Consider the following 125832-nt stretch of genomic DNA (forward strand, 5'->3'; position numbering starts at 1 on the left):
CGGCAGGGCATCAGAAGATGGAGCTGGGCAATGGATTTGGGAAGAGGGTGGTGTAACTGTGGCAGGACTGTGGGTGCTGCTTTGCCCAGCCTTGGCCAGGGCAGCAGGACTTGTTGCAAGGAGGTGGGGGGCGCCATGCCATCATTGCCCTTGCCTCTGTCCTGATGAGCCCCCAGATCCCGAGTGGTCCCAGTTCCCACCAGTGCCTGGCTCGTAGACAGAGGCATGGGCTGGGGGCAGGGAGAGGAATCCACGAGGACAGGCCAAGTCCATGTGAGCCAGGGCTCTGGGCACCCTGTGCCCTACCTGCCAGCTTGGAAGCAGGAAATGGCACAGTCCTGCAGGGATCTGGGAGGGATAATTTTCCCTTCCTGAAGAATTTCACAGGAATTGCTGTGCAAAAGGCCAGCGGCTTCAGTTTCAAAAGGATGCCAGTGCCAGGCCGGATGGGCTGGTGAGCAGGTGGAGGGGTCCATTCTGGGAGCAACCCATGGGGCTGTGGACTGGCACCCACCCAGCCAGAGAGGCAGATCACCCCTGCCCCAGCCACCATCTCCTTGGGGACACCAGGATCACCACGAGTGATCCTCAAGCCCAAGCTCCTCCTGCCCCAGGCACAATCCTGTGTGATACCAAGGCACACACATGTGCAACAGACTGTGCCCACCATAGGACAACTGTTCTCTGTGCCCCTGGGCAGGTTCCGTGCCATGGGCAGGTGGAGTAGTGGAGAAAGATGTGGATTTTGGGGTCTGGTCCCCAAAGAAGCAGGTGGAGAGCAAACAGTGTCCCCAGGCAGTGTCCCAGTCACCTCCTGGCCTCTGGTACTCTGCAGGTATTTGTGGTTACAACCCAGCCCACGGTGCAAGGACACTGAGGCCAGGAGTCGGGGATGCAGGCTGACACGTGTGACATTACCAGGGATGCTCTCTGCAGCCTTGTCAACCCATCACCCCCCAGACGGGAACTTGTGGGTCCTGGTGCCAGCCAGCCCCCCCTCCCCAGCCCTGGCCACAGTATCCCTGGGCCATGACATCCCCATTCACACAGCAGTGACACAGATTAGGGAGGAGACACACGGCTCAGGGATCCCTGGGAGCCTGAGGGACCACGTGCAGCTGTGGAATTCAGTAGATGGGGCAGAGGACAGTGGTGTGTCCCATGGGAGCCATGGCTGGGAGAACGAGGGAGGAGAAAGACAATGTCTCTACCTCACCCACAATATTTTATCTGGTGAGTGTGGTGGCAGCACAAGGAGTTACTTTCAGCTCCTGGCAGCACTGAGACAATTGTCCCCAGCAATGGGACCTCTCACATCAATGGGAAATCTGGACTGAGCCACACCCACCCTCAGCCACCTCATTTACCCCTGCAGACCCCTTCTAGGGGGACAGGAGCCAGGTGAGCCCTGGCAGCAGCCATTCACTCTGAACCCTACTGGTGGCAGCAGCTGAAGATTGGAGCAGCTGCCTGAGAGAGGCAGATGAATGGTTGGAGCTCCCTCCCAGCTGCCTCAGCCCCGGGAAGAGCTGCTCATATACCCTCCCATGCTGGGCCATGGGGCCACCATGTGTCCCCTCAGGTGACCTTCAGTGCCCACCTCTGTTTCCTGGCAGCCCAAGGATGGGCCGAGGAGGTTCCTTGTGCTGGGAGCAGGCTCTGAGGTGCTCCCAGACAACATCCCAAGCCAGCACAGAAGCCTTTTACCCCCAGCCCTGCTTGCCCCCCGAAGTGAAATTTCTTCCCCAGGATCCTCCATCCTGGGGCGGGGGTGCTGGCACCAGGTCCTGGTGCTCACATACACACTCAGTCCTTTCTTCAGCCTCAGCCACAGGCTCGGTGCTGGCAGGAGGCTCCACGCTGCACAATGCACCTCCTTGTTCACCAGCCCAGGGCTGGCTTGTGGGGACTGGCAGGGAATCGCCTCCATTTCCTGCTGGAGTTTTATTACATTCACCGTATAAATAAATAAATACAATCCAGAGAAGAAGGGGAGAAGCACGGGGCAGGCTGGAGCCAAGCAGAACATGGGCTGGGACTCAGCCCCACAGCACCAGGGCTGGGGGCACCCTGGAAGGGGGTAGGAGATGCACCATAGCAGCTGTGTCCTGGGTTGTTCATGCTCCCTGCACCCTCAATGCCTTTCCAAACAGCAGCAAAATCCAGGAGGCAACTGCCTGGTCAGGGACTGCGGTCACCAGTCTGGACTGGAAGAGAAACCTTCTTCCAAGTAATTTGGGAAGACTTGGAGCCCCCTCAAGCCCTGCCACCTCCTGATGAATTGCTGTGTCACACTGAATGATGCCAAGAACTTCTGAGCCTAGATCTTCTGCACAGGTTTAGCCTTTTACAGAATAATAGGCTGGATACAGTCAAAGCATCCCCTGGGAAGAAGGAACATTCTCAGAGAGCTGAGTCCCAGTCCCAGTATGCTGCAGGAGCAGGGAGAGCTCTTGGAAAATGCTAGAAATGGTTTTATCACACCACTGACTTGGCCAAACTGCCCACTTGGTTGCCAAGACCATCCACATGTCTCCAAGTGCAACCTCAAGGCTCTGTCACCTGGCACTTCCCTGGGTGCGCAACAGCCATGGAGGACTTTCTCCAGGTCCTCACCTACTGGCAATGCCATTGGTGCTGTGGTTCTCCAGCTGCATGGACCAGGAGGAAGAATCCTGGCTTTTCCAGGGCTCTTGGGTTGAGTTGGTGTCAGCTCCCCCACACAGCTGGGCCCAGGTGCAGGGAGAAGACAGGAGCAGCCCCAACTGATGGTCTCCTGTCCCTGATACCTCTGGGTGAGCATATCTCCTCCCAGTTACTGGACAGAGTTATCAGTGCTGGGAAGCCCCATACTGCATTCCTCCCTTACTTCCCAGGCTGCAAACACCTTCTAATAGGTGGCATCCCAGTCTATGGCAGGAAGTTGGAACAAGAGGATCTTTAAGGTCCCTTCCAATCCAAACTACTCTCTGATTCCACAGAAGCAGCCCATGTTCAGGCATCATTCTGATGGTTCCTACCCAAGGTTGGGTCGCTCTGCTCTGGACAAACCATCTGGCACCAGCATCCTCCTCCCTGGGCTGGTTCCTCTTTGAGTACTGCCTCTTGTCCTCCTCTCCATATGGAGAACCCTAGGAGATCCTCACCGCTCACTTGGCCAGAGGAGGAAAGAGAAAGTTCCTCAGACTAACCTGATCACCAGAGAGCTGCTACAGTGCAACAATTCCATCCCCACCTTCCCTGGGCCTACTCTGAAGAGGAGCTGCTGTGGATGAGCTGCAGCTCAAGGCCCCGAGTTCCCCAGAGCCTTATTTCTCAAAGAACAGAGCCTGATGTCCTGGCAGGGCCAGCTCAAGGGACACAGAATTTTGACAAGTTTAGGATAAAGAATTTTCTGCTCTGCTGGAGATGGACCCAGAGCCCTTCTTCCCTTTTGCCTCCCATCACCCACAGGATTTGGGTTCATGTCCAGATGGGAGGCTCTTGATGGGTCATTCTGCTCTTCATTGTCACCAGCTGGTCAAATGGGCTGACACCTCTCAGGGATCAGAAAAGCCCGCACCTGCTTGGCCCCCTAAACACTCAACTTGGCAAGTTCAGACCTGATCCCAGTCTCCCTGGGGGAGATGGGATTTAGGCACAGGGAATCCAAACCAGCAAAGAACTACACCCCAGATGATCCAAGGATGTTCCAGAAAAGCAATGTGACCTCTTGCCATTCCCTGCAGGTCCACGCAGTCAGGAGCATGTCAACCCTCCCAGCTCCCTGAGGCATCCATCCCTTGGGCAGCACTGGAGCATTCCACCAGGGAAGGACTTTGCACTGGAGCAGCACCAGCATGGCCTCCTTCTATCTCAAAAACACCCTAATATGCCAACATCTTTGAAAATATTTAAAAACCCAAAGTTTAACAAAGAAAGCAAGCAGCACCGTGGTGGGGGAGCCAGCTGCAACTTTTCTTTTTCCAAAAAATATCTTCACAAGATGGGGCAGTGCCTTGTCAGGTCTATCATCATCATCATGGCACCAGGAGCTAAAAACAGCAACTTGGAATGGAGACCCTCAGGTATGTCAAACAAAAACACAATTCCCCATTCGCTGGCTAATCCTGTTCTCCTTGAGGGGAAAAAACCCACAAATCTCCCAGATTTATTCAGACAAACTCAGCACTTTTGAGTTTTGCTGATGGTGTCTAAATATAGTTTGTGAGAAACAAATAATCTTTCAGGGATTTCTGCTACCTCCATCTCTCCAACCACCTTGTTTAAAGGTCAGCGGCTGCAGTGAGGGCTCACAGGCATCACTGGCCAGGAGCCTGGAGATGAAGAATTGAGCTTTTTGGTGTGCCACCAAGGCTGTGAGCTGGGTCATCCATCCCTGGGCTACTCCAGCAGTACTGGGGTGGGCTCTGGGGTGGCTCTACTCTGTCCCCATCCCCAACTCCAGCCTGTCTGTCTCCTGGCCCTGCTAATAGCACAAATTTCCCTGTCATGTGCTGGTCACTGGAGGAGATGGGGAGAGCAAAAGCTGTTATTGGGGAAGCTGCAAGCTAGAGGTGACATCCCTGTCCCTGGAAGTGTTCAAGGTGAGGCTGGATGGGGCTTGGAGCAACCTGGTCTAGTGAAAGGTGTTTGGTGAACAGAAGTGAAAGGAATTTGGAACTGGATCATCTTTAAAGTCCCTGCCAACTCAAACCATTCTGTGATTCCAATTCCATGATCTAATCCCACAGCAGCAGGAGACAATAGATCTGAGCTCTCTGAGTGCCCTGCTCAGCCTCTTCCCCTGATGTTCAATCTGCATGTTCCTGCTTTTGCCCTGCCCCACGGTACCCTGAGTTACCTTCCTTCCCTTTCCGTCCCTAATCCTGTTCCACACAAAAAGAGCCACAGGCAAGGGAGTTGGTGCTGGCTGGCAGAGCTGAAGGTCCCACCAACTCTACATACTCCCCAAATCCAGGGCTGGAAAACAAACTTGTCTCCAGGTCTGCAGCAGAGCCATGGCCCATGGAAATGTCATATCCTATCACCCTACTGACTGTGGCTGTCAGAGGGTTGTGTTGGCAGGACTGAGGGCAGAACCCAGCTGCCCTCTTAGGTGAGTCCAAGTGTTTCTGCAGCCAGCTCATGGCTCCCAGTAATACAGGTTTGCTGCAAACACCCCAGGAGCAGCAGTAAGGTGTCTAAGTGGGATTTGAGATATCTGCATGCCACGGGGGATGGCCTTGGGTGGTGGGAGGGAGCTGCAGTACTGCAGCAAACCTGTGTCCAGCCCTGTGCTCCATGTTCAGGCAGGTCCCCTGGCACCTCTCTAGCATTCCCATCACATGTCAGCCTCAGGGATGCCAGACCATCCCATGGGAGCTGAAGTCCAGGCAGCTTATGGAGCTGCCCTGCTTCCCAGCAAATTCCTGGCCCCAACTACCCTGAGTGGGGACACCTCTCAGATCCACTGGGCTTTGGCATGTACCATGTCCATGTCCCTGCCATGGGCTCTGCCCTGGCAGGTAGGTCACATCCCAAAGCCCCCAGTGACCCCACACCCCTCCTCTCCCACATTTTCCACCTTCACTGCAAACCTCCAGTGAAGGAAAATGTGAAGCCATGGAAAACCAAGCCTGTCCCTGTCAGCCAGGCCACATTCCTCCTCCCCCTCCTCCTCAGCCCCTTGACTCTCAAGCCACAGATTGTCCAGCTCCAGGATCTCCAGTGTCCCACCACAGCTGGTTGCCCACTCCCCCTGTGCAGGATCTGGAGTTTCAAGGGTGACAGTGCTGCTGGTGTAGCTCCAGTGGTTCCCCCAGTCACCTTTCCCTGTGTTGCTCCAAGCCCAGGTCCTGCATTAGCTCCAGCCTTCCTGAGTCCACATTTGGGACTGGTCTCTCCGGCATCCAACATAGGAGGCCAGGGAGACATCACTGTCCCTCTCCTCTGGGCTCACCAAGGGGAGCAGAGCTGGGAATCATCACATTCCTGACCCTTCCACCTGGAATGACCACAACCTTCCCCCCCACACTTCTCATTTCTGACACAGGTCAGTATTTCCACCCTCAACTTTCAGGCCCATGTGCAAAATCTGAAGTCTTCCTTTGCCTACGTAACTCCAGAACCTTCTCTACTATCTCCTGCAGAATCAGCCCCCAGAGCCTGTCAGGCACAGTTCCCGTCTGGCTTCGCACAAGAGGATGCTCTGCACTGTGGGAGAAACAGGGGAGGCACCAGGATACACTGAACACAAGATGTGCATGGGAAGGGGTGGACAAACTGCCAAAATCCCAGAGAAAGCAGCTCAAATCTGATTTTTTTTTTTTTTCCCAAAACCTGGAAAAAGAAGTGCAGGATCATCAGGGAGCTCCCACTTTCCTGCCAATGTCAGGACGAGGTGAGGGGTTGAGGATGCATAAGCTGGACCCCTCCCAAGAGCATCCTTACCTGGGAGCTGCATCATCCCTAGGGAGATCCCTTGGGCCCTACTTGGATGGGAATGCTTCTGTCAGCTCTGGAGCCACAGCTGTATCCTGAAACAGAGGTATTCTGAAACAAATGCTAACTGTTCCCAGTTAAGGACAGAACTTGAATACTTATCAGCACATGGTACCAGCCCTAATGATTTTCCCAAGATGGCTGGGAATGGGAGCAGTGGAGCTGGGGAAGGCTCCTGCTGTTGGCATCTGCCCCGAGAGGGGAGATTTGTGTCTATACTGCTTCCACGGAAAGGGAAAACATGCTTTGGGCTCCCCTGGGCTTTCATAACAGCTCCTCAGGGGATGGAGCAGAGGTGTGGAGGTCCCCAGGGACCCCAGTGCTCCATAGCAATAGTGCAAGACCTGGCCCAGTGTCCCCTCCACCTCCCCCTGCTGTGATTGGCTGTCTTAGGGTATCCCAAAAGTAGCTGGGGCCAGGGCTGAGATAGCACAACCCCACAGCAGCCCCAGCATGAGATATTCCCAGCTGGGCTGAGGACATTGAGTGAGGACACCGGGGGCTGCATGGCCCTGCAAAACCACCCAAATATGGCAAACAACTGAACACAGAGCTTGGCTGGGCTGTGAGTGCCCTTCAAGGAACTCAGACAAGAGGAAAGCAGAGATGTTTCCCCTGGATCCCCAAGGCTGAGCTAGGCTGGATGCTCTGCATGTGATACCACCCTCACTGCTTCTGCAGCTCACAGAATTTTCAAAGAGATTTTCTCAAAACTGGAGGAAAAAGCCTTATGGAAGTTGCAAAGTCATGAAGAGCAGCAACACAAGATGGCAATATGGGGGTCCAGTGGCACCCAATGCCCTCAAACCCACTCAAGAGAGAGCAAGCTGCCAAAACCTGACAGATGCTGGAAACGCTTTCAGCACACACGGAAATCCCTGGGGCTGGGTGCCAACTCTGCTAGAGGGGTTTGCACCTGGAAACACCAGCTGAGGGCACTGGGAGCCCCTGCTCTGCTTGGGGGGATCCCCTTGGTGACCACATTGCTGGGGAGGTGAGGTACCCCAAATCACCCTGTAAGCAACAGCCGCTTCTTCCATTACCCAGCCAGCAGTGCCAGCACACTGGGGAAGAAAGGAATTTCTGTGTAAATCCCATTTACTGTCGGGTTTCTCACTTCCCACCCAGTAGACAATCCCAGCCCTCAGAGTAGCACTGCACGAAGGGGCAGTTTGATGTATTTTTGGAAGGAGAGGAAAAAAAAAGCCCTGTCTGAAAAGAGCCTCTTTCAGCTAATAATGAAGTGAATATTATATTAAGAGTGAAAACATATTCAGGGGAACTTACAGAGGGAGACAGAAAACCTTTTCATAACACCCTGGCCACAAACACAACTGCCAATTAAAGCGGCTTCGCTCTCCGGCTGGTGCCAACACAAACGAGGGGCCAGGAGCGGAGCGTGGAGCTGGCGCGGTCTGGGGCCGGCTGGGCTCGCCTGCGGCTGGCAGCACCAAGGAGCTCCTGCTTCCATGACTTCCAGGGCCAGCCATTGGAACAAAAAGATCCAAGTCCCTTGTCCTTACCTGGGGGAACGGGTGCCAAGTGAGGCAAGGGACTCCGGTGCCATGGGGGTCCTTGGTCCTTGTCCCAGCCCAGGGGCTCCAGTGCCATGGGAGTTCCTGGTTCCTGCCCCAGCCCAGAACAGGGTGCCCAGTGACTCAAGGGGCTCCAGAATCCCAGGGAGTCCTCTGCCCCTATACCAATCCAGGGGATCCAGTGCTACAGGGGTCCTTGGTCCCTGCCTGCAGCCTCCTCTCTGCCCTGTCAGCAGCACAGGGATGGTGGCAGGAGCCTGAGCCCCCAAGTTCCCCCCAAGATCAGCAGGATTGCTCCTGGCCCAGGGGAGGGTACTGAGCACCCATCCAGGCTGAGCTGATAGGACCAGCATCCCCACGCATACCAGGAAGGTTTGGGGGGATGCTGCATTTGCCAGTGCAGCACTTTGTGCCTTGGAGGAAACCTGTGACCAGCCTGCATCATAACAGGAGGTGCCACAATGTGGAGCACCTTCCAGCACTCCTATTTCACATGCCCTGGATGCCTCAGCACAGGTTTAGCACAGCCATTTCATGTGTTTTGGTTGCTTGCCAGCAGTCTCAGCTCACCCTTGCCTCTGGCAGAGCACAGCCCACACCATAGGGGCCACAAGGACACCCATCCACAGTCTCCAGGCTTTCTGCACCAGGTGCCAGTGGAGGAAACAGGCTTGGAGTGGGATCTCATTGCCCTTATGTGCTCTTGGGGGTCAATGGTGTGCAGGGGAGGACAACATGATGGGAGATGCTCAGGTGACACACAGGGGTTGTGATTCACACTTCAAAGAGGCTTTATCTTTGCAGCCCAAGGATCTGCTGGATTGGTGGGTTGAGGGTGCATGACATTTCAGGTTTGGATTAACAGCCATGCCAGGAAAACTTCACCTGAGATCAGATAATCTTGGAATTGAGCAAACCCAGCACAGCTGCAGAGCTGCAGGTTGACATTTGATAAACCCAAACTGGAAATACAAGACCACTGCTGAGCTGGGACCAACATTTGGAACAGGGAATACATTGAAGATGTTTGTCAAAAACTATTTCATGGAGGGGGACGAAGGGAAACATTTTGGCCAAAATTAAAAATTCTAGTAGGAAACTTTTCTCTGATTCAGTGTTTTTTGACTACCACCCTGAAAGCGTGGCTCTCTGTCGAGATTTTTGTCTCTTTTGCTCAAAGAATAGTATTTTGGCTTTAATGCTAAGTCAGGATCCAAACACACCTGATTTTGCCCAGGGGCTAAGAGATTGTATTTCCTCCCTTAATAATGAGAAAGAAGGAAGGAAGGGAGAAAGGAGGGGAATAAAAAGGGAAAAAAAAGGGAAAAAAAATAAAGTAGTTTTTCAACCTAATTTGGTAAAGAAAAGTACACTTCAGCAAGATCTACCTCACCGTGGGAAGTCTTCAACAGCAACAAACTGCCTGTCAACACTCTGGGTGAAGTACAATTAACCAGCATGGCCTGGGTGGCAGGGAAGGGTGGCTGCTGTTCCTACCGTGTGTGCTGATAGCAGCAGGACTGGAGCGGCTCTTCCAGAGGCTTGGAAAGCTTCTCACTGTGCCACAGCAGTCACACCCGTCCTACACTTCAGATTTAGCAGATGAAACATCTTTCTCAATGGGGTCTGTCCCCACAGTTTGGGGTCCAGGAGATCTTGCCTTTCCAAGGTCATTAGTGGACAGCGATGTGCCAAGTCTCCATTCGTGGATCCAGCTGCCCACAGTCTTTTGACCCAAGGGCTGGCAGGGAAGTGCCAGCACAGCCCTTTCAGGGAACTCCTGGGAGGCACAGCTGTCCCATTCTAGGAAACTTGCTGTGTTTATGTCTTCAGAACTATCTTATCCCAGGAAGCACAAAGTTTTCTGCTTCTTGTAGGGAAGAGGCATCAACTCCCACTCAGAGTTACTATGAAATTTACACAAAGACAGATATCCAGATTTAAAGGCCCTCAGAAAGGAGTCCCAAACACCGCTGGGAAGGAGGCATTGCCATCTAGTGTCAGGCTAAGAAAGGGCTCAGGGAGACACTGGCCCTGCAGCAGGAGCTGAAACTGGATAATCCCAGTGGGTCCCTTCAGTTTAGGATATTCCATGCTTCTACAATTCTTCTCTTAGTGCCAGCCCAACCTCTGCGGACTGGAGATATGGTTTTAGACCCTTCTGCAAAAGAGCAAGGCCAAGAAGATGGACAGATGAGGCCATCTGTGATACATGGATGGCTGGGAAGCCCTGGCTGATATGGCTGTGGAAGTCAGAATCATGGAATAGTTTGGGTTGGGAGGGACCTTAAAGCTCATCTTGTTTCACCCCCTGCCATGGGCAGAGACACCTTTCACTAGACCAGGGTGCTCTTAGCCCCAGCCAACCCAGCCTTGGACACTTCCAGGGATCCAGGGGCAGCCACAGCTGCTCTGGGCACCCTGTGCCAGGGCCTCTATGTTCACAGGGAAGAATTTCTTTGCACTATCCCATCTAACCCTGCCCTCTGTCAGTGGGAAGCCATTGCCCCTCATCTTGTTACTCCAGCTGCTTGTCCAAAGTCCTTGTCCAGCTCTCTTGGAGCCTCTTTACACAGAGGAATGGGCTCTAAGGTCTTCCTGGAGCCTTCTCCACATGAACAGCCCCAGGTCTCCCAGCCTGGCTCCAGAGCAGAGGGACTCCAGCTCTCAGAGCATCTCTGACTCTGCATTTATTCAATCCCAGCCACAGCCCCATGTGAGCACACAGAGTTCTGGAGTTTGCTCCAAAGCTGGTATTATTCAGCAATTTTAGATCTAGCATCAACATTCACAGGAACGTTCAGCCAAAACAAAGAGTACAACAACCAGTCACCCATGAAGGGAGCCAGCTCTACAGACCCCATTCCAAATTCCAGCTCCTTTCAGGCATTAATCACTCTTGCAATCACTTTTATTTGTGCAATACATTGGCACAAGTCCTGCCAGCTTTAATGTTCAGGTTGGTTTATTTCCTCAGAACAAAAATATCAAACATATTTTTTTTTAAGAACAACCTGTGTAAATAGAAAACTTCATGGCATCCTCCTCCCCCTTACAAATTTCCTGAAAGCAGCCCGGCATCTATCTGCAAGAGGCAGGACATCAGGAAAGAGTTTTCTTCAAACAGTGTGCATGGGAGAAGAGAAGGAATTTACACAGACCTATTCCTCTCTCCAACAGCACGGATTTAATTATTCTAGAAACTGCCTCAAAACATAGCAAACAAACCAAACTTCAGGAAAATCAGGTTGTGTATAAACACTGAACCTTCACTTCAGTCTCTTGAAGTAATGCAGTGCTCCTGCCCCTTTTCCCAAAACTTGTATGTGATGCTGAGATCTCCATGTGCCAAAAGGCAGACAGCTGCAACAGTCCTAGGATGACAAAGTATCACAGTCAGTGTTTCCCCAGCATCACCTGCACAGTTTATTGAATGTCAGCTCTCAATGATCCATGGTTACCAGCACACACCTCCAGTGACCCTGAAAGAAACACCTAGAATTCCACAGATTAGCACAAATGGAACAAACACAGTAAAATCCCCTTAAATCCATTCAACTTCCTCATGAAAGACTTGGAGAAAACAGAGTATTAAGTGACAAGAACTAAAAACAATCCAGGCCCCTCAGGCAAAGCCCCAAAGCACTCCTTGGGCCACCTCCCTTCCTATGCAGGGTCATCCATGCTTCCCATCACTTAGACTTTTCCTGGTGCTGGGAAACTGAAGCCTGGATACTTACTCTGCCTTTGGGAGAAAGGTGAATCTTGTATGACATAAAGGAATTTCTCCTCAACCTAGATTTCTATTGTTTTTCCCCATATTTCCCTGCTCCCAGCCCCTTCCTGTTGCAGGACAGGAACACTGGAAGGCTTGGCCATCTGGCTGCATCCCAGCAATGGATCACTGAGCACCCCCAGCACTTGGGGCAATTGTTTACCTCACCCCATCACTTGCAAGTTGGGTCCTTAACAGTCTTGAAGCCCTGGCAAGGGAAATGACAATTTCCACATCCAGCAAAACCTCTTTATTTCATCTCAGCCTCCACCCATACCTCCCCCTTCTTTAGGGTAACCAGAAGGAAATTCATATCTTGGTGTAGCATCAGCTTGGTCTGGGTAAGAACCAGGACTGTTTTTAAGTGGTGATTCCTCCCTCCTCAGCTCTAAATTTGAAAGGGAAGCCTCTGGTTACTGATCAGGACTTGGCTCACCTACCTCACCTTGTAATGTCTTCACTGACCTTGTTGCCAAAAGCTCACCTGCTCCTCCAGTGCCTCTCCCAGGTGGGCTTTCCCTCTGCTCCTACAGAAGCAGCACCTTCCTCTCCCTGGTCCTCAGACAGAATCAGCACCTTCCCCTGTGTCTGGTGCCACAGTCACATCCTGCTCTCCTTGATGTAGCTGCAAGTGGCTCCTCTCAAATACCAACACAGAAAAACTCCTACTGGAAGTATTTCCCCAATTTGTGAGCACAAAAAGACACCAAAATACTGTTGGAACATAAGCCTTGTCCCAATCTCATCCACAGGATTACCAGCAGAAGGAAAAACAGAATAAATGAAAACCAAAGAAAATCCTTAGAAACCATTCCCCAGAACAACCCAGTATCTGTCTCCTACAGCAGCTCTGAGTATCAAAGGATACCACCCAAAAGGTGCATGACCTGCTCACAGCTCAGGAACACCAGGAGCCCAAACCCATTTTTATACCCTTCCAGCATCTGCATGCCACCACAGCTGACCCAGCCAGCTCAGCTGCAGTGGCCATTCCAACACATGTAAATCAAATTACTGGTGGCAAAATAGGAAAGCCTGTTCCTTAGAGGATATTGAGTTACAGGCTGCTAACCAGGAGGCAAAAAAAAAAAAAAAAAAAAAAAAAAAAAAAAAAAAAAAAAAAAAAAAAACCAAAAAAACCCAAAAAAAAAAACAAAAAAACAAAAAAAAAAAAAAAAAAAAACAAAAAAAAAAAAAAAAAACAAAAAACAAACCAAGAACTGTGAGGGAAATAGCTTCTTTACATTCTTTACAGACTAAAAGAGGAGAAGATGAAGCATCACATGATGCTCAAAATCCACACCTCATTCATTATACATCCTTGAAAGGCACCACAGGATCACAGGATAACTGGGGCTTTGAGAAACATCAAGACTCTCCAGCCCACCCCTAATGACTCATCTCCCTCTGATGACCCTGGAGCAGTGGGATCATCAGCCCATGGGCTCAGAGCCAGAGCCACACAGAACCTATGACCAAGGGCCACCCTGCCAGAAAACTGGGCCTGAGTCAGCACAATGTGCCTCCTACAAGGGTTGTCCCAAATTTAAAGTTAAGGACAATAAAAGCATAAATGAGTTGAGGAATTTTTAATACTGTCAGAAACACAGGAATGAGACTTCCAGTATACCACAAACGGGGAGTTAGTGCACTCACCAAATCCCATGCTACAGCCTCGTTTAATAGGCCCCCTTGTACTGCCAAACCTTCCAAAACTTTGGGGGTACACAAGGTTCCTGACACACAAAGATATCAGTTGTCAGTCCAGGCTGGCAGCACTTTCCAAGAAAAGAGGGAAAGGAAGCCCATAAAGGACACTTCAGCTGATCTTCTCTTTGAAAATAAATTAGAGGGAGAAAAACATAAATAATTTCTCCAGTTCACAGCAGAAAGTTCTTTCAACCAGGAGAAGGAAAGAAAGGCTTCAAGTGGGAAAAAGGAATCCTTATTCTTGGATGTGCTACAGTGTTCTCTGTATTGTTCAACTAAAGCACCCTTGCTCCTCCTAAAATACAACTGACCTCCACTCTGCTCCTTGTCAGTCTAATCCCAACCCCACACAGCAGTTCTTCCACATGTTCCCAACAGGAATATTTCAAAGCTGATCACTTGGTGTTCCCACCAGCATTTACCTGGGGTTTGGGCTGTCTAATTTGGAACGAAGCTTCTTGTACACCAGGAAAAAAAAAGGATCAGACCAAGAGGTTTCTGGTTTCATGGCTGCTATTTGAAGTAATTAGGTCTTATCATGCAGCTAATTAAAAAAAAAAATATTCAAACTGAAATTCTAAAGCCATTTCAGGGAGTGTTTGATCAGTTTATCTCTTTCATTTCCACCAAATGGCTCCACAATCAGAAGAGAAGTAGAGGGGAATCAATGGACCCTGCAGACAGAGCAGCTGGATAGGGTTCAATGTCCTATCCAGTCCAGTGCTGCTCCTGCATGGAGGAGAACAGCACACTCCAACCAGAGCCCTGCTCCAAGGTTTGTTTCCTTCACTACAGCAGGTTGGCAGCAACTCAGCCATGAAATCCAGCAAGGCACATTCAGATTTCAAAGGTCACACACAAGCCTGTTGGTCTCAGCTATTTTAACTCATCCTTTGGAACTACAAAGCTGATCATCAATTCATAGGGAGTAACACACCAGGTCACGGGTCATTTATAATCATAACTATCACCTTTACTCTGCATTAAAGCCACAATTAACAGTTAATGCTTAAGTAAGGCTTTACAACTTTTTAAAGCTACTTTTCTGCATAAAAAACTGCAGGTGCATCTTCCCCAGCTCCCCCTTTTCTGCCTCCATCTCTAGAAAGGCTGCAGGGAGGTACCAAACACAGCAGATAAAGTTCCTGTCAAAACATGAGGAAACTGGAAAACTCAGAATTGTGCATTTAACCATGGTTTCTGTCAGTTCAGCCCTCACTGCCCCCATGCCTTGAGGCAGTAGCTCCCAGAGTGCTGCACTGGGACAACCCTCAGTGAGAAGAATGCTCTTCAAGGCAAGTATCCAAGAAATCGGGTTGGTGGTGGCAGTCTGGAAAGCTTTCGCACCTCAGAAAAGTGACCTCAAATGATATTCATAGAAATGCAGCCTCCCCTCGTAGGGGAAACAGAACATCTCCTCTTCAGTGCTTCTGTTCAGATCTAAATGGGATTCACAACTGAGCACAGAGAAGAAAGGAAGGGAAGTTGTGACTCAGTAGCCAGAAGGATAAAGTGCATCCTAACACTGCAGCTCCACATGAGCTTGGCTGGGAAAGCAGATGTTATGTGCACACATCAGCAAAGAGCCAAAACCATGAACAGCAACTGCCTGAGAAGTGCTCTTCACTCAGAGCCTGACCAGTCCCAGAGGCACTGACACTTGGGAGAAAAACCACTGCAACCAGGAGGGAACAATCTCATGGACTCCACGAGAGGTTCCTAATGCTGCAGTGCTCTAGAGTGCTAAGATGAAATTCCAGCAGCACCAGTGTGCTCTGAGCAGCTGATAACATTATGTGCTGGGCAATCCACCCTGACACCAGGAGAGGAACAGTTATTTACAACACCAGCCTGTCCTGATTTATCTGGGCATGAGGCATTGCCATCTTAGGGAGCTTTCTCTGAGCAGGTGACATGCCTCAGGGAGAAAATTCCCTAATTAGGGACCGTTGATATGCTCTCTGTGGAAGTGGCTCTGCAGTCAGCCATGCCCTCCTCTTTTCTCTGTAAGTGCTCTTTAGGTATGTCCAGCTGTGAGGGCTTCAAGCAGCCACTCCAATGGTGGAGGTGGCTGTGGATATAGTCCCAGAGCATGGCAGCACACAAGCAGACACCCACCCTTCCCACATCCAAAGTCAGAGTCCTATCACAGATGCCCAAATCCACAGAAGAAAGTGGAAGGAACAGATATGCTGCTCCTCTTTTCTAAAGCCAAGCCACATAAACATCAACTGCCATCTCAAGATCTGCACTTACACACATTTTTTCCTCTGGACTTTTTTCCAAGTCAATTTACAAAGATTCTCAGCTCTGCAAAAGATCCACAGTGAGTTCCAAGAGCTGCATGTATGTTAGAGAGACACTCTGTGGCAGGAGGAATTCTCTAGAGATCTGTAACAAGTCCTGACTCCAAAAGCCCTGACTGCTGATGACATGCACTACCATTCTGAACCTAAAGTGATGGAAGGAAGAGCTGTGAAGTCTGCTTAGATCTGGGATAAGACAAGAATACATAAAGCAAAAAGGAAGAACATAAAGCAGAGCTCTTTCCCAAGCATACCTTTAAAAAAAAAACAAAAAACAAAACCCTTAAAACAGTACCCAGCCAAAGCAACAAAAGTTCTTGTTCAGAGAGCAAGAGGTCCCATAAGAGGAACGATTACGGGAAGGTGAAAGAAGTGATGAACTCGTCAGCACACACTTGTGACTCAGGAAGGACTTCACCCAGCAAGTGGGGGCTGAAACTGATCCTCAGAGCAGTGCCCAGTCCTTCAAGTGCTCAGATAACCTCTATGACAATAAATGTTCAGCATTCTATGGAATCAACAGCCCCTGATAAAGCAGGGTGGGCTGCACAAGAGGCACATTAAGGTCATGTCTATCCTTACTGGAAGTAACTCTTGAGCTCTGCAAACCAACTCTCAATAATGCCAAGACACTCCCTGCATCTGAGGCAAAAAGACTTTCCAAAAGCTCATGCCCTAAATATGGAGCCCTTGGGGGGACTTCCTGGTGCTCACAGCCAAAACCATCACCTGCTTGCAAAGTGCTCTGCCACTGTGTCAGACATACCTGGCTAGTGCCCAGATGCTGTTCCAGCAGGGATGCAGCCCCCAATTCCATCAGCTGCTCTGTGCTGCTGATGATGAAAAAGACACTCCAATATGGAGCAGCTGAAGGAGCTGGGAAGGGGCTCAGCCTGGAGAAAAGGAGGCTCAGGGGGGCCCTTCTGGCTCAACACAGCAGCCTGAAAGGAGGGGGCAGCCAGGTGGGGGTTGGGCTCTGCCCCTAAGGAACAACGGACAGAACAAGAGGGAAGAGCCTCAAGCTGTGCCAGGGGAGGTTTAGTTTGGATATTCTTGAAATTGTTTTCACAAGATGGCTGGTCAGGCACTGACCAAACTGCCCAGGTCAGTAGAGTGTCCATCCCTGGAGGGGTTTAAGAGATGTGTGGATGTGACACTTGGGGACATGGGTTAGTGGTGGCCTTGGCAGTGCTGGGGGAACAGGTGGACTCTGTGGTCTTAGAGGGCTTTTTCAACCTTAACAACTCTGTGATTCAGTGACTCCATGCACAAGTGAACAAGGGTGAACAAGGCTTAGGAGCTCACAAGCAGATGAGTGTTTCTCAAAACCACAATGAACACTTATGAGGGCCCTCAGCACTCATCAATCACATTAACCTCAGCTGCTCCTGTATCATCACAGCTACTGCAATGTCCAATTAGAGCATTTAAAACTCTGCTCAAGATTGTTGGTGTTTTACTGCTCACTAAAGCAGAGAGCTGGCAGGTCTCAGGACTCAGACTAGCACCAACACCCTCTCATAACCAGGAGAGCACTTCCCCTGGAGGGCATCAGGACATCTCTTCTGTTAGTTCAAAGGAAAAGTCTGGAGCCTCTAAAGCAGCAGGACTGGTGCTCAAACAGAGCAAGTCAAGGAGAGAAAGGATGCCTGAAAAATTATAAGTCAGAGAAAAACTGAGGATAATCATGTGCCTCCTTGCTGCGGGAAGTGAGGGATAGTGACCCTGAGTGCTCTGCAAAGCTAAAACTTCATAAAGAAATTCCCATCTTACACATAGCCAAGTCTGTTTAAACTCTACCTGCATGATAAACCAGCTGTTTTCATGGGAATGGAAAGAGCCCAGCAGCTTTTTCATGTTCTACTGATTTGTAACACCACAATATTTTATATTAGAGCTGCTGGCAAAGGCTCTGAGAAGTAAAACCTCACACAGGGATATCCCCTGGGATCTCAGCCTGGTCTTCCCAGGACTAGTGCCAGGTGACTTTTAACAGGCAGGAGCTGGAGGAGAACAGAATCACAGAAGGTTGGATAAACCCTCTAAGATCATGTCCAACCATCAATCCAGCACCACCAGGTTCACCACTAAACCATGTCCTGAAGTTCCACATCCACACTTTTTTTGAACACTTACAGGAAAGGTGACTCCACTACTGCTCTGGGCAGTCTATTCTAATGCTTTACAACCCTTTCCATGAAATTTCCCCAAATATCCAATCTAAATCTGGTACAACTTGAGGCTGTTTCCCCATGTCCTGTCACTTACCACCTGAGAGCAGAGCCCAACCCCACCTGGCCCCAATCTCCTGCCAGCAAAGTTTCCTTTCAGCACTGTAGCCAGGAATCTGCTCCTACCTCACCTGGGAGCCTTGTGTTTGAGCACAAAAGGAAATTACAAGCTTTAGGCACTTCCTAAATCAGAGAGAACAGCAGAGGGCCCATCTTTGGATAAGGCTGGGGACCAATACTTCACCACAGCCTTGAAGGACAGGCACAGTGGGACACTGGGATATTTTCACAGGTCTCTGTCCTTTCCATTTCACATCATCTTGTGGCTTCTAAGTCCTGGCCAGTGCTCCCAGTCTAGGCAAAGCCAGCCCAAGTGCATCCAGACCCACGCCCAGTGCGTCCCCTACAGGGATCCCTAAAACCAGGAGCCACAGTAATTTCTTCAGTTTCCAGAAGACATCAGAGCCCAAGATCCTTCCAGAGAGGTATCACAGGTACTACTGCAGGCAGGAACTGCAGAAATCCTCAGAAAAAAGTGCAAGATGCTAGAAGAGGAGAGAGCTGGAAGGAAAACAGAACTCAACAACCTCATTAAAGCCTTTCTTCTTCCTTTGCTTAACAAGGAGAATGCTTAATTAAGTCTTCCTTCAAGCCTTCCCCCTCACCTGGCAAGGCTCAGCAGAAAGCAGAGACTTAACAATTTCCTCTGCAGCACAGGACACCTCAGTGGGACAGGAATTTGCATATTCTAAAGGAGCAGTGAATCGCTGTTTCTCTGTTGTTCAGCCGCAGTGGGGAGGGACAAAATCAGCAGGAGGTACATTTCAGCTCTGCTCAGGAATAAGAGAGAGCAGGAGGGAAAGGAATAAACAGCAACTTGCTCCAAGTCTGGAGCTTTCCCAAGGCAGGAGTTTGATTGTGTTATACACAGACTTCTCAGTTTATTTGCAAGTCTCCTGCAGCTTAGTAGGTCAGTTCAACTGGCAACTGCTGCTGATTTTAAGCCCAATTATAGCCACTTCTACCTGGTGACAAAGCCTCAGTTCTGCAGCCAATTCTCACCCATTAATGCCTCCAGAACTGATTCAACTTGCTATTCATGATAATCACCAGTTTGACCTCAAAGTTACTGTTCCCTGTCATAATTTCAGTCTTGTTTGTTTTCACTGGAACATCTCCCTGTGTATTCCCAACTCCTGGGACCACTTCTCCTGTGTAGGGAGCTGAGATACATACAAGCTTTCAACTCTGGCTCACTTATAACCAAAAATAAGAGCACAGAGACTCATCCTCCTGGGACAGAACTATCACCAAGGACCCTCTACTAGAATCCAGACATTCTTAGGGAAGTTGTCCCCAGTCCTCATGATTTAGTTCTCTTATGAGAGAGAGTCCACAGCAACACAACAACGGGAAAGTTCTTTTTTTTTTTTTTTCTTTTTTTTCTGATAGGTCTTTCAATCAAAACATAACAAAAAGCTCCAAAAAGCCAGAAGCCTCAGCCCACCATTCTGCAGTTTAGGGAACACCAAGGAGGACTTCAAGCTCTGCACATCCCAGGAAACTGGGCTCTACATACCTGCATCACAAAGTGAACGGAGACAGGTAAATAAACCAAACCCTCAGAGGGGCCAGCTTGAGACCCAAGAGATTTAGAAGGAAGTGCAGCAGGATGGATTTAAAAAGGAGTTTGTGCCTTTGTTTCCCTCTGAGTACTTCCCAATTCCCCCAAGAAGCACCACAAGCAGCCTTGCATTTTGCCAAAGGGAGATCTATTCTGACCCAAAAATTCCATTGAAAAGGTAGGAAACGTGTTCTGAGCAAGATGCTTGTGGCAATTGGAAGAACAGCTGCCAGGGGATACAGAAATCATGGAATAGTCTGGGTTGGAAAGGACCTTAAAACCCATTGGTTTCACTCCCTGCCATGGACAGAGGCATTTTCCACTAGACCAGGGTACTCAGAGCCACATCCAGCCTGGCCTTGAACACTTCCAGAGATGGCACAGCTCCAGTTTCTCTGAGCAACCTGTGCCAGGCTCTCACCAACCTCACAGGAAAGAATTTCCTCCCTATTTCAAATTTGAATCTTCCCCCTTGAAGTCCTTAAAACTTAAAGTCATTTTCCTCTGTCCTATCATTACAAAATCTGTTGCAAAAATATCAGGCAGAAGGAAGATGTTCAGGTGCATCAAACTGGGTTTGAGTGTAATTATACAAAACAGCCCTGGATTATTTAGTACAGAGAAATGAACTTTGTTCCTGGAACACAGCAGGGTTCAGCAAAGGCATAGCAGTCTCAGCTTGGAAAGAGCTGTGAAGCAAGGGAGGGATGCAGCAATGTTCAGGAGGGAAGAGATACTACAACTGAGCCATTCAGGAGCTGGACCACGGGTCAGCTCAGTGCTCCACAAGCACCTGTCAGCTGGTACATAGGGAGGTTTTCTATGACTTTTGTGATTCCACTGGTCCATTAACCATGGACTGCAGACAGCATTCCCAGCCCATCTCCTCACTCAGGGTCTAAGAGAATGGATTAAGCTGCCCTGCCAAACCGCCCCAGTACAGCCTGTACTCTAAACTTAACTGGTACAAAGCTGTTGGAAAACACTAAAGAATGTTCTGCCTCAATTCTGACCAATTTCCAGTGTCTTTGATAGGGAGGAGGAGCTCCTGCTGGAACTGCTTTACTCCTCTCTGAATGTATAATGATGTTTTAAAGCAGCAGCACAACCTTCAGCTTGCACATGGCCCTGCAGGAACTTCTTTTCCCATGAATGAACAGTAGATTTTTGTTTGGGTCTCAGTGACTTATGTTCATCTGGGAGACTTAGTTTCCTTTTAATACTGCAACAAAAATCAACTTCAAGGAAGCCTGGAAATATTTTTGACTGACAGCTACCCATCAGCTGTGTAAGGTGGGAGAACTCCACACACAGAAGTCAGTGGATAAATTGGCTGATAAGCAGTTCAGCCCAGCACTTAAGCTTGCCTACAGGAGAGAATTTTCGCCCTTTTCCTCTGCACTTCTCAGTCTCCTCTAACCAAAATCACTGGTTTTACTTCCACCAGATGTGTGGAAATCACAAGATGTTTTGTGGGAAACGAGAAGCCACACAATCTTCCTGGGGAAGACCTGTCTGGTGCCCCAGCAGGTCACCACAATCATCCTGACTCCCACCACAAACCAGGCCCAGGTGATCCCAGACCCCCATAAGAGCTTCCCAGGTCAGACACCACCAGGGATGAGACCCAAGATAGATCCTATATGCTTCCAAACCGCAACTTCCTGAAACACAGCAAGTGGAAAATCAGGGCCTTTTGCCAACTCTAGAGCCACAAACTTTCTGCACAAGACCCCATCAGTCTTACATCCCCTTTCAGAACTCCTCTCCTGGGGGCAGGCACCTGCTAACACACTTACTAAAGTCTCATCCCAAACCCAGGGCAGGATGACTTGTGCTCTGAGATCACATGTCCAGCTTGGACCAGAGCAAGGAGCAGTGGAAGAGTAAAGGCAAGGAGATGTCCAGATGATGTCCAGATGTCCAAAGAGATAAGGAATCATGTCCCATCAGGAGAAGGTTGTGTTCCTTTAGGAAGGAGCATTCAATCCAACCTCTTCCTCAAACACTGCCTTAGCTTCCTCACAAGCACAAAGAGACAACCTTAAAACACCAGAGCTGTTGGAAAGGCTGCCAATATTCATTTTCTGCTAGCAAGAGGTACTGTCTGTATTGCAGGAGAGACAACAGCAGCAAACTGATGGCCCTGAGCTGGGGCTAGTTCATGACAGAAGGATTTTGTCATTTTCCAGAATTCTCTCCCTAGGGTTTCCCCCAAAGCAAGAGACCAGAAAAGATTTCTGCTCCTGCTTGCACCTCCCCCTGAAGATTTCAAGGAAAAAAAGATGCATCAAAGAGCCTTTTTGCATTTATAAACCTGTTATTTTTTCTAGAAGATTTAAGGCTTTAAAGAGTCCAAAACATTTACTTGAAGTTTTCTATCCAAACAGACCTCTTTTAATACTTAAAAAAAAAAAAAAAAACAGAAATAAAATATTTAGATTTTTCTGAAGTAAGGCATTCTGACAGCTCCAGACAGAAGTGCTGGAGAGGAGGAGGAAATCCAATTTTTAAGTTTGACAGGAACTTTTCTTTTTTTTCCTTTTCTTCTGACTGGCAGAGAAACAAGACTACAGAGCTATTTCAGCCCCTGGCTCTGACCAGGAATAGCTGGGATGAGCAGCACAGGAAACAACAAACCAAACTTACTCAACTGCCGCCAGTTCCAGGTCCCTGTCCCACACATGCTTTGCCTCACAAGAAAGATTCTTCAAGGTGATGATGTAGCAGTATTCCACCCCACCGTCCTGCCCTTCCTCTCCACACACTCCCACCACTTTCCATTTTGCGTCCAAAAGCCTATCCCGCAGAAGAGAAGCAAGTTCCCCACCTGAGAACACTACAGGCATGACATGTTTTGGGAGAGTTCAGCCCTTTTCAAAACCTGGTTACCTTGATTGTTTCTCAGCCATAAGAATTGAGAGGGTCAAACATCTGGCAGCACATTTCTTTCTCCACTTTCATATACTCCTTGTAGTATCTGCAAAGTAGAGCACAGGATGGCGTCAGGGGGCTGGAGACTGTCTGTGCCACCCTCAGTGTCACAACCTGAAAATAATGTTATTTTCTGGATATAAATAAATTAACATAATGGAAAATTGTGCCAGCAGCACAGACACAGCTCTTTCTTTCTGCAATGTCAAGGAAAGAGAGCTGGAAATTTGATGTCTCACCCCCAGACCTTGGATCTCTGCTCGGGACTAATTAGATCATTTGCCTCCTGTGAGACAGGTGCTCTCTACACTAGTCCTGGAAACAAGGGACAGTGCAGAGGAACCCCACCTGTGTGCTGTGAGATACTTTTGTGAGTCCTTATGCAAGTTCTTTTAGCACCCAGGAGACACTGTCCGACTACCATACAGCAGGATATCTACATTGGATATATGATCTGGGCAGAGGATGGGAAGGAGACAGTGGGGATTTGTGTCTGGACTAAGTGGATGACAAGCAGATGTATCTTCCTCTGCTCTCTCTTCCTTGCCAGTGTGACAGGATGGCAAAAGCTTTGCAGCCTGCTCCATTTGAACTTTTCCAAGCACAGCATCCTCTGCTCTCTGTGCTCTCACCTCACTGGTAAGGAATCCCTGAGCTGCAGGCTGACTCAGTTTGGGAACACTGTTCCAGGGATCAGTGGCTGCCCACGAGTTCGGCTTTCCTGCATCTACTGCCATATAAGGCCAAAAGCAAAGGGTTTTGTGCAACACACTAGAACCAGCCTGAGGGAGAGGCTGGCTCAGGTTCTCTCAGCCCCAGCCCTCGGCACCCTTGGGGCCCGGAACCTCAGAGGGTACAAAATCCCAGCACAACAAATCTCTCCTGGTAAGTCTCACACAGAAGTTGCTGACCAACGATGCCCACCTGTAGCTGGCACATTCCCACACCTATGACAGCAGGAAATCCAAGAGCCCTTGTTTGGAGGAACAGATTAATACCAGATATTGGAAAAACATAAATTCATTCTGGTTTTGATGCAATGCAAGCCTTCCAATAGAATTCCTAGATTCAGCAGCAGAATTTGCACCAAATCCACCACAGCTGGTACCAGACACATTCTACCTATCTCTCATCCTGGATTCTGCCTGTTGTTCTCCAGGGGATTTTGCCAAGAATCTGTTTCAGCCAGTAAACAGATGCATTCCAAAGCTTTGTTTTAGACAGCAAAAGGCAGCTTGCTGATTACCACACAACACTGCTTTTAACAAAGTACAAACGTACTCAGTAAGGAAGTGAAAAGCCACTAAGAACAAGATTTTGATTCATATTCCATTTCTGAAGCATTTGTCAGATCACACTACAAGTTCTCAGGCAAGGGCAGGCTGGCAACTTTACATATCTAGTCAGAGGTAAGGACTCATTAACAACACCCAGTAGCACTTGCTTCATCTGCTTCACACTAATTCCACTCTTTGTCACAGGCAAAAGACTTCTCCTGCAGTGCTGCCTCCAGCATCAGAAACACATACAGCTGCTGGAGCAAGTCCAGAGGAGGCCATGGAGATGCTCCAAAGGCTGGAGCCCCTCTGCTCTGAAGACAGGCTGGAAGAGCAAAGGTGTTTACATGGAAAGAACTCCAGAAAGACCTCAGAATCCTTTCCTTTGCCTAAAGGGGCTCCAGAAGAGCTGGAGATGGACTTTGGACAAGGACAACAGGGAATGACTTCCTGCTGCCAGAGGGCAAGGGTAGATGGGATACTGGGAAGAAATTCTTCCCTGTGAGAGTGGGGAGGCCCTGGCACAGGTTGCACAGAAAAGCTGTGGCTGCCCCATCCCTGAAGTGCTAAAGGCCAGGTTGGACAGGGCTTAGAGCACGCTGGTATGGTGAAAAGAGTCGTTGCCCATGACAGTGGAATGAGTTTTAGGACCCCTTCCAACCCAAAGCATTGCATGGTTAAAAGCAAAAAGTACACCAGTTTCAACAGGCAGCAAAGCAGGAACTCCAGGACAAGAGTTTAAGGTGTCCTCAATTCCGACACACGCACACTCACTGAATGTGCCGCTCTCTACAGAGCTGGAGCTGACAAAGGCAGAAATGTCTTGTTGCTTTCCAGTCACACCACCTAAACACCATTAGCAAAATTTCCCTTTTATCTACCAAAATATTTCAAACAAATCTAAGTGAATACATGAGGCTACCAGAATCAGACCTTCTAGCATTATACATATACTAGCCTCCAAGAGCAGTCAGCCAGATCTAGTTTAGAACTCCCCAGTCTCAGTGGACAATTTGGTAGCTCCATACCCAGTGGGAGATCAGGATGAATACAAGAGATTAATTTAAAATTTCCAGACCAGCAGCTAATACTACCTTCAAGCTCTTTGTTCTTTGGAAGTAACAAAACAAATTTGCAGACGCAGTGTTATGACAGACTATTTAAAGACAACATGAATACACAGGACAGAACAGCCCTCCACCAACATATTCCCTGGCAAACGGCACTCAGCCAGACTGGCTTTTCCAGCAGCACCAACCACTCTTTTTAGGTATTACTGCTGCCTTTCTGCAAGTGCCTGGCACTGACATACAGAAGAGGGTTCATATTCAAGGGCTACTTTATGAGCTCCAGAGCTGAGGACAGCATCGCTCCTGCCTCAGTACACAGTGCCAGGAGGACAGCATACACTTTTGGGAAATCTAATGGGAATCTAATGCTTCTGACAGTTTCAAAGGAAGAGCATCATGAGGGCATAGACAAGCATTAGTCATGTTTTGGTGGGGTGGGGGCATGACTAAAAGCTGGCAGGATAGTCCTGAACTCAGCCTATGGGGAAAGGGAGAGTTCATCTTCAGGGCTGTTCATTTATTATCTCCAAGATGGCAAGAAATTCACTTTCAATGAATATTAGTATTGTGCATTGAAGCACATGCAGCTTGCTGAAAATAACCAACACATCTTAAAGGGAATGAAAATCATACTTATTGAGAACATTACCAGCTGGATCATCAGTCAACTGTATTTCACTGGATTTGAGGTATTTTAGTAGCCCCCACATCCCTGTTCTCACCCTGATCTGCTCACAAGTCAGGACACATACACCAAAGAAATACATGGAAAGGGTGGATGCTTTGAGCTCCTCACTTGCAGCATCTGGGCCTGAAAAATGTTTCAAGCTGTTTTCTCCACATACATTTTCCCAAGTCACTTATTAACCCAATAGTTTGGGGTTTTTTTGAATATTTCAAATATTTTGGAATGGGTATTACAGCCTGTCCAAACACTCTCTCTTCCCCAGGTATAGAAAGGAGGGCTCTCACCTTGCTAACTTCTTCAGCTCATTGTTGATATCACGGTTGAAGGGTTGGATGCACTGAGCTCTGGCCAGGAAATCCCGGGATTTGCTGTACTCCCTCATGCAGAGACAAGCCTATCATGGAAAGAAGTTAGATGCATCACAAGATAAATACAGACCTGCTGCCCTTCTTCAGGCCTCGTGCCAAAACAAACTTTCCTGCAACAAAGAAAAGTAATTCAGGAACACTCCATGAAAAGCTCCATGTGACACATTTCCAGAGAGCCAGACTTTCCAAAAGGGCAGATGCAGACAAACCACCTTGACTACTGCAGCAGCCCAGAATTCAGAGATTCCCTTCAGCTCATTCTGGGCTCCCTCTACAGCCAGGCCAGGATGTTCCACGATGATTTATTTGCCCACCTGGCCACACCTGAAGAGCGCTTTGGCATTTCCTTGGTCCACCTCCAAGGCCAACTCCCCGTATTTCAAAGCTCGGTCAGCACGTTCCAGTTTCAGGTAAGTGAGTGAGAGATTCAGGAAGAGCAGCAGTTTGGAAGCATTGATCTGGCTCTGCTCTGCCTTACCGGAAGAGCTGCGACCCAGGATGGAGAGTGCCTGAGCAGAGAGGGAAAATCAGCCAGTGCACAACAAATCCATCATGGAAAGTGAGAAATCCATCTCATCCAACAGCTACACCCATATTTCTGGTCACCTAGGTCACTAAAATGTAGTATCAAAACTCTAAATACAGGGCATGGCATTCTCAGCATGACTAGTCATGCTGACCATATGACCACAGGCTTAGAAACTTACCATGGAAAGCAGAAGAATAAAATAAAAAGAACCCAGAACTCAGATTTAATATGGATATCTTACAGGATAAATATGGATATCTTACTGGGAAAAAGGCAAGTCAAATTACTTTAGTTTCAAAAATCCAAGTAAAAGCAACTTTGAATCATCTCTACCTCTGAAAAAGTAGCAGATGCCTTCCAGTTTAAGAATAACTGAGCATTTACCCTGCCAGGAGAGGGAGCTAAAGAGGCTCAGACTAGGAAAAAGGATTAGGGGGAATCACCTTCTCACTCTCTACAATTCCTGGACAAGAAGGTGCAGCCAGATAGGGGTCAAGCTCTGCCCCCAGGTAGCTGGACAAGACAAACAGCCTCAAGTTGCAGCACAGGAGGTTCAGGTTGGATACTGGGGAAAATTTCTCACTCAAAGTGCTGTGCAGCCCTTGCACAGAGGCTATTCAGGGCAGTGGTGGAATCCCCATCCCCAGAGGGACTTAACAGCCCTGTGGATGCGGCACTTGTGGACATGGATTAGTGGTGGCCTTGGCAGCTCTGGGAACAGTTGGACTTGGTGGTCTCAGAGAGCTTTTCCAGCCAAAATGGTTTTGTGACTATTCCTTAATTTACCACTGCTGCTCACACAAAACCAGGTGTGCAAGCCCTGTTCTGAAGTAACAAACTATGCCTGGAAAAATACCATAAAGTTATTTGATCTCCAGCCTGTACCTGTTGTGGTGAGCTAAAATAATCCCTTCTTCCAAAGCTTTCCCAAAGCACACCCCACATTTTCCTGGTGCCATACCCTCTTGTATCTGTCCTTGGCAATCTTGAAGCACTGCTTATAGAAGAAGTAGTTGCCAAACTCTCTTTCTGTGGCTGCCACTTTCAACACCTTTTCCAGAGGAAGTCTATCCCGCTGTTCCTGTGTGAAGAAATATCTGAATTTCAGCCCAAACTAAAGAAAACAGGCAGAGAACTCAGACAGGACAGTCCTGAACAGCTCCCTCCTATTCACAGAGCAGAAGCCAGGTCCTTACCAAGGCCAGGCCACCACCATGTGGTATCTCCCCAGCCAGGCTGAAACATTACAGTGTTCTTGTGCTGATTATTCCACTAAAGAAGTCAGGAAGCTCCTCAGGCCTAAAGGGGGACTGAAAAAAAGCAGGAATGTGTTCTTAAAACCTGCCCAACTCCTTCAGCACACAGCTGAGTTAACACAAATGCTGACACTGGCACAAAGCTGCTCGAAACATTCCATTGCTCTAATTGCTCTCAGGCCAGCTCCGGCCTGACACTCCCAAAGACACCAAACAGCAAAACAAAAATCCCAATAATCATTAAAAAAAAGATAAAAATGGAGGGACAGGTTTTCTTCTGGGTCTGCAAGTTGGAACCAGCTCACAGGGAGGGGTCAGTCAGACAAAATGGGTAGGCAAGGAGGGAGAACAACAAGTCTGGTTTGCTCACAGGGCTTTGGGGGAAAATTTACCTGTGCAGGGGCTGGAGGAGCTCCCCCATTAGCTTCTGCCTCCACTCACTGACCCACAACCACAGCCCAAAGCCCTTGACATGGAAAGGCGAATTAACAATAGCAGTGTAACTCACCAGGAAGGAAAGAGGGAGCACTTGGGAGAGGAGCCAAGAGGCAGAGACAAAGGGTGGGGGCTGGTGGGGCACTAGGACACTGCAGACTGAAGAGGACTGTAACAGTCAGCTCCTTACTGTTCCTTGAAGAAATTCCTGGAAGCTGCTGCCCTCTAGTGCAACCATGAGGTTTCTGGTAAAACTAAAAATAAACGGGAGCCATTCCAGCACAGAGAAGCAAACAAAGGCAGATCCCGCCTTCTCCCTCTGCACGGGAGGGCAAACAGAGAGAGACATGGAGGGACACAAAAGGCAGGCATGTGGATCAGAGCAGAGCTGGGAGCCCAGGGACTAGATACTTGCACCAGCATCCACGTGAACACGTGTAACACACAAGCCACAGCCACTGTGAGACAGGACAATGGTGGTTCACGCTCCAGATTTCGGTCTCAAGCCTTATTAAAAGAACTCACACAAGTCAACTCAAAGAAGGTGTCGCACTCCTCTGAGTCTATGAAGTCCAACAGCTCCACCTTGAAGAGGACCGTGGTGTTTGGGGGGATGGAGGGAGGACAGCCCCGCTGGCCATAGGCGTATTCCGGAGTGAGGACGAAGAGCGCAGCCTCTCCTTTGGTCATGGACAGCAGCCCGATCTCCAGCCCCCACAGGGTGATGTCTGTCACAACGAGGGGTGGGACATGTGAGCTTCACCAACACCAACACCCTCACACACCAAACAATGACTTCTCCTTAAGCTTGATGGAAAAAAATCCCTGGGAGCTCCTGTCTCAGCAACTACAACAGCCAGTTGCTCCAGAAAGGATTATCAGGGGTACTGCTGCTGTGGGACTGAGCACGTGGCATTGCAAATCCAGAGTGGGATGAATTGGAAGGGGCTTTAGAGATGATCCAGTCCAAGCCCTGCCACAGTCAGGAACACCTTTCCCTAGACCAGCATGCTAAAAGGCCTGTCCAGCCTGGAAAACATCATCTCCTCTCAAGAGACTTAAAACTACCTGAGGGCAAGTGGGAAACACCTCCCTACCATTCCCAGGCAGAGGGTCAGCAGGTCCAGATTCCATCTCCCACGTGAACCAGGAGGATTTTGGACTCCATAAACAAGTGTTAAAGGTTTCAAACAACCCAAAGACACCAAACAGCATTTAAACTGAAATGCTTTAATACAACCCCAGGGCCCAAAATGCCTTAATACAATCCCAAGCCCCAGGACAAAGTCTGTGGCTCAAACCTACCTTTTCCAAGTTTCATCAGCCTCGGATACTTGCTGTTCCCATTTGAACAGAAGAGCTCATTCCAATTTCCTAGGTACCCAGAGTACCTCACTGTACAGCCCAAAGCGAGGAGTGGGTAGAAAGGAAAAGCAAGAGGTTGATTTCATATCCCATAACAGCAACATAGGAGCACACTAAGAGTTGTAACCACCCAGTTATCCTGCTTCTCCTTTTCTGTTCTGCTATAGGACAGCAGAGGCAGCAAAACCCCTTCTGTTTTACACCAAAAACCTGGTCACATCCAAGCAGTCAACTGCTGTGTGTTTTAGCATCATTCCCAGACAAAGCAGCTGCTTCACAGTCCTGATCTATTTAAGAGATGTGATTTCGCATTTTTAAGAACTGGAAACTTCAGCCGAGCAAATTAAAATGCCCCAATTATATGCAGAAATATTTAAAAATAATTCCCTAACCAAAGCTGGAGCTCTGGAAAGAGGAACAAGAGGAAAAATGTACCACTACCCCAAGCTCTGCATCTGTAACTACAGTTCTGCCTCAGAAAATACAGTGTAATGGGCTCTCTTGACACAGCACCAGGGCCCTGCACTTCAGGAACTGCTTCCAACTCCAAACTTCTCTGTGAGCACAGGTGGGCCCTAGAAATCCTTCATTCCTCAAGGTCAAGATGCCTTTTCATTTAGTGTGTCAGCCACAAGAAGTTAAACAGGGTATCCCAAGTGTTCAAACACTGATAAGGAGAGGAGACAGTCTCTGAAACAGAGACACAGCACAGTACAATATCAGCATTTTTAAGTCCTTGTTGTGGTTTTTGCCAGCCACCAGCATGTCAACATTACAGCCTTGGGGGATTTTCCCCCACAGGCTCTGCCCTGTTTCCCTCAGCAGCCGCTTCAGGTCCAGCCACACAGACCAAACTTCACATGGAGACACAGGTGACAGAGATGAGCACCAGATCCTCACTCCAGCCCACACTTCCACGGATTTTCATGTTCTTAGTCCTGCTGAACTTAGGCTAAAGGAAACAATTCCTATTTAAAAGCTGCTCAGGAGATGGTTACTGGTGCCTGAACTAGCAGTGAATTCAGGCTCAACATTACTGCAGAGCACCCTGAACCTCCCCAGGCAGCCAGGCCGAGCACAGACAGCCTCACTCCAGGACACCAGCCCTGGAGAGACTGCAAGAATCGTGAAATGGTCTGGGTTGGAAAGGACCTTGAAGATCATCCAGTCCAACCTCCTACCCATGAGCAGGGACACCTCCAAGTAGAGCAGGTAGCTTCAGCATGGCCTTTAACATTTGCAGGAATGGGGCAACCTCGGCTTCCTTGGGCAACCTACGCCAGAGAGTTGGGACATCCCTAACAGGGGTGCCCGGCCCTGCCTACGGGACCTCTCAGGGCCCACAGGAGGCTCCGGAGGCCCCAGACCCGGCTCTACCTGCCACGGAGGCGGATGGGGGCACGGGCTGCCCGGTGCCGGGGCGCAGCTGCTCCTTGCGCACCCCTCCATCGCCGGTCAGGTCCTGCAGGGGTTGGAGAGACTCCGAGGCCAGAGATAAAGAGGGTGTCGAGGCCGGGGTCGGTGCCAGAGCCCACGCCGGAGCGGAAGCCGGGTCCAGGTCCGGATCTCGCCCCCCGGCCCCGAGCCCCTCCCGGCCGGCACCGCCCGCCATCATGGCCGCGGCGCCTCCAGCCAACTACGCTCCGAGCAGCGGCCCCGGCCCAACGCGCGGCTTCAGAGCCACGCGGGAATGGACACGCGCCTGCGCAGCACCAACGGAAGGCGGAACGGCACGGAGCGCCGCGGTGCACGCTGGGGGATGTAGTCCGCGGTCTGCACTGCCCTCCGCATTTCGTTAGAACAAAAGCCCCAAACCAACCCAAAACTCAAAACCCAAAACCGACTCCCACAAAAACAGCCGATCAAAAAACCCAACCAAACAACTATACGAAAAAAAAACAAGCAAAAAACCCCCAAAACCCAAACCACAACTGTTGAAGTGAGGGGGAGAACGACCATCCTATAATGCATCGAACTCCGCTTTATTGATTATCAGTCACTTTAAATAACAGTGTTAATTAACTTCATGCATATTCCAAAATCCAGGTTTATGATAGGCTAACAGAGAAAACTCTAACCACTCCTTTTGTTTTACAATACCGACAATTGTTTACACAAAACAAAACCAGTGTTCCCACTGTGATATGAACAGTTCCCAAAACTTCCATATCTGTTCTCAGGGTGCCATCTTTTCCCAGAGAGGGTGTTTCACTTGTTATGGGAAGACTGTCTGAGAACCTTATTGTTTATAGAGTGATGCCTGAGAGAGACTAATTGTTTATAGTAGTCAGGCTGGGAACTGCTTTGGAACTGCTTCACAGCTACCTGTTACTTTTCTCTCAATTGCATGGCTTCATGGCCTTTTTCTTTAAGCCATGCTTGAACTAAACTCCCGACACACAACCCAATCAAACAAAAATCCAAACCAAAGGGAAAACAAAACCAAAACCACCCGCACCACCAACCAACCAACCAACCAACCAACCAATCAAAACCAAAAACCAAAACAAAACAAAAACAAACCACCCCTAAAGCCCAAAACAAACCAAACAAAAAAAACAAACCAAAACAACAAATAAACCAAAAACCACCACAGGCAAAAAATCCAACGGCTTTGGAACAAGTTGGTAAGTTTGGCCTTCTTCAGGCACTTGAAATGGTATAAATGCAAAACTAATGAGAATGCAAAATAGTTGCAGAAATAAGCGCACATTCTTGAGAGTTTTTGAGATCACTACAAAAGAACATAAACCCAAGTTTTTTATTCACAGAAGGTGGGAGGGAGGGAGGTGCCCACAGCCTGTCCCCAGTCCCCCTTTGGAGAGAAGGTGCTTCATCCTCTGCTTTGCTGCATCTCAAAGACCTTCAGTGCAAGGGTGGCTGACAGCCCCAGGGTGATTCTTCCACCACCACATTCCCCAAGTTGGACATTCCTCAAGAAGAAACCAGGACCATCCCCAGCTCCCCAGGAGATGCTAAGAGGGAAGCCAGGGGATGGGATCATTATGGGATTTGTATGAGGGATGCTCATAAGCCAAACACATTGATAAACCCAGAGTTATTATATGAGAAATGATATTTTTTCACAATCAGACAAAACAATTCCTTGTGCCTTGCCCCACACAGTTAGAGCACTGTTTGGTTTCCTTCTTTTTTTTTCCAAAAGCATGACAGGTTTTCACTACATCATGAAAAAAACCCACAGGTTTAACAAAAAAATAGCAAAGTTAACCTAGTGCTTGGCTATTGTGAGATGCAAAGCTGTGTTTCGTGTCAGGTACAAACAGGCGACGTGTGTATTTGTGAATGTGAAATGTGTGGACCCCAACAATGGGAGAGCTGTGAATTCTAATAATAACTGAGGAAAATAAAGCATGGAGAAAGGCCTTTGAACCTATCTTTTGTTTGCAATTAACCCTGGTTGATTTAGGAGCATTGGAATTAAGGTGTTAAAGATGTTGCTTTTTGCTTCCATTTAATCCATAAAAAGCTCTGCAATAGTAACCTTTTGAAGTATAATTTTAGAATATTACTTGTATCCTTGAAACTATAGCTTTGGAATATATATAAAGCAAATATGTTTGTCTCACGCCTTATTGAAGCAGAGAAAAACAGCTTGAGAAAGGAAGATGAACATCACCTCAAGGGTTTATGGTTTCGACCAAAGGGAAGCTGGAAATCACTGTTATGAGATTTAGAGTCTCTGCAATTAAAAGGTGGACACACATCTGGGGAGCTGGACCCCACCAGATGGGATTCCTCTTTCTTCTTTCGGAAACTGGGCTGTCACCATCTGGGGATACTCCTCTGAGATACATCCTGAGAAATTAAAATCACAATAGTGTATAGAATTGTGATGTAATAATTTTGAATAAAAATTGCTGATGAGTAAAAGATTGGAAATAGAAACTGCTGAAAAAAACTGATGAGTACCCCTATAAATACCTGTAACCATCAATTATCGGTGTGCAGTTGGAGGGAAAACTTCCCCCACTGTACCCAGGGCTGTATTGCTCATACTTTACCATATTAAATAATAAATTGATTGCTGCTTGAATATTGGCCTAGTCAAGCTTCTTATTCATAACACTATCATTTGGGTCTCTGGGAGGTGTTTCTCTGTGAGCACCTGAGGCTGATCCCTCTGCTTGTGCTCCTGGGATATCTCGTGGACACCTGAGCTTCCCTCGGTTCAACCACAGCAATGGTGACACCAGCCCCGCTCAGGCCACAGCCTCCCCTTTCCCTGGGGAAGCAATCGAGTTCCTCACTTCAAGTTCATTTCCTTCAGTTTCAAGGCCACATGTTTGACTTGCCCAGGAGTCTGGCAGTTCTGTCCCAACTGCAAACAGCAGGAAAGGCAGTGCTGTGAGGCTTACAGCTTGGAAACACACTGCCTTATGCTCCCTGGGGCTGATGGGAGAGGCTGGGATTTCAGCTCGCATCTTTTGGGGCAGAGCATGGAACATGGAGACAAGTTTCAAGGGGGGGAGCTGTGCCTCAGCTTCCCAAGTCCAGCCCCCTGTCTCCAAGACAAATGTGCTTTTCATGTTTTCCTTCTGCTTCTTAGACGTATCACTTGAGTGATGCCAGTCTTTCTGAGGATGTCCATGGGCTGAGATAACCCCAAAGAGATCTGTGGGAATTCATACTGGGTCAAGACTGGGATTTTTCAGGGGAAAATCTCTCCTGGCTGTGTCTGAGCCCTAGCACACAGGCAGGACCCCACTGCAGTCTGACATCCCTGCCCAGGCCAAGGTGGGAACAGCTTAGGGGTGACTGCTGACACCTTGGGCAGACCCAGGACACATGGCCTGGTGTGGGCCAGGTGTAGCCACAAAATCATTATGGGTTAAAATCACCATCTCAGACTTTGTTTGGAGTTTTAAGGATGGGTTTGCAACTGTCTGTGCTGCTGATCTTGTTCTTAGAACAGGACTGATCTCCCACCAGTGTTTCCCAGCCCAGATCTGTGTGGGAAGGTGGCAGGATGGCTGAGAGGATGAGCATTGACAAGCTGGAGGAGCAGCTGCTCTGTCCCCTCTGCCTGGGGGTGTTCAAGGAGCCCCTGATGCTGCAGTGTGGGCACTTGTCCTGTCAGCCCAGCATGCTGTCCCTGCCCAGGCTGCTGGAGGGGCAGCTCCTGTGCCCCGTGTGCTGCCAAGTGCATGCAGTCCCCTGACACCCAGCACTGTGCTGGCCTGTGAGGGCAGAGCCCACCTCAGAGTCTTGCCCAATGCACCCCACAGATGCACAGGCATAGAATCATGGTATGCTTTGGCTTGAAAGGGACCTTAAAGATAATGTCATTCCACCCCCTTTCATGGGCAGGGACATCTTTCCCTGTCCCAGGCTGCTTCAAGTTCCAGTCAACCTGGCCTTGGGCACTGCCAGGGATGGGCCAGCCCCAGCTTCTTTGGGCACCCTGTGCCAGGGCCTTTTCACCCTCACAGGGAAAAATCTCTTCCATTTATCTAACCTAAATTTCCTCTTTTTCAATTTGAATGCATTTCCTCCTGATCTATCTGTAGGGAAAAGGGGGTCTGGGATCAAGAAGTGGCTCAATATGAGGTATACATCTTGTTCTCTTTATTGCTAATTGGCATGCTCTTATATACCATTGCTAGCTATTCACGTGGCTTAAGCTTACATATTATTGGTTACAAGTGGCTGTTCAGGTGCCCTAACCAGTGCTATGATTGGTACAGGCCAGCTCTTCATGCTCCTGCTTATTTCTGCAATATTTCTGCCTTGCGGTTTACAGATATCCTGCTGGCACATCCTGCTATCATGGTGCAACTAGCCAACTTCCTCTTATCTTGTAGTCCAAGGGCAATTTAAGGACTCTCTGCTAGCTTCAGGCCTGGGTTATGCACCCCCTGCAGAAGCCTGTGTCCTTTCTCCTGCAGCCAAGCCTCTACATCTATCCAGTTCCTGATGAAAAGTTCAGTTCCTGAGCTTCCTCGTAGCCCCCTTCAGATACTGAAACTTTCTCTTTTCCAGACTGAACAGTCCCAGCTCTCTCAGCTTATCTCAGTTAAGGCTGTGGCAGAGTTGTCCTCCTGTGGAAACCGTGGTGCTGCACAACAAACTCCATCAGTACAGGAGAGTCCTTTAGAGGAAAGGGCATAAAATGTCAGCCTTAACCTCAGCATCCCCATCCCCAGTCTACCACACTGAAACACAGCTTACCTGCCAGGATGTCCCCACAGGAAAACTCTGTATGCCTGAAGAGGGTGAGCAGTGAGTGTTCAGGGTCTTTGTGGCTCATCCTTCCAAGAGAGTTTGAGGTGGATGGGTTGGTTGCTGGCTGACACAGGGACCCTCTCTGAGAGAACAGCACAGCCAGAGCTGAGCAGGCAGCCGGGGTGAGAGGCTGCTGGAGAGGGAAATGGGAGTACAAAAAGCAGCTGAAGACCTTTGTGCAGGCAGCAGGTCAGCCCTGGTCTTTCCAGCTGCCCAGGGCTGTGAGCTGGCATGGGGGACTGTGTGCCCAGTCTGCTAGGGAGGGACACTGCCCAGGACCAAGGGGAGCAAGGAATCTGAAGGGCTCAGCCACTCTGCACACAGCCCAGCAGGGGCTCCTGCAAACTGCAAACGGTCACCAGGGACTCACTCCTTGGACCTGTCACCAAAATGCACAACCAGCCTATGCCAGTCAGAAGTCAGGGAATAAAACACCACCACCAAGGTAAATGTTTGCTCCTGCATTCCTGCCAAACTGAGGCTCCTGAATGTGCCTTTCCACAGGTTCAAGTACTGTAGAATTATGGAATATCCTGAGTTGGAAGGGACCTACAGGGATCATCAAGTCCAGCTCCTGGCCCTGCACAGACACCCCAATAATGTCACCTTGAGCCTGAGAGCGTTGAACAGTGCTGCTGGAGCTCTGGCAGCCCCGAGGCTATGAGCATTCCCTGAGGAGTCGTTCAGTGCCCCAGCACCCTCTGGAGGAAGAACCTTTTTCTGATATCAAACTAAACCTTCCCTGACAGTGACAGAGCTCGAGCCATTCCCCCAGATCCTGTCACTAGAATGAAATTCTTACACCTTTTGATTGTTCAGGTACAAGATGATTGATCCCCAGCACCCACTGCTAACCCTTCAGACCCTGCAAAGCAGCTCTCGCCTGTTCCCGGATCCAGGTGTCCCTGGAGCTGGTCGTGCTGGATGGAGTGACTCATCCATCACACCAGATGGCTCGGGGACAGTTTCAAAGCCATGTCCAGGTTGCTGGGACACTGCCTTATGGCTGTTCTGGGGCATCCTTTACCCTCCATATACAGCTTTGAGCTTCCCTGTCTTCCCTGTCTGAGCAGATCTGTCTTTCTCAGAGTAGATCCCTATCCTGGAGCAGACCCCTCTTTCCAGGGCTGGGCATTCTTTGCTCTGTTTGAGTGCAGTATGAGCCCCACCAAAGTCTGCAGCAAATCCCCACCAACCCATCACCCACAGGCTACCACAGGGTCTAACAATCAGTAGTAATGTCAGTGTGCTTCCACACGCAGGGACCGGATGGGGTGTCCGGGGCTGGCGACCAAGATCACTGGGGTGGTAGAGGTGGCTGGCATGGCCGGGGTAACCAGGATGGTCAGGGTGATTGGTTGGTCAGGGTGGGATCACCAGGATGAACAGGGAGGGTGACGGGGGTCACTGGTGTCACTGGGCTGGCCAAAGTCACCGATGATGGAGTGGCCGGGATGATGGGGGTGACCGGGGTCATTGGCTGGCCGGGGCGACCAGAGTGGCCGAGGTCATTGTGATGATGGGGTGATCGGGGGGGCCAGGGTGGACAAGGTGGCTGGGATCACCGGGGTGACCGGGGTGACCGGGTTGGCCGGGGTCACTGCGATGATGGCGAGGCCGGGGTGGGCCGGGCCCTTCCGCCCGCGCTGCCCGCCGAGCAGCGCCCGCACGGTGCCCGCCCCGCGCCCCCTCCCCGCTCTGCCCCGGGCACCGAGCCCGGAGCGGGGCCGCGCTCGCCCCCTGCGGCTCGGAGGCCCCGGCGGAAGCGGCGCGGGGCGCACATGGCGCTGTACAGCGCGGCGGCCGCGGTGCTGGCGGGGCTAGAGCGCGGCGAGGGCGGCCTGAAGAGCCTCGTGTACAACAGCGGCTTCCCGGTGCGCCCGGAGGGAGCGGGGGTGCGGGGCGGCCGGGGAAGTCGCACCCGGGAGGGCGGGGGGAGCCCGGAGCCCGGCGCGGGCCCGGCAGCGCTCATCGCTGGCTGCTCCGCAGCATGTCCGGCAGCTGTACGCGCTGGTGTCCGAGACCCTCCGCTACGCCTCGGTGCTGGAGAAGCTGCTGGATGGAGCCGCGCTGCTGCAGGCCGAGAAGAAGCTGCCGCCGCAGCTGGCGAAGGTACGGCCGTCCGCGGAATCCCTGGGCCGCGGGGCCGTGTGCTGCAGCCGCGCCGTCCCGGATGCGCAGAATCCCCGGGTCGCGGTGTCCCGGAGCCGCGGTGGCCTGGGGCGGCGGGGCCGGGCTCACCTCGTCCCCTCCCCGCAGGTCTTGGTGTATGATCTGCTCTTCGGCAAGGGGCTGAAGTGCGGGGGCCGGTGGAAGGCCCTGGCCCGGCGGCACCGGGCCCGGCTGGAGGCCGAGCTGGCGCGCATGAAGGTGCGGCACAAGGTGAGCCGCAACGAGGACCTGCTGGCCCCGGAGGCGGTAAGCGCCGCAGGTGAGTGGGCTCGGGCTGGGTGGGCACTCTGTGCTGGGAGCAGTGGGGTCTGTGTCTGACCTGTCCGGCCCCTTGCAGCCTCCCAGGTCCCACGCTACGTCCGGATCAACACCCTGAAGACTTGTGTGGACGATGTGATCGAGTTCTTCAAGCGCCAGGGATATGCCTATCTGGGCAAGGCATCCAGGTGAGTGCTTCTTTCTGCTATCCCACCTTTCCTAGAATGTCAGCAAGTGGGATGAGGTCTGGTGGGTTGAAGGGTTGCTGAACTTGGTGCTCAGAGTGGTTGGGTTGGGGTCTCTATCACTCCCCACTCTTGGATGCTGCCTATCTGGGTGCTGCCTGGAGCTGGTGAGGAGCTGTGGGATGAAGGGATTTCTCAGCCTGGGCTCTGCTGTGAGCAGTGGGATTAGGACTTTGTATTCATGCTCCCTGTGTCTCTTGGACAGTGTGGAGGAGATGAAGGCCCTTTCTGGAAAAAAATTCATGTTGGATCTGCATCTTCCGGAGCTGTTGGTTTTCCCTTCACAGACACACCTCCATGACAACCTGCTGTATACTTCAGGACACATAATTCTGCAGGACAAGGTGGGGGAACTGGGGAGCAGAAAGTTGCAGGGGCAGGAAAACTACTGACAGGGATGAAGGGTGAGCTCCTTTCCACAGTGGCTCAGCTTGCTGCAGCATTTAAGTCAAAGCAGAAACTGTGGGACACCCGTGGGGCTTTGCTTCTGTTTGATGGTTCAAGATGAAATTCTGGGGTATAAAATCCCTGTGGGAGTTGGGAGGAGCAGGGGGCTGTGGGTTGGCCAAGGCTTTTAGTGGAGCGTGGTGATGGCCTTGGCCCTGTGTCATGGTGGTCCTTGTGACTCCACAGCATCGGCCCTGCCTCCTGAGGAGGGGGCAGGTGTTTCTGCCCACCCCTCTGATGGTCTTTACCCTCTTGCAGGCCAGCTGCCTCCCTGCCTTCCTCCTTGGCCCTGTTGCTGGCTCCCATGTCATCGATGCCTGTGCTGCCCCTGGGAACAAGACAAGCCACCTGGCTGCCATCCTGAAGAACAAGGGGTGAGGGCAGAGTTGTGTGCAGGGGTGGAGGGAAGGGGGGAGGTGGCCCTGGTCCCCCTGAGCCCACAAGAAGATGGCAGGAGGAGCTACAACCTGTCACCAACTCAGGTGAGCTGGTCACTTCTGGGCCACTGGAAGGACCTGAGGGGACATGAAGTCTCATAGGGGTTCACTCCCAGCCCCCAGCCCTGGTCCCGGTCCATAACCCTGCCAGAGGGGAGGCAGCTCTAAAGGTCTGCCTGCCCAGTATTTGAGTGTTCCTGGAGGCCAGGTGGTCTGTTCACGGCTTGTCTTGGGCGCTTGGCTCTGCCTTCAGACAGATCTTTGCCTTTGATGTGGACCCCAAGCGCGTGGCCACCATGAACACACTGCTGACACGGGCAGGGGTCACTGGCTGTCAGCTGGTCCAGCAGGACTTCCTGACCGTGAACCCCAGAGACCGCAAATACAGCAGGGTAACCCACATCCTTCTCGACCCATCCTGCAGCGGCTCAGGTAATGTGTGGGGCTCCAGCTGCTCCCCTGGAACTGGGCTGTGGGTGTGCAAACCCCGGGTGACAGCTCCCGTCCGGCAGGGATGGTGACGCGGGGGCCAGGGGAGGAGGCGGCCCCGAGTGCTGAGCGCTTGCAAGCACTGGCTGGCTTCCAGCGCCGCGTCCTCAGCCATGCCCTGAGCTTCCCAGCTCTCCAGCGCCTGGTCTACTCCACCTGCTCCCTGCACCAGGAAGAGAACGAGGATGTGGTGCAGGCTGTACTGCAGGAGTGGGGCTCGGCCTTCAGGTGGGTCTGGCTTAGGGAGCCTGGGGGGCTGTAGGGCAGGGTTGGTGCTGAGCCCTTTTCCATGCCGCAGGCTGGTGACTGCCTTCCCGTCGTGGCCCTGCCGAGGGCTCGCGGTCTTCTCTGGAGCAGAGAGCTGCCTCCGTGCTTCCCCTGCAGAGACTTTCACCCACGGCTTCTTCGTGGCTGTGCTGGAGCGGTGCAGGGAAGGGGCTGCTGCCCCCAGGTGAGGGGGGCTGTGGGGGCTGCTTCGGGGGGGCACCCTGGGGAGGGTGTTAAGGGGGGGTTTGTGGCTCAGGCCGTTTGCTCTTGTCTACAGCTCCCTGCCTGCAGCAGCCAAGGAGAGCCCGCAGCCAGGAGAGGGAACAGAGCCAGGAGCAGCTCCCAAGAAGAGGAAAAAGAAAAAGCAGCGGGTGAAAGAATGAAACGTTTTCTGGACAAACCCCTGCACAGCTGTGGCTGTGGGGAACACATACTGGCCTGAACACAAGTCAAGCTCTTTGCTAACTGCAGTCAGCGAGAATTCTGTAACGCTGGGGACTGAGTGCCAATGCTGGGACCACCCTGGTGACAGGAAGGGGCAACTGCTCACCCAGGGCTGCCCCTTGCAGCCAGCCCCTGCCCCAGGTTTGCTCCCAAGGCAATCCGCACTCTGCACCCTGCAAGGCTGGGGTCCTCCAGCTGGATTAAGGGTAGTTTATCATGTTACCTCCTGAAAAAAATTCACTGTAGGGACGAAGCAGATTAAAAGTTTCTCTCTTTTTGCTGTTTTTTTTCCAGTGTGTTTGTGTAGTCCTGCCCTGAAACTGCCACTGCTCATAGTAGAGGCATAGTGGGAGGGAAAAAGATGAAATAATAATAATAATAATAATAATAATAATAATAGTAATAATAATAATCCTCTCCCTCTCTTTGAACTGGGAGAGCAAGGAACATGAGCCAGAGGGTGCTCCACCTGAACCCCACTAGCACCACCCTGCCCCGGGAATCCCAGCCCCAGGAAACATACATGGGCACAGCCAAGTGAACACAGTTCATTTTATTTTAAACTGGAGACATGAGAAGCAGGGAAACAAAAACTGCACATTCACACTAAAATCCTCATCAGCCACACCAGGAATGATCCAAGTCTTCAGTCAGTTAAAATCCAGCCTCTCCCCAAGCACAAGGGGCTCTCCCAGCAGGGCCTGTGTGGCAGGGAAGGGACAGCCTGGCTCCTCACAGGTGTGTGGGACTACATGGGGCAGCTACCTGAGGGCAGGACCCAGAGTCAGGGTGGCCTCAACCTTGTCCCAGCTCATCCCCATCTTCTCAGAGCTGACCTGGCCAAACCCTGGCACCTCAAGGACGAGGAGCAGGTGCTCTCCTGGCCCAGAATCCTAACGGGCACAGGGAAGGACACCCAAGGTCAGTCTTTGCAGGCAATAGCCCCTTGCCCTCTGCTTCCTCCAACCCCAAGGACACATTTTCCCAGCTTGGCTGCTCTTGGTCCACTGCACCCACAGCCATGTTGGTGGATGATGGCCAGAACATTCCCATCAGGACCTGGAGGTCCTCTACGTCCCCTTACTACAGGGCTGTGTCCCCTCTGTGCCACATAGAGCCCATCAACTGCCCTTTCTGCTGGGAGAGATGTCTTGACCCTGGCACTCAGCACCGTAACATCAGAGCTCCTGCTCCCCACCCTCAGAGAAATAATTAAAAACTTAAAAAAACTAACAAAAAAAGGTTTAGTCACATCCACATACATCACATTTAAAAGGAAGGGGATGATGAACAGTGGGGGGGAGCATGGCAGAGCCTGCAGGATGCAGCTGCCTTTCCCAGTACAGTGCATTCCCACAGGCACAGGCAGGGTGGGAATACCTACACTAACGGCTGCAGGGTAGGCAACTTCACTGAACCAAGCTTGAAGGAATTTGAAGGCAATTTAGCTTAAATATAAAAATAAATTTTTATTTTGCTAAAAAATGTTTAAATATTTGTGATTTTTTTCTTTTTTTTTCTTTTTTTTAAATTTAGACCCCAGCAAACACACACACTCACACGGCTCGGAGAGTAAAAACCCAGCAGCAAAGCACTCCTGGGAATGGAGTGCCCATCCCTCGCCAGGGACAGGGCAGGGGGTGGCTCTTTGGTGACCCCCAGCTCTGGCAGTCTCTTCCACAGAAGCTCCAAGGCAGGGAAGGGTGGGAATCTCACTCCTGGCTGGATGGGGACAAGGGAAGCAGCACCACAGTTCCTAAGAGCTAGTAAAATCCACTGGAATGAAAAATGAAAAACAACTTGGATTTGGGATGGAGGGGAGAATGCATCTGCTCTGGCCTCCTCCTGTGAGCAGTTCCAGAGCCCCCTGAAATGTGGAAGAGAGGAGAAAGAGAGAGGAAAAGGGAGTGGAGAGACTGCCATAGTTGGAATCCCCTGTCCTAGCTGCCTTTTAGTCACGACATAGAAGGGACAACTCCCCAGCACGAGCAGCCACGCAGTGATGCTACTGTCAACACCCAATTAGCCGGGGCACGTCTCCCCCCAAGGACTGGTGCCCCCGAAAAAGAAACTCCAAACAGCAAATCCGGCATAACCAACATGCCGCCACACACACGGTTTAGCTCTTCCTCCAAACTCGATTCAGTGAGTGCAGGAACAGGAGCATGGATAAAGCAGAACTGGGGAGCAGGGTGGGGGCAGCCCACAGCCCCACGAAGCAGCGGAGATGGGAGAGGGGTGGGGGGACCCCCATCCTCACCCCGTGCCTCCAGCGCAGGTCCCAGGCTATGGCATGTCCTCAGCTGGAGGCAGCAGGACATCAGGTCCCAGGGGTGTCACCCAGCCGCACTCATGCCAGTCAGCTGTGGCACCGAAACAGAGCCAGGCTGGAACTCACCCTGGCTGCAGGCATGGGACCATGTTCACCAGGCCACAGGATGAACAATGGGAAAGATTTTGGGACCTGGTGAAGACGGCGTCTGACAGGAACTCGGAACCACGGCATGTCGCCAGCCAAGCTCTGAGCGGGACAAGGCCTTGGGGCTGGCTGAGGGCTGGGAAGGGGCATGGAAACAGCTACAAGAAGCAAATGGGGAGAAATGTACACATTATTAAACAAGGCAAAATAAATTGAGGGAAAAGAACATTGTGGATATGTACAGAGATTTGTCCAGTCTTGGGTCTGGAACTGTTCAAGTAACAAGAGTTTGGCTTATCATCCAGTGGGTGTCAGGGACGGGGCCTGGTCCCACCACAGGGACAGCTCCAGTCCAGAGGCCCCCACACGTGAGCCAGTGGAGCCCAGCAGCACCAGGGCTACTTTTTGCGGGTGTGCTGCCTCCGTGCCTGCAGCCGTTGGCGAGTGCCCATCTTGGATCCTGCCCCGATGGAGAAGGTGGGAGTGGATGAACCTGGAAGCAGAAAGGTTGCTCAGGTTGCTAGCTTTGGAATCAGTGCAATTCTCACCCTGGGAGGAATGGAAGACTTGGCAAGAGTCCAGCATGTACTCCCTGAGCCGTCTCCCAGAGAACACCTGGCCCTACCACTGTCCCCAGCCTAAGGGGACACTGTGACCCATGAGCTCCCCAAGGCTGGAGCATCAACTCCCTCCTTACCAAAGGAAGTGCCGACTCCTCCAAAGCTTGAGGCAGGAGTGCTGGGTGTCCTGAAGGAAAGGGTGCTGCTTCCACTGCCCACAGCTCCAGGGACAGGCGTGCCCTGCCCAAAGGTGGGCACTGAAGCTCCTGGAAAGCAACAGGTCACTGTGAGACAGGGTTAGCAAAGGAGAAAGAGCTTTTGGGAGCTGGTGGCACCCAGAGGAGGGACAAGATGCTCTATGGGGGCTGAAGCACCACAATCCATCCCCCAGAACCAGCCTCTGCTCCTGAAAAGCCCTTTTAATGCAAAAGTTACATTTTCCAGATAGTCCCTGGACTCTCTGAACAGCAGGGCCGCACAGAAGAATTTGTCAGAGAGGAACAAAGACCTTGGCCTTGCTAGATCAAGGAGTTGCTCACTGTGTGGTTTCAGTTCCATGGGAGCTGGGAATATCCAGCGAGGATCTCAAGTGTTAGGGAAACCTAACAGTTTTGCTGTTAGGCACAATCCATGGAGCAGGTGCTGGTTGGCAGCATTCCAGCTCACTAAGGTGTTCCAGGTGGTTCTTAAGGACTCAGATAACCTCGGCTCCTGCAGGATACTTGGATGGGCAAAGTCGGGGAGCTGGTGCCTTCAGAGGGGCCAATGAGCAGAGTTTAGGGATTCCCCTCCCCAGAGGATCAGGATCACTACAGGGAGTGATGGGAGTGCCTTCCCTTTGTACAGCAAGGCTCTGCATAGCAGGAACACAGGCCTCACCAGGGCTGTGGACCCTGGGCACCTTGGCAAGGTCCATCAGAAATATTCCTGCCCAACTCTAGATCCTCAAGATGGCCTGTCTGCCCCCATCCCATCCTGGAAATGTTCAAGGCCATGTTGGACAGGGCCCTGAGACATTATCTTAAAGGCCCCCTCCAACATGACCCATTCCATGGCTCCATAATGACTCACCTCCAAATGCAGGCTTGCTGTTGGGAGTGCTGGTCATGGTGAAGGCGAAGGGCGTGCTCTGGCCCTGCGCTCCCAGTGCACTCTGCGGCAGAGATGAGCTGAAGGGCGCTGCTGCCGGGGCTGCCCCGCTCTGCCCAGCCCCGAAGCTGAAGGCCACAGCTGGGGACCCACTGCTGAGGCCCAGTGTACCCATCCCAAAGGCGCTGGTGGAGGGGCCTGGCTGGGTGCTGGCCCCAAAAGTGAATGGAGATGGAGTGGTGCCAAAGACACTGGCACCGGTGCTGCTGCTTGTGGTCTGGGTGGTGGCACCAAAGCTGGATGTGGTGGAGGTGGCTGTTCCAAAAGAAAACACCGAGGTGGTGGTTCCAAATGCTGCCTGGGTGCTGCTGGTGCCAAAGGAGCCCTGGGCACTGGTTGTGCCAAAGGCTGGCTGGGCACCACTGCCAAATGCTGGCTGAGCCACCGACTGTGCTGGGGAGGCTCCGAAACTGAACGAGGGGGTGAAGCTGATGGGGCCAGCAGCAGGCTTGCTGGTGGGCACCTGGCTCTCAGCAGCCCCAGTGCTGAAGGTGAGCTGGCTCCCAGTGCCAGGGTACGGTGGCAGTGGCTTTGCGCTGGCTGAAAAGCTGCCAAAAGCTGAAACTGAGGAGCCGAATGTCGGTGGCACTTGAGCTGTGGTGGCTGGGGCAGAGGTGGTCAGTGTAGTGCTCCCAAATATGCTAAAGCCCACAGTGGTGGCAGCAACCGTTGAGTTTGAAGGTACCTGGCCAAAGGCAGGGCCTCCTGGGACACTGGTGGTGGCAGTGACTGCAGCTGGAGGTGGCTTCCCAAACTGGAACACAGGCCCTGAGGGGGTAAAGCTGGTTTCTGTGCTGGGAGCAGAGCTGGAGAGGCCTCCAAACAGGAAGGGCTGTGTTGTGCTGGTGGAGGTGGCAGCATTGACAGTCACACTAGCAGCAGGGCCAGCGGAAGCAGGCGGGTTCGGTCCAAAGCTGAAGACAGGTTTAATGGTGGCATCCGTGGAGGAACTCTGGGTGGTGGCAGTTGTAGCTGCAGTGGTGAAGATGACGTTTGGAAGACCCGTGATTCCTGCCAGAGCAGCTGTGGAGGCAGTTGTCGGCTCTGAGGCCGGCTGTGCCGCAGGTTTGAAGGCAAAAGGAGAAACTTTTGCTGGGGATGAAGCTGCAGTGATGCTGCCAAAGATGGGCTTGAATATGGAGGATGTGGAGGACGTTGAGGCAGGGCCTGAGCTTATGGGCATGGTGGCTGTGGTGGAAGTGACAGCCGTGCAGACTGCTGCGTTCTCACTCTTCGGCACAGCACCGAAGATGGGTTTGAAGATGGGGGTTGTGGTGGGCATGGCAGTGGGTGGGGTGGGCACAGCAGTGGATGCAGTGGGTGTAGCAGTGGCCGTGGTGGGCACGGTAGCGGCCGCAGTCACTGCTGGCTGGCTGGCTGGCGGGGTGTTCAGCATCCCGAACAGGATGCTTGGCTTTTGGAAGGAGGGAGGCTTGCTGGGCGTCTGGCCCAGCTCAGTGAACACAGGAGAGGCCAGGCTGCTGGGGGGTTGCACCACCAGGGCAGTGGGAGCACTGGGGGAAGGTGTGCTCAATACAGGCACAGGCTTGGTGTCAGCAGAGATGGCAGGCAGAGAGCTTGACTCCAATGACACAGCAGGAGCAGGTGGCTGTGCAGCTGACGGAGGTGGCTGGGATGCTGCCACAGTTCCAGTGGAATCTGGAAAGGGGAAAGAGCTTATTTATGGACAAGGGGACACCTTTAGAAGCCCACCTTTCGGCCATGGTACTGACCTACGGCTGCAAAGGCTCCCAGAGCTCCCATCACACCTAGCCCTCCACAGTTACCATAGCTTCCAGCACGACCACGGGCTCAGCATCCCCAAAGGTGTCCCCTCAAGCCCTGAATGCTAGCTCTGCTGCCAGCAGAGCATTTGAACAGATGGTTTTTGTCAGCTGCTTCATGCAGAGACAACGAGGAATTCCTGCTGCACCTGCCTGACTCTGCTGGCATTCCACTGTGCCAACTCTCCTCTTCCACCTCACCTGGTGTTGTGGATACAGCCTGGCTGCTCTGCATCTTCTTCAGACTGTCCAGAAGTGAGGAGCTGGCTGGGGCAGGAGCTGTGGAGGCAGGCATAGGCCCAGCGGAGGTCACAACAAACACCGGCGGCTTGGACACAGGCATTGTCTCTGCAGTGGTGCTGGGGACTGCATCTACAGGGAAACAGCAAGATATCAGGACCCACAACTGGCTGTGAGGAACAAACCTTTAGCAGAGTTTCCCAGCAGGCAGGGGAGCTGCACCTACACCCCACAGCCCTGGGCAACCTCACCCAGCACCACAAAGCATGAGATTTCTTCAGCTGGAAGGCATCAAGAGCACCCCCAGACCCAAGCTTGCTCCTACTCCTCCAACATTTCCAGCCCATCCTTACCAGCCTTATCCTCCAAGACACTGTTGAACCACTGCAGCACTGCCTTCTTCTCTGCATCCAGGTCCTCTGAGGTGACGGAGTAGCCCAGCTGAGGTGGTGGGGGCTGCCAAGAGAGAGCAGCAGCAGCTTAGCTCCTTCCCAGGGAAGCGGGCAGAGCCTCTCTGAAGGCGTGCTGGCGACTGTCTGTGGTGAGCCCTGTGAAGCAGGTGGTCCTGCCGCAGCTACTCAGGTCCCGGACACTGGTGGGCCCCCGGCGTGGCACCGAGGGCATGGCAGGCCCTCCCCAGGCCATTACCTGGTCCGGCAGCAGGCAGCACAACCACGCACAGCCCACCAGACACTGGGGCTGGGGAGAGCGTCACTTCCCACTCGACCAAGGACGGGGCCTCCTTCCTGAGGGCAGGCAGGTCAGTGCGCCCCCAGCCCTGCAGAAATTGCAGTGAGCACATTCTATTGCCAGAGCGGGACCAAAAAGGCTGTGAGACAGCAACATACCAGCACTAGCTGGTCCCCACGGAAAGATGACAGCAATGGGATCTTCCGCTTGCGCTTCCCACTGCTCCCCGAAGCAGATGGTGGGCTCAGGGAATTCTGCTTCTTCCACACCGGTGACTCCACACCTACAGAAGGAGACAAGTTAGGCTGAGCTCTGGGCAGAGAAGTGTTGGTTGTAGTGATGGGTCTGTCCCTTCTGACCCCACTCTGGGTGCCCCAACTCGGAGGGCAGAGGCATGGTTTTAAGCTGAGGACAAGGCTGTGATACCCTGAAGAGCAGCTTCACATCCAGGAGGTCTGTGACATGAGGCTGGTGGGCTCTGTGGGGCAGTGGCCCCTTCCGAGCTCCATGGATTGTGCCAACATGCTGCCTTACCCAAACCACATGCCACAGCTGGCACTGTATTATGGGGCCCATCTGCCATGGGCACAGAGGATTTCCTCTCCATTTTAGCTGAGGAAGCATTGGCATAAGCTCAGACTGGAATTCGGTCAGAGTACTACTCATGCCACTGCAGTTTGCGGATCAAGGCTGACACCTGACCCATGCCGGGTTGGGAGCTGGAGCTCGCTCTTGCAAGCCAGTTTCCAGGCATCTGCTAGCACCCCAACACTGTCAGCATCCCCTTGTCACCTGGAAATCCCACTAGGGCAGTCACTGAGGGCAGAAGGGCCACTGCCTTGGGACCAGCACATGCCAAGTTTCCAGGTGACCCCTCAAGCCAATCCCACTGCAGACCTCAACTGCCTCCTGTCCTGCTCTCTTGCTTGCACTGGTGACCTGGGTGCAGTGTCGGGGCACACCTACACTTACCTTTCTCTGGCTGCAGCTCCTTGTCTGATTTCACTGGGGTGGAAGCATTGGAATGCTGTGACTCTTCTTCCCTGTGTAAGCAGGAGGGACAGTTACGGTCAACCCTGGGCCCAGCCAGCCCTGTCTGCAGGGAGCAGGTTGAGACTGAACAGGCTGAAGACTTGCAGGAGTATCCCTGGTGTTTATCTGCCTCCTGCAAACAGATCTCAAGACAAAAGCTTTGCCCAACTCCAGGCAGAGGAATTGCTTCCTCCTCCAGACTCAGCTTGGTTGAGCCTGTGCACCCTCCACAAGATGAGTCAGCCTCAGGAGAGTAGATGGCAGTCACTGCCCCTTGCAGGTTGGGCCCATCCAGGTGGTTGTGCCACTTTTAGTTCTGACATAAGTTCAGGCTCCTCTGATTTTGTAAAGAGGAGAACACAGGCTGTGCTCCAAGGCAGGCACTAAAATACAGATCCTGGGATTTGACTTTGACAAGGCAAAAATCAGGGCCTGTCTCCTTCTAATGATCTGGCAATCCTGGCCAGGCCAATGCCACCAAGCACCATCACTACTGTGGCAACCTGTGCCCTTAAATCTCTGACTTTAATGGGGAGTGGGCCAGGGGTGACACAGCTTAGACACACCACAGCATGACAAGGTGACAGGGAGACCAATCGACACAAGTGGGTCTCTACACCACTGTGTGTAGGAGAGGGGCCTGGACTGTCCCAGCTCCAGTGGAAAGTGGGATTTGCATGCTAAGATGGCTGGGAAAGACCGCTCTCTTGCTGGCTGGCCATCAGCTGATTACCTGGCTTTCTTGAGAGGCCACTCTGGTGTCTGGGGGCGGGAGGACGCTGGGCTGGACAGAGGGGACACGCTCACACCTCTTCTCTTCCACAGCTGGAATGCAGAGAGATACCAGCAGTAACTTGGCATGAGTCTGGCAGAGAGTACAGGCCCCCTGATCTCCCACAACAAGCCCCACTGCCCAGGGCCATGGTTGTTGAGCCCAATGAGCTCAGAGCTTCTCCTGCTTCACCACCACTTAAACTCCCCTCCACATTTTAGGGAGCACAAAATCTGGCCACCCTCAGCTGAACCCACATAAGGAAAAAGCAGCCTCCAGGGCCTTTACTGCCCTGACTGAGCCCAGGGAGGGAGTACACTTCTGGGCACTTACCTTTGTGCGACACAGGTGGTCTTTCTCAACTGCTTTGGACACCCTTGTGTGTGGGGCTGCTCTGGCAGGAGGCAGCACCTCCTTGCCAGGGGTTCAAAGCAGATGGATTGCAATGCAAGGGTGAGACTCTCTGCAGTCCCAGCAAACCCTTCCCTCCCTCCGCCTGGAGCAAACCTTTCCCCACCCAGACAAAGCTCCAGTAGCCATGGCTTTCTGTCCCTGGCACCTGCAAGCCCAGCCAGGCCACAAGCAGTGCTCCATCACTGTCAGCAGGTGGGACCTGGGTCAGAATGAGAATACATGGCTCCCACACTGCTGATTCCTGCTGAAAAGATGTCAGCACAGCAACACCATTTTTTCCTTCACCTGGATCTATCCAGTCTAGCAGACTGACCAAGAGGCAGGAGAGAGGAGAAAACAGTCTCTTTCTTGGTTTGGTGTAAAAGAGCAGTACAGCTCAACCTGGGACTCCTCCAAAAATGAAATAATTGCTGCTTGGCCCACGGCCCACAGCTCACCTGCTCTCTGAGCTGGTGAGACTGCCAGGCTGAGCCACACTGGGTCCAGACACCCTGCCACACCGCTGTCTCCTCACGAGCCCAGAGCTGGGATTACACAGGTGATCCCAAAAGAATGCCAAGATCCAGTGTCCCTACCTGTGAGAGGCCCCGGCTGGAGCTGTAGGAGCTGGCGATGGCGTTGCGGATGGAGCTGGGGATCCCGCCGGCGTAGGTGTTGCTGAGGGAGCTCATGGAGGAGGTGCGAGACCTCTTGTTGGAGCAGTCATCTGGGTACTGGGAGATGAGGCCCCTCTTCAGAGAGCCTGGCCTGGAGGGGGATAAAGGTTTGATGAGCTCCTCACTGCTCCTGCCCATTGGTCCTTTTCATACAGGGCAGGTGGAGGAAGGAAATCCTGCTTAGAAACAACTCTCAGCAGCAGCACAGCCTTGCTGTCACAGGTGACAGACTCAAGCCACAATCACAATCTCTCTTGCTCTGCAAGCAAAACCCAAGCCCCCTTTTTCAGATCCCACAGACATTTGCTCCCTCCCATTCCAGGAGCTGCTTTTGGCTGTTGGGCACTTACTTGGGTATAAGAGAAGCAGGGGCACCATTAGCTATCAGTGGCTCAAATGCTGACTGCCCACTTCCACTGCTGTCGTGGCGCCTGTGGGAAGAGAGTGTGAAAGCCTATGACAGTGTGGAAGCCTCTCCCAGCCTAGGGAAAGGCAGGCTGAGCACCCAGAGAGAGATCAAACCTTGCTTTTTTCCTGGCACCCAATACTCAGGACAGAGCTTTTCCCCACCTACACCCTGCTGCAGATTTTCTCTCCCTATAGGCCTGTCCTCACTGATTCTCACCCCAAACACCAGGAGCTCATCCAGCTGCCTGCTTGGCACAGTAATTCTATGTAAAAAAAAAATTGCTTAAATCCATTACTCTAAGCCAAAATACTTCTAGAAATGAGCTGCTCAGTTTTTCTGAACAGACTTGAGCTCTGACCTCTTCCTAACCAATGCCCTGGACGGTTCAAGTAAAAAACTGAGTTCCCCTTCCCATTATGATTTCATGAGGATCTGAAGTGTCAAAAGACACCCTGCTGTAAAGTGGAACTGGAGGTGTAGGACAGCCCTGTCACTTGGCCAAAAGCTCCCCTCAAGCCCAGGGCAAGCTGACTCCAAGGCACAGGTGGTCCCACACTCGCCAGCTGACACAGCTCCTTTCTGTCCACCAAGTACACAAAATTTTCTATCCACAACCATTCCTTGTGCTTGCCAGACATTAATGCCTTTAAAATTGGCTTTTGTGGCAGAGCTGTGTATCAACATATTACAAAAACAGTTTAAAGAAAAATACACTGAACTGATTTTGTCTGCGCACACATTCTGTTGTCCTGATTGGCTCCTGTGGGGCTCAGATCCAATGAGCCAAGCATTCAGAGATGGGAATTCAGTGCTGGAAGAGGACAGTGTACCCTGCTTTACCCTGCTCTGCTCCTTGGGCCACCTACAGCAGCAGCCCTGGGGCAGGACAATGCCCCATTCTTAGCCCCCCATCCCAGCCCAGATGGAAGAGGCTCCATGGACATAACTAGGAAGGACAAGGCAACTTTTGGAGCAAGTGCAGAAAAGAGCAACGAATTCAGTAAGGGGACTAGAGCACCTTCCCTGTAGAAACAGGCTGAGACATCAGGGGCTGCTCAGCCTGAAGCAGAGAAGGTTGTGTGGAGATCCCAGCAGCCTTTCAGGATCTGAAGGGGTTTGCAAGGAAACTGGAGAAGGACTGCATCAAGAAGTGCCATCATAGACAAGGAGGAAAGACTTCAAATTGAAAGCAGGGTAATTTAGACTGGATATACAGAATAAATTCTTCTCTCTGAGTGGTGATGCCCTGGAACAGGCTGTCCAGACAAAGTGTGGCTGCCTCATCCCCAGAAGTGCTCAAGGCCAGGCTGGACAGGGCTTGGAGCACCCTGGTCTAGTGGAGCATGTCCCTGCCTATTATAGAGGGTGGCACTGGATGACCTTTAAGGTCCCTTCCAACCAAAATCATCCTGTGATTCTAGGAAAAGCAGGAGGGTGGGATAGCAAAACAGTGCTGTGGCTGGGTGGTTGGAAAGGCTTTGGCAGACCATGGTTCTCAGGATTTGCTTCTTGTCCTTCCTATGGACACTGGCAGAAACATAGCACCCTCCCTCCTTCCAACTCAGGGATGGAAGTTGCTGGCCTTGAGTAACAAAAGCAGCAGTGTCTCACTTTCTCTCTTGTTTCACCTCCCACTGATAGATCAGCTCAGAAGGGAAATGCTTGGAGCTCTCCAAGTGCAATGCTTCCACCTGGTAATCCCATCTCTCCTGGGAGCCTGGGGCTGACGGAAGGACAGAGCCCACAGCAGATACCAACATTTCCCACCATGCTTTCTCAGTCTTCAAACCCCTGTGAGGAGACAAGCCTGTTCCCATCTAGGCTTCCCAAAACACATCCCAGACAGGCAGGGGAACACACTGGACCCACACCTAAACCACATTCCTTCGACTTTTAAAGGAGGACTTTCAGATGCAGCACGAAGGACTGGGTGATGGATGGGGTGTGCTTCCTCTCTGCAGTTAACTTCTCACAGTACTTTTCCAGCCCTGACTCCAGGTCTCATGGGGCCTGGCATGCTCTGGGACACATCCCATTGGTCACCTCTGGAGCAAGAATCCCAATTGTGACCTTCCCAACACACTGTCTGCAACTTGAACAGCTCCCTTTTTACCTTCTTTTGGTCTCCTGATCATTCTCAAAAGTCTGGTCCTCCTCCTCCTCCACAGCCCTTTTCCTGCTCTCCCTGATGGCATTCAGCACAGTCTCCTTCGCACATGGGTCAGGGCTGCTGGTGGCTGGGAAGGCCAGTGGCGAGACCAGCTGTTCTAGACTGTGGGACAGAGCACAGTGAGGTGTGAGACAGGCTGGGGTCCCGGTCTGATCCCCCCACAGAAGGGAGGACACAGCTCCGCCCTGCAGCCCTTCCCGGAGGTTTGGACAGCACCATCCCCCCAGGCACATGGCAGCGCTCAGGATGGGATGCTGTTCCCGGGCACAGCACAGGGGACTGAGCGTTCCCCACAGCGTCCTGGTCCCCACCGTGGCTGACAAGCGGGCTCCCCCAGGTGTGTCCCGGTCTCCGCCGTACTCACGCTGGGGATCGGGCGATGCTGACGGCTGGCGGGGCGATTCTCACGGTGACGGGGCTGCGGAGCGGCCCGGCCCGGCGGGCCCAAGGCGTGCTGCGGGGGGAGCCGCCCTCCCAGCGGGCGGCGGGCAAGCACAGCGGCACGGCCGGCCGGGCCTCAGGCAGCGGGTACCGGCGGCGCGGGGCCTGCGGCCGGCAGCGCGGCACCCTGTGGGGACAGAGCGCGGTGAGCACCTCCGACGCGGTCTGGGGCTTCCCCGCCCGCTCTACCCCGATCTTCCCCTTGCTTACCCGGGCTGCGGGCGACGCGGCGCGGCCCTGGCGGCCGGGCCCCCGTTGGCGGCGGCTTTGCCGGGCGGGCGCGGCGCGGGCGGGCCGGGCCGCATGGCACACCAGGCGCCCGCCGCGCCCAGCGCCGCCGCGCCCAGCAGCGCGCCCCGCAGCAGTAGGCAGGCCAAGGCGAGCGCCAGCGCGGCGGCCACGGCCAGCGCGGCCCTCACGGCCCCATCCCGCCCCCCGCCCGGCCCCGCGCCCGCCATCGCCGCGCGCCCGCCGCTCCCGGCGTGCTCTGCGGGGCGGGGGGCGGAGGGTGGGCGGGGCGGGGGCGGAGGGTGGGCGGGGCGGGACTTAACAGAAGGGCGGAAGCTTCCCCAGTGGGCGGAGCTTAGGGTGAGCGCGTACCGCGGAGGCGGGGCTTAGGTGGAGGAACACGCCCAGTAGGCGGGGGCTTCCAGTCCCAGGGCGACGAGTCCTGCCGGCATGCACGGAGGGACGGGGGCCCCATGGGTAGGCGGAGCTTAACGAGAGAGGCGGGGCGAGCGGGGCCGGCCCTCTTGCGTCAACGCGGGGCCCGTGGCTTTATGGGGCGGAGCTTCTGGGGGGAGCGGCGCTTCCAGCTACGCGGGGTAGGCGGGGGCCGAGGTAGGCGGGGCTAAGTGGGCGGGAGCACGGCCAGCCCTGTCTCCGCGGGCTCCCGGTATGCTGTGCGCGGCGCGGGCGGGGCTCAGCCCGCGACCCCTCGTGGCGCTCCCGTCCTGCCTTCTCGTTCCCCCGCCGGGGGCTCTCCCCTGTCATCCATCTCCCCTGTTCCCACCGGGACCTCTGGGCTTGCCCCAGCCCCATCCCTTCCCCACCGCGTCTCCCCCCACCGAGCTTCCAATCTCCCCATCTCCAATCCACAGTCCTGTTTACCATCCCAATTCCCATGTACTCCCGGTCTCTGTGTTCCTGTCCTGTCTCTAACAACCCCGCAACATCATTCCAGCCTCTGTGTTCCCCCCTCTGCCCCATCCTATGTCTGTCTCCCCACCCTGTGCCCTACAACCCCCCTATACCATTCCAGCCTCTGTGTCCCGCTGTCCCAGTCCCTGTCATATGTCGCCAGTCCCGATCTGACTTTGTGTCCCACGTACAGGAACCCAGCGGCAGGCACATTCCTGCCTCTCCCCAGTCACCACCGTGCCCAGCCTGTCCCCTTGTTCCGACTGAAGGGTGCCATTGCCACCATCCTGCTCTGGGGACAGGGCTGGGAACTGTGGGAAATCCTCTCTGGCTGTCTGAGCCCTTGGGCTCCTCTGGAGACACGGCTATCCCTGCGGATAACCCGCCCCACTGCCAGGCAGGGACACCCGCAGGGAAAATGATCGGGACAGTGGCTGCTGGCACAGGGCTTTCTCATCCCAGGGGTCGAGGTGGCCCTGGCAAGGCTAGAGGAGACTGGGTGCCACCCAGGTGGGTTAACCATGCTTAGGAGGGGACATTCCTCTGAGATTCCTGTCTGTGGACTACGTGGGCTACCTGGCTCTGCTGGGGTGACAGGGTGATCTGCATGGCCTCCCCACTACAGCATCATCCTCCCAGGAAGGGAGGACAAAGCCACCCACGCTCCTCGGGGCTGAGCTGGGACCACATCCTGCTACACCCCAGCTAAAAGAGGTGACATGCAGGCTGGCTGTGGGGACACGCAGGTGTGGGACAGCGGGGGCAAAGGCAGGAGGTCATCACCAGAACAACACCTGGGTCACCTCGACACCAAGTGATTTTGGGGGCCACTGAGCACACTGATGAGGGCAGAGCCCACAACCCCCTTGTGACACAGGTCCCCTGTGTCCCCCCTTCAAGTTGCGGGGCTGGGCTGAAGGCTTTATTGAAAAATCCAAAACAAACAACATGGTCATTATCATACAATGAAAACCCGAATCGACCTGCCCTGCAGTGGGGGGGCACCCCCACTGTCCCCATCACCAGCTGCCATCACTGGGGACACTGCAGGGACCCTCTGCCCACGCCTGGCTGAGATACAAAAGGGACAAGCTGATTAGGCCGAGAGCAGTGCCGCTGTCCCCAAGCCCCCACTGCCACCGTGACCCCCATGCCGCTCCCGGGCCCCAAGGCCTGAGGTAGTTGGGCGTGCAGGCGAGACTCCCCCAAAAATGCGGGGAGGGTTTTGGGGCTCCCTGTGTCCTGCAGGAACGGGATGGTTGGTATTGCATCCAAGGGGGGCCAGCACAGGCTGAGGATGGGGAAGCAGCAGAAGCCCAGGTCCCTCTGGCACACGGAGCAGGTGCTCTGGCAGCAGGGCTGGGGGCACACAGGAACAGTGGCTCCCTGCACGCTGGATGGCTGCGTGGAGGGGTGGCAGCTCTGAGGCCATGGCAGTGGCAGGTCCCACTGCTCCAGGTGCCAGCTGGGTGCTGGCGGGGGGCCTTGCTGGGAAAGCACACAGTGACAACTCAGCCTCTTCACAAAGGGAGAAAGGCCAAATCCCGTCCTCAGCACCTCGAGTGGAGGGACACTGGCCCCAGCAGGGGCACCAGCAGGACTGTGGGGGATGGGGACATTGCTGCATGGTCTGACCTCACTGTCTCCACTGCAGCGAGATGAGCTGGGGGGCCCAGAGGTGGCTGATGCCCCCTGCCCTCTGAGCCCCCTGCTCAAGGCACAAAGGTTCCCTGGCTGGTGCCAGCTCCATGGCCACCCCTGCCCACAGCCACACTGGCCCTGGTCCCCCTGCACCCAAGAGGGTGGCGATGACACCAGGATGGCACCAAAGTGAGCAGGGACAGGGAGCTGCTTACTCTGGCTTTGGGATGCTCTGGTTTTGGGGCACCCTGGCTTCCCCCCAGACCTTCTGTGCTGCTGCCCTAGAGTCACCCCCCCCGTCCCCAGGAACTAGTGGCTTGTGTGGTGGCACTGTGGTGGCCCCAAAGCCACACCCAGCACCTTGCGGAGGGTTTATTGCTGGCATGAACACAGTGAACTGTCAGGGCAGAGCAGCCCAGCTCAGGGGGATCTGGGAGGCCTTTTGGGGACCTGGAATGAGGGACAGGAGCTCATAGCAGCATCCCTCCTGCTGCTGCCCCCTTTCCTAGCTGTTCCTAGCACCCTGTGTTACCAGCCAGGGTATCCCATGGGAACACCACCTCTCAGCCTGCAGTGGCCAAAGGCACTCAGTGTCCCGCTGAGGGGGAGCACACTTAGCACCAAGCCCAGCAGCACCCCAAAGGCTGCCCCCCACCTGGTGGCACCCCCGGGGCTGTCAGCATGCTCATTCCCAGGGCGGAGGGACATTCATGTCGAGCCAGGGGCTGGATTAAGGCTGGAAAAGCAGCTAGAGGCAAGAGAAGCCTGACCGCTCTCGCTCAGCCAGAGAAGACTCTAGGAGTTCCCAGAATCTGTGCAAAAACAAAACTAAAGGGTTAAAGACCCCCGCGTGGACACCTCCCCCCACCCCAGCACTCCAATAAATGCAGGTGCGCTTCGCGCCCGCGCCCCAGCCCTGGGGTCTCGCTGGCGGCTCGGCTCTGCTTCTGGAGGCGGCTCCTGGGGGGACACAGGGGATGTGTGCTTCAGGGGGGGCTTCTGCACCACTTCCTTGGGGTTCTTCTCAACAGACTGCACCAAGTGGGGTCCCAGGGGTGTCCCCCACAGGGTTCCAGGTGTCCCCTGTGGGCTGCTTCTACCACTGGTGCTAATCTGCAGCTATAAGTGGGAAGACAGGGTCAGAGGGTGCACTGTCCACTGGCATCCCTCTGCCCCATCCCTCTGGGACCACAAGGCTGCTCTAGTAGCACCTGAACCCCCTGCCTGAGGATGATGTAGATCCCACATGATGGGGTTTTTCCCGTGGAGAGACCCCATAGGACTTGCCCACTATGTGTGCCAACTATCCCCAGGCTTGTGGGGGATGCAGCAAAACCTTCTCATTGCCATGGATGGCAAGCAGGGCTTCTCCATCCTGCCCCACCTTTTCCAGGAGCAGCTGCCCAGCAGGAGCAGGGCTGGCACCACTCACCATCCTCCTCCCAGCCCTCCGCCACGCCAGCCAGCTCGTAGTGCTTCTTGCGCAGCTCCCCCAGCTTCTGCCGCTCCTTCTGCAGCTGGTTCTCCAGCTCCAGCACCCGCACCTGGGGACATGGCCAGGACATGCCCACCCCAGCACAGAGCTGGGCCAAGCACTACTCTTTCACACCTGTTATGCCCCCAACATCAAGCCCAAAGACCACAGAGGCGCATCCCACGAGTGTTCCAATGACGAGTGGACCTGGGGAGGGGATGGAGCTCAGGTGGACACTGCTTGTGCAGACAAGTGAAGGCACAACAATCTGTGTGGGCATCCCAGGCAGGGGAATTCCCCAGAGCTGCCCCATGCCAGGCAGAGGTGTGTGCTGTGGGCAGTACACTGGCGGCAGGGGTGGCCACGGGCTGCTATGTCACGATGGGAACAGCATCGGGGAAGGATTGAGGACGAAGAGCATGTGACTCCTGGGCAACCCATCTGTTGCCTTCACATTTTGGGCTTTGCCTTTGCTTGTGCTACCTGGGGGCAGCTGGGCATGGTGATCGCAAATTTGATGCCCCACCTCAGGCAGCCCAAGAGAGACTTGACCGGCTGTGTTTCTCAAAACATGGGAATCCCCTACCTGTGAGTCCATCTCCTGACGCTTTATCTGGGTGAGTGTCATGCTGGAGAAGTCCATGCTATCTGTGGAGAAAGACACCACCAGCCCCCCTCAAGCTTTGCTCCCCCAGTCAGACTCCCCAGCAGCTCCCATGCTGCTGGCAGGGTCTGGTACCATGGGATATGCAGGGAGGGTGTGATGAGCAGCCATGGGCAGAGACCACAGGGGCACAGCCAACCAAGAGTGGTGAGTGCCAAGAGGAGAGGTTTTGGGGCAGGTTTGTGCTCCAAGCACTAGGACCAGAGAAAACAGTCTCAAGAGGAGGATAAAAAGGAAAATTTCTTCATGAAAAGGGCTGTTCAGCACTGGTAGAGGCTGCCCAGGGTATAGTGGAGTCACAATTCCTGGAGAGATTTAAAAACCATGTAGATGTGGCACTTGGGGACATGGTTAGTGGTGGGGGAACAGGTAAACTCAATTGTCTTAGAGAGCTTCTCCAACCTTAGTGATTGCATGACTCTAAGATCCCTGCAGCCCAACACTTACCTTTCTCCTCCACTTGAGACCTCCCAGCTTTGGTGGAGGCCACCACACTGGCCGTGGCCTGGTTGACACCCCGGGAGGCTTGCTGGAGCTTGCAGAGGTTGGCGCTGTCTTTGTCTGCCTTCACCTAGCAGGACGGTGAGGAGGGCGTCACACCCCGCCAGGCGAGCAGACCAGCCCCAGGATTTGGGGTGACCACATGGTGCCCCAGCTACAGGTAAGAGAAGCCTGAACCATGGGAAGGGCAGCAGCCTTGCTCCTACCTTGGAGGCTGCCACCAGCTGAGCAGTGCTGGCCGCGATCTCGCGGGAACAGACCATCAGCTCCTCGAATGTCCCCTTGCCTTGCACTACCAGGTCAGCAGCATCACTGCGGGACAGCAAAGAGGAGCTGGAGCATCATCCTGCCACCCGTGTCCCCTCCCTGTGATGATGGTAGGACTCTGCCATCCTCTCCCTGCTCTGGTGACAGTGGCACTTACACCATGACAGTGGCACCCCAGCCCACTGCCTTGGAAGCAGAGATGAGACCCTCGGTCCAGCGTGAATTCTTGGCATAGAACTCCTTGGGGGATGCTGCACCCTGCCGTTGGTAAAGGCACAATTAGTTACTTATCACCCCCAAACCCCTGCTCTGGGGGGGAAAAAGGAGGAGGTCAGGGTGTCATTCAGGTTGTGTGTGGGAGGTGGGGACACACTGAACTTGGGGGCTGTGGGGTCCCCTGTGTGGGACGGGAGATCAGGGATCACCACGACACCCTGGGAACCATAACTAGGGTGAGTGCCCCTGGGGTCAGCAAGGAGCTACTGGCAGCTGGTGGGGAAGTCCCAGCAGGACAACGGTTTGAGCAGCATGTCCCAACAAGTGCATGATGACCCCCAGCTGGACAAGCACCCCCTTGCCCCCACCCCTGTCCCAGCTCACCCGTCCGCTCTCCACGATCTCTCTCTGGAGATCCTTGGAGGCCAGGACCAGGACACGGATGGCCTGCATGAGGCCTGTGCAGGAGCCCAGAATCCTGTGAGACAAACGTCACTGAGTGCCCTCTGTGGAGCAGCGGCCCTGCCTGCAGCATCTGTCCCCATCCTGCCTGCCTGGCTCGTCCAGTGCTCTGATCATCACTCACCTCTCATTAACTTCCAGTTGGACCCCAGTGTCACCAGCCCGTGCCTTGCTCAGCATCTCCTGGTTGAGGGGAGAGAGGCTGTACTGAGCCCAGTACAGCCTCTCTCCCTGTGTCTCCCTGGCCTCTACAGTAGCCCCAGCAGGCCCCCAGCATCGTGCCTGCGGGCACCTCTCTGCTTGTGGTGACCCTCACCTCAATACGGGCAGATGCGACTTCGATGGCCGCGGCCGTCGCTGCCATCTCCTTGTCCACTAGGTCACCCAGCTCCTCCTGCTTGACGTCCAGACCTCTGGGACGCAGCTCCTGGGGACAAGATGGGATGAAAGAGACCATCCAGGAGCACCACAGTCCCTCTGGCGGTGCCTGCCAGGGCCTGATCCCATCCCACTAGCCCTCCTGGGCCACCCACCTCCCCAATGGCGCTGATCTGGCCCAGGTAGGCTGTCACCAGGTTGCAGTCAGCACTTGCGACCTTCCCTGGGTCTTGCAGGGCGCTGAGGTAGCTCACAGTCTCACTGCCACACTGCTTGCACAGCTCCAGCAGACCTGCATAGGCAGCATGGGGGGCTGAAGGGGCCACATGTTGGGGGAAGATGTCTGGTTCCTACCCTAGACAGCATCCTGCCTGTGCTGGCCTCTGCCTGCCCTGGTTTCTGCCCACTTCAGCACCCTACTTGCCCCAGCATCCTGCTCACCTTATCCCAGCATCCTGCCATGACCCCTGCACACCCTGACCTCTGCTCACCCCAGTGTCCTCTTTGCCCTGGCGCCTTCCCACCTTGACATCTGCTCACCCCAGCCCCCTGCTCACACTGATCTCCTGCCCATCTTGGTCCCGGCCCACTGAGTCCCCTGCCCACCCCAGCCCTTGCCCACCCTGACCCCTACCCACCCACCATGTTCACCCTGATCCCCTGCCCATTCTGACCCCTGCTCAGGGGTCATCACCCCCAACCCCTGGCCTGGGGCAGCACTCACGGTCAGCAGGCTCCACAGGGGCCACATGGGAGGTCGCACTGCCCTGCAGGAGGGTGTTGCTGACCAGGTGGGCGAAGTGTGCCAGGTGGGGCAGCAGGGAGCCCACGGCTGCGGCAGGACAGTGGGCACAGGCCTCAGCCCCCATTGCGCTGGCCACCCGCCCCGTGTGGCAGGGCTGTCCCCGTGCCCAGTGCCCGGGGCTGCCACCTCTCACCTGCGCCATCCAAAAGGTACTTGCTGTGTGCGTCCCACAGCCGCTCTGCGCACTCGGAGGCTGCCAGCGTCTGGGACAGGAGGCAATCTGCAGACAGACAGGAGGCAGGGCTCAGCTAGGACCACAGGGAGCAGGCAGCCTGTGATAACACCAGATTTGGGAGCAGCAGGGGCATCACCTGCTGAGCCGGTGCAGCTGATATGAGCAGGATCCTCCATGCGAGCCAGGGCGTCCTGCACCATGCACTCGGCCTGGCGCGCGGTGCTCTGCAGCAGGGACAGCCGCTCCTCGGCCAGGCGCTGCTGCAGCGCCCGCTCTGTGCTCTCCTGCTGGGCCAGAGCCGAGCTCAGAGCCCTTGCTGGGCCACCGGGCACTCCCTGCACCTGGCCCACCCAAACCCCTCTGGTCTGCCCAGAAGGGATTGGCAGGACCCTTGTGGTACCTTGTCTCTCAGCTGGGTCTGCAGCATCTCCAGCTCTGTCCTGCTGCTCTCCTGCTCGTGGGTGAGCGTGTCCCGCAGCTGCTGCAGCTCAGCCTGCAGAGCTGCCATCTTGTCCCTGTGCTGCTCTGCTGCTTGGCTCAGCCTGTCCCTATCCTGCTCCAGGCTGGCAATCCGAGTGTTCTGCTCTGCTCCTGCCTGGTGGGGCATGAAACAGCAGTTGGGGCTGTGCTGAGGACGAACCCTCCAGTTTGGGGACCCATTCTTCATCCAGGCTTGGGCCACCCCAACTGTCCCTGCTGGGTGCACCATGGCCTGCACAAGCACAGCTCCCTACACTGAGCAGCACTGATGATCTTATCTGGTGAAAACCGAGGCTCCTGGGAAGCTTTTTCACTTTTATCAGTGAAAATGCATTTTTATCACAATTGTCACCATCCTGATGGAGGAGTGGATGCAGGGTGCTGCCTCTGCCCCATCTCCATCCTGCTGCCGAGTCTGCCCACCTCATAGTTGGGTGACTGCAATTTCCTGCCAGCTTCTGCCTCCTACAAAAAGCCCAGGCACCCCTGCTGTCTTCCACAGCTCTGTGGGCATGGGTTACCCTCTGGCACATCTTGCAGTGTGATGCTACACTGCTACCTGGGCTTACAGCAGAGACAGAGCTGCTGACTGACCCTGTTCTTCCAGGCATTTTTATTCCATGATCCCTGCTGCTGGAGCCCATTACTCCACATACTACCACACTCCGGAGCGTGAAACTCCCCTATGTGACATCAAACCTGCTCAGATGTGGCAAAGATGATGACAGGGAGCTAGTTTTCAAGCCAGTGGTGGGTATCACCTCTCAAATGGTAAAGGCCTAGCTACCCAGCCCAGAAGGGTGCTCTCACCTGTGTGCTGGACTCCAGCGTACCCTGGAGGACCTGCAACTCTTGTCTGCTGGCTGCCAGCTCTCGCTTCAGTGTCTCCAGCACCTCTGCCTGCTCTTGAGACTGCAGCAAGGGGAGAGGTTGGCGGCACTGGTGCCTCATGGGGAGCCCCTGCTCATTCCTGGTGTGTCCCCCACCATCCCTACTCACCTTCCTCTGTGCCTGCTCGCTCACTCGCTGGAAGGAGTCCTCCAGCTCCTTCTTCTCCCGCTCCACATCCCCCTGGGCCTGCCTGGCCACTGTAATCTGCTTGGTCACCTCCGCATTCTGGCAACAGCAGAGAATGAGCCGAGCAGCCGCCGGTATCAGAGGGCACGGCTGGGAGAGGGGGTGCTGGGGGGCGGTTTGGGGAGCCCACCTTGCGCAGCAGGTCAGCGTGGTTCTGCACCAGCTCGCTGTACTTCTCCTTCAGTTTGCTGTACCGCTGCTCGTTGGCCTGTGCCCGTCCTGCCATGCACACAGGGACACAGAGCTGAGCACCTGAGACCCCCCTTGCCCGGGGCTCAGCCCCACCTCACACCAGTGCTGGCACTCCCTGCTCACTCTCAATTTCTGTCAGGCTCCGCTGAGCCTTCTCTGTGTCCTCCCGCTGCTTCTTCAGCTCCTCCAGCTCTGCACGCAGGAACTCACTCTCGTCCTGTGCCTGCTGCTTCAGGTGCTGCTGCTCAGCCAGCTCAGCCTCCAACTCGCTGGCACGGCCACGCAGCTGCACTGCACCCCGTGCGCTCTGCGGGGACAGGTGGGGGCTGATGGTGCTGTTCAGTGCTTGCCAGGACTATTCAATGCCCACTGGTACCATCCAATGCCCACCAGTGCTGGCCAGCAGCCCCCCCCATGGGTATCACCCTGCCGGCCCCCAAGTGCAACTGGGCAAAGCACAAGGATGCTAGGCAGTGGGCCTGAGCCCACCCCCCCGACAGGGATGCAGCCCCCTGGCACACCTGGGGACCCCCTGTACAGGGGAAGCCACTGGGAAGAGGGCAGGACAGAGATCTGGTCACTGTCTTATTCACGCACCTCAGCCTTGAAGTTCTCCAGCTCCTCCTTCAGGGCTGTGATCTCCCCATAAAGCTGCTCAATTAGCCGGTCCCTAGGAAGGAGAGACATGGGATACACTCTCAGTGCCTCGGGGACACAGCCTGGGAGGGGAGGTGTCCCCTGTGTCACCATGGCTGCGATGCCATCCCAGACAGAGAGCTCCTGGTACCATCTTGGCCATTCTGCAGCATCGCCAGGATTGCTTACTTGTCATCCTTGTTCATCCCGTTCTGGCTGTTAAAGTTGAAGGGGTCACAGCTGAAGGAGCTGCCAAAGATGTCATCAAACTTGTTGTCAAACAGACTCTGTGGGAAAAGCAGGACAGACCTAGAGTGACCCCACTACCATGCGGGAGTCCTTGTCCCTCTATGTCCCCAGTGTCACTGCCAAGCCAGCCTATGAGCTGCCTGGACACCGGGGCTGGCTCCCCCTGCTTCCAGGACACCGAATGTGACAAACTTGATGAACATGGGCCATCTGTGGTCCATCCCCACTTAACTGCTGGAGAGAGAAGATCCCCAAAGCCATGTCACTGCATGCTCCTTCCTATCCCCACTCAATGCCTGAGGACAACCCTTGGTGGAGAGAAGGGTGAAGACCTAAAGGTCTCCATGGCAATGCTTGAAGACAAATCTCTCCTTTCTCACTGGAGGGCACCACACCACTGAGCAGCACTGGGAGAATTCAGGCTAGTTCAGCCCCAGCAGCACCCAGACAGGACATTCAGCATCCAGATGGGATAAGCAGCACTCAGATGGGACATCCAGCACCCAGACAGTCACCCAGCACCAACCCATCTCTCTCTAGTGACACTCCCCAGCTCCCAAGGCCATCCCCACTGTCTCAGCCCTCACCGCTGCATGGATTTAGAGAAACACCCCCGGCTCAGAGGCAGAGAGCCCCCAGCATCCTCACCTGCGAGGCTGCATCCATCTCCACCAGGTCTGTGATGGGCTCGCTGTCCGGCGAGGATGCCTCGGTGGGGATCACCACCACAGGGCTGATGTGCTCTGACAGTGCAGAGGCACGCAGGAAATTGGGAGGGTTCTGGGGAGGGAGTGGAGCAGGGCTAAGGTAGAAAGACTGGCACTGCTGCTGGACTGAAGGCACAGTTGGTTAAAATCCTGCCCTGGAGCCGAGCTGGCCATGCCTTGACCCATGAGAATGGAGCCAGAACCCACAGGGATAGAGTCAGGATGTCCAGGAATAGAATCAGAACTCATAAGGATGGAACCAGGACCCACAGGGATGGAAGCAGGACCCGCAGAGTTGGATTTCAGCGAGGGCTATGGATCAGTGAGAGAGGGGATCCCAGCTTCCAGTCAGAGGGCAGCTACATCCAGTTGGATGCCAGCCAGTGAGGGATAAAAGAATCCTCAAGGCCCAGGAGTCCCACACTGCCACCAGACCTAAGAAGCTGGGAAAGGCAGCAATAGGCTTTTCTGGGCCTTTTGCCAGTGCTGCCCCTGGGCACAGGGAACATGGGGACTGCAGGGTCTCACCTCTGGCAGCTGCGGGATCTGAATCAGCCGCTTGAAGTACTGCAGGTTGCTGGAGCGGTAGAAAAGGTCCTTGAGCCTGCAAGGAGCAGGGAATGGTTAGAGATGGTTCTTGTTCAACCTGGACAACTTCTTGCCTGCCTCCGGGGGGGTCACCCAGCCACTGCAGTGCTCTAGAAGGGAATGTGATTTGCGCTGCCACCAAACTCAGGGCAGGTCCTGGAAGTCCTCCTGCTGTTGGAGGTTTATCTCATAAATCCCAGGCCTGATGGGCAGGGAGAAAGACCAGAAACTTGAGCGACCTGGTCTAGTGGAATGTGTCCCTGCCCATGGCAGGGGGTAGTACCTGATGACCTTCAAAAGTGCCTTCCAACCTAAACTACTTCCTACCTACTCGAAGTTATCAGGAGCAAGGGGGCTTCTTGCCTGGAGCCAACACCCTCACCTTCAGTTCTTGCAGGAGCACCCTCCCCAGAAGCAGGGTACCTCCCTCCAGTTTTGGGGAGGAGGGACAGTGGCCAGCCACACCACTCCTAGCTCCCATCTCTCCCAGTCACCTGAGCATCCCAGTCAGGATCTTGGCACTGTTGATCCCTGTCCCAAGGTTAGTCTCTGTGTGGTCAGAGCATAGTCAGCACTGCTATCTGCTCTTTGAGTTTGTGACCTTGAATCAAGCTGTCTCTCAGCACAATGATAACCTCCCCTGGCACCATGACATCCCCTCCCTGCTCTTGGTGGCCAGTTTTTGTTTTGGTTACTCTAAATAATCATGTACCAGAGACCACATCAAGTCCCTGCTCACCCATTTTTGACCTCAGTGCCTTGGGAGCACTCCCAGAGCACCAATGCTCTGGGTCTGGGCACTTACTTTCGGAACTGCTCCAGGAAGCGATCCCGGTGGCCCTGCAGTGTATCTGCTGGCAGACCTAGAAGAAGCAGAAAGCACAAATGTCAGCGGGTGTCTTCATGGATCAGGGAACAACCCATCAGCACAGCCACATGGAGACAGCTCTTTCCCAGAGATGGCCACCCTCCCTTGGGGGTCCGACTACTGCACACAGCGTCCTGCTGCAGGAGGGGACCACACCCCACACTTCTCAGGGCAGAGAGAAGTGTGGGCTGGTGGCTGCCATAATTCCAGATCCTGAAGGATATGGCTTTTGCCATGGTGACTCCCTTCATCCCCCAAAAGAGGTGGGGAAAGAGGTGGTGGCAAACAGCCCAGGCTGAGCAGAGTGGTGGACCCAGTGCCTCCCTGTGTGTCCCCCCCGTCAAAGGCAGTGGTGCTGGGGACACTCACAGGAGTGGAGCTTGAAGAGCAGCTTGACAGTGTAGTCATAGAGGTGGCTGCAGTCCAGGATCACCTGGATGAGCGGGGCCAGACGGCACTGCCCTGCTGCTGTCACTGACACTGAGCGTGACATGTCCAGAGAGCTGAACACTGCAGGGAAGGAGTGCAGCATCAGACCCAGCAGCAGCAGCACCCCAGGGTGCCACACTGTGTCTGTCAAATCCACAGATGTCATCCAGAGCAAGACACCCGCTGGCCCTTAGGGACACAGCCTGCCGCCCTGCAGTTTGTGAGCTCAGTGGGAGGCAAAATTCCCACCCAGGTCTCCCACCCAGGCCTGGGAACACTCCAGCCTGGCACCATAGGCCTCCAACCAGGACTGAGCCCCAGCCATGTCCCTGGGCAGAGCTGACACGTGAGCCTGTGCTCTGCCTGTCACTGTTGTCCCACTGGCCACTGGAGTGTACTGGGTGTGCCAGATGGAAGATGCTCCAAAACCAGCTTGGAGCAGCTGAAGACCATCTCATTCCAACACCTTCCACTAGACCAGGGTGCTCTAAACTCTATCCAACCCGGCCTTGAACTCTTCCAGGGATAGGGCAGCCATAGCTTCCCCAGACAACCTGTGCCAGGGTCTCGCCATCCTCACAGCCAAGAACTTCTTCCCAATTTCCCGCCTAACCCTGCCCTCTGTCAGTGGGAAGCCATTCCCCCTTGTCCTGTCACTCCATCCCTTGTCTGAAGTCCCTTTGCAGTGCTCTTGGAGCCCCTTTAGGCACTGGAAGAAGCTCTAAGGTCTGTCTGGACCCTTCTGTTCTCCAGCTGGACACCCCCAGCTCTCCCAGCCTGTCTCCAGAGCAGAAGGGCTCCAGCCCTCAGAGCATCTCAGTGGCCTCCTCTGGACTTGCTCCAGTAGCCCCATGTCCTTCCTGTGCTGGGACACCAGGGCTAGAGGCAGCTCTGCAGGTGGGATGTTACTTAAGTGGGGCAGAGGGGCAGAATCGCCCCCTCACCTGCTGCCCATGCTGGGGGATCAGCCCAGGGCGTGGGGGGTTTTAGAGCACACATGGCTGGGGCATGTTGAACTCCTCATCCTCCAGCACCCCCACGTCTTTCCCAGCAGGGCTGCTCTCCATCCCTCCATCCTTCAGCCTGGATTGATACCAGGGGTTGCCCTGACCCAGGTGCAGCACCTTCCACTTTGCCTTTAACCATAATTCAGGTGAAGTGCCCATAGAAGAGCTGAGCTGTGATGGCCTCAGCCACCATCCCCGGTCAGAGCCTCATCCAGCTCGGATCAGCTCCACCAAGGGGCTGGACTCCAGCAGATCTCTCACTCCACCATGTCTCAGAGTAATGGAGGCCTTTACCTGTCTGGAAGAGGTTCAGCTCACACTCCAGGTAGTCAAACATCTCCACCGTCAGCTGAAAACTAGGAAACAGGGTTGAGGATGGTTGGGGACTGTCTCCAAGGACACCCATGAGGAAGGGTCCTGTCCCTGCTTGGTCATGCTGCTGGTGGGGTTGGGCAGATCGTGCCACCCACCTGCACCCACTCCCTCCCAGACCTTGCCCTGCCCTGCACTCACAAGTTATTGACATCATTCTCCCCAGCCTCATCAAGCTGCCGGTCAGACATCTGCAGGTTTCCAGGGAATCGGGGATTCTGTGGGGAAAACAGAGTCATGAAAGGGTTCCAGAAAATCTCCTGGTCTGGCCACAGCTCTGGGAGCACCAGGGCTGTGATCCTGCAGCCTCAAAGTCAGCTCGTGGATGAGCCCGGGGAGAGATGTGGGGGAAAAGGGAGGTAGCACAGGGTCTCTGAACCCTGGGTGACCACAGCATCCCTAACCCACAGCATCTGTTCTCTTCCCAGCAAGAAAAGCTGATTCTCCCTGGGCTGAGAAACCTGCCTAGCAGGGAGCAGATAGGGCTGCCAGCAGAGAACTGGACAGGATGGAGTGATATCTGCCCCAGGGGGTACCTGCCCTGGCCTTTTGGGGAAGGTCACATCACACTTCCAAAGCAGGGTGATGGGCACAGAAAACACCTCTTTCCAGCAGCTTTCCATCTAGGATAGCTGAGGAAGAATGGAGTTGTGTGTGTCTCCTACTACTTGTAATCCACCAACTCCCAGCCCAGCCCAAGGAGCCCTGGGCCACCAGGAATCCTGCCACCCCTGAAGCATTGGTCCTTGGGCCATTTTTGATGGCCACTGGCAGATTTGGGAATATTTCATGGAGGCAGCAGGATATCAATGCTGGTACCTTGCTGTCACCCCAGTGCCCACCCCTTGCTACAGCCTTGGGGACAGGGACAGGGAGGCTTACCTTGATGTGAAATTCCATCTTGGTTCTCAGAAGTTTGAGGTAGATGCTGCAGAGCTGACCGTAGCCCTCGCTCAGGTGGCCCTGTGGGAACCCCAAAAAGCTGCTGAGATCTAGGGCAGGCTGTGAAAAAGCCTTCTGCTGCAGAATAACTGACCCCTCCCTTATCTCCCCAAAACCACAGCCAAACCCTCCTCACTATCACCTGGATCCAGACTGGCTGAACTGAAGGGATTTGGTCAGACCTTCTCATCACCTTCTCTGCATGTTTCAATGCTTCATTTCACTGTCAGAGCTGAGTTTTTATTGGGTTTTGCCATAAAACAGGAAGGAGGCATTTGATTTTGGTGGAAGGGAACACAGAATGCAACTGAAACCCAGCCCAGGTAGGTGATAACAGCCACAGGTCAGCCATGGCTGTGCTCTGCTTCCTGGGAGAGGGAATCCCCCAAGCCCACACCCTCCCAGCCTGGCCACAGCACTGCCAGGGTCTCCCCGCCATGGCTGGCAGGTTTGGTCACCTACCCACATCCTGCTCATGTCACTCAGCTCATTCTTGTATCGCACAGAGTCTTTCAGGACCTGGGGGAATGATGGTGACAGTCAGTAGGCAGAGCACCAGGACACAGTGTTCCATCCTTGGAACCAGGAACTGGGTGATAAATGGGAGGTCTTGATGCATTCCCAACCCTTTACTGCTGCCACCAGCCCCGGGTGCCTCCAGCTCCCCAAGGAGGATCCTTGCTGACGGCTCCTGTGCACACGCCATTGCAGGTGCTGAGCAGCTTCCTCTGGCACTGGCACTGCAGATGGCACTGGGGTTTGAGGCACTCTGGGTTTTGGTCAGGGAGGGCTCTGGCACCCAGGACTGACCTGCAGGAGGGCACTGACCCTTTGGGAGAGCTCCAGCACTGATGTACCCATAGGATTTACCCACAGGAGGGCATCAACCCTCCAGGAGGGCTCCAGCTCCAGCCCTGCTCAGGACTGACCCCTGGGAGCCCAATGACCCTCTGGGAGGACTCCAGTCCCCACCCCAGGACAGACCCCCCAGACGGACCCTGACCCTCCAGCACCTCCCATCAGCCGGTGCAGCCCTGCAGGGGAAAGGATTTGGCCCCAGGCTGAGCTGTGGGCACTCACATTGGAATGTCCATCCCGGAGGAGCTTGTGGAAGACATGGCAGAACTTCCAGCAGAGCACGGCGTTGCCGGACAGCGGCAGCCGGTTCACCACTGACCAGAAGGTCTGCGCTCCCTTCTCGTGGTGCGTGCCCAGGATGCACGGTGCCGGTGGTCAAGGAAGCACTCCTCTGCCCTTTGCCGATGGAGAATGGCCACCCAAAGACAGCTGCAGCCAGAGTGGCCAGGCCACCACAGGGAGCTAATGATGACAGGCATTCGCTGTCCCCAAAGCGGCACAAGCCACCCTCTTCCTGCCACCAGCCCTGCTCTGGGAGCACCATGGCATGTGCAAGGCTGGGGCTGTGCCTCTGCTGAGCCTTCCCAGCTGGGGATCCACTTTTGGTGGCAGCCTACTGTGGGCACCTTCCCCTCCTGCCTCCTCCTGGGACGGCAGTGCTGGGAGCACCAGCCTGGGACCTACCAACATTCAAAGGCTGTGACAGCAGTAGCAGGGATCCCGTGCCATGCTGGAAAAATATCCAATATTGTTAATAGCCCTCAGCCTCCCAGTGCCCTGGGCACCTCTCCCCACACACCCTCTTGATGCTGCCCCTTTTCCAGGCAGCCCCAGCCTCACTCCCACAGTCCCATGGCCAGCTTTGAGAAGGATATTCCTGGCATGTTTCTCCTTGACAGCCACTTCCTGTGCATTAATGGCCTTATTGATGCTGACGGTCTGCAAGAGAGAAGTGATGGGGGGGTGAGAAGGAAAAGGTTGAGGCTCCCTCATGGTCCCCCCTTTGCTCACTGAGACCCTCCAGTTCTGCAGTGGCTGGGTTCCATCCAGGTCCCCAATCCCTGCTTGTGCCAGATGGATGCTGACCTTTCCCAGATGCCTTTCTGGGATGCAGTTGGCATCCACCAGGTTCAGCTGCTGCCAGGACTCATTTACTCAGGATAATAATGAAGCAATTAAAGCAGTGCCCACAAAGAACCCTCTGCTGCCCTCAAAGTGGTGAGACAGGCAGAGAGAGGACAAATTCCTCCCCTGCCTTTGGATCGTGGGCAGCAGCTGGCAGCTCCTACCCCACTTCTGGGGTGCTCAATGGGGAGGACAATTTGGGGGGGCACAAAAAATTGGGCAGTAGGATGGCAAGACCACTGCCAGGGCTGCCTGGCAAAGGTCCAGGCTACTCCATGGATTAGAGGGACAGGAGTGAAACCCACAGGCAGCACTTGCCATGCAGGTGTTGAGGACCTTGGGGAGTCCACGCTGAGGAGCCTTGGCACAGCCAGCCACCATTTATCCTATGGAATGCAGTGGCAGCAACTGGAACAATTTTCCAGGCAGGATTTCTCACTCTACCCCATTTCTGATCCTTCATGGGGACACAAAGATGCCAGCTCAGGTTCATCCTCTCCCCAGGCTCCAACATCACCAAGTGCTTCCTTGGCACTTGCTCCAATGAACATCCCGCTGCCAAAGGAAGGAACCGCCTGGCTCAGCACTGCCAGAAGCAGCTCATTACTGATATAAACCAATTAAAGTTGTGAGATTCATTTCAGTGCCTTTCTCACTACAATCATTGCTGCAACCCTGCTTCCTGGTCCTCTCCTGGTGGCCCCACGTGGCTTCATCTATATGGACTCCAGTGAGTCTGTGCTGAGCAGGGCTGGAGGGGCCCACAGGAGCCCGAAATGTGGTGGAATACAGCCCAAATCCCCCAGGAAGTCCCTCTGCCACCAAAGCATGTGCCAGCTGGAGCAGGAATGATGACAGCCTGAGACAGACGAGACCCCACCCACAGCTGCAACCCAGCCCTGCACCCCAGCCCAGAGCCAAGCACCCCCTCAGCTGAAACTGTGTCAGAAACTGCAGGGATGTCACTGCTCTGTGGGGTTTGCAGCCCTATCCCTACTGGCTCTGGGTGGTGACTGTGGAGGTGACCAGTAAGGACCATGGAGGTGACAGAGGAGGTCACCAGCAAGATGCAGGTGTCAGGGGACCCAAATTCTTGTCAGGAAAGCCATAAAATTAAATTCAGCATTAAAAAAATGCCAGTCTGGATGACCATGTCCTAGAGGCCTAGAGCAGGATGCCTGCATCCCAACATCCATCTGGGACATGTGTCATGGACCCAGCTCCAGGGGCAGCTTGTCCTCATTCAAAATCCCAGTCTTCAGCCCCAAAACCTCCAAGACTGTCAGGACAGCTGTGATGAACCAGCCGGCACAGCGACAAGTGCCAGGATAAATGCACATTCCACCTCAGAATGGAGTCCTGGCCCACAAGGAACAAGCCAAATGCAAAGCCAGAGCTGGGGAGCAGAAGCTCATAGCCAGAAGTGGGATGCAGGCCCCACTTTCCCAAAGCTGCTCCTACTGTCCTTGAACGACCAGAACAGGGGTGGTCTCTGGAGGGAAGCTTTGCTGCATCCCTGGAAAAGCTAGAAATGGAGCTCCCAGTTGAACTGCTCTTTAGTGTCAGCTTTTGTCCAAAGGAAGGACACTTTTTTCTAACTAAGGAAGCCCCAGTGACCTCCAAGAGTGAGAGGACACAGTGGGAGGTGATGGGGGCTGGCAGCCCCTGGTTCCAGGCAGGGACCAGCTGGAGCTTCCATCCCCAAGTTCCTCAACTCCATTTGAAGCACACACATCCATCTGGAAGGCAGAAAGGTTTCCGAGGAAAAGCTGCGTTTCACTTTCTGGGTGTAGTTGTGGACAGCCCACTTTCACACTGCATCCCCAGGAGTGCAGGGCGGGGGTCCCATCCCCAGAGCCACCTGGGGTCTGCCCAAATTGCCATAATCAGCATCTCTGGCAGCGCCCACATCAGCAAACTGGGGGAGCACAGAGCAGTAGCGGGAGACCAAGGCTAGAATTGTCACCTCTGGGGGACAAGTGGGGTCAGGGAGGGTGATCTGGCTGTAAAATTGGGTCAGAGCAGAGGGAAATTCGGGGCTGCCTGGACAGCAAGCCCAGACCCCTTCCCCACAGAGGGTCTTTCATCCTGACTCAGAGATGCCGCTCCCCACCACCATCCCACACCTGCAGCTGATGGAATTTTAATTTAATTATGAGCTTCCAACCTATGGAGGTGACTTCTGACCCAGCAGGACACATTTGGGCAGCACGGCCAGCCCTGCTCCAGTTTTGTGAACAGGGCAGGGGACATGGGGCAGCCCCACACCTCACCCTGCTGCTGGGACAGGAAACCCTGGAGTTTCCTCCTGTGCAACGGGCCAGGCAGGAAGCAGGAGGAGAGTGCAGAGGGGTCTATTGCAGACGGAGATGTGTGAGTGTGACACTGTCATCTGGTCAGCCCTGAGGAGCCACAGGGCCAGGACTGGGCTCAGTGGGGCAGGATGTGGGGCAAGGCTGTGCACGGGGCTCTGCCAGGCTGGGGAGTGGCTCCATGGGTGCTGCAAGGGCTGGGAAGGCTGCAATGGAATGCTGCAAGCACTGTTAGCTTTCCAAGCGTCACTAGAGCAGGGTGAGGAAAGCCCACCGACGTGAGCATGGAAAGGCATAGGCCATTTGGGAGAGGAGCAGTCTGGGACTATCTATCCCCAAGCAATGACATCTTTCCAATAGTCTTTTCCTCCCTCTGCAACATCAAGGGGATTCCCAGAAACCTGTGGAAGGTCTGCTGCCTGACAGGCCACCATATGGCTTGACAGGCCACCACAGCTTTGTCCCACAGGAATTCCCAACCCCTGATCTGGGACAGACCTTCTCACACAGAGATGCCACAGCAGGGCAGAGCCATCAACAGCTCCGCACGAGGGTGACCCATGGACCAGCTCTCATGTCACCTCTCCAGGCATGTATCTGCAGGCTGCAGACACAGAAGCCCAAAACTCCATGGAGGAAGAGGGTCGGGATGACAGAGGCTTTCTGAGCCCTGACACGCACTTCCCTCTGCCACACACACCCTCACTCCCCGCCAGCTCTTCCCAGATTGCCCTCTGAATGCAAAATTTCCCATTTGAAGGCAAAGAGCCAAGCTTGGCTCAGGAGCAGCACAACGCCTTCCTGCTTCTTTCATTTCCAGAAGGAAACGAGTGTTGATTAAAGAATCCAGAGCTACTGCAAATTATTTGGACAAACTGAGTAAGTCGCAGTGCAAATCCTCTTAGTAATGCTCCCTCATTTCTTCTTAATTCCTTTCTATAAATGGAGAGCCGGGATGGAGCCTGCCTCTGGAAAACTGCTCACAAGCCCTGCAGTCACAGGAGCTTCAGAGAAGGGAGCGAGCAGGAAGACCTGACTACAACAAGCCTGGAAGAAAAATCCATAGGCTTAATCAAAATGCAAATCCCAGTAAAGCAAAGCTTAGCTCAGGCTCTGGAGGGTGTACAGAACATGAGAGCCAGGCAAGCTCTTCCAAGGGCACATCTTAAGCTGTGCCAAGGGAAATCTAAGTTGGATATTAGGAAAAAGTTTTGCACAGAAAGAGTGATAAAGTTCTGGAGTGGCTGCCCGGGGAGGTGGTGGAGTCCCCATCCCTGGCTGTGTTTAACAAAGCCTGGATGTGGCACTGGGTGCCAGGATTTAGTTGAGGTGTTGGGGCTGGGTTGGACTCGATGATCTTGAAGGTCTCTTCCAACTTAGTCATTCCGTGAATCTCTTTAAACATCACCCAAGCAATAGTTTTGTCCAGCAAAATCCTGGAAAAAAGCCAGCTGGGTAACACCTGGGGTAGACAATGCTCCACTGAGGACTGGCAAGAGCTCCTGGGGACAGCTGGGGTGGCTGCGGTCCCCCCGTGCTGGGCACCTGCGGCCTGAAGCAGCAGCAGGAGCAGGAAACAAGCCTGGTTTTGTGCCTGAGAGCAGCTGGAGGGAAAGGGAGGCAGGAAGGCAGGAAAGCAATGCTGGCAGGCCTGGCTGGCCACATGGGATGTAAAACCCAGGGATCTATTTCTATGTATTGGACAGTATTGGAATACTTCTTCCACTGGAGGCTCTTCCAGAGTATTCCAACTGCCTTTCCACTCAGTCCCATAGGCTTCTCGAGAGCAGGGAGTCAGGAGATGTGAAAAATACCTTCCCACCACTTAATCCAGGCTATTTGGCTGCATCTGCTGCTGAATCCATGAGTGTGGAAAGCAAGTGCTCCTCTCCTGGCTGGCTACATCGTGGAGCTGCTCTGGGGATGAAGCTCTTTGTCCAGGCTGTGTGAGCATATTCCAGAATACGCTGCTGTTCTCCTTACCTCCTGCTCCCTCCAGGTGAGAACAGCTCCCAAAATGACACAAGCCTCAGATTTTGCAATGCTGATGCCATAAAATCAACTCTTTTCCTCAAACCAACAACATATTTCAGTGACAGAGACCCCAAAACCTCACCGCATCCACTGGGGTCACTCCCAGTGGTGGTAGCTCCAGATGTCCCTCTCCAGGAGATGCTGATGCCACCAGCCCAGATGCCAGCAGGAGAAGGATGAAGGTATCCAGAGACAGCCCTGAACCCCAAGTGATACCAGTGCAGGTGTCTGGGGTCACCTTGTCCCACAGTCTGCACATGGAGCACCCCAAAACAGAGTCACCTGAAGATGGCAACAAACCCCATGAGCCACGCTGGAATCCAATGCATCGCCACAATGCTCTTCTTGCAGAGACCTTGCTCTGGCATTGCTGCCTCCAGCTCTGCTCTCTCCCCTGAGGCCAGGAGGATGATGACTTCAGATCAATGACACCACCAGCCCCTCCAGCACTCAGCAATGCCTGATAAAGGAGTGTTATGGAGCTCTTCCAGCACAGGTGGGGTTGCCTGGGAAAAAAACACCTAGGCCAGGAAACAGTGGTGGTGTGAGGTTCAGAGGTCTCTGACCACAAGCAGACATGCAAGGCATGAAGCTGATGCCCAGCTTCTAGCATGCCTTTGCCTTGAGGGCTGTAGTGCTGCTATCCCAGCAGCAAAACCAAAATAAATTTGTAGGATGCCCATTATGTCCATTTGGAACGTGCCTGGACAGCCCACTCCACCAGCTCCCAGTTCCTCCTGAGGGCAGCAGAGGTTGGGATCCACAGGAGGATGCACCCATGAGCTGTGTGCAAGCACTTGACCCACCATTGGCTCTTCCAGAGCCTCCAGTGAAAATTCCAAGTTCCACACCATCAGGAGGGATGGGGTAGGATGAAACAGTGTGATCCCACAGCTCCTCCACCTTGGAGGCAAAGGAAAGAAGGGAACAGCCAGCCAACCAATCTGTGGCGGATCCCAAGAGCCCCAGTGAGACACTCGATGCCAGCAGGGGAGAGCTGGAATGATCACAGGGAGAGTTTGGCTCCCAGAAACGAGAGTTTACCACAGTGATCACATCACTGCCCACCACAAGGAACCAGCACCTGGAGTGCTGGGCAACTAGCTTCCTCCAGCCTTAAATAACTTATGTAGTTTAATTACTTGGACATGGAATTTTAAAATCCAGTTAGGGGAACGTGGACTTTTCTTTTACACAGATAAACCCTAGGGGGGAAAATGATGGTAAGAAGAAATTTTGGGGAGAATAGCTGACAAAAAGCAAGGCTACAAAATCCAGATCTCAGAGGGAACAGCTGGGGAAGCTGACACTGTAAAGTTCAGAGCCCAGGCTGCCTGGCACTTCCAGAGCACAACCAGAGCCCATCACAGGGGGCTGGATCTGAGGAGAGGCAGAAATCCAGGGGGACCCCCAGGATCCCCATCCCTCCATTACAACATGCACATTTGCTCATTACTCTTCTCACTTAATTACTGCTCAGGGCAGTCAATCCGTGCCCAGCTGGCTCAGCTGCAGCCAGAGCCTTTCCCATGAGCTGCCCCAATAGCCAGGCTTTTAATTTTAAAAGGGGATTTTATGCAAGGATAATCTCTTCCAGCAGTGGTCATTTCTGTCTGGGGAGGGAGTGTGGCCATGTCTGACAGGGTCAGTCCAGGAAGGTCTACCACCACCTTCAAAAATTCCTGAAACATTCCCAGTCATGCTGACCAGAGTCTTCTGCTTCCCAGCAGATGCAAATATTTAGGCATTTTTTGGAACAGGAAGAGATAAAGGAGCGAGGATGAAGGATTTGGGTAGCAGATACAAGGATGTCATCCAGATATGCATTTTTATGATCAACTACCACCCAGGACCCACCTTTCTTGAGAAGCATCACCCCAGCAGGAACACAGCAGCTCTTATTGTCCTAGCAGGATATTCTGAAATTAAGCTCAGATCTAGTGTTGGTGGAAATTGTTCCTTGCAATGCTTCTGGGTGAGCAGCAGCTCCCAGGAGCAGAATGGGGCATCCCTCTCCTGTTATCCCCCCAGGATGTCTGGATCTTGCAAGGGTGCCAAGAGCAGCCATGAGCACGCGGACCCAGTGCTGCATCTGAGGGACATGCTGAAGCACTGGGAAAAGCCAAATCCCTCTTCCCAGGAGAGCAGCACAGGGGTGAACATGCTCCCTGTAGGAGCAGTCCCTAAAAACCCACTTCTTGCCCCAAATTTGTTTTCATTCCTTCTGCCAGGGTGAGGGACATTCCCCATGGGCCAGAGGAGCTGTGACACTGGGCACAGGGACACAGATGCATGGAGATACAGGTGTGTGGGGACACAGGTGCTCGTGGGGCCATGGCAACATGGATGCATGGGGAGTGCTGGCAGGGACACAGATGTATGGGGACACGAACGCTCGTGGGGACACATGCATGGGGACACCAACACTAGTGGGGACACGAACGCTCGTGGGGACACATGCAGGGGGACACCAACACTAGTGGGGACACGAACGCTCGTGGGGACGCGGGTGTTCGTGGCACGGCCTGAGCCTGGCCGAGCCGGGGACTGGGGAAGACGCCTCACACGGACGTGCGGGAGCGAGCCCAGCCCGGCCGCAGCCGCACGGGAGACTCCGCATCCCCACGGATTCGAGTCCCCCACACCCGCTGGCGGGTCCCGCTGCCACACGAACCATCCCCGCTCCCCGTGATGCTCCTCCGGGAACCGCCGGTACCGAGGGTAAAGAACTTCCCCGGGAAGGAGCTTCCCTGGATGCGAACCCTGATTCCAGGAATGAGCCCGGGAGGGGCGCGAGGGTCCCGGGGGGCGGCCGCGGCCCGGCACTTACCACCTTGCCCAGCTCCATGGCGGGGGCTCGGGGCGGGCTCAGCGCGGCGCGGCGGCGGCGCCCATGGCGGCGGCCCCGCGGGGCGGCGGCGCTCGAAGCTTCTGCCGGGCAGCGGCGGCGGCGGAGCGGGCGGGGCGGGGGCGCGCTCCCGCGAGGGGCGGCACGGCCGAGGCGGGGGCGCGGCCGCGGCGCTCGGCCGGAATAACAAAGGAGAGCTCGGGGGGCGGCACGCTCGGGGGCGTCCCGCAGCACCGCCCGCCCACCCCGGGGCAGCGGCAGAGCGCAGGAGAGGATGATGGCCACAGGGCTCGCGGGTGGGGAGCTTCGCATCTCCTCGGCGCGGCCGCCCTACTGCTAGATGCACGACCCCCACCCGAAGCCCTGCCCCACTGCCAGATCTGCTGCCCCACCCCTGGCCTCCTGCCCCATCCCCTGCCCCGCTGCCCGACCCCTCTCTTACTCCCTGTCAGACTCCCTACCCCGTTGCCTGCCCCCTCATCCATTCCCTGTCCTGCTCCATCCCCTGCCCCATCTCTGTGCCTGGGGGTGAGGCTACACCGGTGGGTCTGTCTGGCAGCTCCGCAGAGTTCCCTTGTTCCAGAGCCTATTTGGCTGCTAGCATCTTGTTTCCAACAACCAGAGCAATTAAACCAGCGTAGTAATAAGCCCCTGGCCAGAGTCAGTCCCTCGGCAGGCAGGAACAGCTCGTTGACCACCATGACCACCCCACCAGGGGACAGGAAAGCGTCCAGGCAGGAGGATTTTGGTTTATCCCAGCTCCCCCCTGTGCTCAAGGAATATTTTCTGATGGGAAGGCACAAAAGAAACCGAAACCATTCTTCTGTCACTCAGTGAATTTCCTAAAAGCAACCCCAAAGCACTGCCAGGGCCCTTGGCTTGCCGATGGAGGAGATGCTTCAGGGCCCGAAGAACAAAGTGCTGCTGTGGGGCCAGCCCGACCAAAAACTAATCCAACACACTAATCCCTCGGGATTACTGCAGTCTAGTCACAGCTCAGCCACTTACCCTGGGATGATGGTTTGGCCTCTCTTAATGAGATAATAGGATCCCACATCCCCAAGCAGACAGAGCCCTGCCACCCCTGCACTCTCCCAACACCCAGCTCCACAACCACCCAGTTCATCCCAGTGTTGGGGGAGCTTTTAGGGTGAAATCCAGGTCATGTTTTCATCAGGTGGTTGTTAAAGGCATGTGAGATCCCTGGGATGGACAGATGGATGGAACACTGCTTGTCTCGGAGCACACAGCTCACAGGTTTTTTGCTGGACTAAATGTGTTTTGCTAGAGCAGATGGTTTCAAGCAGCAGCCAAGTTCTTTTGGGAGCAGAGTCTGGATGCTGCTCTGAGCCTGGGAACGAGCCTGGATCAGTGCTCTGCAATCAGGGCAGGCACCTGCCCCTGTGAGCGGTACCTGCTCCTGTCACAGGTGCCATCATGGGCCCGGCTTTGTGCCCTTCCCCAGTGAAGCCCCACAGCGAGTGACTCTCAGCTGTGTTCTCAACATGAAAAGTGAGAGCTTGGATCCTCACTAGCAGCCCACCTCCCAGCATAGTGTTCCCCCAGCTTAAACGGATCGTGGAATTAATTGATTTCCCCTTAGCTGGGTTTAGCACCGCTCTGAACTCAGTGCCACGACCCCTGCTGCCTGCTGCCCCAGGATATGCTGGAGGGCAGTCCAGAATTTCCAGGGCACCATCTCCAAAGTCACCAAGAAGCCAAGCCACAGCTTCCAGAGGCCACAGTGCTGCAATTAGCACTTGGTCATTAAGTATTAATGGCTCATTTGCATGAAGAGACCTTAAGGCAGGTATGCAAAGAGCACAGCCAAAACCAAAGAGGATCTAGACTAAACCCAGTCCCCCCCACATGCACAGGATAGATGGGGCTTTCTCTACAATGCCACCTGCATGAAAAATAGCCTCTGAAATAATAAGTAGGATACATCCAGTTTTTCATAGCTACTAGTGACATGCTGTAATGCCACTGGAACCTGGTTGCAACCAGACTGCCCACCCCCCACTCACAGGCTTTGTGCTCCCAGCATTCCTGCTCAATCCTCCAAATTAAAATCAGCTGATCATCATTAACCTTCCAAATCAAGCTTTCAGACCAGCTCCCCTCTGAACAAAGTGCTCAGCTCAGGGGGAAGGTATCCAGAGCCTCCTGCAGAGCCAGGACAACCAAGTATTTGAGGCCACAGCTGCAGTGTGGTTCCTCACGGCTGAGCTGCTCCAGCTGGCAAAGTCCAGAGTTTGGATACCACCAGGAAGCACTTTGGGCAAAGGCAGAGAGCTCCAAATCCACCTGGCTTCACAGCATGGGAGGGGCTTCAGCCAGGGAGCAAAAATCAGAGCCAAGGCAGCTCGAGGAGAAAATCTGGAAATTAACTTAAAAGCAATTTTGGGGGGGTCCTCAGAACAAAGGGAAACCCCAGTTTCAGAGAAGCCAGGAAAGCTGGAAGCACCAAGCAGGAATGACAGCACCCAACCAATCCAGGGCTCAAGAAAGGCTGGTGCAGCCTATGGGGATAAATCCCACTTCAGGGATCCACTGAGGTGGAAGGAATTTCATGCTCTTCCCAAGGGAGTTCCTTGCTGTAGTTCACTGCATCACTGTGAGGACACAAGGGTGAAGAGGCATTCCTGGCCCCAGGGTGTTCTTGGGTTATTCCCAGGTGCTCTCATGAAGAGCAGGGGATACACAGAGTATCCCAGCCAGATGTGCAAACCCACACGCTTCACCCCAGGCTCCAGCAAATCTCTCCAGGGCTGCATCCTATATGAACAATTTGGGATCCACTTGCAGAGGCCCTAACAAGTCTCTCCGGGTGGGATGGAGGGAATTAGGAGGGATGCACTGATGGGGCTGCTGCACAGCTGCAGGGCATCACAGGCACTGCCTCCACCGGGTAGGAAGGAGCCTTTCCCACAGGGAAGAGGGAAGGCAAAGTGAGGGCTGCTTCCCTGAAGAACCAGGGGAGGCAGCTCCTTGCTCCACCCTGTTCTCTGAGGGCCTTCATTCATCATCCTCCAGTCTGATCTGGAGAGCTGCAGGTCCTTCCTCTCCCCCTGGCAGTGCTGAATCTCCCTGGGTGCTTCACTGAAAGTCCCTTTTCCCCACCCTGGAAGCACCCTCCACCCTCCTGCAGCTCTGTGACTCTCCTGCCAGCTTCCAGGATGGGATGTGTGGCTGGATCATGATGGATGAAAAAAGAAGAGACATTCAGCATTTTCCCCCACCTACTGGAGGCTCTGCAAGCAGTTTTTTAAACTCTATTTCAGCAATCACCTCTCATTGAAATGATGGGAATTAGGGTAAAATGTCTCAGCAAGTGTGGCCTTTTGTCATTGCAGCCTAGAGAGGCTCCTCAGAATGCTCCCTAAGGCTTTGGCTTTTACAGCTCTGATTTCTGTTGGAGCAAATCTCTGCCTGAGCTGATGCTCAGGATGAGAGTGGGAAGCCTGGGCCAAGCTGCTCCAGGGAGCATTTACGTGCCTCTCAAAGGTCTCCTTCCCTCTTTTTTCCTCTCCTTCTGTTCATTTTACCAGGTCTAAAAATACTCCACTAAAAACCATCTTCCTCTGCAGCCGCCTCCCTCCTAGATGACTAATAATATCTGTTGCTCCTTCTTGATCTCTCTGTATTTCCCAAGTCTTCCCCAAGGGAAGGAACCAAATCAGGGCTCAACCAACTCCTTGGATTCAGACTCCTAAATTCATTTTCCTCAGAGAATGGTATTTTTTCCCATTTCTTCCAGTGTAGCTGCAGTTTAAACCCACCTCCCCAGCTCACAATAAACTAATCCTGCTCCACGGCTTACACCTGCCCAGTGCTGCTAAAGCATTGTTGTGATATGGGAGCTCCAGGATCCTGGCATTTTCAGGGCTCCAGGGAGACTAGCAGGGTCACTGGGAAAATCACCAAGCACTTGGAAAACTATTTATTGTCTGATTTTTTTTTTTCAGGTTTCAGTTTTTTCCAGCAGCTTTCCAGCCCTGGAGCACTCCCTGTGGTGGCTGGGTTAGGCTGGGTTTGGTGTCTGGTCCTTGGAGCTGGATGACCAGCACTGGCTGTGCAAGGAGCTTCCATTTTAGGAGCAGGGGGTGAATGCTGGGCACTGGGGGTGTTTGGGATAGTGGGACTTAGTGGGGAAAAAAGCCATTGCACCAATGTGGTGACAGCAAGTTGAGTTTTCCCTCTGAGTGGGATGTCAGAACACTGTAACAGGGATTTGCTTTCCTGCACTGTTCCAGGTCTTTTCAAAACAGAGCCAAGACCTGCACCAGGCATGCTCCATACTGCCAGCACCACATCATGGATTAGTCAGGATACAGGGATGGAACAGTACTGGCAGGAGCTGGAGATGTGATGAGTTTCTCTCGACTCAGATACTGCAGTACAGCCAGATCCCTCAGGGCTCAGCCCACTGTGATTTTCCAAAGAGATCCATCAATGAACAACCTTTGGAAAACCCTCATGCCGACACTGCTGATGTAAAAAATGTCCCCAAATGGTCACAGTCTTGGTGAACCTGCTGTTTCCAGCCCCAACCCTGCACTGCATGGAGGCAGATTTAAAGGGTATTTTGGCTGCTCCAACACTTCTGGAAATCCCCCATGCCAGCTAATGCCCAAATACCTTTGCAAATCCTTATTTAGGAAAAATATCTGCTTGGGAGCAGCGCTTAAAAAGCTCAAGGCCATTTTCAAATCCATGTAATGCTCTAGTTTCCTGGACATGTGAAAGTGAGAGGAAAAAGCAGATCAGGCTGAAGCAGGCACAGGGCCAGGGCCGTTGGCTGTGCCCAGGGCTGTGCTGGCATGGAGTGCCAGGGGTTATTTCAGCACCAAGCTCCCCCAGCTGCTCACCACGACTAGACCAGCATGGAAAGCAGGGAGGAGAGCAGTCCTTCCACATCCCCCAAGGCAGGAGATCCAGAAGGGCTCCCAGGGCCATGGACAGAGAGGTGTGGGTGAAGCTGCTGCTAGCCCAGCAGGGAGCCAAGCTCCATTATCCCTCCTGCCTTTACAGGAAGCTGCTTGGTTGGGCTGTCAATATAGAGATTTTCTTGAAAAAACACAAACAAACAAACAAACAAACAAACAAACAAAAAAAACCCCAACCCCAACCCCCCCCCAAAAACCAACCAAACAAACAAAAAAGCCAGGTTCATGGTGCCATTATTGATCATTTGGTATTTTTAGCTCCCTGTTCAATCCATCCTTGTTGGTGTTACAGCAATCACACAGCCCTCTGGAACACGGCTCAGTGGGGCTGCTACAAGGTAAGCAGAAGCTCAGAAAGCAGCAATACAATGCCAACAGGATTAAAAATGCAAAAGGGAAAGAGAGAGGTGGGATGGGATAAGCAACATCCTCCCCCCTTGCTGCTTCCAGCTCCTGACAATGCTGCAAACCAGAGGCAGATGAAACTCCTGTTTCCTACCTGGTGTGTAGGGCTGGGAACCCATAGAAAGGATGAGACTGATCTGAGTGGTGCCATCAATGGGCTGGAGGGAAGGGATGGCCTCAGAGGGAGCTAGACAGGCTGGAGCAGTAGGTCCATGGCAGCCTCATGAGGTTCAGTCAGGCCAAGGCCAAGATCATGGACATGGGCCAGGGCGATCCCCAGTGCCAGCATAGACTGGGGAGCTCTGCAGGGACCCCAGAAGTCTGGGAGGATAAACACCCTCAGCATCTCTCTCCACCCACGGGGCCATTAACTCCCATCAATGGCCCCCAACATGGTCCTCTCGTCTCTAGTTGCAGGACTTCCATATCCTGGATCCACTGATTCCATAGTGATTCAGTGTATTCTGCCATCATTGATTTCATGGATGGATGGATGGAGATGACCCTGTAGAGGACTGGGGGATTCTGGTAGGTGACAAATGGGACATGATCCAGCCGTGTGTGCTGGCAGCCCAAAAAGCCAAGCATCTTCTGAGATCCCCCTGGAGGTGCCTGCACCTCTGGGGTCCCAGCACAGGACAATGATGTTAAACAGTTGAAGGATGGGGTCAGGTTAGATATGGGGAAGGAGTGCTCGACCATGAGGGAGGTAAAGGGCTGGCACAGGTGAATCATGGCAGTGGGATGTAAACCTGCACACTCCAGCTCTATGTGACAACTTGCTCCCCGTTGCAGATGTCTCCTGGGTCCCCTGCAGCCCCATCCCTACATGCAGGTTATCTGGGAACCCTCCTAGGAACCCCAGGCTGGCTCTTCCTTTGCACACACACATTGCTCTGCTGTGGTGTCACTTCCTTCTCGCCTCACGCTGGCACAACTGAGATGAGCCAACGCCCAAAAGAAGGAAGCAGGGTCAGCAAAGAAGAGAGCTGCAGCAGGAACTGGCTCATCCTGCCACATCTGACCCTCAGGGCTCCCTGGGCTCCAGTGGACTGGAGCTCCAATATCACCCACCACCCTGCAAGCCCCAAAGGTTACAGCTCTCCCCATCCACGGGGATGTTTACCCCCAGCCATGAATCCACCCATCAACAACCCCCAACTTTGTCCTCCTTTCTCTAATTGCAGCCCTTCCATACTTGGATCAGTGTCACCAGTGACTCAGAAGATGGTTGATAAATCACAGAATCCCAGAGGGATTTGGGTTGGAAGGGACCTTAAAGCCCATTTCATTCCACCCCTGCCATGGGCAGGGACACTTTCCACTGTCCCAGGCTGCTCCAAGCCACGTCCAACATGGTCTTGGACACTTCCAGGGATGGGGCAGCCACAGCTTCACTGGGCAACCACCCCTGCAAGGAAGAATTCCTCCCTAATACCCAATCCAAACCTACTCTCTTTCAGTTTGAAGCCATAAAACACATCTCCCACTCATTTCCTTTTAAAGTTGCCAAGTTCTGCCCTGGAGACTTCATAAATGGGGAGCTGAGGCTTCACACGAAGCACAGTGCCAAAACACATTCAGTGTCTGCCCTCAGGTGCCTTCCTCCCTCCCCCAAAGCATAGTGAGGCCCTTGTGAATCTCCAAACATTTGCCTTAGGTGATCCCTCCATTGCCCCATCAGAGGAATCACTTTAATTATCTGCTTTTGCTTGCCCCTTGAATTGAGACAGCAGAGCCTGGCAATGCCAAGTGTGGTGCTCAGCTCAGTGCCCAGCCCCTAACCACTTCCCAGGAGCTTCCTCCACCTTCTGCTGAGCTTTATATCCCTGTGAACCCTGACAAGGGAGCAGGAGGCTGTGTGGATGCTCCAGTACAGGCACACACACCTCAGCATCTCTCACAAGTCCTAAATGTGAGCGGTTTTGTTGCAGATGCGTAGCAAAAGGGGAACAAACTCGCCTGAAGTAAAACCACTGGATGCAATAGGTTGGGAAATGCCACAGCACGTGTTTTCCCTGCACCAGACCACGTCCTACAAGGCCAGCCCCTGGCCAGTCCCTGCCTGCAGCCCCCTCAGCAGTGCTGGGCTATGGAGGGGATGTGGGTGCTGGGCCGGCCTCTGGCTAATAGGCAGCAGTTGAGGTATTTATAGGAAATATGCAACATACATCTAGCCTGGGGACACTTTCCAGCCCTGAGCTTGTTCCTATTTATGTGCTGTGTGGTTGCAGGGGGAGGTCAGAGCAGAGCAAGCAATGCTGGCTCACAGCAATGCTGCCTCCTCCTATTGCTCCCACAGGTTTGGCTGCTTGCTTTGGCACCAGAGGCCACTTCCCAGCTCTCTCCCCCCACTCCATTACCGAGACCCCGTCCAGCACCCCATGTCCCAACCAGCTCCTCCCCAAAAGGCCGTGGAGCCATGGGCTCTGGAGAGCTGTGGGTTTGCAGAGGGGCCAAGAGCTGCTCTCCCTCCCAGCAGACCCAGTTCAGGCCAAGGGGGAAATGTTGGAGCAAATAGGTGCCCAAATGACAGCTAAAAATGACACAGTAAATTCCCTGCCTGGCATCCCCTCATATGCACCAGTGCCAGGATGAAACCCCATGGGTGAACCTTGAGGGCTGGAGCCCCTCTGCTTTGGAGCCAGGCTGGAATACCTTGGGATGTTCACTTGCAGAAGGCTCTGGGGAGACCTTAGAGCCCCTTCCTCTGCCTAAAGGGGCTCCAAGAGAGCTGGAGAAGGACTTTGGACAAAGGCCTGGAGTGACAAGACAAGGGGGAATGGCTTCCCACTACCAGAGGGCAGGGATAGATAGGATATTGGGAAGAAATTCTTCCCTCTGAGTGTGTTGAGGCCCTGCCACTCATTGCCCAGAGAAGCCGTGTCTGCCCCACTCCTGGCAGTGTCCAGGGTCAGGCTGGGTAGAGATTGGAGCAACCTGCTCTAGTGGAAGGTGTCCCTGCCCATGGCAAGGAGTGGGGTGAGATGGTCTTTAAGGTTCCTTTCAACCCAAACCACTCCAGGATTCTCTGCTATGCAAGTTCAAGCATTCCTTGCACTCTTTCAGTAGTGCCTGCTCCCACATCCAACATCTCTGCAGTGCCTGCGGCTGCTCCTGCACAGGTGATGATCCCGCAAGAGGCCCATAACTGAGAGCACCTGGCAAGCTGCCTGCCCCCTGGTAGAAGGTTCAGAAGAGCCTGGGGAGCTGGCAGGGCTGGCGCAAGGATCTCTGCTGCGACCCGGGTGGAGCCCAAGGTGGAAAAAACCCGACACATAAAGGAAACTGTGTTTCATGTGTAATTGCTGCCTGCGTGAGATGATTGAGGAGGGAATAGCAGGCACGATTCCATGAAAAAGGCTGCAAAACCCCTTCCTGACATATAAATATTTCATTTTCCTTGTGTGGAAATAAACACCACTCGCTGGAGCACTGCCAGCATACCCTTAGGCTCACCCAGCCCAAGGAGAAGGGTTGCACTGTTCTGCTCCGGCCAGCGCCAGTACCGAGGCTGGAGGGGCACTAAGAGCATGAAACCCAGCTCTGGGTGTGGAAAACATGCCTGTGTCTACTGGAAGCATTGGGAAAACGGATGGGAGGCACTTGGAACAAGCAGAGATGACAAGAAGCAGCTCCGTCGGGAGCTTTTCTGACAGCAGGGGATGGCCCCTGTGCTGGGAGCCACTGGTTCCCTGTGGCATGGGGGGCATCCCCATGTGTAAATCCACAGTGGAATGGGCTGGGCATGGATGGCTGTGCCTGCCACTCCGTTCCCTGCCTCCTCTGGCCCTTATGAGCAGGATCTTCCACACAACGATGAAGGTGGGAGAGGGGTGCCTGAAGGGCTCTGCACCTCAGGGATGCCCTTGCTAGAGTTCATCAGGGCAGAGGGAAGGGCAGCCCCAGGATTTCCACGACATTCCAGGAAAACAGGGGGTTTAATGTGGGAGGGAAATCTCTGCTCTGGAATGCAAATCACAGGAGCACACACAATACCATTGACACTGGCAGAGGCGCATATGGGACACACAAACACGAGGAATTGGCGCTGAGAGACACTAAACAGACCCAATTTCCATCTTTTCCAGCAATTCAGCAGCTGTCAGGCACTGCAAGGTGAGGCCAGCCCAGCCCAGGACACCCTGGTGCTCATACCCAGCCCAGTCCCCACCCGCCCTGGCACATCCTCCTGCTGGACACACACTACACAGGGAGGTGACAGGGTTGGGCGCAGTGACACAGGGACACGGCTCCTGGGACACAAAAGCCACGGGAAGGTGATGGATGGCTAAGCCTGGCACCAGCCCCAGCACTGTGGGAACTGCACCCAGTAGTGCAGTAGTTTCTTCTGTGGAGAAAATCCTTTGTGCTCCAATGACGTTCAGGGAATCAGGACTTTTTTTTTTTTTTTCACATTTCAAGATAAATAAAGAAAAACGTGCAAGAAATCTGCTGTATGATATTATCAGAAACAACCCAGAGACATCCAGGTCCTGAAATACCCAGGCTGTGGGACCAGCTGGGGATTACTGTGGAAGGAGCTGAGCACCATCCTTCCCTCCAGGGCTGGGAAAGATGGAAATACCCATGGGAAGAAGAAGCAGAAGACTTCAACCATGGCTACACACCCTGTTCATGAGATGCTTGCTATTTCCCCAAGCAGAAATCACAGCACTTCCTGCTGCACCTGGAAAGAAAGAATCCCTTTGCGGTGCGGGGAATGGGTACCCAAAATTTGCTTATTATCCAATGAAAGGGCCTGACGGACTTTACCCCTCTGATGGGAACCCATAGTTCTTAGTATTCCCACCATGTGAAAATTTTCTTTTTCCTGCTGATGGGAAGAGAAGTTGGATTGCAACTACTCCCAGAGTTAGTGAATGCCACAGAAAAGGAGGGAAAATGGTTAAAATGATAAAAGATCTAATGGGGACACTGGCTAATTGTCTTTTCCATGTGATGGCTGATTAGAAAAAAGATTGGTTTCAGATTTGATCCCAGATCTATTTTTCCCTGGCATACCCCATTCCCAGCTCACAGAGACGCTGGTGCACACACATGGCATTCTGGAGGCTGACAGACAAGGGGCAGCAGGCAACCAAAGTGGTTCTGTGCTAAAAGAACTCTCAAAGGGGAGACTGCAGCTAGGGTGTGCCCCACATTGGTATCCAGATATTAAGGGATTAATGGAAAAGTCTAGATGTGACACAGTTAATTATACCCTGCTCCTATGGGAGAGAGGAGCCGACCTCAGGATGCTGGGGATGCTGTGCCAGGACAGCTCTGTCCACGTGCCCCTGCCCTAGCATGGCACCACAGCAAAAATCCCAGACAATAATGGGCTGGAAACCACAGGTTTTGTCCAACAATTTCTCCTCTTTCATTTTCTCTGGTTTATTTGTGTCTGTGCTGCTGCCAAAGCTTTGCTTCCCTCCCCATAGGCAGAAATTGCTGGATATTTAGTCTGAGCTCTTTGCTCACCACTCAGAAGCTTTGGCTGGTACCTGATTGCTCCTCCACCCCCCAGACACTACTAATTCCTCAGGGAGCTCTCCTGCCAAACCAGCTGTGTTGAAAGGTAAAATCTGGGGGTTACAGAAAACACAGTCAGGGATGACAGACCCCATTTGCTGGGAAAATCATCCCGAGGGGGCTCAGTGGCTGGTGTGAGGGCACTGGAAATGAGGCAAGGGAGAAAGAGGATCCAGTGTGAATGGAAAAAATGTGGATTGTTCCCAGTTCTCTGCCTGTGGCAATGGGACTCTTCAAATTTGGACATTTCAGCTAAAAAAATAAAAAATCTGGAATGCAGGAGCAGAGAGCAGCCCTATTTCCAGCTGCAACTCCTCCCTGTGTGCTTGGCCTCCAAGACGACTCAGAAATTCAAGGCACTTCTTCTCGAGCTATAAAAAGAGCTGGAGTGGGACTGCAAGAGCCAGGACAACAAACAAGGGAGCAGTTTGCCCTCCTGTTGAGGACATGGGTAAAGCCAGGAGAGGGTCTTGCTCAACCTGCCTCTTGAGGCGCCCCCAAGGAAGGAAAGCTGTGGGGCACAGCAGAAATGCCAGGCTGGATCTCACCCACCAAAATGTTGTCTGTGCCGTGTCCCAAGGCACCCCACCACCTGTCACCCCTCCTGTGTGAGGAGAAGGTCTAGGACTGGCCCCATCCATCACTCCAACACAATTCTGTGTTCCTTGTGCTTGGGAAGGATCAAAGGTACCGTGGTAAGCAGGGACAGAGCATGGAGTGTCCCCTGGGATCACAAGGTGGAAGGAGCTCCACCAAAACACAGCTTTCCTTTCCCCAGGCTGTTGAAAGGGTTAACAGCCCCACCTGCTCCATGAATCCCAGCAGGACAGGAGGGACTGTGTGAGTTCCAGAGGACCATAAAATTCAGCAGACTCAGGAATACCCACCTTTGCCTTCTCCAGACCAGTATTTACCTCTGCAGAAGCAGCCAAACCTTGCAGACTGTTGGAACATTTCATTCCCATTAGTGAAGTGCACAAAACATTCCTGGCTGGAAAAACACCATCAGGTCACTGACTGGGAACAGTACCAGCCCAAGAGATGAGTTCTTCAGTGGCTTCACTGACATAGTGCATAAGAAGCACCTCTTCTGGCATAGCCATTCCCAGCCTACACTGACTTCTTCAACACCCAGAAAGTCAAAGTCTTCCTCTGCCACTACTTCAGCATTCCCTTAAGACCTCAGAAGATGTCCTCACACCGCTAATTGGTGCTGTGGGACCTTCCTCCTGAGCAGTTCCAAGGGTTGTAGAGCTGGACTGGGTAGTCCATATGGAGCAACCTAAAGCTGGCACACTTGGTAACCATGGTTCAGGATGAGAGGGACAACAGATGGGACAAGAGGGCATTGCCTCAAGCTGAACCAGGGGAGGTTCAGGTTGGACATCAGAAGGAATTTCTTCACAGAAAGCATCGTCCAGCATTGGAAAGGGCTTCCCAGAGAGGTGGTGGAGTACTCATCCCTGGAGGTGTCTAAGGAATGACTGGATATGGCATGCAGAGCTCTGGGCTGAGTGACAAAGTAGGAATCAGTCACAGGCTGCACTTGATGACCTTGGAGGTGTTTCCCAATCCAAAGGATTCTGTGATGCCCATGGATCAGCAAGGTGAGGGCCAGCACCAGTGTGGCCTGCTGCCAAGCCCATGGAGATGCCAGAGTGCTGATCCATGCTTTATTCAGTGGGATGCAGAGGTTGCATTTAGTTCATTTAGAGGTAGAATGCAGAGGTTGTGGATGAACTGTGACTCCACCAGGATCAGGCTGGGGATCTAAGGGCCATATCTGGTTTGTGCAGAAGATGCCAATTGCTCTTTTCAGCAGCTAAAAGAGCCTTCCTGTGCCCAGGTGCCTGATCCTGGAGAAAGATGTCTCTGCTCACGGCAGGGGATTGGGATCAGAAGATCTTTAAAGATCTTCCAACCTAACCCTAATGTTTTAGAACAGTCTCTTAGCACAAGGAGCTGCCTTTTCAAACTGCAGAATCTCAGTCCCTTTTTGATGGACACTGCTCCTGCCTGCCAAGCCTCACCCCAATGGAGAGCCTGCCCTAAGGGCTGGTTGTGGCTGTTGCTGTGTGATGACGATGGGATCAGCTCTGGATCTGCTGCAGAATCAGATCCTGGCCACGGCTCCCAACAACATCCTCAGGCCAACACAGGGTGTCAGTCCCAACCATGGGCTGGGCTGGCAATGTCCATCAGCTTTGTCCTGCAGCCTGTGCCCTCCTCATGCTCGGCACTCACTCACCGACCCCCTCCTGCCCCTTGGTTGTGAAAGTTTGGTGCTCCAACAAAAAGGTACATTTGTTCCCACCAGTCCAGGGGCTGGGAACATTGTGGACTGAGGAATCAGGCAGCTCCAGAGTTGCTCTAGCTGTACTCAGCTCATAGGGAGGTTGCCAGGCTGATTTGAGGGTTTGGCCATGAAACTCAGGTTCAAGGGGACCTGGGTTGCCCCAATGTGCCATATTCAAGTCTTGAGGTGAAGAAGATCCTTTGTTGCTTGGCAGTGGAGCAAACTAATAAAACTCTGCTGAGCTGTAGCTACTTTATTCTAAGACTTCCACAATTTTAGATGCTATTTTTATCTAGTCTGACTGGTAGCCAGCTTTGTGTGTAATATAGGGGTGTTTTCAAGCCAGGTCTTATAAGCTCTTGGAGATCTATATCACACTCAAGGTAGCTCAGCTACTTCAGATGGCATAAAATTAGCAGGATGGCTTCTGTGGCAGTGTTGAAAACAAAAAAGTTTTAACAAAAAGCAAAATAACAAAACTCTTTACAAAAAAAAACAACCTAAGACAAAAAGCTCTTACTCCTAATAAAACACCTCATAATAACAATTATTTATTTTTGTTATCTTCTTTTTCTAATAAATTACTTAAGCGAGACTTTTTCTGTTTCTTTCTCAGTTTCTGTCCAATTAACTATCTTTAAGTTTGAAGAAAAGACCCTAAAGCTTTATGAAGTATCTTTTTACCTAATTAAAAAGAAAAACTTTTAAACTTTTTTCCTTTTTTAAAAAACAAAAAATAATTTTATCACTCCATCAAACAAAAACCACATTCCTACATGTGTGATGGCACTAAATCCTAGTTTAACACTATCAGCCTGTGCCCCTCCCCGGTGGGTGTTTAGTCCTCTTGTGCTAAGTGCTTTCCATGCAGGAAAGAGGAAGTTTCCATCAGAGAAAGGGACCCTTTGGGAGAAGTGGCTTCTTTCAGCAGGGCCAGCCTGGAGACTTGCTGTTTATTGTCACCATTTGTCTCTTTTATTGGAATAAAAGTCAGACGTGAGCAGCTCAGCACTCTTGAGAGAGCCTGTGGCATTGTGCTTTATTTGAATTAGTAGATGCTGGTTGGAAAATAGTTTCGTTCCATGTTGTCATGGAAGTGAACAAGAACACAGGGTTTTGTAAGTGCAAACTGCGTTACAAGGTGCTTGTGCCAGAACCTCAGGGACACCCAGGAATTGGCCCCTCTCCTCCTAAGAGCCCAGAAAACAGGGGATGGCATCAGTGGGGAGAGCTCAGCAGTCATAGCCCACTGGGCCTAAAGAGCACAAGGAAAGCTTGAACTCACATAGCAAAGAATACTGGAGTGGTTTGGGTTGGAGAGGACCTTAAAGATCACCCAGTTCTACCCCCAGCCATGGGCAGGGACACCTTCCACTAGAAAGAAGACCAGGCTGCTCCAAGTGCCATCCAACCTGGCCTTAGACACTTCCAGAGATGGGGCAGACACAGCTTCTCTGGGCAACCTGTGCCAGGGCCTCACCACCCTCACAGCCAGGAATTCTTCCCAGAATCCCATATCCATCCACTCTCTGTCTTTCTGAAGCCATTCCCCCTGTCCTGTCACTCCAGCCCCATCTCCAAAGTCTCTCTCCAGCTCTCCTGGAGATCCTTTAGGCACTGGAGGGGCTCTGACATCTCCCCAGAGCCTTCTTTTCTCCAGGTGAACACTCTCATCTGTCTCAGCCTGTCTCCAGAGCAGAGGGGCTCCAGGCCCCAGCACATCTTTGTGGCTTCCTCTGGACTCACTCCAACAGCTCGACTTTAATTTCTGGAATTGTCCAAAGCCAGGCTGGACAGAACTTGGAGCAACCTGGTCTCTTTCTTGGAGCACCTGGTCTAGGAAGGTGTCCCTGCCCATGGAGGAAGTGGAACAAGCTGAACTTTAGAGGTGCCTTCCAATGCAACCCTCCAGTGAGTCCATAATAAACTATTCAGCGTCTGTGTACACCTTTGAGAGAATAATTCACCTTTCTACAGTGCACTGGGATCATTTAGTCTGCCCTGTGATTAGCCTGGAAGAGCACACCATGTATTCCAGCCATGGGCTGGACTTGCACATCCAGGCTAAAGCACCGGCTGTGCTGCCTATTTCTGCTATTTCCCCTATTTCACCCAGGGAACAGGCTGTCCCCAGAAAGTTTTCTTATTTGGTGACCGCAAAATAAATCAGCCAAGCTGGTGGCAGGGATGAGGGCCAGGATCCAGCCCTTCCTCCAGCCCTCATGCTGCTGTATGAGTCCCAGCTGCTGACCCTCTGTCCCAGGTCCAGAGGGTAAAGAGCCAGCAGAGGGTGATGGGATGAGGATGAGCACAGAACCCAGGGGCTGGGCTTGTGCTGCAGTGCCATGTGCCAGACAGTGCTGGAGCAGGTGACGCTCATCCTGGCCGCATGGCACGTACATGGGATGATGCAATGGGCTGCAATGGGCACCTTTTCCCCATCCTTGGATTCTCAATCTTTCAGCCAAAATTGTCCCTCGTGCAGCTCCAGCCCCTATTCAGAGGGTTTTTCTTCTGGGAGAGCAAAGCTGGCATGAGTCACCCCCTCCTCATGACAGATGCCACATTCCACATGCCCTTCCCGACTTGGGTCATGGCCAGGGGCAGCACAGGGGACCACACTCAGTCCAGAGTCTTCTGATAGGGAATTTAGTGAAAACTCTGCTTTCCTGGCTGTTTCTCCTCAGCTCTGCAGATGGATGGAGTTAAACTGGATACATTTCAGAGGGCAAGAAACCCCCTGCACCCCTAGCACAGGACATCCTTGGTGGGGAAGTACATGTTGAATGAGAGGGAAAGGGGTTTTTGGGGCAGCAACATGCCCCAGCATCCCCATCTTCCAACTCAGCCTCTGGTGCAATTCAGGGCAAGGTTCCCCCTTGCCACCTGATGGTCCAAAACCATCATGTTTTCCCAGCTACAGAAGCTCCTGGACTCGGTGGCAGTACTTTCAGTACCAAATCTATTCATCCTCCAGAGGCTTAGCTGCTTCTGGAGTCAATCCCCACATTAAAAAACTCAGATATTTCTGCATCTAAAATAGATATTTCTATATCTAAAAAAAAACTCCTAAACGCCTCCATCCCTGCATGTACTAATGAGAAAAGCAGCCCCATATCTGGTACAAGGCAAACTATTTTCTTTCCCTGGGGATGGAAATAAGTTTCTAAGAGGGACTCTCTGAAAAGAGACGAGATGACTCATTACCTCACTGCTGAAGTTGCATTCAATCCCCAGCACCTCTAGTTCCTAGTAAAAGCCAGGAGACCAAAAGCACAGGGGTTCACACAGCACCAACCCCAGGAGTTCCTTTTCCTGGAGATGAAAGGGCCATGAATGAATTCCTGCACCACCCACTCCCCCAGGATGGGCTCAGCTGCCATCAGCCCTCCCTCCCCACAGCCAGGAGCTATTTTTTCCAGTTCTTGCTAGTGTCAATATGTTTCTTTAAATATCTTTTCAGAGAGGCTGTATATATATAGCCCCACTCTGGTGCTTTGAAAGGAGCCTCATTTCCTGTGTAAGAACTGAATTTCTTGGCAAAGCTGCTGGTGGTTGCAGCATCTGAACCACAAAAATTGGGTTTTTTTCAGTAGCAAATGGTATTTCCTTTGCAACTGTGAGTTGGACCGAGGTGGGTCTGATCTGAAATCAGCTGGGTTGCTGTGTTTGGAAGACACAGGACCATATTCCCACTTATAAGAATGATGGGAGAAAAGGATGAATTGCATTAATGGGGCTGTGATGGCAGTCCAGAGGTGGTACAGCCCATGGCAGGGACAGGATGGGCACAAAGCTGCTTTTAACCTGCATTTGGCTGTGAAAAAGTTGGGATCACATATCAAAAGGATTTATTAACTGACACTGGGGGAGGAAAAAAATCCATTTTATTTGCACCTAATACTTTTTCTTTTGCACCATCTCCTCTGCATCTGGTTTTAGAGAAGGCTCCTCCAGCAGCAAGGTAGGGAGCAAACCAGCTTTGCAGTGCCTGAGGGATGGCTCATACTAAGGACATTAAAACCTTCCTGAGGAGATGTAGCATCACCTGCATTCAGAGTTTTGCATCTCCCTGACATGGAAATGCCACACTTTCCCACTGGGAAATCCTGAGCAGGAGGGTCTGATATCCCCAGCACCACCCTGGGGACTCTGATGGCAGGAGAGGAGACGTTGCGAGCAATCACCTTCTGCTGCAAATATGTCTTTGCAGGGTAATTTCTGAGTCATCAATTGCTTTTATTGTTGCACACAGTCCTAAGGAGCCAGTGTGTAAATGTGCCAGAGGTAGTGGCAGCTGTGGGCAGTCTAAGTGGTCCCTGTTCCCCTTTGCTACTCCCTGAATTTCCCAGAAAAAAACTGCAGCCAAAGAACCTAAAATGTAAGATGTTTAGATTTTCTGCAGAAATTTTAAAGAAGTGTCTCCTCCCAACCCTCACCCTTGCCAGGATGGACCACCCTTGGAATTGTCCCTATGGCAGGGACCATGCTGTCCATGCAGCCGCATTGGCTGGTACAAAGCTCCAGCAGCCACGAGCTCTGGGAAACAAACATGGAATTTCTGCAGCTCCTCCACAGCCCCAGGCACTGTCCCCACCTCATGTCCTCATCCCTGGGGCACAGCACGGACTCAGGACAGGGCAGCCTGCAGTGGTGTGGGACATGATGGCTCCTGATGGAGCACAGCTGGGCACTGGAGCAGTGCTCAGGATGGGGGACACAAGAGAATTATTTGGTGACTTTGCAGCCCAGGAGATGATAACACACCACCACAATATGCTGCCTCCCTTCCACCCAAAACCCACAGGGCAGGGACAAGGACAAAAGATCAGGGCATGTCCTGCTGCAACTTTAAGGGCACTTCTCTCAGTTTTGATGTCAGAGCATTTTTGCCCCATCCAGTGATGGTTTTACAAAAAGAAGGAACAGGTTGGTGCAGGAAGAGCTGAGCTGTGTAAGGATCTTTCCACACCTCCAGCCTTCCAGGAGTCAGCTGCTGCTTTGCTTGGGAATGTCATGTACCACCTCTGGGAGTCTGCAGCTGCACGTGCACTGATGCCCTGCTGGGAATGAAGGGAAATATCCCATGGCAGTCCAAAACATGAGTGAAGGAGCAGGACAGCCTGGGACCTCACCCGTGGAGCATCATCCCTGCCCTGCCTAAGTCCTGTGTCCTTCCAGCTCTGATTTTACCCTCAACACTTCAGCTCATCTGATTGTTGAACATCCAGTCTTTGCCAACTGGTTAAGCACAGAAGGAATTTCAATCCTTGGCTCCATGATGGCACAAGGATGTCTGCTGTGGACAATTACAGCGTGAAAAGAGGAAGAAGGAGGGAAGGTCCCAAGGAGGGAAGATCCCAAGCACTACTCCAAACAAAGAAGACCTTTCCTGCAGAGCTCCAGCTCCAGGACATGCCCCTTAATCCAACCAGGAGAACTTGGAGGGAACGCAAACATTAGACACCATATGAAACACAAACATTTATCTTAAAATATGGCAGAATTTTCACTTTCTGTGTTTTTTCTCCTCTGTTGGTGACCTTTGCTGTGCCCAAAGATTTGTGCCGAGGTTGAGGTGATGAATGGTGAATCACCACGTGAAACACCAGCAAAGGGGGAACAGTCACTGCAACACTCATACTCCCATGGCAGGGCTGCACCCAGCTCATTCTGATGGCAGCAGAACTGCAGGATTTGGTGTTCCCATTGCTCAACTTCCTAAGAAAACCATCAGCATTAACAGAAAAGGAAGACTGGAGTCCTTGGCTGTGTCTTGTTCTCCCTGAGCTCCTCTTGCCCAGCAGGCAGCAAGGACAGCATGAAAGGAAAAGCACATCTGGGCATGTCGTCAGGTTTCCCACATTTGCATTCCCAGGAAAATCAAGATACTTGAACAACTGTAGGAGCAGAAGAGAGGCCACCAGGAAATTTATTCCTGTTTGTCTGCAAGCCAACAGATGAAGGTTGTCAGCGCAGAGTCGTTGTGCAATGTAATGACCATCATGGAAGCTTTCCACCATCAAAATATCCCCTCACCATGGAAGCACTCCAGCACCTGTTTACCACCACCACAGGAACATCCCACCACCACAGGAACATCCCACCACCACAGGAACATCCCACCACCACAGGAACATCCCACCACCAGACCTCTCCACTACTGGGGTGTCCTACCACCACCACAGCCTCGTGGGGTGCTCTTGTTCTTCCAGACTGAGCTCAGACCACAGAAATTGGGTGCTGCCAACCCAAGCAGAGGTTCCTCAGGCTCCCCAAAGACCCATTTGGACACACTTTCTGCCTGTTTGGGCCCTTTTAGCCCAAAATAGGCTTTGCAATGCATGTGCTGCTGCCCTGAGACAGCCAGGATTGGCGGGGAGGGAAGGTATCTGTACCACCTGCTGAAAACACAGGGAAATTTTTCATTTTAAAGCCATTTAACAGATGAAAGTTTTCTTAAAAGAAGTCACTTTCAAAAATAAAAAACCCCAAACCCACAAAGTTTCTCTTAAAAAAACCTCAGAAAGAAGAAGTTGGACAAAAACTGTAGGACCAAGACCTAAGGGGTGCCTGGCAAGTTCTCTAAACTGCAGAGAGAGAATTATGGAGAAAAAAAAAACAAACCAAAAAAAAAAAAAAAAAAAAAAAAAAACCCACCAAAAAAAAACCACGAGGAAAAGAAAATGAGTTAGAAAGGGAATTGCGTGGAGCTGAAGCACAGAAGAAGTAAAAGCCAGACAAGGCGATGCTGTGTCATCAGTTTGGAAATCGGATGAGGAAGATGAAATCTAGCTCGTAGCGACGTGGGGAGCCCCTCCCGGGAAACCACGAGTGCAGGGGGAGCTCCAGGCCCACGGGGCTGCTGCTGACACAAGGAGCCAGCAGGTTCCAGGAGCAAACCAGTTCCATTCCTACCTTCAGCAGTATGAGTAAATAATTGATGTCTGAGGTAACCTGAGCAGGAAGGTGAGCAGAGCCCTGCACACGATCCTGCATCCAACTTCAAAGCCTGGTGGGTTTTCTTCCTGCAAAACCTCCTCAGACATGATCCCTGATGTTTATTCCATCCCTAAGCCATCTCTCACATGCTTGTTCCCACTCTGGGCTCATCCAAGTCTGCTCCCACTGGTCCCACTTCTACCCTTGCTTCTGCCTCAGTTTCCCTTTCTCTCCTGCAGTAGGTCTGGACAGCTCTGCTTCACTGGTACTTTCCATCCCTGGACATGGAGCATGGCCAAGCTGTCCCCATCTCCCTCTGCTGCCATCCCTCTTCACTTCCCCCATGCCTTGTCCAGGCATATCCCCAGCTGCTCCAAGCACATCCTTTCCCCAAATCACCAGCTTTTTCCACCAAAGCATTCCTGCCACCCCTCCAGCTTGGCTGCCACCTTTCCTTTGTGCAGGACACCAATCCATCACCTAAAATCTGAATGAAGGGCCTCATTCAGATACTCTGGATGCTGCTGAGGAGCAAATTCTGTCTGCTTTTCAACATATCAGTGCCTCTTTCCAGGAGCCACCTGCAGGGACAGACCCTGTCCACACCTGGGGTCCCTGAGTGACACCAGAACAGAACCCAGTGGGGTGACTGGCCAAAGAGCCACTCCATGTCCCCTCCAGCCAGTGAAGACACAGGCTATGCGTGCCCAGGATGGTTCCAAGGACAGGGTGGCACTGTCCTGGGCATGATGCCCGCCTGTGGCTGGGCTTGGAGACCCAGCAGCTCAGGTCAGCGGGTGAATGTTCCCTAGCCCCGCTGGCGGGGAGGCCAGGCTGAGCGGACACAGCTGGGCTGGGGCACCCCGGGTGCCACCGCACCCTGATGTCCCCGGGTGTTCTTCTAAGGCCAGGATTCAGCCCCAGCCACGGGGCCCGGGGGGTCGCCATCCCTGCCCCCGCATTGCGACCCACGGCCCTCCCGGGAGGGTAGGGCCAGCCCCGCCCCGCCCCGCCCCGCCCATCAATCTCCACCCACCTGGCCAGCCCTGCCCGCCTGGCCCGGCCGCGCCCACCCGCCCAAGCTCCGCCCCTTGGGCCAGCACCAACCCGCTGGGCAACGGGAGCTGTCCCCGCCCCGGCTCACCTGGCTGACCGCGCCCACCCTGGCTAACCCCGCCCGCCCGGCACAGCCGCGCCCCGCTGTACCCACCCCAGGTACCCGGCGGGCCGTTCCCATCGCACCGCGCCCCAGCCGGGCCAGGCCCCCTCAGCTGCCACCTTCCGTTCCTCGCCGTTCGCATCCCCCGCCCCGCCCTGTCCCGCCCGCACCTGGGCGCGCTCGAAGCTCTCCCGCTCCGCCTCCAGGCCGCCGCCGCCCGCCCGCCGGCTCAGCACCTTGGGCAGCGGGTTGGACACCTGCTTCATAGTGCTGCTCACGCGGTCCATGGCTGCCCCGGGCCCGCCACCGCCCCGGCCCCGCCACTGCCCCGGCCCCGCCGTCCCGCGCAGCGCCGCCGCCGCGCGGGCCCCGCGCCATTGGCCCGCCCACCTGCCACTCAGGCTGGGGCACGCCCCGCGAGCTCCACCCTTCCACCCGCAGCTCCGCCCGCAGGTCCGATTCCTCGCTCTCATTGGTTCCCGGCGTCGCCCCTGGGGAGGAGCGGCCGGGAGACCCAGCCCCTGAGTGGCACCCGCCAAGCTCATTGGTTCATCTGGACGCCAGTCAACGCTAGCTCCCGTCCCCCAAGAGTCCCCTGCCAATTGCTCCGCCTTAAGGGGCCGCGCTCTTAGCACCGCCCACCCAAGCTCTGCGGCCACGCCTTCGCGCGGTCCCCTGCTGTAATTGGCTCACGGCCCTGCCGCTCAGACGTCGGTGTCCCGCCCCGCCCCTCACCGGTGCGGGGCGCGGCGCCCCTTGGCGGCCATGGCGATGCCGCTCATGCCGGGCCCTCGGGGAGATCGGGCCGCGCTCGGGGCTCGCCGGGAAGGGCTCGGCCGTGTACGGGGCACCGCCCCGGGGTCCGCCGGGCCCGGGGAGCCGCTGTCCAACGGCTCTGAGCCGCGGCTGAGCCATTCGGGTCCGCAGGCCGCGGGGGTCCTTACAGGTTGTCCGTGCGGCCTGCGAGGCTGCGGCCCCTCAGCCGAGGCCAGAGTGTGACCACGGGGGTGACCCGACACTGCTGTCCCCTCCCTGCTGCCCGTCTCAGGTGCAGCCCGGCCCCTCTCGGAGCTGAGCCCCCGGGCAATGGCACTCGGGGTGTTCGTGGCTTCCCAGCCCTGCCTGGGGCCGGCGGTGGGGAGGCGGCTCCCCCGGCAGCCTGCGGAAGGGCTGTATGAGGCTTTGCCTTGGTGGAACCGGGCTGTGGGTGGGAGCTCTGGGTGGGAGCTCTGGAGGGGGGTGCTGCAGGCACAGCTGGCAGAGCCCAGCAGGAGGAGTGTAGCATTGACAGAGGGGCAAAATGAGGTTGCAGGTGTCTGAAAAAGAAGAGAGCAGAGGTGACAGAAGGATTTTGCTTCCCCTGCACAGCTGGACTGTGTTTTATTATAACCTGATCTGAGCCTGTGTCTCTGGTGCTGTCACTCGGATCAGAGATTTCTGTAGAATTAGATTGGATATTGGGAAGGAATTCTTGGCTGTAAGGGTGGTTGAAGCCCCGGCACAGGTTGCCCAGAGAAGCTGTGGCTGCCCCATCCATGAAGTTATTCAGGCCACATTGCACGGGGCTTGGAGCAAGCTGGTCTAGTAGAAGGTGTGCTCATGGCAGGGGGTGGAACAGGATTGTTGGAAATCATACAACTTCTAAGTTTTTAAACTAACTTTTTTTAATCAGGGATTTTGTTCATCTTTGCCCAGGAAGGAAATGGAAGTTTCTTTTCAAGAGACTGTTCCCTGGGCAAGACCCGATGAGCTTAACATCTCGAGGGACTGGGAGCCGCCAGAGGATGCACAAGAGGTAAGCGACTATTAATGAACATCCACACCTGAACATCCTTCCTGGTGTGTTGGAGACACTTGGTCTGGAAAAAGATCATAAGAGAAGAAAGAGGACCTGATTAGCAGCTCAGGTGAAGGGATCAATAACCAACAGGAAACCAAATTCTAAGAACTGTGTAACTTGGGACCAATAAACATTGAACCAATTAATCTCTCTGAGTTTTGACTGTATAAGTATGTGAAAAATCTAGAAAAGAGACGTGTGATGGAATTATTTTCTTTGCACAACCCAGTGTGTGGATGAAATTACTTCTGTTGCACATTCTGGCCAGAACATCATCCTGGCCAGAATAAAATAATGCTTGAGTTCTCTAACATTAAAAATTGTTGGAAAGGTTGTGTTTTTCCTGCTGTTTCAGTACCAGGATGAGCTTTAAGTTTCTTCCAACCCAAACCATTCTGGGATTCTCTCAACTTGGTGAATTGATGACTCCTGTAATTTTGACCAGGACTACCATCCTATTCCAGAGGCGAATTTCTCACTTGGAACATTTCTGCAATACTGGGAGAAATTACTTTTTTTTTTTTTTTTTGTGCAGGGACTGAAAACTGAATCCCCAGGTACGGCAAATGGGCTGTGCTGGGGTTGTGCCAGCTGGGTTCCTGCATCCTTAAAAGCAGATCATAACAAATCAATGACTTTGCTCTGGGTGGGGAGGAGCTGGGCTGGGATGATGGGGCAATCTGGAAACAGCTTTTTAGCATGTGGGCTGTCAGGAGCTCTTGTATAAGCAATTCTGCCAGCATATCTCTCTATTGTGGCTTTTCAGCTGAAATAATTGCCACACCAGGACCTTCCTGGAGCTGCCCAGCCGGGTATGTGACAGGCTGTTTGCATCACAGGCCTTCCCAGTCCCTGTGCATTGGATATCAAATCCCAGCTGATGGGAAATGGCCTGCATAGAGCAGCAAGGCCGTTCCTCCCACTGTATCTTGTCTCGACTGCCTGTCTGCATTGTCCTTAATGTGCTTTCTGGAAACCTGCCTCCTTCCTTGGGACTGCTCCCAGGGGAGGTTTAATGGGTTTGATTCATCCACTGTTGCAGCAAGATGATTAATAATTGAAGAAATTACGTAATTCCTGAATAGAGATGGAGGAAAGGAAGAGCAAAGAAGAGCACTGGACAAAGGACAGCGGTATCCTTGTGACCTCTCCCACCCTTCACCTCGCTCGGAACATCCTGCTCCTGGAGCCCATGGCAAGGGATCACTAGGCTGAGGCCTGGTGTAGCTACGCCCTCCCACTGAAGAGCAGAGCCACATCCTCTTCTTCCCTAGCCAGGGCTCAGTGCTGACTCTGGGACTTGGGCAGGAGCAGAGGATGGTGCTTGGATATGGGACAGAACAGGCTGATTCTACTGGCTGCTCCTGCCTCTCCCAGGAATGGGCTGTAACAGGATGGAACTGGGATCCAGCCCATGAGCGGCTGGTCAGACCACCCTGGGCTGGCCCATTCATGCAGCATCTCTGCTGGAATGTGCTGTGGGGCTTTGCAGGGATTTGAGAGGCTCCTTTGCAGTGGGAGAGGATGCCTTGTTTTCAGGTAGTTGAGAGGGGGAGGCACAGAGCTGTTCTTGTGAAGCATCTGTTCGTCTGTCTCAGGTTCCACGGGGAGATAATGGGAAAGGGCTGAAACTGAGCAGGGTATGGAGGTAGAGCAGGTTGGGCTCTTCCTCCCCAGCAGGTCCCTTTTTGGAAGCCATGGCTGGGGTTCACCTGCTCTGAATGCTCTGTCCTCACTCCTGTCCAAGAGGCTGGACTGAAGGGTCATGGCAGAGCCCTTCATAGGAGTGTCTGGCCTGTATGGGGACAGACATTGTCTGGACATGGAGAGGACAATGTGTGCCCTCTCTTTTTTCTTGCTGAGCAGTATGTGGCACCCATCAAGTGCTGCACAGGCCAGGCAGGTGGGACTGGAGCTCATCCTTCCCCTGTTGCAGGGCTCTGTAGGGCAGTTTCCTTCTCCTGCTCCATGCCCAGAGGCTCCTGTCCACAGGAGCCATTCTGTCAGGACATCCTTAACCCAAAGGGGAAGGACAAGTGGCAGGAGAGGGGCCAGAAGGGACTGCAGGGGCTATGGGCCCTGTCTGGGGCTCAGGGATGCTCCTTTTGCAGGGGCTGGGAGCTGGAGTCTCTTTTTACAATTCCCTCCCTAGCCAGAGCTGGAGAGTCCCAGGGTACTGCTGCAACACACATCATCCTCCCGTGGCCTGGCGTGGGCTCAGGGAGAGCACAGATCCCCCTTGTTTCAACAGGAAAACAGAATCACAGAGCTCCACAGTCCTTCCTCTGTTATCTCGCTGACTGTGCCAGAGTGGGCTGTGCTAAGATCCTGCTGTTTCACCCTTGGAGGTGGGAAAAATGGATCCCAAATGGATCCCCTTCAGTAGTCCCTTTACACATTCCAAGGCACACCATCCTGATCGCACCCAAGCAGATGAGCAATTCCTGGGGCCATGTCTTAAAAGGGCAGTGGCTATGTCAGGCCTTCCATAAACCAAATCCTGCAGCCCCAGATGCAGCTCTGCCCTGGTGATGGGATAATTTGCTCAGACTCTGGGATAAAAACTTGTGAGCCAAAGTACCCAGCTGGAAAGGGCAGGGTAGTGGCCCAGACCCAGCAGGAGGGTCCTTGGGGAGCAAAGATTGTGCCAGGAGGAGCAGGCATGGGAGCATGGGGAGAATTTTCATCTTTTGATCCCATGTTTTGAATGATTTGGCAAACAGATTTTGCTGCTGAGTCTTTGCTTGTGCTCCCAAAGAGACCCTGGGCTGCTATGTGGGGCAGGGACAGTCTTGGTGCAGGACCTGGGAGAGCATTGGAGAGCATTGGAGTCTTGGGAGAGCATTGCAGGTGAACAGTCTGGGACTGGGAGAGGGTCTTGGAGAGGACTGCTTGGCTAAGGTGCTTGAGGTCCAGTGGGGCCCTCACCTCTGTCCTGTCTAGGTTTCCTACTTGCCCAGGTGTTACAAGGAGGGCTGTAACCCCAAAACATCATCTGCTGTGTTTTCTGCACAGAAGCCTCAGCAACTGCCTCTGCTTGCCCAAGAATTCAAAAGCAAAGCTGAAGAGGTTTCCAGATGGATCTGCAGGAGAAGACCTGAACTCCACAGGGACACTGGGCTGCAGGGGCAAATGCCTAGGTGAGAAACCAGCTCATGAGCAGGACCTGGAGGTGGGAAGTGTTTTTGCCACTTGCTGGACAGTGTCCCCTTGGCATGGCCAGCAGATCCCCACCAAGCCCAGGTCTCTTCCAAGGCAGGACATGGCAAGCCTGATTTCACAGGATCAATTGGTTGGAAAATACCTCTGAGATCATCAAGTCCAACCTATGACTGATCACCATGTCGATTAGACCATGGCACTGAGTGTCACATCCAGTCATCTCCAGGGATGATGACTCCACCACCTCCCTGGGCAGCCCATTCCAATGTCTGATAACCCTTTCTGTGAATAAATTCTTCCTAATTCTTCCTTTATTTCTGTATTGGGAGCTTTGGCTGCCAGAGTTGGATTACTGAGGAAAGGATTTCTGTGTGAGACTTGAGGTGTGCAGAGTTGAGTGTGGGAGCTGTGTGCTCATTGCAGAGCAGTCTTGGGAGAGCACAAGGCAGGTACTGCAGCAGGGCATGAGCATGAATGTGGAGAGCCAGTATATCCCTGTCTTCCCTTTATGATACAGGAAACATTCTGGCTCCCTACAACTCCCTGGCAGGAGGGTGGAGCTAGGTGGGGGTCAGGCTCTGCTCCTAGGGAGTGATATGACAAGGGGAAAAACCTCAAGTTGAACCAAGGGAGGTTCAGGTTGGATATTAAGGAAATTTTTTTCACTGAAAGAGTGGTTGAGCATTGGAATGGGCTGCCCAGGGCAGTGGTAGAGTCACCATCCCTGGAGGGATTTAACAGAAACAGAGATGTGATGCTTAGGGCTACAGTTAGTGGTGGCCTTGGCAGTGCTGTACTCAATGATGTTAGAGATCTTTTCCAGCCTGAATGACTCCATGATTTCTATCTTTTTCCATGATCCAACATCGACAATACTCTTGTCAAATATTGTTCTCAGGATTCCTGCAACTCTATGGCCTAACTTGCAGATGCCCCCTGTACCTCCAGCTGCTGACAACAGGCGGCAGAGTGTGCAAGCACAATGCAGCTGTCACTCTGGAACTCGGCAGCCTCAGGTGCTACCCGTCTCAAACCCAACACCAAATGTTTTTTTTTCCTTTCTCTGAACTGTGGCTAAACCTGTCATGCTGTGCTGCAGCTGCTGGACAAGTCCTGATCTGCTCCAGGCCAGTTGCTGCTCAGTACTGAGGACATTGTTGGGGAAACAAAGGAGTTGTGGCAGAGGCATCATTTGGCTGTCCTGGGAAGTACCACCACATTTCTGTGAGGGCCACATTCCAACATGGCATCCAGCCACATCTTGTTCTTTTAGACTCCTGGTCACAAAGTGAAGCTTTTATAGGTGCCCCAAATTTGTCTTGGAAAATTGCATGGACTGCAGCAATTTATTTCTGCCTTGCTGTGTGCTTAGAAACTGTTGGAGTCTTTCTGCTGACATTTACCAAAAATATTTCTCTGGAGGCACATCCTGGTGTGCCTGTAGATTTCAGTCCAGGGATTTCAATGCAATTTTGTAAGCTGCTCTGTAGCCCTGATGGTTTTGTTGGACCAATGGTCCTGGAGAATCAAAGATGAACAGTCACGGAGGATGTAGACTAAGGATCCATCTACATCAGCCTTGATACCTCTAGATGTGGTCACAGCAGACCCCTTGAAGAGACCAATCAATATTTGTACTGCACCCTGGAGTGTGCTCCCAGCCTCCAACCATTCTCATTTTCCAAATCTTCTCAAGCCTATCACCCTGAAATCTGAGCTCAGACTCAAGAAAATTTCCTTGTCCTCACTATGTCCCTTGGCAAGGAGCTCCTCATGTGAAGAGCTGCCTCCTTCTGTTCCTTTTGAACCTTCCTCTTGCCCACTCCATTGAATAATCCGTGGCTCCTGCTCTGGGGCAGTGAGTATTCACTTTGTCTCTCTTTCTAGGCCACATATCATCTTGCAGACTTCAATTCAATGTGGAAAGTCTCAATTCTTCTTGAAAATACTTCTTCTCATCTGAGATCTTGCTTGGAGCTGCACCACCCTGGGATCTCTGGCCCCAGTAATTTTCTTTCTGTTTCCAACTGGTTTGCTCACAGTTAAACCCAGTTTCCCACATTAGTGATCCAGCAGTTCCCAGGAGCACTGTGATAAAGTGATCCCCCAGACATGGTCCAGCCAGGAGGTGGTGTGGTGGAGCAGGCTACCCTCAGGGCTGAGCAGAGGTTTCCTCTCACATCCCTAACCTGTCCTGGTGATGGATCCAAAGATACTGTGTTTGGTTTCTATCTATAGCTGAAGCATACCATAAGGCAGAGGTTTTATAGACTCCGTAAATAGCCACTATTTAGGATATATAATATGAAGGAGGTTTTAGAAATCAAAATATTTAGAGGTTTGCATTATTTGTCTTGGTAGGAAGGAGCAAGAATACAGAATCAGAAGGAACAAAGTTGAGGAAAACAGTGAATAGGGGAAATAACAGAGGTGTCGAAACCTCCAAAAATTCCTTTTGGTTGAATGGAAGCAGGAAATACAGCAAGGTGTATCTGAAAGGAGAGAGAATTCATTGACAATGTTGAGGCACAATGGTTATATTCCTGCTATAAAACACTGATTTTTCAAAACAAATCTTGACATTTCGATCAAACCTGTAGTTGAATGTTGTGGAACATCCAGAACACTCAACTAAAGCTGCTCTGAGCTGGGCTGTGTTTGTGTGAGCCATCAGCGAGGAGGCTCCAGCTCATTCCTCAGTCTGTTCTCCTCCTCTCAGTTTTATTCTGGTCCCTGTGTGGAGATGTGTCAGAACAGTGTAGAGTTGGTCTCAATGGGAATTTGTGCAAGTTTGTTTCTGAATGTATTGGCAGAAATGGAAAGAGCAGGGGATGGAAGGAGTAGATGTTGGTGACACCTGATCTTGGAGGACTTTTCCCACATTAATTATTCTGTGGTTCTGTGATTCTGTGACTCACACTGAGCAGTTTATTAGCACTGCTCAGTGAAGACTGTGACAGGTTTAGAGGTTGCCACTGACAGTAACTGACCGCAAAAATGTTGGAGTCTCTTGACCTCCCTCCCCACTTCAGCCACATTTATAATATTTTCTTGGCAAAAGATAAAAGTTACAGTTGATGTCATTTACAGATTAGGTGGAATTTGATTGACTTTAGTTAGTAGCATAAATAGAGGTGAGAAACATAATATGTATTTCTGAGTTAAGCAAAGTTCAGCTTTTGATTTCTATCTAGATCATTCCTTTGACTTAGTTTTCATTAGCTGTATTGTTTTCCATGGAGTCTATCCACACACTGCTGTGTCACTCTATCTTTTGTTTTATATTTGCTTTGATTTCAACAGAGAATTACTGCAGTGTCTCTGTGTTGCTCCATCCTTTGTTCCATGTGTCCCTTGGAGTGGCACACCAAGCTCCATCAGCATTCCTGCTTCCAAGGTATGCAGGCAGTTTGTCCCTGTCCTTGCACTCTTTATTGCTTAGCTTTGGCTTTCGGTCTCCTCACACCTTTCTTGGTCCCACTCTGTGCAGTGTGGGGGAGAGTGGATCTATGATGGTGGTAGGACTTCAGGCCCTCACCGAAATGTGCTGGAATCAAATAACCATCTTTGTCAGCTTTGCTTTGCTAACATAGTCATCAGCTCCTAAAGTTCACTGTGGGCATCAGTGGCCAATTCCCATGTCCATGAAGAACTGAATACTATTTTAGCTGTCACTAGTATTTGAGAAGTTGTGATGTAGCAGAACTGGTTCCCCAAAGACTTGTTGCAAGGGATGCTCAAGGACATAAGAGGAGCCCAGATCTGGAATTGCACCGTGCTCCACCCTCTGCTCTGCACATTTATGCACCAATGGCCTTCAGAGTCCCATGGAGGAAGCCCCCAGTGCAAGTGGGACCCAGCATGGCTGGGTGGGCACATGGGTGGTCAGCCTGACTCTCAGACTTTCCCCGCTCTAGTTGCTGTGGCAGAGGTGAGATCTCCTGTTTGTCCATGATGCAGATGTTCTGGGAAACAAGGGCGTGACAACCATGGTTGACCTTCATCCACTGCTGTGACTTCTAGGCAAGAGGTCCACCTACTGATCTTCCAAATTACCAATTCTACGTTTTCTGCAGAACCCTTAGGTCACGGGAAATGAAATGAGAGGTCATATCCTGTTCTGTGTCCACTCGTGGTATCTGATGGTATCGTACCCTATGCCATGTCAGGACACTGCTGTCATCAGGGCTCTGGACGGTTTCCTCTGCAAGGCTGTGTGCTATCCTTGACACTGCACTTTTTCCATTGTGTCATGGCTTTCAGCAATGTTTCCATCCTTGGTTGCTGTCTGCCTATATAAAGAGGGCAGAACTCAGGGATCTCACACCAGGAACAGTGAGGGACACTCTGCGACAGTCCAGCCTCACTCCTACAATTCACCTCTACCCAAGAGGACCATGAAGACCTTCACAGCAGCCCTTTCTGTACTTTTTGTGGTTGTCTTCTGCCACCAGGCCACCTTCTCTCCAAGTGAGTCCAATCTCTCCTCTCCAAGGAGCTGTCTCCTCTTTCTGTCTGCTGTATAAGGTCTAGTAATGCTTGGCAGGTTTCTCTTACTAGCATCTGCTGTAGGAAAAGAGAAGCCTGTCTTACCTTGGCTCCCTGGTGGGAAGATGGCTATGGTGGGAGCCCACTGTGGGAGCAGCACTTCCTCCAGTGAGAATCTTCTCGTCTTCTCACCCTACTTCTCCCCACTGGCACTTTTCCTGGTCTGATGTAACAGAAAACTTCTCTTCCAGTTTCTCTCCACTCTGGTCCCTGCTGTGTTGAGTACAACCCTGGACCATTGCCCTTGAGCCGTGTGAAGAATTATGTGCCCACGGGCAGCCACTGCTCCAAGCCAGCTGTGATGTAAGTACATCTTCTGCCCTGCTTGTCCTGACAGTGTGGGGGAACCCCACATCATACTTCATCCTGACATGGAAAAGCACTGGGCAAGGCTCTCCCATGTGCAAACAGCCTGGGAACATGTCAGAGGGCAATCCCACATCCTAGACAGCGAATTTGTGAACCTCCTTATTAGATTTGAGCTAATAGAGCTTTTGCTGGTCACCCCTCTCACCCCAGATAGGGGGACCCAGCCAGGACGGTGTCCCAGATGTAGAGATGTTGGGGACAAAGCAGTTTAAGTGCAGAGAGCAAGACACCTGTAAGGACATGGAATCACTCCCACCCCATTTCCCTAGGGCTGTTTTGCAGCCTGTATAGGTGTCTGGTGGGTGTCACTGTTGGCGTGGAGCAGGTGGTCTCACTCTTCTCTCTGTCTTCCTTTCCTTTGCCTCTCCTCACTGGATTTCCTTTTCCAGATTTACCACCATCAAGAACAAGCTGGTCTGTGCCAACCCCAATGACAAGTGGGTCAAAGACATAATGAATCAATTAAAGGACAATAAGCACAGTGGATAAGCAATACCCTGCTCTCTCCAAGCACCACTTCTGCAGGAATATGCTCTCATGGACACCTCCAAGACATAATCTATTTTCTCACTGCCTGGGAATTTGGCAGGGTATTCAACTCAGTGTTTAGCTCTTTTATGGAAGGCTGTGCAATGCCGGTCTTAATTTATTTGACATTTTCAGTGAAACTTTTCATTCTCCATTGTACTGAAAGTGTTGAAGTTATTTTTGTATAATAAAAAGGAGCAAAACTTGCAACTTCTCCCAGTGGTTCTTGGGATGCTCCACGGAGACTGGGGTGTGTAGCAATGGTTGGAAGGGGGTCAGGGCTGACACTCAAGGGTCTGTGGGTGATGGGGTGACACCTGGCTGTCCCCCAGCCTCTCTGTGCATGCAAGGGAGAGCACTTCTCATCCTGCCTGTCCCGCCTGCCTCCTCGCCGCGGCACATTTCCAAACTCCTGGCTCTTTGCAGTGGGTGGGTATCACGGGGGATGTTTTGGCACAATTGTTGGTGGGGCGAGGGGTCATTTACCTCGGCCAACATCTCTGGTCAGCGGGCAGGTGCCTCAGAGGCTCCTCGGGCTGCTGAGCTCAGCCATCACCAGACCCAACCCCATCTCCACCACTGTCCCGGCCCCGGGCTGTCTCTGGCCACGGGTTAGTTCTGGTGCTTCCAAATGTGTCCCGGTCTCCCCGCGGGGTTTTTCTCTGGCTTTGCCCCGCCGGGCTGGAGGCAGTCCCAGCCTTTGGGGCTGGCTGCAGCTGTCCCGGCCGGTGCCAGCTCCTCCCCCCGGCAGCACGGAGGCTCCGGGGCCGGTACTATCCGGTAGCGAGGCCGGCTCGTCCTGCAGGCTTTCATGGCACTGCCCGTTCTTCCTCGCCGTGGGGCTGTGCCAGCCATGCCTGCCTGGGAGCCCGCCTTTGCTGGCTGACGAGGGCCGAGGGAAGCGCCCGTGGAGACCAGCGGGCCACCATGGCGCTGGCAGGTGCTCTGGAGCGGCTGCAGGAGGAGGCCATCTGCCCCATCTGCCTGGAGTACATGAGCGAGCCGGTCAGCATCGACTGCGGCCACAACTTCTGCCGAGGCTGCATCGCCAAGCACTGCCAGGACAAGGGGCTGTGGGCCGACGGGCCCTTCTCCTGCCCGCAGTGCCGGGCCTCCTGCCACCGCAGCGGCTTCCGACCCAACCGGCAGCTGGCCAACATCGTGGAGAGCATCCGCCAGCTGGGGCTGCGGGGCGGCCTGGGGCCCGAGCTGGAGCCGGGGACCCCCCTGTGCCCCCAGCACGACGAGCGGCTGAAGCTGTTCTGCGAGGAGGACGAGGAGCCCATCTGCGTGGTGTGTCGGGAGTCGCTGCAGCACCGCCCGCACACCGTGTACCCCATCGAGGAGGCGGCGCACGTCTACAAGGTACGGGAGGGTGAGGCGCCGGGTCCCTGCCCTGCCCGAGGCGCTCTGGCACGGGGCTGTGCGGCCACCGGGACCCCAGCAAGCTCAGTGGCATCGCTGGGAAAGCAAAAGGAGGGGTAGCGCAGACGGTCACCTCCCCCGCCAGCTGCCCTCGCTGCAGGGATAAAGCTGGACCTGCCTTATCTTCCAAATTGTTGGTGGAGCCAGGCTCACCCCGTCTATCCAGCTCAGGGACGCAGCCTGGCTCCCTGCCCATTCACAACCCCTGGAGAAGCTGAGCTGGTGGGTCCCAGAGGACATTTTGCCCCGGTGGAGGGATGCTGGCACCCAAATCCCACATCCCAGCTATGATCCTGACAGTGCCACCATCCACCCTTCACCCCAGCGTTGAAAGAGGGCTGTCGCTTTGGTCTCCAGAACCTTAATAGTGAGGAAAAACACAGGGGAAACCTGCGGAGCATGGGGAGGGTTAACACTGAGCTGAGTGAAGAGCGCAGCTGCTTTGTTTGGGTGCCAGTGCCTGGCACTGCCTGGCGCTGGGTCAGTGTCTCCCCCCCACAGGCAGGGGAGACTCAGCCAACTTGCAGTGCTCAGCAGGTGCTGTTGGGGTGAGTTGAGCCCATTTTTCTGCTTTCCAGGTCAAACTCCAGAAGTCCCTGGAGAGTCTTTTAAAGGAAGTGGAGGAGGTGAAGAAGTATGAGTCAGCAGAAAGGATGAAAACCCAGGAATGCAAGGCAGGTGCCTGTCTTAATTCTTAAAGAATGAGCTTCAGAGATATCAGGATTTAAGAAAAAAACACCCTGAATGATCTTGTCTGGGGACACAGATTTATCATTGTCTTCAGGCTGTGTTCTGCTGTCACATGTATGAGCAATGCTGGAAGCCAGGCTCAGTAGCCGTGTGCAGCTCTATAAAAAGATTTGCAAGGAGCAGCATGCCAGATTCCCCGGAATAATGAGAAATTTATGCTGGTTAACAATTAGACATGGGCTATTTTTTATTGCCTTTTGTTTTACAACATGTGCTTCAGTTCCAAGCCAGGCGTGAGCTGTGTGGTGAGCTCCACTCCACAGCAACAGGAACCAGAAGTATTTTCATAAGAAAAAAACAAACTGAATTATTGCAACTCTATCCCACTCCAGACAGTTCTGGGAAGAGCAGACGCCAGCAAACAGCTGGACTTCAAATCTCTTAGAGTGAAAGATGGAAAGTAAAAGTAAATGCAGAAAAGGAAATGAAACTGCTGGATGAGTTATCCAGCTCTGAATTTGAGCAGATGGTTAATCAGCTCTGGCAGGGAAGACAGGTTTCTCTGAATTCCCCTAGTTTTTCACTTATCTCCCTTGCCTGTGGCAGTCCAGACAAATGGTGGTGGGTTTCAAGGATGTCCCTATGAGCCCTCTGCCCCCACGGGGAGAGAAGGACAGAGACTGTGAGAGCTGTGTCACTGTCCTCCCATCTGCCTGAGTCACAGCTCAGGGTCGTGGCTCAGCTGCCTCCAGTTTCCTTTGGTTGTGCTTTTATAGCAAAAAGAGCAAAGATTCCCCTGTGAGTGGTAGGGGGAAGAAGCTGTCCTGGCTTATCAAGTCTTCATGACTCAGGTTCAAGTACTTGGATGGGGAAAAAAAAGAAGTTAAATTTCCTTTCCTTTATCTTCTTAATTCTGAGATTTCCTGACCCAAGCCCACTGCAGAGTGTCTTTCTGCAGCTCCAGGTTTCCAGCCAGCTTTTAGGGATGAGGTGAAAAGCCCTGAAGGCACTGGCAGACCCTGCCAATTGCTGGTTCTTCACCTTGTAGTGAAACCTGGGGAGCCTCCTGGGCTCATCCCCCACAGCTCCAGGGTTTCCTTTACATGGCAGATAGAGACAGGATATGAGGGAACTGTCTTAAACTAAGAGAGGAGAGATTTAGATTAGATATAAGGAAGAAATTCCTCCATGTGAGAGTGCTGAAGCCATGGCTTCTTGCCCAAAGAGGCTTTGACTGCCCCATTCCTGAAAATGTCAAAGGCCAGGCTGCATTGGGCTTGGAGCAACCTGCTCTAGTGCAAGGTGTCCCTGCCCATGGCAAGGGCTGGAAGCAGATGGTCTTTAAGATCCCTTCCAACTGAAACCATTCCATGATTTTGTGACTGTTCTACCTCTTGCTCTTAACTGGGGATTTTCCCAGCATTGTCCACCTGCCCAAGCAAGTTTATTAGCCTGGATTTGGCTGGAGGTTTGAGTTGTAATAAAAACCTACCCTGACACCTGAGGGCACCTCCTTGCAGCCCAACACACCCCAGACCTCTGGGGTCCAGCTGAGCAGAAATGCCCCAGGCAAATTCCTGCTGCTGGTAAACCAAGGATGCGCAGCAGGAATTACAGTGAGGTGGAAGCACAAGTTTGCCTCTGGCTGTTTTTGAATTCATGCACTTTTCACAAAAATGCAGTATTTTCCCAGGGCCTGATGTCGGGCGTGGATGCCAGAGCATCTGGCTCTGTCTTGGCTGCCTGGATAACGTTCACCCCATGAATCTTCTTGTCCCAAGGAGACAGTAAAGAAAAAGCGGGAGAGGATTGTGAGTGAGTTTGGGAAGCTGCATCGGCTGCTGGCTGATGAGGAGAAGCTACTGCTCCAGAAGCTGGAGGAGGAAGAGAAGCAGATTCTGCTGCTCATCAATGAAAACTTGGCCAGGCTGGTGGAGGAGAAGTGCTTGCTGGAGGAGCTGATCCTGGAGATAAAAGGGAAGAGTCAGCAGCCAGCTGATGGGCTGCTCAAGGTTAGGCTTTGCCACCAGCACCACTAACTCAGCCCTGGTGCCTTTGTCACCTGGATGGGTGGCTTGGCCCAGACAAACCCAGAGTCGTTTTTGTCTTCTTCTAGGACATGAAAAGCATCCTGAGTAGGTGGGTGATTTTTCCTGATAGGTGCCATGATTATTCCTGGTAGGTACCCATGATTATTCCTGGCAGGTACCCATGGTTATTCTTGGCAGGTACCATGGCTGTTCCTCCTACTGTCCTGGATGCCTCCGGGCTTTGAGGCAGATGTTTGTATCTGTTCCACAACAGCCACCCCATCATCCCTGCCCAGCATCTGCTTTGGTCCTCCTGGGGTAGACGCAGGAGGGACTGAGACAATCCCTCAGAGGTTTTCCAGGGGCTCAGAGCCACGGCCTTGCATGGCTTGTGACATGTGAGCTGCATCCCCTCCTAAGGGATGTGCTGCCCAGTGGCTTTTTTCCTTCCTTCCTTCCCCAGGCCTGGCATTGCTGCTCCCTGTATCATTTAGTTCTGATCTCATTTGGATTGCCAATATGCAAGTAATTATCCCTAGTGCTCTTCCCAGCCAGAGCTCCAGGGAGGCAAAGGGCAGCACAAGGGCATTGACCCCCTTCCCAGCTGGACAGGGGCCATGGTGCAGGCTGTGGATACAACCCAAGGGCATCCCTCCCTTCTCAGGTGTGAAGGGGTAAAATTCCAGTCCCCCAAGGCTGTGTCTGTGACCCTGAAGGAAAACTACAGCATTCCTGAGCGCTGCCTGGGCATGAGGGACATGCTGAAGAAGTTCAAAGGTGAGGGGGCAGCTTCTGGCACATTTGGGTTCTGGTTTTCCCCAGTACCCTGGGGCACAGGGAGGTTTTTCTAATAAGCTTTGTCCAGCCGCTCCAGGTTTGTGCACTGATGAGTTCAGGCTGGTTTCTTGGTGGGAAGACCTTTGTTGTGGTCTTGGATGGATTATGAGGGGACCCTGAAGCCCAGGATGTCCCTCGGGGGTTTCAAGCACCATGTTGCCCATGATGTCTGGCTTTCAGACCTCTTTCTGAAGCTGTGGAACTGCCCTCCTTGGCTTGGCTCTGCAGCCTGACACCAAGTATTTTGATGAGGCTCATTTTCTGTGTTACATTTCCCCACTGCCAGGCAGTGCTGGGAGCTGTGCAAAACCACGAGCAAATAATTGTGGGAAGGTTTGGGAGAGCTCAGCATTCAGGTCATAGGCACCTGTTTGTGTCTGTGCCTGCAGATGCCTGAAGCCTTGTTCATCCTTCCATCCTTCTCTCTGTTCAGTGGACGTGATTCTGGACCCAGAGACAGCACACCCAGACCTCTCTGTGTCTGAGGACCGCAAGAGCGTCCGGCGTGGGAGCAAGAAGCTGCTCCTGTCGCTCTTCGACAGCCCCAGGAGGTTCGGCAGCGCCCCGGCCGTGCTGGGCAGCCCCGGCTTCTTCTCGGGCCGCCACTACTGGGAGGTGCAGGTGGGAGACAAGCCCGAGTGGGGCCTGGGGCTGTGCCGGGAGGCGGCTGGCCGCAAAGGCTCTGTGCTCTTCTCCCCCAACAATGGTTACTGGGTGCTGCGGCTGCAAAACGGGGGCACCTACGAGGCCCTGACCGTGCCCGTGTCCCCCGTGACCCTGAGCGTGAGGCCCCGGCGCGTTGGGATCTTCCTGGACTACGAGGCGGGAGAGATCTCCTTCTACAACGTCAGCGACCGCTCCCACATTTACACCTTCACTGACAAGTTCTCAGGCAATCTCCGGCCTCTCTTTTTCTTGGGTGCCTTTTTGGGGGGCAGAAATGCAGAGCCCTTGGTGATCTCCTGGGTCAGGGACCCACAGGGGACTGGATGCATCATCTTGTGAGAGTGGCTGCCCTGGTTTGTCACTGGTGGGCAGAAACCTGGGAGCCCAACCAGCTTCTCCTGGTGAGTGGGGCAGCACTAGGGGAAAACCTCAGTGCCCTGGTGAATGTCCTGACAGGATTCTCACATAGTTCTGGCTGCTGGGGTGACCTGCCATGTGTGACACCCACTGTGTGCCATGTGTTGGGAAGGCATTTTGCAGCAGGAATGTGCCATAACCCTCTGTGCCACTAGTGGGGACAGGGGAGTCCCCTGATCACTGATGTCCTGATACTCATCTCACAGGCTGCTGGAGCAGTGTGTGTGCTCAGCCTGCCATGTAGTGCTGACTTTGTTGTGAATTGTATTGGAATAAAATAATAAAGGCTTGATTTGGGGAACCTTGTGTGGTTAATGGTATGACTGCTGCTACTCTGAAATATCTCATAAGGCAAAGGGTGCTGCTGGACCTGATCCTCTCCAGCCCAGAGGATCCTTGAGAGATCCCATTGTGGCATCTGTGGGACACAGCAGCACTCTCCAGGCAGGGATTTGGGAGTGGCAGATGCCTGTGTGGTGGCTTGACCCCAACCTTGTGGTACTGGGGCCTGGGGTGAAGAGAGAGGACTTCTGTTTGGATGTGGGTGGTCCCTATGCTGCTGTCTCTGGTCCCCTCCTCAGGAGATCCCTCCAGGTCTGTCAGCTCCAGCCCCTCCACCCCCCTCAAAACCCCATGAGTGGGAAAGCTCCAAGTGTGGGGAGTTTGCCCATCGCAGGGCAGGGGTGCTTCAGGGCTGCAAGATCCAGGGAAAGAAAAATAGCCCAAACTCTGTCTCCAGTGTTCACCCTTGGTCTGTCCATCCCCTGGTACATCCGTTCTCCTCCAAGGCTCTTGCCAGGCTGCCCCAAGGCTCTTGCCAGGCTGACAGTGTGTCACTGGAGGAAAAGTTCGTCTGAACCTGAGTGGGGCCATGGTCTCTTTGCACAGGGCCAGGAGGACGAGACACTGCTCTGGGTGCACAAGACACTACCCTGTGGCACATGGGGTGCCAGCAGTGCCACCAGCCCTGGACTACCAGCTGGAGTAGCTATGCAGTGTGTCCTTCAGACAGAAACCAAGAGGCTGCCTAATTTGAAGTCCGATTCACAGAATCACAGAATCACAGAATTTTCAAGACTGGAAGAGACCTATAAGATCATCTAGTCCAGCCGATGTTCTAACTGTTCAACTAGATCATGGCAGCAAGTGCCACATCCAGTCTTTTTTTAAATTCTTCAAGGGATGATGCCTCTACCACCTCACTGGGTAAATGATTCCAGTTTCTGACCACTCTTTCTGTGAAGTATTTCCTTCTTACTTCTAACTTACATCTAGCTTGACGCAACTTGAGACTGTGTCCTCTTGTTCTATCCGTTGTCGCCCGGAGAAAGAGGCCGACCCCCAGCTCACTACAGCCACCCTTCAGGAAGTTGTAGAGAGTGATGAGGTCGCCCCTTAGTCTCCTTTTCTCCAGGCTGAACAACCCCAGCTCCCTCAGTCGCTCTTCATATGGCTTGTATTCCAAGCCCCTTATTAGTTTCGTTGCTCTCCTCTGGACACGCTCAAGTAACTCAACGTCCCTCTTAAAGTGAGGGGCCCAGAACTGGATACAGTACTCCAAGTGAGGCCTCACCAGTGCCGAGTACAGGGGAAGAATGACCTCTCTGTTCCTGCTGGCCATACCATTTCTGATACTGGCCAGGATGGCATTGGCCCTCTTGGCTACCTGGGCACACTGCTGGCTCATATTCAATCGACTGTCAACCAGCACCTCCAGGTCCCTTTCCACCTGGGCACTATCCAGCCACTCCATCCCCAGCTTGTATCGGTACAGGGGGTTATTGTGGCCGAAGTGCAATACTCGGCACTTGGACTTATTGAAGTTCATCCCGTTTGATTCTGTCCATATGTCCAGCCGTTCCAAGTCTCTCTGCAGAGCCCTACACCCCTCTAGTTGATCTACACTCATACCCAATTTGGTATCATCAGCGAAACTACTAATAAAAGACTCTAAGCCCTCATCCATATCATCAATAAAAATATTGAACAAAACTGGTCCCAACACAGAACCCTGAGGGACACCACTGGTGACTGGTCGCCAGCTAGATGTGACACCATTCACCAGCACTCTTTGGGCCCGGCCATCCAGCCAGTTTTGAACCCAGCAAAGGGTATTCCTATCCAGACCACGGCCAGCTAGCTTGTGTAGGAGTATGCTATGGGAAACAGTGTCGAAGGCCTTTCTGAAATCCAGAAAAACAACATCTACAGCCTTCCCTGCAAATAAATTCAATGCAAATAAAATGAGATTTGGTAAAATGTAATCTGAAATGCTCAGCACAATTTATCATAGAGTCCTGGACTGGTTTGGGTTGAAAAGGACTTTAAAGCTCATGTTGTTCCACCCCCTGCCATGGGCAGGGACACCTTGCACTATCCCAGGTTGTTCCAAGCCCTGTCCAGCCTGGCCTTGGACACTCCCAGGGCTGGGGCAGCGACAGCTTCCCTGGGCAACCTGCGCCAGGGCCTCCCCACCCTCAGAGGGAAGAACTCTTTCCCATGTCCCATCTAACCCTGCCCTCTGGCACGGGGCAGCCATTCCCCCTTGTCCTGCCACTCCAGGCCCTTGTAAATTGTCTCTCTCCAATTCTCTGCAGACATCCTGGATGATGCTTTAGGAGTCTTCTAGTGAATAAATTGTCTGGACTGGGAGAGCAGTTCCCCTTGACTGAGTTTTGCTGTGTTTTGGGGAGTCCCACACTCCTTCAGGATCTTTCTTTTGGTGGCTACACAAGAGAGAACAGACTAGTGAGACAAGCTCAGTCACAGCTTTGCCACACCCCAGGGAGGAGAAAGATGATAGGTCCAGTGGGTCCTGCAGTGCACTGACACCCTGAAGATATTACATGGAGATTATGATCTTACAGTCACTCCATGGAGAAGTTTATGGAGCCTGAGGAGATAAGAAAGGACATAAACTTCAAGGCCTTAACAAAGAGCTGAAAGCAGAGGCAGTTGGTGGAGGGAGTGGTGAGGACAGCCACAGAAAGTTGTTGTGCATTGAAGGAACCAGGGTAAATGTCACTGAACGAGGAGTGGGAGGAGATGATGGAATAGAAACTGTCCAGAGCAACCTGATCCTGGCAGGGGATGGACAAGTGGCACTTGCTGCAGGCCTGGGTGGGTGAAGGGTTTCCAGAAGAAGCAGAAGGAAGTGCAACAATTCAGAGATCTTGCAAGCAGGGGAAGAAATGAATGAGTAGAAAGGATGTGAGCTCACCCCAATGCAGCATCCAAAGTGTTTCTAGCAATCATGAATCTGCCTCCCCCGAGAAGGACAGTGGAGGTCAAAGGTATGAGATAGTTCTGAGTAGGTGCCCAGATTGTCCATCTGGTGGACTCTGCATCACGTGCTTCTAAGGAACTGCTTGGAGCAGATACCAGTGTGCCCTCTGATGCCCAGACTGGTTGGCAGCTGGAGAGCAGCTGGGAGCACTGGGACCTGGCTTTGGGAGCTCCCTGCTGCCCTGAAACTGATCCTGGGGTGATTTGCAAGCAGGATTTCTCTCTAAGCCATGGCAAGTGGAGTTTGTCCCTGTCCTCGATGGCAGTGCATCAATGTCTGGCTGTGGCCTCCACACAGACCTTGTCCTGCAAGGACCAGATCCTGCTCAGCCTCGTCCAGAGGGAATGGCTGCACAGCACAGCAGAGTATCACAGAATCATGGAATTGTTCAGGTTGGAAAACACCTCTAAGGTCATGGAGTCCATCCATTACCCCAGCCAAGGACTGTTCTGCTCAAGGGGTGTGGTTTGGCTGAAGGCAGGAATCCCTTGAGATACCAAACCCGGCAGAGGCACCATGGATTGGGTGTTACTGTTTTTCTGAGCAATCGGTAGATTAAAGTAACACTTTGGGCATTGGCTCCCGGGGCAGTTTCCTCACTCCCAGGCACTGGCAGTGTCCCTTGTTATGATTCAGCACAGTTAACAGACCTGAACATTTAGAAATGTGCTTTCTTTAAAATGTTGCACCCTTCTCTTCTAGAAGAAAATGCTTCATCATCTCAGAGGGATGTGAGTCATCGTCTGCATCTTTCTAAGAATTCAGCAGAAATGTTCTTTTGGGTTTTCCTGGCCACTTCTGCCTTTTGTCACCCATCACAGGGAAGGCAACAGCCAGGCACAATTTCTTCTGTAATACTTAGTGTCTTCCTTAGCCCTGGGAGTCTGGGATATTGCACCACTTTAGGAAAACACTACTTTTGTATGCAGCTTACAAACCCATCCCCTTTTACATTACATTTTTGGATTCTGGTGCCTCAGAAGTGGCACACCCCCTGCTCATGGTGTCTCTGGGAAGAGCTGTTCTGGAGACTGAGCCTCCCATCCCTGTTGCAAACCAGGGCCCTGGGGATGGGGAGGAAGGTACAGAATTGGCACTTCTGGGTGCACAAACATTTTGCCTTCAGTGTGTCTAATTCCTCTCTGAAAAGTGGAGATGTAGAAGCTCAGACCAGGAACATTGACTGGCTTCAATCCACAGCCCTGCTCCTCCTTCTATGAGAATCTGGACTCCATCCTCCAATTCCCCTGGTATTTGGTGTGCCTCAAAATGCCTACAGACACACTAGAGTGACGTAAACAGCAAATATGGAGACATATGCATATATAATAATAATATTCTTATCATAGTAATGATTGAATTTTTGTTCACAGCCAGGCTTGCCCAGGACTTTTGTCAAAAAAAAAAAAAAAAATAAAACCAACAAAAAAGAACTTTACCAAACAAACCAACCTCCACAAAACCAAAAAAAGAGAATTATTTTTATATACATTCAGTAAATTCCACACTCTGATTTCAGGATGGATAGTTTACAAATTCCAAATCCCTTTAACAACATTGTTCTTGTTTTGATCTGAATCCAGAGAAAGTTCTGCAGAAAACCACTGTCCTCTTGGTCCCAACTCCACTTTTCTCTTCATCTGTTAAGCTTAAGGATCCCTTCCAGTTCAGCATGTTCTGTGATTCTGGTGTCCACCTGCTTGAGCACCCCATGAGAGTGTTCATGGGAGGGATGAGCACCACAATTGCCTGAGCCCTGGGCGTGAACTTCCTGGGGAGACAAAGCTCTTTACCATGAGGGTGGGCAGGCCCTGGCACAGGGTGCCCTGGCAGGGTCCAAGGCCAGGCTGGATGGGGCTTGAAGCAAGCTGGGACAGTGGAAGGCTGTGGCAGCAGCTCTGGGGCCACAGAGAGCAGCACAGCTGGCTCAGGCATTGTGCTGGAAAGGCTGTGGGAAGATCAGAGAAAAGAATGATAAATAATTCTTATCTTCACTTGCTGCCCCTGCTGTTGTGAACATGTGGAATGTGTTATGGAGGTTTGTCTACCAAAGGGTGGTTTCTTGATTGGCCACTGGTAATGGTGTTTGAAGGACCAGTTGGGTCCACCTGCATTGTAACTGTCTATAAAAGCAATGGGTTTCTTAATGAGTATAGTTTAATAAAGTGATTGATCAGCCTACTGTGAATCATGGACTCAATGCTAATTATTACCAGGCTGGGGGCCTGCAATGACAGAAGGTGTTCCTGCCCATGGCAGGGGGTGACACAGGATGAGCTTTGAGGTCCCTTCAAACTGAAGCTATTCCATGATTTTATGATTCCATGATTCTGTGACCCAAGGATTGCATGGTGTGAGGGTGTCCCTGCATGCTTCAGGTCTAGCAGCAAAATCAGCCTCAAGCAGCTGCACAACCACAAATACATCTGGGGCCCATGGCAGGGTGACCCCTGGGTGAGGATCTAAGCTGATGGTGCCACGGTAGTGCAGCCCTTGCTGCTCTGAGCCACTCCTCATGCTCTGCAGAAGGTGCTCATTCTCACCTCTCTCTGGGGGTGTGCAGCTGCAGCTCCTCACGCTTTTCTGAGCTGTCACACACAGGCGGGTGCAAGATCAAGAAAGGCATGAGTAATTCTGGGCTCCTGCAGGCTCCCAGAACAGCAGTGAGGAGCCAGCTGAGGTACTCTGGGGTGGAGGGGGAGGGCTGTGGGAGGCTGGAATGGCCCTGGGTGTTTTGGGACACTGCCCAAGGCAGACAGCCTGTGTGCCGCATTGCCGGGCTCGATGGTACTCACTGCATCACCCTGTGCCCTTCCACGAGGAACCTGAGGCTGTGGGACAGTGCCACAGAGGCAGGCAGGGCTTGTGTCCAAGAGGGACTGTGGAGGCTCAAGGGATTTTGGGATAATCCCATCACAGCTCTTCCCCCTCCTGTCTCCTGTTCCTGCTGTTCCCTGGATAAGGGCAGCTCTGGGCACTAGGCTTTGTTCCAATCTCAGTCCTCAGGGTGAATCTATCCAGCAGCACCCAGGGTGGCTGGGACTCAGTGGCCAAGATGAGCCTGCCTTCTGGAGCTGGTCCTGGGGTGTGCAGGGTCTGGTGAGTGCAGGCTTTCACCAAAGCCAGCCCCTTCACATGCTGGTGGCAATGCCCATCTAAACCTCCCAGCCATGGGCTCCCTGCTCTCCCAGCAGTGTCTCAGGGAAGGGGGCTCTGGTCCTGCTCTCTACCTCACTTCCCTCCTGTCAGGGTGCTATTTTAAGCTGGATGCTGTCAGCACTGGGGTGGGATGACAGATGGGATCCGCAGGGCCCCGTGGGCTGAGGAGCCAGGGGCTGCAGCTCCCCGAGTGAGGAGTGATGTGTTCCTTCCTCCCTCAGACACACCCACGGCCCCCTGATCCCTCCAGCCCCCCGGATCCTCCTCTCTCTGCTCACCACCCACCCTCTGATCAAGGTTCCCCTCCCCAGGGCTGCCTCTGCCCTGCTGGCCTGTGTCCCACTGGTGCTCCTGTTTGAAATCCCAAATCCAGCATGGGAACGCAGTGTGTTAAACTGAGCATTGTTCCATGGAGTGCACCAGAGATCCAGGCAGGAGGAACCCAAATACTCTTTGCTGATCCAGCAGATCCTGTCCAGAGCTGATCAGAGCGTCCCAAACACCATCAGTGGTGTGGGAAATGCCATTAAGGACGTGGGAAATACCTTCACTAAGGGGGGCTCCGTTTCCTTCAGCTCCAGGGGGGCACCAGGGGAGATGTTTCCTTGCAGGGGCAGGTCCTGCCCTGGGCTGGGGTCTGGCATGGTCATCTCTGGACAGGCATCTCCAGAGATGAGCAGGTTTTGGAGTCAAAGTATTACTAAGGGAATATTTGCCAAGCTTCATGTCCCACACAAATGAGAGCTTAATGAAATAATTCTAAAATTCTTGCAGTGAAACATATTTTTTCCACCCTCGGGTCTGGAAATAACTGATCCATTTTATCTGTAGCTCTCAGAAAGCTTTCCCTAAAACAGCCAATATGTTAAATTTCAGCCCCTAAAGGTAATATTTTGATTGATTGTAATGGGGCCAGAAATGGAATTTAATGAGCTTCCAATTGTCATAATGAATGGAAATTAAATACCTTAGAAAAAGCTTAAGACAAGTTACCTGAATGTAATCCCTGCCTTTCTCACAACTCCTCCTTCATGGCTTTTCTTGTTACTATTTTGCAAAACAAGATGTTCAGACACAGAAAGCTTGTAGGAGTTTTGACAATGTGGAAAAGGAAATAAAGAAGCTGCTGTCACTATTTTAATTTCAGCTATTGTCACCCCAAAGGATTGTAACAGAGGCAAACACAGAAGATTCTTACAAAAATATTTATTTATTGACACCTGAATTTAATTTTATGTAAAAAATATAGTTACTTAAATACAGAAATTATAATCTGAGTCTACAGGCAAAAAAAAAAAACCCAAAAACATATTAAATAATTTTTTTTTTTTATCTCAGAGTTATTGCACCTGTTCCCTCCCCTATAAAAAATTAAATAGCACAACATTAAGTTGTGTTTTGGAATGTTTTCAGTTTCTCAGCTAGCTCTAAATGACATTGAAGCCCTTGCAGTGGACCCCAGCTGGTGATGCCTGTCCCTCCCGGCAGTGGGGACATGGAGCAGCTGGCTCTGCACAGGAGCTCAGTCCAGCTCCAGCTCATTCACGTACTGCTGGACCCAGTCCTCCCTGGGGTTGGCACAGACCTCCCGGCCCTTCCTGGTGATGAACCTGTGGGGTGCAAGGAGGTCAGGTTTTGGTGGGAGAGCACTGAATGGAGGATCACAGAATCATAGAGTTATGGAATGGTTTGCTTTGGAAGGCACCCTAAAGCTTATTCAGTTCCACCCCCTGCCATGGGCATGGACATCTTCCATTAGACCAGGTTGTTTCAAGCCCATCCAACCCAGCCTTGGATACTTCCAGGGCCAGGACAAGAGCCCTGCCCAAGTCCTGCCCCTCCCAAAGATGAGCAGCTCCATGCCTTGCCCATCCTATCCAGCAGCCACCAGTTTTATCTGCAAAGGGGTAGAGCAGGAGCAGCATATGGCTTTTGTGCTCCAAGCATCACCTTGTTCTTCTTGTCTATCCCAGCTTTCCTTCCCTGTCTTTGGAAAAGGGCCTTTCCCTGCCTGGCTCCTCAGCCCCAAACCACCCTGCCCCGGAGGAGGGACTCACACGACAGCAGGCTGGGAGCACTGGCTGTTGGTTTCGTAGTAATCCTTCACAAAGGTGCGGGGCAGCTGCCGCGAGACGTAGGAGAAGCAGCAGGAGGTTGGTGGGTCGGAGCCAACTGTGAAGGGCAAAGACAGTCATGAGCAGTGGCAAGGGATGGGGGACGAGGCAGGGAGCTGGGATTACCCATCCCTGGGTCTAGGGGGCAGGGATTATGTGGAGGAGGAAGAGAAAAGATGGGGTCTTTTTTCTTCTTCCTTCAGTTATTTCCCTGTTGGGTTCACCTTGAGCTGGCATTGACACAGCCCATGCCACCAGGCAACACCTCCCAGCCCAAACCTGGCCAGCCCTAGCCTTCCTCAAGGTGCCCACATTTGATCCCTGTAGCAGGGGTGGGGGGGCATGGCTGTGCTTTTAGCCTAAAAAGGGTAGCAAACCTTTAGCTTTTATGCTAATGGTCTCTGAGCTCTTCTTGTCCCATAACCCTGGAGCACCTGCCAGAAGATGCTGGGACAGAGGGAGGGACCCAGAGTGGAATTGCTATCAGAAGGGGCTGTCCCAGCAGGACATCTCTCCTGTCCCCACTTAGGGAAGGTGAGGAGATCCTGGACTTACGTGGAGCAGCAGAGGTCTGGTAGCAGAAGGCAACGATGAGGATGGTGAGGGCAACCACAAACACCTTCATGTTGCTGGAGAACTGGTGGCTGGAGCTGGAGCAGGCAAGGGTAGCTTGGAAGCCTCTTGGCTGTCTGATGCTGAGACCATCAGCAGCCCCTCAATTTATGGAGCGAGAGGTCTGTGCAGAGCTTGCGTAGGCATGGTGGAATTTCCACCAGAGTCCACTTGTGCTGCAGTCCCGTGATGGAACAGGGCAGCCCCAGCTCCGGAAGAGTGAAGCTCCCTGCTCGATTCAGTGCCTCCCCAGTGACACAGGATATGAAACAGTCCCTGTGGCTATTTCTGCTTCTCTCATGCCTGTCCCTTAGTAAGAAGTTCCTCTGTGGAGGTTCCTGCATTTGTTAAGTCTTCTCTTACCCAACCTTCCTGGCAGCTTGGAGGAGAGAGTGTATCCATGAAAGAACTGTGCTGGAGGGCCCAGAAGCATTAGATGAGGCTGGTTAGGGAGAAAGAGACTGAAGTCTCCTTTACTAAGGATTCTCCCATATTTGCAAAGCCCCTGGTGCCCTAGGAGCAGGAGGTGGGAGCTGTCACCAGTGTCCTGCAGGTGCTGCCATGGCTGGAGGTGCCTCAGGGCATGTCCTGCAGCTGTGACAGCACTGCGGGCACTGGCATAGGTGGTGGTGGGCATGAAAGAGAATCTGAGAAGCTGAAACTCTCAAGTTTCCTCCTTAATTTAAAGGAAAGGAGTGCTGAGATGGGCTACTTGTTATCTCCTGGAACTGCCTGATGTACCCCAGGTCCTATAAGGAGACATTAAATTGCAATTTGATCAAACCGTTGCTTTTTTTTAAAATAAAAATTATACAGTTACATTTCAAGAGTTACTGGTAGTCTGGGGATGCAGAGAGCTGAAAGAAGTGTGGATATTTGTAACCCTGAAGATGAGGCAGAAAGAGTTCCAGGAGCAGGGTGAGGAAGGAAACAGTGATTCTGAAAAAGAAGAGCAGATTAACTGTGTGGTGAGAGCATGGACAGAAACTAGGATGTTGGGAAGAAAAGGGTATCCTGTCTGAGCTGATGAGGGAAAATGACCACAGACTAGAGAAGCAGTACAATGTGTGAGAGAGAGGAGCAGCTCTG

At 53.1% G+C, this 125832-nt stretch overlaps 7 protein-coding genes across 9 annotated transcripts; 3 read left to right on the plus strand and 4 right to left on the minus strand.

The window, feature by feature from the left end:
* Positions 1–10911: 10911 nt before the first annotated feature.
* Positions 10912–31198, minus strand: FKBP6 (FKBP prolyl isomerase family member 6 (inactive)). Its single transcript, XM_059487233.1, has 8 exons — positions 30964–31198; positions 29527–29616; positions 28747–28949; positions 27492–27611; positions 26316–26510; positions 25918–26027; positions 22557–22644; positions 10912–11392 (listed from the first exon to the last, which is right to left on the minus strand). The coding sequence occupies exons 1-7, from the start codon at positions 31196–31198 to the stop codon at positions 22569–22571; spliced, it is 1029 nt and encodes a 342-aa protein (XP_059343216.1). The 3' UTR covers positions 10912–11392; positions 22557–22568.
* Positions 31199–37548: 6350 nt separating this feature from the next.
* Positions 37549–40871, plus strand: NSUN5 (NOP2/Sun RNA methyltransferase 5). The gene is made up of 10 exons (XM_059487169.1): positions 37549–37706; positions 37822–37944; positions 38092–38263; positions 38342–38450; positions 38713–38851; positions 39213–39328; positions 39645–39823; positions 39904–40108; positions 40179–40331; positions 40425–40871. The coding sequence occupies exons 1-10, from the start codon at positions 37614–37616 to the stop codon at positions 40528–40530; spliced, it is 1395 nt and encodes a 464-aa protein (XP_059343152.1). The 5' UTR covers positions 37549–37613; the 3' UTR covers positions 40531–40871.
* Positions 40872–41129: 258 nt separating this feature from the next.
* POM121 (POM121 transmembrane nucleoporin) lies at positions 41130–54030 on the minus strand. Its single transcript, XM_059487234.1, has 14 exons — positions 53928–54030; positions 53599–53814; positions 53251–53542; positions 52830–52988; positions 50658–50738; positions 50227–50398; positions 49199–49290; positions 48406–48476; positions 47592–47716; positions 47097–47199; positions 46705–46875; positions 44642–46378; positions 43708–43836; positions 41130–43503 (listed from the first exon to the last, which is right to left on the minus strand). Exons 1-14 carry the CDS (start codon positions 54028–54030, stop codon positions 43409–43411), a joined length of 3546 nt encoding a protein of 1181 aa, XP_059343217.1. The 3' UTR covers positions 41130–43408.
* Positions 54031–55361: 1331 nt separating this feature from the next.
* HIP1 (huntingtin interacting protein 1) lies at positions 55362–99364 on the minus strand. Its single transcript, XM_059487166.1, has 31 exons — positions 99231–99364; positions 70331–70394; positions 69678–69820; positions 69060–69116; positions 68538–68618; positions 67797–67873; positions 67578–67639; positions 66217–66357; positions 65785–65842; positions 64920–64995; positions 64333–64464; positions 63625–63722; positions 63397–63469; positions 62923–63106; positions 62738–62826; positions 62530–62646; positions 62341–62442; positions 61451–61645; positions 61187–61334; positions 61009–61095; positions 60795–60902; positions 60226–60362; positions 60009–60119; positions 59817–59875; positions 59615–59708; positions 59172–59272; positions 58954–59059; positions 58694–58817; positions 58169–58230; positions 57541–57652; positions 55362–57227 (listed from the first exon to the last, which is right to left on the minus strand). Exons 1-31 carry the CDS (start codon positions 99345–99347, stop codon positions 57217–57219), a joined length of 3126 nt encoding a protein of 1041 aa, XP_059343149.1. The 5' UTR covers positions 99348–99364; the 3' UTR covers positions 55362–57216.
* Positions 99365–108401: 9037 nt separating this feature from the next.
* On the plus strand, positions 108402–109580 carry LOC132082759 (C-C motif chemokine 5-like). 2 transcript variants are annotated; one of them, XM_059487172.1, is made up of 3 exons: positions 108402–108532; positions 108802–108913; positions 109369–109580. In XM_059487172.1, the coding sequence occupies exons 1-3, from the start codon at positions 108460–108462 to the stop codon at positions 109466–109468; spliced, it is 285 nt and encodes a 94-aa protein (XP_059343155.1). In that variant the 5' UTR covers positions 108402–108459; the 3' UTR covers positions 109469–109580. The 2 variants fall into 2 exon arrangements, with proteins under 2 accessions (XP_059343155.1, XP_059343154.1); XM_059487171.1 differs by having other exon boundaries at positions 108408–108718.
* Positions 109581–110282: 702 nt separating this feature from the next.
* Positions 110283–115864, plus strand: LOC132082756 (E3 ubiquitin-protein ligase TRIM39-like). Of its 2 annotated transcripts, none has more exons than XM_059487167.1 (6): positions 110283–110872; positions 111511–111606; positions 113404–113634; positions 113739–113800; positions 114317–114429; positions 114923–115864. In XM_059487167.1, exons 1-6 carry the CDS (start codon positions 110435–110437, stop codon positions 115492–115494), a joined length of 1512 nt encoding a protein of 503 aa, XP_059343150.1. In that variant the 5' UTR covers positions 110283–110434; the 3' UTR covers positions 115495–115864. The 2 variants fall into 2 exon arrangements, with proteins under 2 accessions (XP_059343150.1, XP_059343151.1); XM_059487168.1 differs by having other exon boundaries at positions 113739–113761.
* Positions 115865–123208: 7344 nt separating this feature from the next.
* LOC132082581 (C-C motif chemokine 4 homolog) lies at positions 123209–124756 on the minus strand. Its single transcript, XM_059486916.1, has 3 exons — positions 124687–124756; positions 124075–124189; positions 123209–123627 (listed from the first exon to the last, which is right to left on the minus strand). The coding sequence occupies exons 1-3, from the start codon at positions 124754–124756 to the stop codon at positions 123540–123542; spliced, it is 273 nt and encodes a 90-aa protein (XP_059342899.1). The 3' UTR covers positions 123209–123539.
* Positions 124757–125832: the final 1076 nt, after the last annotated feature.

This window comes from Ammospiza nelsoni, chromosome 21, assembly GCF_027579445.1.
Source record: "Ammospiza nelsoni isolate bAmmNel1 chromosome 21, bAmmNel1.pri, whole genome shotgun sequence".
Taxonomy (NCBI): Eukaryota; Metazoa; Chordata; class Aves; order Passeriformes; family Passerellidae; genus Ammospiza; species Ammospiza nelsoni.

Excerpts from the sequence above, each read along its gene's own strand:
- FKBP6 (XM_059487233.1), bottom strand. The coding sequence starts at position 31,198 with ATGGCGGGCGGTGCCGGCCGGGAGGGGCTCGGGGCCGGGGGGCGAGAT. Across the intron at positions 29,617-30,963 it reads CCCATCCGCCTCCGTGGCAG|TGAGGTACTCTGGGTACCTA; the intron begins GTAGAGCCGGGT and ends TGGGCTGTACAG. Across the intron at positions 28,950-29,526 it reads GCTGATGAAACTTGGAAAAG|ACATCACCCTGTGGGGGCTG; the intron begins GTAGGTTTGAGC and ends TCGTTGTGACAG.
- NSUN5 (XM_059487169.1), top strand. The coding sequence starts at position 37,614 with ATGGCGCTGTACAGCGCGGCGGCCGCGGTGCTGGCGGGGCTAGAGCGC. Across the intron at positions 38,852-39,212 it reads ACATAATTCTGCAGGACAAG|GCCAGCTGCCTCCCTGCCTT; the intron begins GTGGGGGAACTG and ends ACCCTCTTGCAG. Across the intron at positions 39,329-39,644 it reads GCCATCCTGAAGAACAAGGG|ACAGATCTTTGCCTTTGATG; the intron begins GTGAGGGCAGAG and ends CTCTGCCTTCAG.
- POM121 (XM_059487234.1), bottom strand. The coding sequence starts at position 54,030 with ATGGGGCCCCCGTCCCTCCGTGCATGCCGGCAGGACTCGTCGCCCTGG. Across the intron at positions 52,989-53,250 it reads AGCATCGCCCGATCCCCAGC|TCTAGAACAGCTGGTCTCGC; the intron begins GTGAGTACGGCG and ends TCTGTCCCACAG. Across the intron at positions 47,200-47,591 it reads GTGGGGACCAGCTAGTGCTG|CCCCCACCACCTCAGCTGGG; the intron begins GTATGTTGCTGT and ends CTCTCTTGGCAG.
- HIP1 (XM_059487166.1), bottom strand. The coding sequence starts at position 99,347 with ATGGACCGCGTGAGCAGCACTATGAAGCAGGTGTCCAACCCGCTGCCC. Across the intron at positions 64,996-65,784 it reads TTCCTGGAGCAGTTCCGAAA|GCTCAAGGACCTTTTCTACC; the intron begins GTAAGTGCCCAG and ends TGCTCCTTGCAG. Across the intron at positions 60,363-60,794 it reads CCCTGTGGAGCCTGCTGACC|GTCTGCTGGAGCTGTGCAAG; the intron begins GTGAGTGCTGCC and ends CTGCCTATGCAG.
- LOC132082759 (XM_059487171.1), top strand. The coding sequence starts at position 108,598 with ATGCTTGGCAGGTTTCTCTTACTAGCATCTGCTGTAGGAAAAGAGAAG. Across the intron at positions 108,719-108,801 it reads TGGGAGCAGCACTTCCTCCA|TTTCTCTCCACTCTGGTCCC; the intron begins GTGAGAATCTTC and ends CTTCTCTTCCAG. Across the intron at positions 108,914-109,368 it reads TGCTCCAAGCCAGCTGTGAT|ATTTACCACCATCAAGAACA; the intron begins GTAAGTACATCT and ends TTCCTTTTCCAG.
- LOC132082756 (XM_059487167.1), top strand. The coding sequence starts at position 110,435 with ATGGCGCTGGCAGGTGCTCTGGAGCGGCTGCAGGAGGAGGCCATCTGC. Across the intron at positions 113,635-113,738 it reads CAGCTGATGGGCTGCTCAAG|GACATGAAAAGCATCCTGAG; the intron begins GTTAGGCTTTGC and ends GTCTTCTTCTAG. Across the intron at positions 114,430-114,922 it reads CATGCTGAAGAAGTTCAAAG|TGGACGTGATTCTGGACCCA; the intron begins GTGAGGGGGCAG and ends CTCTCTGTTCAG.
- LOC132082581 (XM_059486916.1), bottom strand. The coding sequence starts at position 124,756 with ATGAAGGTGTTTGTGGTTGCCCTCACCATCCTCATCGTTGCCTTCTGC. Across the intron at positions 124,190-124,686 it reads CCAGACCTCTGCTGCTCCAC|TTGGCTCCGACCCACCAACC; the intron begins GTAAGTCCAGGA and ends TGCCCTTCACAG. Across the intron at positions 123,628-124,074 it reads TGCTCCCAGCCTGCTGTCGT|GTTCATCACCAGGAAGGGCC; the intron begins GTGAGTCCCTCC and ends TGCACCCCACAG.